The 144,179-nt window shown below is 32.7% G+C and overlaps 7 protein-coding genes, 3 long non-coding RNA genes and 1 other non-coding gene across 15 annotated transcripts; 5 read left to right on the top strand and 6 right to left on the bottom strand.

Moving 5' to 3' along the window:
• Positions 1-6,432: 6,432 nt before the first annotated feature.
• Positions 6,433-10,606, top strand: LOC109789054 (uncharacterized). Its single transcript, XM_020347918.3, has 7 exons — positions 6,433-6,519; positions 6,616-6,723; positions 6,796-7,065; positions 7,169-7,300; positions 7,737-7,834; positions 9,374-9,584; positions 10,226-10,606. The coding sequence occupies exons 2-7, from the start codon at positions 6,624-6,626 to the stop codon at positions 10,309-10,311; spliced, it is 897 nt and encodes a 298-aa protein (XP_020203507.2). The 5' UTR covers positions 6,433-6,519; positions 6,616-6,623; the 3' UTR covers positions 10,312-10,606.
• Positions 10,607-17,524: 6,918 nt separating this feature from the next.
• On the bottom strand, positions 17,525-23,524 carry LOC109789055 (alpha/beta-Hydrolases superfamily protein). 2 transcript variants are annotated; one of them, XM_020347920.3, is made up of 11 exons: positions 22,840-23,524; positions 22,566-22,633; positions 22,024-22,094; positions 21,116-21,358; positions 19,993-20,156; positions 19,837-19,892; positions 19,683-19,735; positions 19,484-19,598; positions 18,153-18,250; positions 17,850-17,975; positions 17,525-17,767 (listed from the first exon to the last, which is right to left on the bottom strand). In XM_020347920.3, exons 1-10 carry the CDS (start codon positions 22,968-22,970, stop codon positions 17,904-17,906), a joined length of 1,071 nt encoding a protein of 356 aa, XP_020203509.1. In that variant the 5' UTR covers positions 22,971-23,524; the 3' UTR covers positions 17,525-17,767; positions 17,850-17,903. The 2 variants fall into 2 exon arrangements, with proteins under 2 accessions (XP_020203509.1, XP_029125212.1); XM_029269379.2 differs by having other exon boundaries at positions 17,525-17,773; positions 22,840-23,523.
• A 15,031-nt stretch (positions 23,525-38,555) lies between these two features.
• LOC145949771 (uncharacterized) lies at positions 38,556-40,578 on the bottom strand. Its single transcript, XM_083060650.1, has 2 exons — positions 40,568-40,578; positions 38,556-39,702 (listed from the first exon to the last, which is right to left on the bottom strand). The coding sequence occupies exons 1-2, from the start codon at positions 40,576-40,578 to the stop codon at positions 38,556-38,558; spliced, it is 1,158 nt and encodes a 385-aa protein (XP_082916776.1).
• Positions 40,579-41,904: 1,326 nt separating this feature from the next.
• LOC109793937 (uncharacterized) lies at positions 41,905-45,951 on the top strand. 2 transcript variants are annotated; one of them, XR_014428108.1, is made up of 6 exons: positions 41,905-42,115; positions 42,685-42,766; positions 42,844-43,057; positions 43,310-43,433; positions 44,837-44,990; positions 45,712-45,951. It is a non-coding gene; the product is annotated as an uncharacterized LOC109793937 (long non-coding RNA). The 2 variants fall into 2 exon arrangements; XR_014428107.1 differs by having other exon boundaries at positions 42,844-43,185.
• Positions 45,952-49,916: 3,965 nt separating this feature from the next.
• Positions 49,917-49,990, top strand: TRNAN-GUU (transfer RNA asparagine (anticodon GUU)). The gene has a single exon. It is a non-coding gene; the product is annotated as a tRNA-Asn (tRNA).
• A 5,130-nt stretch (positions 49,991-55,120) lies between these two features.
• LOC145949770 (uncharacterized) lies at positions 55,121-56,243 on the bottom strand. Its single transcript, XM_083060649.1, has 3 exons — positions 56,235-56,243; positions 55,925-56,149; positions 55,121-55,798 (listed from the first exon to the last, which is right to left on the bottom strand). The coding sequence occupies exons 1-3, from the start codon at positions 56,241-56,243 to the stop codon at positions 55,121-55,123; spliced, it is 912 nt and encodes a 303-aa protein (XP_082916775.1).
• A 26,048-nt stretch (positions 56,244-82,291) lies between these two features.
• On the bottom strand, positions 82,292-95,564 carry LOC109789051 (cucumisin). The gene is made up of 10 exons (XM_029269376.2): positions 95,315-95,564; positions 94,286-94,377; positions 90,814-90,908; positions 85,614-85,848; positions 84,983-85,499; positions 84,338-84,441; positions 83,795-84,016; positions 83,578-83,689; positions 83,284-83,497; positions 82,292-82,946 (listed from the first exon to the last, which is right to left on the bottom strand). The coding sequence occupies exons 1-10, from the start codon at positions 95,426-95,428 to the stop codon at positions 82,423-82,425; spliced, it is 2,229 nt and encodes a 742-aa protein (XP_029125209.1). The 5' UTR covers positions 95,429-95,564; the 3' UTR covers positions 82,292-82,422.
• Positions 95,565-106,850: 11,286 nt separating this feature from the next.
• LOC109789050 (cucumisin) lies at positions 106,851-112,451 on the bottom strand. The gene is made up of 10 exons (XM_020347914.3): positions 112,321-112,451; positions 111,711-111,802; positions 111,506-111,600; positions 110,702-110,936; positions 109,794-110,313; positions 108,933-109,036; positions 108,337-108,558; positions 108,134-108,245; positions 107,837-108,050; positions 106,851-107,502 (listed from the first exon to the last, which is right to left on the bottom strand). The coding sequence occupies exons 1-10, from the start codon at positions 112,411-112,413 to the stop codon at positions 106,979-106,981; spliced, it is 2,211 nt and encodes a 736-aa protein (XP_020203503.3). The 5' UTR covers positions 112,414-112,451; the 3' UTR covers positions 106,851-106,978.
• Positions 112,452-117,007: 4,556 nt separating this feature from the next.
• LOC145949680 (uncharacterized) lies at positions 117,008-121,009 on the top strand. Of its 2 annotated transcripts, none has more exons than XR_014428073.1 (4): positions 117,008-117,366; positions 118,457-118,579; positions 120,401-120,661; positions 120,746-121,009. It is a non-coding gene; the product is annotated as an uncharacterized LOC145949680 (long non-coding RNA). The 2 variants fall into 2 exon arrangements; XR_014428072.1 differs by having other exon boundaries at positions 117,013-117,366; positions 120,377-120,661.
• Positions 121,010-121,319: 310 nt separating this feature from the next.
• On the top strand, positions 121,320-125,702 carry LOC145949769 (uncharacterized). The gene is made up of 10 exons (XM_083060648.1): positions 121,320-121,417; positions 121,715-121,813; positions 122,382-122,397; positions 122,553-122,623; positions 122,708-122,764; positions 123,157-123,223; positions 123,310-123,372; positions 124,209-124,379; positions 124,477-124,570; positions 124,665-125,702. The coding sequence occupies exons 1-10, from the start codon at positions 121,320-121,322 to the stop codon at positions 124,808-124,810; spliced, it is 882 nt and encodes a 293-aa protein (XP_082916774.1). The 3' UTR covers positions 124,811-125,702.
• Positions 125,703-129,348: 3,646 nt separating this feature from the next.
• On the bottom strand, positions 129,349-143,561 carry LOC145949681 (uncharacterized). Of its 2 annotated transcripts, none has more exons than XR_014428075.1 (2): positions 142,677-143,561; positions 129,349-141,597 (listed from the first exon to the last, which is right to left on the bottom strand). It is a non-coding gene; the product is annotated as an uncharacterized LOC145949681 (long non-coding RNA). The 2 variants fall into 2 exon arrangements; XR_014428074.1 differs by having other exon boundaries at positions 142,681-143,561.
• Between the last annotated feature and the right edge of the window lie 618 nt (positions 143,562-144,179).

Raw genomic sequence — 144,179 nt, 5'->3', positions numbered from 1 at the left:
AAACTTCATCCACCGCCTCTGCCTCATGTTCAGCTCCTTCTGATCAAACAAGTACTTCAGACTCTTGTGATCACTGAAGACGCTGAACCGGGCACCATATAAGTAATGCCTCCAGATCTTCAAGGCAAACACCACAGCTGCTAACTCCAATGGGTGGGATAGTTCCTCTCATGAATCTTCAGTTGCCTTGAAGCATATGCCACCACTCTCCTGTTTTGCATCAGCACACACCCCAGACCTTGATGAGAGGCATCACAGTACACATCAAAAGGCTCACCAGAATCCGGCAACACCAGACCAGGAGAAGTTGTTAACCTCCTCTTCAGCTCAACAAAACTCTGCTCACAGTCTTCAGTCCAAATGAATGGCTGCTCCTTCCTAGTCAGCTGGGTCAGAGGCGCTACTATCTTAGAGAATCCTTCAATGAACCTCCGATAGTAACCCGCTAATCCCACAAAGCTCCGAATATCCGTGACAGTCCTCGGGCGCTCCCACTGCAACACCGACTCCACCTTAGCCGGATCAACAGCAATCCCCTCAGCTGAAATTACGTGGCCCAAGAACTTCACCTCATCCAACCAGAACTCACATTTTGAAAGCTTAGTATACAGCTGCTTCGCTTTCAAAATCTCCAACACTGTCCTCAAGTGCTCTTCGTGCTCTTCTCGAGTCCTTGAATAAATCAAAATATCATCAATAAACACTACAGCAAACTTATCCAAGAACGGCCGGAAGATCCTGTTCATGTAGTCCATGAACACTGCGGGGGCGTTGGTCACACCAAACGGCATTACAACATACTCATAGTGACCATACCTAGTCTTGAAAGCAGTCTTCGGTATGTCACTCTCTCTCACCCTAATCTGGTGATATCCTGACCTCAAGTCAATCTTAGAAAACACCGACGCACCCCTCAGTTGATCCATTAAGTCATCTATCCGGGGAAGTGGATATTTGTTCTTAATGGTCAACTTGTTCAGCTGCCGGTAATTAACACACAGTCGACTACCTCCATCCTTCTTTCTTACTAGTAACACCGGAGCACTCCACGGCGAAACACTTGGTCGCACCAACTGCTTTTCCAACAAGTCCTCCAACTGACCCTTCAGCTCAACCAGCTCAGCAAGAGCCATCCTATAGGGAGCCACTAACACTGGTCCCGCACCTGGAACCAAGTCAATGCTGAACTCCATCTCCCTAACAAGAGGCAACCCAGGCACCTCATCAGGGAACACATCGGTATACTCCCTCACCACATCGATATCAGCTAAGACCCTCTCGGTCTCCACACTCATTGCAACAAGCAGAAGACAACATTCTGCTCCATCTCTCAACAATGACTCAGCCTGGCCAGCTGAGATCAACAGCTTATCCTCCTCCTGAGGAAAGATCAACCGCCTATTGGCACAATCAATTAGAATGCAATTGACAGATAACCAATCCATTCCCAAGATTATGTCAATATCCACCAAAGGTAAACAAATCAGGTTCACCTTGTACTTCTTCTCATTCACCATAACCGGGCAACCCACACACAATTCAGAAGCAATCATAGAAGCAGAAGCGAGCGTCGACACAAGCAGTCTCAACCCCAAATCACACACAGGCACACCCAACATAGCAACACATGCATAAGATATAAAGGAATGCGTAGCACCAGAGTCAAAGAGAATCATCACATCCTTACCAGCAGCTTTGCCCTTCCCCTTCACAAGATCAGAAGAAGTCGAAGCCTCAGCACCTGTCAAGGCAAATACCCTACCAGCAGTAGTGGGTCTGTCACCCTTTTGAGTATCAACTCTCTGTGCGCTACTCCTCTGAGTATCAGTCCTCTGCACATCACCCCTCGGAGTACTCCTCTCTGGTCTGCCTCTAGCAGGGCAATTGGCTGACTTGTGGCCCATCTGATGACATCTGAAGCAACGACTCTCTGTGTGCGGACAGTCCCTGACAAAGTGGGGCCCAGCACACTTGAAACATCTCAGAGTGGCACCTCCACTCTGTCTGCCTCCACTAGCAGCACTGGAAGATTGTCGAGCAACATAACCCCCTTGCTATGGCTGGGGCCTGTCATACGGCTTCCTCTGACTCTCACCCTTCTTGGACCTAGATGGCCCCCTAGCAGTCCTCACAACCCGGTTGCCACCCTCTAACCGCTCCACCACTTTTTCCTTCTCCACTAAGGCCGGAAACTCAGTGATGGCCATAGGCACCACCACCCTCTTCAACTCATATCTCAACCCATCAGCAAATTTCCTGCATTTCCAGGTCTCAGCTATACCTTGCGAATAAAAACGAGCCAGGTGCTCGAATTTCATCGCATACTCAGAAACTGTCATCCCTCCCTGATGCAGTCGCATAAACTCTGCCTCCTTGGCATGCCTCACGCTTTCCGGAAAGTACTTCTCTATAAACAACGTCCGGAAGCACTCCCAATCAACTGTAACTCCTCTAGCAGCAAGCATCTGATAGGTGCCTCTCCACCAATGTTCAGCCTCCCCAACAAGCATACACACAGCATATGCTAACCTCCTCTCTAGAGGACATCCCAGGACAGTAAAGATCTTCTCTAGCTCACGGATCCAGCGGTCAGCTACCTCTAAATCCGCATCTCCTGCAAACTGTGGAGGATTACACTTCCGGAACTCAGCAAGATCCCGGCTTTCCTGTGACCCTGTAGGTCTTGCTGCACCAACTGCAGCTCTCTCAGCCTCCATCCTAGCAAAATAGGCATTTTGCTGTTGCATAGCCATAGCCATCATCTCTATGGCACGGGCTATCTGCTCGTTGGTCCTAGTCATCGTCTACAAAAGTAACAACATTTTTAGTAAACAATAACTAAACCACACAACAATCAATAGCACAACAAATCATCACAGCAATTTCAGCACAGCAGACATCACAGCACAAAGTTAACACATCAAAAAGCCTAAAGGGACCACCCCCAAAGAGTGTCCACTAGACTCGACCCGCTCTGATACCACTAAAGTGTAACGACCCGGCTGGTCACTACACTTCCAACTACCGCACACCGGAAACACTAAACAAAATAGAACGAGTATATAATTATAGAATCTAGAATATAAATATATACAATGTTCCAATCCAACTAGAGTTAAAGTGTACAACACAAAGTACAATCAATGCTACTATCCCAAGTAGCTACATAGCAAAATAGTCACAAAAGCGATCAGCTCCACTGGTCCGCTGAAGACTCATCATTAGACACCCACCTATCCCTGTTCTGCACCCATACATAGTATGATCATTGCAGTCCAACATCATGGAAACAACAAAAGGGTAAGCTAGTGTAATTAAAAACTAACATATGAATATATATATATATATAGCAATATAATAAACAATAGCTACAGTTATCAGCACACCCGTACAGCTTATACCCCTCAACAATATCAGCACTGCAATGCAGAAATATCAGCACTGCTTAGCAGCAACAACAGCACCACTCAAGTGGCTATAACGGCACCGCAAAGCGGCAACAACAGCACCGTCTTAACGGTTATATCAGCACCACATATGTGGCTAATAACAGCACCGACTTAGCGGCTATAGCATCACACAACTCAGCACAGCACAACACAGCACAGCACAACATAACACAGCACAACAATTCAACACACTTATTGTTTATCACAATTCAGCCCAACCTACTATGGTTCCGCCATACTATAAAATTTTACATATTAATTCATCGCTTTCAGCTCAACAATACACCTCTAATACAACTAAATATTATTATCTCAGCTTTATCACCTAGTCATCACAACATATTCATCAAATATAACTTAGCTCAGCATATAACAACATTGATTAACAAGTTCAGCACAATTCAACAGCCAACAACATATATTTCAATATCCCCTTTCGCGCCCGGCGTGCTCGAGGTCGCGCCCAGCGCGGCTCAACCCGAGAGCACCAGGGGCCATCGCGCCCAGCGCAAGAGTACTCGTGCCCGACGAGACTCAACCCGAGAGCACCAAGTCTCTCACGTGCCTGGCGCAATTCCAAATTGCGCCCAGCGCCTGCCTGGCAGAGACTCAAGGAGTCTCGTGCGCTCAGCGTGGCCTAACCCGCGTCCAGCGTGGGGAAGGCAAAGACCTACCAAGGTCTCATGCCTGGCGCAATTCGCATTGCGCTCGGCGTGCTCTTGGCAGAGACTCCCAAGGAGCCTCCGCACCCAGCGAGTCCAAACGTGCGCCTAGCGCGGCACCAAAGTATCCCAAAACATGTTACCCTTGATATCGCGCCCGGCGCAGCTCGAGTCACGCCCGGCATGGGCCAACCAGAGACTCCCATTTACAAGCTCGCCCGGCGCACACAGCATTGCGCCCGACGGCTTGCCTAAGTGGAGTCCCCTGGTGGTCACGCGCCCGGCGCGAAGAACAGCGCCCAGCGTGAATTCAACAGCAACTATCCCTAAGTTCGAAATCTGTCCATAATCCTGCAAAACTTAACAGAACACCAGCATGCAATCCAGCTAAAAGTTCCCGTTTTCACCAAAGTTCAATAAAAACACTTCATTTCCCACATGCAACCATGATTCAAGGATTTCCCCAAAATTTCTCAAAACCCCGAAAACCCCAAAAACTTAAATTTTTCATCAATCTCAGCCAAAATCCTCAAACATTTAACAGCTAATGAGTTCCTAAAACTCTTTTACATCCAAAAACGACGAAAAACCTAGCTTCCCTTACCTCGGACAAGGATTCCGAGCTTCCGGGAAGGAGAAATAGAGAAGAGAGTTGATGAAGAGCTTGAACAACCGAGAGAGAAGAAGAGAAGGCTCCAAGTACTCAGCTAGACGTCCACGATTACTCCGCACTACCACCTAAAGTCAGCAACAAGGAGAAGAGTAAGAGAGAGTGAGTGAGAGTCTTAGAGTGGAGAGGAAGAAAAATGAGAAAGAAGGTCACGAGTCTCACAATAGTTACCACGAGAGTAGGAGTCAATCCAATTAAATAAACCTACATGAAGGGTATTTTAGGTTAATTTACCTTAAAGAAAAATAATTAAATTTTTGACTAAAATATTTGAACATATAGGAACTCATTAAGTGAACTCTCAATTCTAAAAGTTTCTCTTATATATGAAATTTATTGTTATTCTTGTTTTACTTACCATTGATCTTAGAATCACTTTTCAACTTAACCTTTAAGTATTTTTAAATTTTGTTTGTTCAATTTAATTAATATTAATAATTACAAAATTAAACATGTAATTCTTATAAATTTGATAATTTATTACTTGACAATAATTATACACTTATAATTTTCTTACATCAAATAAACATAAACAAACAAATAAGGAGTTATTATAATATCATAATGACATTATATTTAATAGAATTAACTAACATAAAAAACTAATACCACGTAATAATGAATAGATAAAGTGTACCAACTCGAAATAAATAACATTTGAATTACAATGACTTAAAAAAATGTTATGATTGAATTACTTAATTATCATATTAACTATACTTGTGATTAAAATATTAAATTTATAATATTAATAAGCAAAATAAGAAATATTTTTATCTTTGAGAAATTTTATGACTTAAATATTAAATGAAATCTTGTTAAGGACTTGATTATAAATAAAAGAAAAATTGAGAGTCAACTAATATAGTTAATTACAAGTATTTATTGTTGTACAATTACTAATTGTATTTTAGTTGGATTGATAAAAAAAATTCTATGAATGACACACTATCTTGAGACAAAAGACAAAATATAAACTTTTGTCCTAAGTTATTCTATTTGAATTCGATCATCTTCTAGTTTAAAATAAATAAAAAATAATTACTTTTAGTTGTTTGAAAAATATATTATCATGTTTAAAATTATTTAGATAAAATAATTTCAATAATTTATTTTTTACTCAAATAAAATGTCTTTTACCAAATTCTCATAAAATATTCTCACATATTCAAAATGAGGTTGTTTCTCTCCATAGCTACCACCATACATGGGTCCTAGGGTGAAAAGTAAAACATTTTAATTGAAAATTTAGATTTTAATTTAATCCTAAAATAATTAATATTTTAAATTTTAAAAAATTCCATATCAATAAAAATATGGATAATTTGAGTATTGAGATGATCAATTTTAACAAAAAAATTTAACACTATTTAAAAAATAATTAAAAATAAATATTATATAAATTTAGATGATTAAAATCAATTTTTTTTAAGGACTAAAATCAAATAGAACGAATTATTAAAGGCCCGAAAACATATATAGCACTATAAAGAATCACATATTGAAATAACACATTTTATGAATATTTTTCTTATAAAAAATATAATTTAATATCTATATTAATTTATAATTTTTTTTTATTAACAATAGAAATTAAATTCTCAATTGTTTATTTATTGTTTTGGGCTTCTAAAAAACCAAGCCCATCAAATCTTAGACCTAACACCATCCCAAGCTACCCCAAAACCACCCCACCCAACCTTCTTCAACCGAAAGAGGTGCACAAATATTGTAAAATGTACTATGCCTCACATATCTATAATCATTCATAATTTTTCAATTCTTTCTCAACAATCTGCATCTCATGCACTTCATTGTTAATTTTTCCGTTCAGTTTTCGCTATGATGAAAGTGAAGAAGAGCAAAAGAGACACTAATACTCATACTGGGGAAAAGAAGAAAAAGAGGAACAGGGTTACTTTGCAGGACGTTCAAGTTGAAGGTATACTATTTTTTTGTTTCCATGTTCTCACCCTTTGTTCAGCTGTTTCTGATGCTAAATTGTTTTTTCCAGTGGATGATGGAATGCAGGTTACAGAGGCAAAGAAGGATGAAGCTTCTATGACCAAGAAGAGGAAGAACAATCACAAAAATCTAGTTAGGAAACGGAAACAAAAGGGCCAAGAAGTTGATTTGGAAGAACAAGGACTATTTTCAACGATTGTTGAGGGCACTTTGTCAATGGCATCTGATGGAGTATTAGACAATTGCCATTCTAAAACTGAGGTGATCCAAGACTTGGATGGACACAGAGATTCTGATGCTGGAGCGGTTATCAAACCCTGTAATGAGATGCATATCCTATTCTATTTTATATTTGCATTTTCAAATGTATTGCCTCAAGTTTTACATTCATTCAGCTCATGAAATTTGTCTTGATCTTGTAGGTAGGTCAAAGAAAGATAAGAAAAAAAGAAAAAAGGAGGCTCAAATTTCACAGGAAACGGGAGAAGGGTATAATCAGGAGGAAGTTTGTATTATATCCTCCGGAGATGATGACTGCTCTAAGGGAATGAAAAGTATGAAGTGTTTGTTTAGCTGTCGAGTGCATTAATTTTTGTTTGCTCTAAAACTCCAAACATTATACATCTAAAACTTTTATTTGCTTTATTCATATGGGATGGTGGGCATGTATTTTGTAATGTCAAATTTTGTAGCATAGTTAATGTATTGTGAGTCTATTTAAATATTTTTTTGGTTCAATTTGCAGTAGTAATTGCCATTTGATATTTGAGGATTTTTGTTAATTTTCATCTGTAGATGTCTCTCCCATTTGCCAACAACTACCCTTAACTTCTAGTTGTAAACATTTACACAGTTTTTTAAAATTTATTCTTTTGATCTGTTGATAGAATGGATTGTGATGCACCATTGTACTTTTGTCCATATTTGTAACCTATTGTCTATTAAAGATCATACTTGGCGTAGTATCTGACAGGTCTTCTCAAATTGCAGAATGGATCACAGAATACCATCAAAGTAGACCAGGATTGGAGGTATTGCAACATCAAATTGATGACTTTATAACTGCTCACGAGGCAAAATTGGAAGAGGTATGTGTTGGCAAACATGCATAAGATCAAAACAGAATAATTGGATGCTCATGTTGTCTCATTAAGCCATTACTTCAAAATTCAGCTACTTTATGCAGAATTCTTGCTAAATGGAAGTGTCAGTGAATCTTTTTCTTGCAGCTTAATTTTCATGGCATCAATTTTTGATGCTCACGTTACATTACTTCGAAATTCGGTACTTTATGCAGTTTTGTTGCTGAATGAAAGTGTGAGTGAACCGTTTTCTTTGGGCATAATTGTCATGGCATTTTCCTATACCAACCAATTTCATGGCTTTGAAAAATAACTAGTAAAAGAAGCAAATAATTTACCTTTCAAGAGTACTATTGAATAGGTTAGTGAAAGAAGCAAATAGATCAACCTGCGGTTTTGATTGATGGAGAGTCTAGCTGAAGGCCCTAGGGGAGAAAAAAGAGGTTGTATTGCTTATTAGCAAGTAATCGAACTGATTTATGATGGAGTTTACAACTAATATTAGAACACGGTGGGCTAATTGAGGATTTCCTTATAATTATAGGTATATACAAAGGGTCTACTCTGAGCCTTTATCCTTTTACCTTGTTTTTGGGTATGCTTACAAACTGAGCAAATTAAGCTAGTGTCACAATGTATGCTTTTTACAAGTGATATAGTTTATGTGCTAGTGGAATTGCTACTGGAGATCATTTAATGGTTACCAGAGTGGTTGAGAAAAGCTTTGTAAACACATTATTTCTGATCAAGTATGAGCAAAATGAAGCATGTAAAATGGAATTTCAGCAAGACAAGCACTAGTAATATCTGTGGAAATTGGGGATCATACCATTCCACTAGTCTCTAGTACTTTGGATCTATTAAACAAGATAATGAAGAAATATAACCTTCAAGTTGAGTGAATGAAATGATAAAGTGTCTTTGTTGTTATTTGTGATTCAAAAGTGCTTCTCAAGCTTAATGAAAATTTTTGTGCACAATCACTTGACCTTTGACTATCATATGGCATTATATGTTGAGTGATAAAGAGCCTAAAAAGAAGCCCAGTTAGTGTTGCAAACATGAGGATTTGTAGCAGTGGTGAATAAGTGGGCATAAAAGACAAGATAGAAACAAAAGTGAATACATTAGAGAGAAAGCAAGGTAGCATCTATTGAGGAAAAAATGGTAGAATATTGCCAAAGGTGGTTTGACTGTGGGATATGACAATAGAAGCCCAATCAGGAGAGTGGATCAGATGCAAGATAGCCCCAAGAAAAACTTTAGGCAAAACCATTACATAGGATGATAGGACTTAAACCTAAATTGAGTTTTTGAGGTTTTGGTTTGTGATAAAACACAATGGTGTCATTTGATCCATCGAGTCAGGGGAGGCTCTGTTGTATTTGTCAATTGCAGTATGTGACTGAATCAAGTTGTCTGTCACTATTGTGCCATTATATCAAATTATGTTTAACCTTTTATTTTCTAACTTATGAATGATCCCACATTTTTCCTGTCTTTATTTTGGTTTTACTTAGAATAATGGTTTTTTGATCAATGCAGGAAAGAAAAGAAAAAGAAGCCCTTGCTGCAGAAGGGGGATGGACGGTTGTTGTACACCATAAGGGGAGAAAGAAAACTACTGACTCTGAAAGTGGGGTTGCTGTGGGCTCGGTTGCTCAAGCTGCTGTGGAGAATAAAATGACCAAAAGGAAACATAAAGAAGTTGGTCTAGATTTCTACCGCTTTCAAAAAAGAGAAGCACAGAGAAATGGTATGATTTCTTTTTTGAAATTCTAAAAGTTGTTTTGTTTGTGTTGAAACAAATATCAATAATTAACTATAGATCCACAATGTTTTTATAAATTGAAAGAAAAGCATAAACATGTCATTTTAGGGAGCTTTCATTTTATACACTCCTCTTTTATATTTGTACGAGGTTATTTTTCTTTTTAAATTTCCCCAACTTCTATTGTGCTTTAGATTCACAACTCATTTTGTCAACAACTAAAAATTTATGCATGAAAATACTAGCAAATCCTGTTTCTGGAGGTTCATGAAGTGAATTGTCATGTTGCTATGTGTTGGAACCACCTGAATTAATGATTTTATGTAGAAGTCTCACGCTTTAAACCCTATATTGTTTCTTAACTTCTGTTGTGTACAAAGTTAAGATTTTATACAAAAATGAATGTCATGAAAGAATGTACCTTAATCCTTGGTGATCATGTTGCTGTTCGCTGGAACTGCATAAGGAACTATATGATTTTATTTAAAAATATCATGCCTTATACCTCATTTAGTTTCTAAACTCATGAGTTAAAACTTGGCAACTTTCTAAATTGATCTTGATTAGGTCTTTTATCTCATTGTTAGCGGTCAAACTGAGATAAAACATTTATGTTGTGGTTGCAGAGCTCATGACATTGCAGAGCAAATTTGAGGAGGATAAAAAACGTCTGCAGCAGATGAGAGCTGCCAGGAAATTTAGACCTTATTAAACAATGTTTTTAGCTTTAAAGGTTCACCGGTTTTTTTTTGGTGGATTTGGGTTGGAGTTGGCGGTGGTTATGTAGTCTTGAAGTTGAATTATCCTATAGCTCTCAATTTTTCTTTTAAAAAAAGAGGTTAATGTATCATTCCAATTTTGTCAAAAATAGTTGTACATTTAGTGTAGCTAGTAGTTATTTTGAATTGAGTTATGACTTTGCAGGGTTGGCAATGCTGATCGACCCCTTATTTCCATCACTGACTGCATTTGATCTTTTTGGCAACGTTGTTTTAAACTTTACAATATCTCTTATGTTTATTTAGTTCTTTACTTGAAAAATGAAAATTCAAGAAGGAAATGTTGAAACGTTGAACAAATAGTTAATTATCTCATGTTTCATTATTTTTTTTTCTCCCGTTGAATTTGCTTCTAATGTCGGCCTAAATTTTGTTTGGTAAATATGATTATGATGGAAAGTAAGAATCCATTGTTATTATGTTAGACTTTGGTAATAGAATTGTGAAGGAATGTTAAAAGAGTGTTTAAGTTTTGATGTCAGTGTAAAAAGGTAGAAGAAAACTCAAAACTAATTCATTTTAGTTTTATTTTTGCGATTAATTAGTGTGTTACATTACATTTTTTTTTTTATAAAAAAATATTTGAATGCCAATCACGTTAAAGATTTACTCCTCTATCCTCTATCTTTCATTCTTCAGGTATCAAATTTTTATTTTTTTTCTCCTCTAAGGATACCAACCAAATTGGTTTGATTGCTTTCTTAATAACAATGGATGATGAATTTCTTTATTTCATATTAAAAATGGATGAAGGACGGCCTTAAAAAAGCGAGTGAAGGATAGGAAAAGGTTTTAAAAAATTGTTACCTGCAAGTTATATGGGCATCTTTAGTTTGGGTAAATTATATTTACTTTCCCTAAAGTTTAACTTGATTACATTCAGACTTTCGGAGTACTCCTTTGTTTTACAGGTTTCATGTCCTTGTATTGAGATTCAATTATCAAAATACTTGCTTTCCTTTTAGTAGGGATGACAAAATATGTTTAGTATATTGGATTGACATGTTTAATTCGCCAATAGAATCGGTTGGATTGAAATTTCTTAATCACTTTTAAAATGAGATTAACAATTAAACTTTTTTTTTGGGCAGGGTTAGATCAACTAATTGAATTTGATTTTTTTTTTTGTATTTATCGTAAATGTCAATACTTAATTGTAGTTGTGAAATTATTGATGGTATTGAACTAAAATATTAATGTTTCTGTTTTCTTCCTTTTAATTTTAAGCCATTGGTAAACAGGGGATATGCATTGTAACAAAAAAAAAAAAAAAACAGAGGATAAGCATGGCTTTGGCCCTCCTCTCTCTTCGCTCTTTGAAAATACTAATATTTAAGCATATGCAATACATAAGCAAAATATTTATTATATATAATAAAATTTTATGATAAATTATATATATAAATAAATATTACATTTGAATATATAAATCATATTTAAAATTTGTATAAATAGATATTTTTAAATATATAAATTATATTTTAAATTTATAATAAATAACTTATATTATAATATAATATTATTTTTATTTATTGATAATTTATTTTAAAAATATTAAAAATTAATTTACAAATAATTATGATAAATAAAATTGAATTAGATAAGAAATAAAAAATTTCTAAAAACTCTCTCATAAAATAAAAAAAAATTCTTAAAAATAATTATCGTACAAGATAAAAATTCATATTTAATATTAAGAAATTGGTATTACGATAAAATATATTTATAAAAATAAATATATAATTACTAGAAAATAATTCACATATTCTTTAGTTGATTCTTTGATTTGTCTGAGATTAACTCACCTTATTTCGATTGTTGTAATTAAGAAATTATTTCTAACTATATTTTTAACTCTAGTTTTTACTACATAAACTTTTCTGATAAGTCACTATTTTAAAACAACATAATTGATTATTTAAGAAAAGTTTAAATATATTTTTAGTTCTTATAAAATGAAAAAATTTTAATTTTAGTCTTTATAAAAAAATTTCTTTGATTTTATCCTTCTAAAACATGAATCATTGATTTTAGTCCTTATAAAATATTTTTGACCTTTATAAAATGATAATTTTTTTTTTAATTTTGATCATTATAAAATATTTTTGTTTTGATTTTCATATCTCTAAAATCTAACATAATTATTTTTGGTTTCTAACGAGTGTGACACCTTTCTACCTCAAATAATTAAACAAAGAATTTAATGATTTTAAAAAATTAACCTTTTATAAAAAGGAATTTTCTAAAGCGTCAATATTAATAAAAGAGTTCACAATTTTCTCTAACAACTTTACTAAAAATAGTAAAAATTTGTGTGAAATTAAAACAAGGCACAAATCGCCTTTTTAAACAAAATCCTAAACGTTAAAAATAAGAAGCTATAATCCAAATAAAACTCATTAAAATACTAAGACTAATCTCTACTCAGATATCACACTAGTTAGAGCAAAATCTCTCTTTATGCCCCTCTCTCATCAAACACATCTTCTTGTACCTAAATTAGTCTTACAAGTGACGTTCAGCCCAAACACAAATATACAAATATAGGGAGACACATCTCATTTGCACACATCATATATAAAGTACAAAGGTAGACATACACACAACTATAACATTAATCATGTCTCACACACATATAAGCACCCTTCCATACACCTACTATAATCATCTCCACGCATTCATTCATCATTTGCACCAAGCAAGTCATACAATATATATCAATCATAAATTAAGACTCATGTAATGCATGCTCCTAACTCCGTATGCATGTGATACCAATCTCCTCCTTATCTTCAAGAATACATAATAGCCTAGAGTAATGGAATGAGTCCACCACATCGAATAGTGTAGGGACCACCCATCAATAGTGATCCCCTAAACCACCTCAACTAGGGGATGTCTATCAAGATGTTGTAGAAGTGTTATAATTGGCCATGATAGTCTCCCATTCCTATTAGAAGTTTCCCCACCATAACACCCACACACAAGTAGATGACCAATGATATCCCACCTGTATAGACTCACTATCCCGTAAAATAAATCATGAATGCATGAACTCAATATACACATCACAATCATACAATATGCATAACTCATCTCCTCAAATGTCAATCCATAGCACTGGACTTATTCATCTCATGTCATCAAAATACTAATCACAACACACATTATCACATCTCAATCATTCAACACATCAATTTAATAATATTCCAAAACAATCATACATTATTATATTAGCCTATCAAACTTCATCACACAATCCATCATAATTATTCAATGGTATTTTAACATAACTCTTCATACATCATCATAGATATTAGTACAATAGATTTCATAATCTTACACATCATTATTCATTACTTTCTTTCTCTCTCTTTCTAGATATTTGAAGAAAAGGTGTGGAGCCTAACGAGGTTTCACTCACGTCTGACATGGTGAGATCTAGGACCTCTTTGTCTCGGTCTCGCTCAGCATGAATTGGGCCATGCCCAACGTCACTTCCTTGAAAAATTGATGTCAAATGGCATCGGGCGCAACACTTCACACCCAACGCTAAGAGGTTTGGGACCTCGCTAGCAGTCCTGCTCTCGACATGATCCTTTTCATGTTCTGCGCGAATGTAGAATCTACTCCAAACTCACGATCCGCATGATTCCTTTCCTCAAACTTTCGTACAAACACATCAATTATTTCAATTTATAACCAAATCGATCAATTAGATTATCCACACTCAAATAATAATAACATATCATCAAATCATACAACTCATTCAATCCATTAAACTTCTCAAGTTCATACACAATATACCCTAATCTACAAATACATCAATTTATACCAACAACTCAATATAATTTCAATCAACACTCAAATTCATATAATATAAGAGAATAAAACATCAATTCATTCATAAGGAGTTACATAGATCAAATTCAACACCCTCGAGACTTAGGAATCGTCCCTCTACCCTTATCTCTCATATATGCCTAACGGATTCGACAATCTCACTCTCCTTACCTAGAGTGAGGATCTTGGGAAACAATGTGTTTCCTGTAGCTATGATTACTAATCCATGCTTTCTTCATTAGTCTCCTCTAGGTTTCCTTCTATAAGTGCTCTAGGTATTAAAAGATGAACAATCTAATCTCTTCCCTTTTTCTTATTTTTAATTAGCCTCCGAGTTGGGCTTAGAGTTTAGCCCAAAATCTTCTAACTTATTTCTCCCATTTTATTGTATTAACAAAATATTTCCCGTGTAATATTCAATTATTCTAATTTATTTTAAAAAAAATGGAATGTTACGCCCTTCATTTAAATCCCTTGACGTGTAATTATAAGTTTGAAGTATTTACATGTATACACATCATGGCAACTTGGCACATAGGCAAATGCACACTCATTAATTGTTTCTAGTCACATTAAAGTCCCTCTGTTCATGCTTCCATTCAAGATTTAGGAGACTTGCGTACTAGCTAACCTATAAGGTCAAATAAATAATTACCCAATCTGCAAGGTTGGATAAAATAACCTCAAACAAATTACTTAAGTTATTTATAGGCATGGTAAAACCAATAGAGAAAGACCAAGATATGTAGACGAACACCTGCATAGTTGCTTAGAGGTCGATTATAATAGACAAGAAGAAAGCAAATAACACAATGTAGTTACCAAAGTATGAGACAAGAATATATACATTAGAATAATATACTCAAAGGACTAACTTGATCTTTAGTGCTCTTACACATATAGGAAGATTTAGGACGAAGTTTCGGATGAAAAGTAGATTAGTAAAGATCTTATTCTTGATAAGATCAGTAAATATTTTTTATTTTCACATTTTGTTAGACCATTGTTCTCTTAGTAATATAAATATAATATTTAATTCTTTTTTGCTTATTTTTTCTTTTAACATTTTTCTTCTATCATGTAAATTATTCCTCATGAAAAATATCTCACCGTCGCTTATGTAAATTACCTTATCTCTCATGTTTATCTACCTCAAATGACTTATTCCCTATTACTTCAATTTTATTTTTTAAATAACCACACATAGGCACAAAATGTTCATTTTCTCTTAATTTATACTTATATACTAATACTAATAATAAAGAGGATATACCATTTTTGTGTACAATTTAGACTATTTTGTTCTTATAACTACCTCTTTCATCTCCTTTTTATTTATTTTCTTTTTTTACTTTTTTCTATCTCACCCTAAGCTTCTCACACTCTTTTAAGTAACCATTGTATTATTTTTATTTTTTATTTTTGAAAAATAAGGAGGCTTAAATTGTCTCGTTTCCTATAATATACTACAAAATTTATACCCATCAATTCGGTAATTTGCATAAAAATACATTTATATATAAAATTTAATTAAAATGTCTCATACTAAAATTTTTGTATACTCAGGTCCATAACAAGATCAGATTACAAATTTTTTACAATAATTATTTTGAAAATAATATGAAATAATTTCTGATTATTGATAATGTAACATTTTTATTAGGGAAAATATGTTTTTAACCCCACTAAGAATTTTTAAATTTGATCTTAATCCCTCTAATTTTTTTACTCTATTTTGACCTCACTAATTTAAAAATGCATCACTTTTGGTTATCAAAATAGTTTAGATAGCATTTAAAAGCAATTATAAAGCATTATCTAAATCATTTTCAAAACTCAAAATGATGCATTTTCAAATTACGTAAATCAAAATAGAACAAATTATTTTGAAAAATCGTGCTTGAAAAATTTTAGAGGTATCAAAAATATATTTTACCCTTTTAATTATGATAATATGAAAATATATCAATATATATAAATCACAAATCCACATTAAATCCTATATATTAAACATGAACTATTATCTTGTTTGAGAATATTTTTAAGAATTTTTCTTCAATGAAAAGGTTTGTAAATATTTTTTTAACTTATTTAATTTACTTTTTGCTTATCCTAATTATTTAGATTATTATAAATTTTAATTATATAATAAATTTAAGTTATATTATTTATTATCTTGTTTATTTAGATTATAATAAATTTTAATTATATAATTCTAATTATAATAATTTTATAATTAGATTATATAATTTTATGTAGTGAAGAGACTAAAATACTAGTTATTACATCGATCAACATATAAATTTACATAAAAGATTATTAATATCTAAATAACATAATGGAAATTTAGTTCAATTGTCATACCGTATAAAGATGTTTTATATTCTCATTTAATTAGAATCCCTTATAAGACTATTATAGAAGTTAAAAAATTTATCATACATATTATTTATAATTAGATGACAGGGCATAAGCACATTTACACTATAAACAGATTTTAATTAAAATCATGAAAAAAATTAATAAAAAATTATTAAAATATAAACACAGATAAATATAGACAAATCTATAATGTAATTGTTAAAATTTGATTAATTATTAAAAAATATTTTACTATAAAATCATTAAACAAAATCTTTCCCCACGGAAGAGCATGAGGCTTCTTTTATGAAATACCTACCCATTTACACTAAACAGATTTTAATTAAATTCATGAAAAATTTACATAAAGAACTATTAAAATATAAACACATAGATAATAAATATATACAACTGTATAATGTAATTGCTCAAATATGATTAATTATTAAAAATTATTTTACTATAAAATCTTTAAACAAAATCTTTCCCCACGGAAGAACATGAGGCTTTTTTATGAAATACCTGCCCAAAATGTATATGAAAAATGAATTAATGTATTTAACAGTAAACATCAAAGTGTTATGTCAATATATTTTTTTATTATGAGGCTTTATATACCGCAGTGTTCATATTTTTTTTCATCCTTTTTAATTACTTAATGAAGGAATTTTATTAGTTAACTCAATCAGTGTAACTGTCTAATATACGATTGCCAAATTTGGAGAATTGTAGCTAAAAAAAAAAAGAATATTAAAAATTATGCTTTCTCCTGCCAAATCAAATTGCTAAAGTCCAGGATGATGTGTATCAAATGAAAATAAATAAAGAGCTTAATTTTAATACATTGTTAATGTAAAAAAATTATATTAATCAATAAAAAATCATTATAGGTATGATTTTTAAAGTAGTTGTTATGCAGTCAACAAACTATACATGATAATCTACTATCGGATGACAGTGTAAAAAGCATTTACACTGTCGATGCATATAGATTAAATTCATAAATAAAAAAACAAAGTTTATACAAGAAAAATGGAATAGATGAAATTATATTGTCCCCATGCATTGTACGGATTTCCCGACTAGTTTATATACACATTGCAAAGGATGATCAATAAGCAAAATTTCAATTTCTTCACCGCAACAAACGAAGAACTGTCACTCGGGGAACCAATTGTTTCCATCCTGCAACTAATTCAATTTCAGATAAATTCGATTAGTATCAATCAAGTTTATTTACAAATACCGTAGGCATTCTGAGATTTACCTATGATAAGCTTATATCGCCAAGAAGGAAGCATAGTTTAGACAGAAAAAGCTTCTAGACAATAAAATGATCAATCATATGCTGTATGACATCTGCGCCTTCTATATGTGTGATTTGGTCTTTGACCTGTAAAAGATGGAGGAAGAACATAAGGAAAAATGATGTAGTCGAACAAATACAGTTTGCATATCACAAGAGTTTAACTTAAATAGTGATTTATAATGATCGAACCATATATCAAAATTTGAAGGATATGCACTCATTAAAAATGTGGTGATAACAAGGATAGTGCAAGACACGGACCTGAATGACACTATGAGCAGCAAATCTATATTTGCTATTGCGAAAGGTAACATCTACTTTTTCCCATGACACACGAGATAAGCCTGTCACAAGCTCCTCTGCAAGTGCTCATTGTAGTTAGAAAAATTGCAACTTGGAAAGAACATAAAATAATAAAAAGCAACAGACCACCGTCCAAATTCAAGCACCGTTAGTTATACAGGGTAATATCTATGACGACAATAACAACCAAATCTTATCAATTAGGTAGAACCAGCTATAAATGGATCAATAAAAACTGTTGTGATCTACCAACTTTAGAAGTGTAAAACCATCTAGAGTAAGAACCTTTCTATGGTCTCCTAATGTAGCCGATCCAAATAAGTATGTAGGGGATTTCATAGCAAGAAAACTTGTCATTGTTTATCAGAGTTGTCGCCAGAAATTGTTCACCATTTCTCATGGTTTGGTGCACTTCGATGAAACATGTTCACCTTTCTACTGGGATTATTCAATGCTTACGAATTCAAACTTCATATTTAAAGAAAATAATAACTTGATGCACTTCATATGCAAGAGTACACTATCGATTTCTTTTAAGCAAACAACTATGGATATTGTTAAAATATTCTAAAGAATGAGATAGAATCAACCAGTAAAAAAGGAGGGGAAATTAAGAATTTAGCACAATACAAAAATGAACATGTATTTTATTAAGGTTAACTCTAGATTGGTAAGAACCTAGAGAAGAAATGTTTACAGCTTTGGGCAATTCGAGAGTGCCCAGAACCTCTTCCAATGAAGACAACAATCCACCCCCCAGCTCTGACTATATTCCCATTTATTCTACTGGTTACCATTGCTGATCACAGTTGAGTTAGTAATAACAGCTTGGCAGCAGTTACAACTGTTCATCTGTACCCATATCCCCCATCTCTATTCTTTTGTCTGTTGCACATATACCCCTTCTTAATGAGGGGTGTCGGATCAGAAAATCTCATAATATCATGCTTGTATATTTGGAGTAATTTAGAGTATCTTAGATTATCCCTTCTAACATCACTACCTAAAACCACTAATTTCAATAGATGTTGTGTCTGTCTGAAAATGAAGGACAAAGTAAACCCCAAAATTTAGTAACACTCAACCACAGTATTATAGCCTAATGGTACCCACAGTACTCTAGACTATATTATAACAGAAGGACAAAGAAAATATCAACATTTTGTGAACAACAGCATTTGGTTTAATACCAGTAGTATTCTAGAAAGAACTGATTGGCCAAAGATTATATGGAAGCAGAAGAGCAAAGGAAGGTGAACCATGTAAGAGCACAGGGTGAAGATGCAAACCTTCTATCTTGTCGGAGCTGTTATCTTCTGTTATGTCACACTGCTCAGCATCACAAGCCTTGCAGTGTTCTTCATATACAATGTGTGGATATTTTTCATTGATGGTATCCTTCCACTAACAACCAAATATTTTACATCATTATATGATAACAATGATTCATTAAAGGCAACATAAAAAAAGTTATGTCAGTAAATATACATTTGCAAGTTCACTCTGACGTCTAATGGATGATGTTCTCCAGCCAACAATATCTAAAAGACATTGTAAAGAAAAACCAAATAAAAGAATATGAAATGAATAAGGCTGAATGCACCGAAAATTAGGAGAAATAAGAAGCAAATAAGAAGGATACGATCATAGTCGACATTTGAATATGCAAACCGACGTTTGAAAGCGCGCAATGCAGACCTGCACAAAGAAATCAGAAGACATGAAGATCCTTTAAAGGAATCAAACTCAACAAATTCCATATATAAAAGCAAACTAACATAAGAAGCAACAAACATACATGAAATACAAATCATTGGAGTCTTCAATCATCCGTTCAAGCAGTGGAGGTTTTCCCTCATCATAATCAGTGAGGAAAAGATGCCGACCTGTTCTTCTAAAAATCAAATGAATAACACAACTAGCCACCTTCTCAAAAGCAGGTACCCCAAAGAGAAATGGAACCTGAAATCCAGAAACCAACATATTTAAATACCCAAGTAGCAGAAGGTGATACAAATGTTTTTCATGTAAAGATCCCAGGTATCCCTGGTTGATGATAAGCACAGACACACAGATAGATATCCCACGTGTTGAATTTAATATCATGTACACTTTTGGTGCATTTGGTGCAAAACAAATACATGTATTGCAGCCTACTCTAAAATATCTTCATACAACTATCAAAATAAATCCATAAATCATTTTCAATAGAAGAAAATGTGATGAAGAAAAAAAAGAGAAGACCCATTGGAAGAAATTATTTATACTGGAAATGTCTAATTACACTCCAACAGCATCTGGTTAATTTTGGACTTCTAAATTATTAATTTGTATTACTTCCATGAGTTACTTGAACCAAAGATCACAAGATGCAAGATATATATGCTTCAGCCATTCATAATTGATTTAGGGTACTGTTCCCTGGCTTTTAAAAGTACAAGTACCCACCAACACTTACTCTTGGTTTGGTAGAATATGGGTACAAGTTGTAGGATGACAATCTAGATTGCATGGAATTGACAGAACAATAAATATAAGTTATCAAGCAGAGTAAACAAATCTACATAGACAATTAATTTGGAATATGAGTAAAAATAGAAGAAAGACTTAACCATAGCACCAAGACTCACCTCTCAAAACTTCTAAGTCAGATAAACATAAGAGTAAGACAAAAGATAAATTACTCAAACATCTACCTTCTTCATTAAGAAATCAACTTCCCTCTTGCATAATAAAGAATTATAGGTGTTGCATATGTAAACAATAAGAATTGTGCTTCCTTGGCAGGTCCCAATTTTCCTACCTAATTTATATACAAAGAATCTGGAAACTATGCTATGCTAGACTAATTACATTGTCAATAGTTTCTTTAATCCTATCATTAAATTTGGGAAACAAAGAAAAATTTAAATAATCAGTACCTGCTTATTGCCCCTTGATCCTAGATGAGGTGTGGCAACAGTTATGAAATTCATCGCCTCCAAGCCACCTATTGTAGGTATTGAGCCCTCCTTACTTTCTTCATTGACTGAGTCCTCCATATTTCCTTTTTCAGGTGGCCTATACAACCTCCCAATTGCATAACGCGCCACTAATCCTCCCACTGAGTGTGCAACAAAGGATATCTTACGCATATTTGGCTTGTTTTGAATCACTTGAAGCACCTAAGAGTTAAAGTTATTGGTAATAACAACAATGATTATGTATCCAATACCATGGTAGTGTACAGGAATATGAAGATAGTAAAGATCTCAAATATTACATTTCTCTGGTTAACACAGACTCGTTTGAACCTAAAATACGACATGAAATTTCTCCATCTCCAACATACATCAGAAACTCAGATTTCCATAGATTTCCCAGATCTCTGGTGAGCAAACTTTAAGTTCCCATATCCAAATACATGGGCTCAGATTTCCCTTCCAAACCTATGGAACATTATATCATCCGGAATTTCTACCGTAGGAAAATCCCTTTCGTTGTCCAATAAATTACTCATGAAAATGTTATGAAAGCTACATGTACTTATGCTTTATCAGTAACAGAGAGGATATGTAAATATATATTTGATACAGTATACTTCATATCATTTGATACACAACTTCAATACGGACTGACACCATGTTTACTTAAATCTTTTTACCTTTTTAGAAACTGAAGATATTATTTATTGTCTATCATAAGCACAATAACATTTATAACATCTAATATAATGACAAAGATTGGGTAATATAATTTACAGATAATGAATGTAGAGAAATTTGAGTAAATTGACTCACATTACATGCAGATTCATAAAAAAGATCACACAATATAGTCAGATACTAACCTCTTGTGCCAATCGCTCTCCCATTACGTCCACACCATCTAATGTAAGCATAGACACATTTCGTTCGCTACCTGGGTGAAAGCAAGCACAAAATACAAAATTTAAAGCCCACTCTAGTTTCCAGAAGAAATAAATATCCTAGAAGAATGAAGTCAACTAAAATACCATAAACATTCAAAATGAAAACTTAAGGACACATTATTTTGAATAATTTCTTAATGTATTTCTCCACAATCATAGAGAAAATGTATAACATTGGGCTAAAATGAGTTCAATTGGCATGCACTATCGGTATAAAAGTTTTACACTATCAACTAATTAGAAATTCATCCTTAATATGACTTCTAAGGCAGTGATTATAAAAGTTCATAACCTTGCCATACAAGGCGGTTTGCCATTCGACAACAATGTAAAAGACATTTACTGTCAGTGCATGTATTACTCATTATTCACTCATAACATAAATCAAACAATCACATACAACAAGGATCTCTCCTTTTGAGCCAACAATACAATCACCAAAGCTTTTCAAAGAGACTTACAGTGAACAAACACTTTATCCGGCAACTCCTTGACAAATTTCTCCGCTGCATATTTCCAATCCGTTTGACTGCACATGAACCAGAAAATCAGTTAATTCCAACAAAAGCACACTCACAAATGAATCCACAAAGCAAAAAGAGTCAATTCAAACAATCAACCAACCAATCAACAAAACCTGAAAAACAACTAAAATCCAAGCCTCAACACCAAATCAAACGCAACCAAGTAAAACCACAGCATCAGCATTTCATCAAAATCCAATTAAAGCAGTACCTTCCGAGGATTCCATTCACCATTACAACGAGGTGATCGGCGGAGGAAGCGAGCGAGGGTTCGGAACTCCAAACATCGCGGCTCCCCGTAACCGCCGACTCCGACGCGCACACGTTCTTCTCCTCCTCCATAGGGCAAACGAAGGAACCCTAGCGAGTCGCGAAATCGGAGTCCGAAACCGATCGCTGCAGAAAATTCGAAAGACTTTCCCGAGAAAATCGGAGAAAAAGCGCGAGAAAAGAAAGAAAGAAAGAAAAAAAACGAAAAGTAAGAGTTCGTTGGAGAGAAACCCGATGACGGTGCTTGAAAACGCAACCGGATGGTGGTTTGATTTTGATTTGGCGCTATTTATACGGTGAAGAGGAAGAGTTAGTTACTTTTTCTGGTGCGGGAGTGTTCCATGACTGTTACCTGAGAACGAAGGAAAGTAATGCAGAAAACCATGGGACACGTGGCGAGAGCTGAGAGTATTCGCAAAAACACAAGGAAAAACATGTGAACGAGTATTGTGATTTGAGGAAGAGTTAAGAAAGACGTGAAGTGAAATGGCTTCTAATTCTATCATGCTATGATCGATGATTGCATTTGGTTTTGGATAACGGTAACGATGCCTTGGGGTTATTGCTTATTTGCGTAGATCCAGCGAAATGATGCTTGCTTTAGAAAAACAACTTGTGCCATGATCAAACTTCAATAAATGGAAGAGATTACAAAGTAAATAGAGCTCTAAAAAAAAAAAAAAAAAAAAAAAAAGAAATAAATAAATAAAAGATATAGAAGATGGTTGTTAGGATATATTTAAGTGCTGAAACAAAAACCAAAAAGCCACCAGCTACCTACCTGACAGCGTATAGCCGCGTAGGCACGGCTTAAATGGTGAAGGATTTTAACTTCTAAGATTTGCATATATCACTGGAGTATTTTAAAATTTAAGATTAAAGGCATCTATTTTTCGTTAAGAAAAATTGTTTATTTTTTCCTGTAATTTTCATTAGGATTTTAACTTGAAAATTATATATCTTAAATATTTATTATATATAATTAAAATTTATAATAGAGTATAGTCCTTTAAATTTAAAACTTATTTTTTAGTAATGTAATTTCAAAAAATATTGTTTTGACTTTTATATTCAATTTTTAGTAAGAAATTTATCATATATTGTCGCATAAAATTTATTTACTAGTGTTCTTATTAGTAAAAATATCATATTAATTTTAACTAATATTATATTGTATAACTGTGTTAGTTTGTCACTTCCAAATATGTTATTAGTAACATGAGAGATTAAAATAAGATTTTTAAAAATTACAACAACTAAAAATAATAATTTTAAATTTGAGGGACTAAAAATATATTTAAACCTAAATTATATTTAATTTTTTTATAAATAGATAATTTTTACACATGTAAGCTATATGTTAGATTGTAACACAATTATTTTTATCTATCGGTAGTTTTTAAAAATATTAAAATTTAATTCATAAATAATTATTATAAATAAAAATTAAATTAGATAAGAAGTTAAAATAATCCTTAAAATCTTTATCATGATATAAAACCTCATAACTAAGGATGAGAATAAGTTTGACTTTAAAAAAGTCTATGATAGATAATAGGTAAGAATTAGGCTTTAATTTTGCAGAATAGGTTCAACTTGTTCGTGTTTAATATATCAACCCCTATATATTAAATAAAAATCTTTATCTTGTACAAGCGCATTTTTACAAACTTTTCTTTGATGAGATATTTCTTAGAAATTTTTTTTAACTTCTTATCTAATTCTATTTTTATTTATTATAATTATTATGAATTAATTTTAATATTTTTAAATTAAATTATTAATAAATAAAAATAACATTAAGTTATATTATAAATTATTTATCATAAATCTAAAATAGAATTTATATACTTATTTATACAAATTTTAAATGTAATTTATATATTTAGGCATAATATTTATTTATATAATTTATTATAAATTTTAATTATATACGATAAATATTTTACATGTGCATTGCACATGATAAAATGCTAGGTAGGGTTAATTTGTATCAACATATTTGTTATCTAAAATTGTATAAAGACTAGTGAAAACAAAATAATAATAATAATAATAATAATAATAATAATAATAAAAGACTTGGTCTTTGTTAAGAAAAATAACAACTCTTTTGATAATGGATGTAGTTATTAGAGATTATGCATTGTTATATAAGGTAAAATAAGAAAGTTAAAAGTGGACATCAAGTAAGATAATTTCTTCTATTATTAATAAATGGGTCGAGTCATTTCATATCTCTATATAACAGTTATAAAAGAAACTATATTTTTATATTTTTTTATTTTATCCTCTATGAATATATTGTTAGAAAAAAAATTATTGTATAATTGAGTGGGTAAAAAAATCAAAGAAAAATGGAGATGAAAACGGTTAATAAAAAGGATATTCCTTTTATTAATAGTTATTTTTAACATTAAGAAACAAAAAAAATTCTTTTGTTATTTTCTTTAATTTCATTTGTTATCTACATATTTGTTATTTACAATTATACAACATATGTTAGAGTTGGCAACCTCCCTAATGTTGGAGAGTTCAAGTGTGATTGAGAGTCACACATAGGTTAAAGGTGGACATGTTGAGTAATATATAAATAAGAAAGATCCATCAACTTAATGTCTTGAAGTTTTGAATTATGATGCAGTGTCAAACTCACTTGTGTGATTTATTACCACCCGCTCTTGTAGTGTTCTCGGTGTTTAACTCCTAATAGTGCTATCACTATAAGTTTTATATAAATAAAAAAGGATGTTTTAGTTAAATGTCCTTTATAAAATAAATAAAATATTCTTTTGAAAAATAAAATAAAATATGAAGACACACACACACACACATATATATATATATATATGTATATATGTATGTATTTTATGAACATTATGAAAGGGTTGTGAAAACATTAATTAAATAATATATGTATTATTTTGGGGTTTTTTTTAATTATTTTAGTTAATAAAAGAATAGAGAGAGATGTTGACCTTGGGTTAGTTTCTTTAACTCAAGGGTGGTAGTTTCGTTAAAGGGAAGGTTGGTTTTTCAAAGGGTTTTTTGAGAAATAAGTTGTTAGTTTGTACATTTTTTTCTTCTTTTTTCTCAAAATGTAGAATTCTAAGATGAGAATGGAGAGGCCATAGGAGATCACCCCGGAGATCCCTGTCCTTCCTCTATCGTCTTTCAAAGTAAGGTGGAGTGAGTTATCTCACTCTATCTAGAGAGAGATGTTGACCTTGGGTTAGTTTCTTTAACTCAAGGGTGGTAGTTTCGTTAAAGGGAAGGTTGGTTTTTCAAAGGGTTTTTTGAGAAATAAGTTGTTAGTTTGTACATTTTTTTCTTCTTTTTTCTCAAAATGTAGAATTCTAAGATGAGAATGGAGAGGCCATAGGAGATCACCCCGGAGATCCCTGTCCTTCCTCTATCGTCTTTCAAAGTAAGGTGGAGTGAGTTATCTCACTCTATTTAGGGTGTGGAGTAATTGTTGGATAACGGGATTGACTCTAATCTTGTTGTTTATATGCTTTGTTGTTCTGGAGGGGACTTTGGGAGCACCTTTTGTTTGATTGAGTAAATGAGATAGTTATTTATGTTATATACTTGATTTCTTGTTGCTTTGTGGGGGACCTTGAGAGCCCCCTTGTTTGATTGTATTTAACACAAGAAATATTTGATGTCTTTATAGGGGAACCTTGGAGCCTCCCTATTTAATTACATTCAATAATATTTTAGATAATATGTCATTTTATTTGTTTGTGTTAGGACTTTCATTAGGTGGCAAAGCCTCAAGGTTTAAGCACTACATTGAGCTTTATATTTTGTTTAATATGGGACTCCTAACATTATTGCCCTTTTAAAGGATCGCCGTCCACAATAACTTTTACTTTATTGACATTAATTAACTTAATGATAGCTTTTTCTCTCTTTGACAGCTTTACTCACTTATTAGTATTCAATTTGAACCTTAGTCTAGCCTATAGATATCCCTTTTAGTAGTCCAAATCTCAACGAAAGTACCAATTGTTACGACTTAATTACATGAGAATCCAACTCAAAAGACTAGTTCATTATGGGAAAGTCTCAAGGCTTAAGTAACATATTAAGTTTCATATTTTACTCAATGTGAGACTCCTAATAGATTGTGCTTGATGTTAATTGTGCGCTACATGTGGCATTTGATGATGAATTGGTATACTTATGAATTTGTGAGAAACCCTTAATTCTTGTAAAACACCTTCGATGAATTTGGATGATGATTACATAATTAATGTATGTTTTGATTAAATGGTGATATAAGTGAGTAATTTCATGCTTTAATTGATGTTTTATCTATTGAATTAAAGGAAACTCAAGATTGAGTAACGTGCGATTTTCGCATATTTTGCAGAAATTCGTGTAATTGGTGTCATGTTGTGCATAATTAATGTATATTTTGATTAAATAGTTGACTTTCTTTAAAAATAATCGATTATTTTTTCATGCTTTCTAAATGTTTGGAAGCATTTTCAGAAATAATTGATTATCTATCAAAATAATTAATTATTTTAGAACTAAGTTTGAAAACAATCAATTATCTACCAAAATAATCAATTAAGTTGTTCTTGTTAATTAGGTTTCTTAAAACAACAATCAATTGTCTCTTAAAACAATATGTTATTTTAGGTAGAAAACTCTATAACAAATTTCATTTTCAAAACTCAGTGCAACTTGTTTTCTACACTTCTAAACACCCGAGTTTGATATTAACTAAGGATTCTTGATAGTAGATCATGAGAAACTGGATTTCATATATTGGGGGGAGTCTTCTATCATGAATCAAGAAATATTGGATCATCATCAATATACACGAAGATTGTAGATTCTTTTGTTTAACTTTTTCACCTATTTTTTTATTCTTTATATCAAGTGATACCATTCTTTTATCTTTGTTAAATTCTTGACTAGGTTTTTCAAGTGGATAAGGTTACTTGTAAAGGGCCTCTACAATGAGACTTGTTGGGTTTCAAGAAGTGGGGTTCTTTAAATTTTCAAAAGTAAATTGCATGTGGTTGTAATTGAAAACTTTGGAGCTTATAGATTTAGTGAAATTTTCAACTGGGTTGATCAGAATATTGGATGAAAGTCATGGTAGTTGTTGTTGAAACAATATAAATTATTCTAAATGTTTAATTGAAAGCAAATCATATAGGGTAATTCAATTGTGTCTTGCATAATCCAATTTCTACATTTTTATCCTAAATTTGGTTAAAATAAATTGGGTCAATTGAAAATATTATAGAAAAATTTTAACCCAAGAATGTTTTAAGATTAACATTTTAAACGATCAAATTCACCCTCCTCTTGGATTTGATCATATTTGCTAACATTAATTTGTGATGAGATGAGTTTATAATTGAGAGTTTGAGGTAATTTGATGATGGTTAGTTTACGAATACAATCATTGTCGTCAATGAAGGTGAAAAGTGATTAAGTTAATTATTTATAATCATAGTAGTAATAGAGGATCTTGTAATGACACTAATTAAGGTGTTTATTGAAGGATGTTGTGTATAGTATTGTGCTTGAACTATGGATATGTGATGGTTACATGATATGTTTGTGTATTGTGGATTTAAGATAGTTTGGTGGTGTTTAACATAGTTATAAAATTGTTGATTTGAATGGTTGATTGAAGTGTACATGAGAAAAAGACGATTAGGGCTATTCAAAAAAACCAAAAGAACCACATTGAATTTAAAACCAAACCAAACTATTTAAAAAAAACGGAACCAATTATAATAAATTGAACCGGTTTTAATTTTTAAAATGAAACTAAAAAACTGAACTTATTTTTTAAAAAAGCTTTGGTTCACTAAAACAGGAAAGCGGAACAACCCTCTCACTCACTCTATCTCGCATACGCACAACAAATAAACCACATTTCATTGCTCATTGATTATGAAGGTTATTCGGTGTTGCCTATGGCTATTCGGCAAGACACAATCGTGGCCATTCGGAGAAACGAGTCTGAAAAGGTTCTTAAGATCGCTAACGTGAATGGTGGAAAATATTCTGTTTGCACTTATCCTGCTGATCCTCTCCAGGTGGATCCTCGAATCCTTTTGGTCAAGCACTGTATAATAATGTGAAGCTTAAAACAACTTTAAGAAGAGGATTATTGTTACTATTATTATTTATTCGTATAACAAATTTTACGATCAAGAGAAAGAGAGAAAAATATAAAATATTGGTGTGTAAATTGATGTATTAATAAAACATATCTTCTAAGAATGTTTGTTTGCTATTCATTTTTTGTCAATAAAATTGTTCTGTTTTGTTGATATTCATTGGCTGTGTTTTTCATGCAGGAAATCGACTTGAAGAATCACAAATGGGGCCATTATTTTATTTGTGGGTGAGTTTATTTCATATTTCTCTTGTCGTTTCCTCGTTTTATTCTGAGGTATAATGGCTAGCTCAGTTAGATGTATGTGCTTTGTGTTTGTTCTCCTTAATGAACCTTGCTTAACGCTGCCAAGATAATGCAGAGTATTGGTCATTCGAACTATTAGTCCTAGTCCTAGACTAGTGCGCATTCTGGTTACTTTTATAAAAAAGAGTGCTTGCAATTTTATTTTAATGATATATTTACAATCTGTACTGTAAAATTTGAAATGATATGCTATGTATGAATGAAGGAGCGTTGAATAATATAATAGATACAGTGGTTTTGTTTTTTGGATGAAAAAGAAAGAGTGTAGAATTGTTGTTTAATTCAGTATTAATTGATAATGCAATCTGTAGTTTACCTCCAAGTGAATGTTGATCATTATCTCTGGTTTTCTATTAGAGATTACAATTTGTCTGTTGATGGCTTTAAATTAAAAGGAAAAAAGGCATCTTTTTTACAGGTTCTGGACTATCAAGCTCTGCAGCGTTTGTCTGTTCATCCACAATTACTATTATGGCTGCTTTTGATGTGAACTTCCCAAAGGTATGCCTTTCGGGCTGGAATTCATGTGTGCGTAATAGTTTGTGGTTTATTTCTTAAAACCGGTTCAAAAACTGGTTTTATTATGAAACTGGTTTTAAACCGATTATAAACTTGTTTATTAAAGTAATTCAGTTTTAAACTGGTTTATTAAAGTGGTTTACATAATTTATAAACCAATTTATTTTATTAAAATGGTGTAATGCAGTTTGGTGCGGTTTTTTTAAAAAACCAAACTATGCACACCCCTAAAGACGATGATGGTGTGATATGTGAATGACATGAGTATGTGATGAGTCTAGGATGTAAAGCACTACATAAAGTCTTGTGTGTGACATGCATTATGTGCATAAAATGTTGATAACCTTTCATGAGGATAATCGTACATGAGATTACTAATGCCATATACATTTAGATCTAGATGAGTTCGTGTTGCATCGGGTGTGTGAACTGTGATTGGTTACATTTTGCCTAATATGCCTTTATGTTACTTATTATATTGATATTTTGATGGATACATGCTTGACATTACTTTTAGATGTTGTATGTTATGTGTGTGGTTGTCTAGCCTTATCTCACATTGGGAGCTAAAGTGAGATATATCTCACTCCCCTTATTTTCTTTGTTGTTAGTTATGTGTGTGGTTGTCTAGCCTTATCTCACATTGGGAGATAAAGTGAGATATATCTCACTCTCCTTATTTTCTTTGTTGTTAGTTTATGTATGTTTTGCATGTGAGAATCATAAGGATGATGAGGTTAGTGATGAAGCTTAAGCCTTACTATGTTTCATGGGTGATACTCTATTAGGATGTGACATTGGAGTCTTTAATTTATGATTTTGCTTTACTTTAGATTTGAATTTACTAGTTAAGAGTCTTGTTAGTCTATTTTAAACTATATAATGGCATTTGGAGTGCCTTATGTTTTTCAATTGTCATTCATCTTAGTTTTATTTATGTTGAGAACTTATTTATATTAAAAACAAATGTGAACCCACTTTTTATAGAGGCATTTATTTAACTCCTTTAGTTTTTAATTGAAGTTATATCCAAAAAAGTTAATTGTTGGTTATCGATTATGAATGTTAGCATGTGGGGTAAAGGCTGTCACATCAAAACCGATGGTTCAGCCAAGTGATTAGTGATTGATTTAAATGAGTATTGGCCAATGGAACTGGGGGTTGATCCAATAATGGGATTCCTTTGCATCAAAAAGTCTTCATAAGGATGTGTCCCATTGGAGTGAGCTAACAATGGTGCAAATAAGTCACTATTGAATACTTGTGGATGAATGAAAAAGAGACTTTCGCTTAAGGAGAAAGCATACTTGTGGAATTGACTCATTAACAAGGAGTGTTGGAGAGTTCAAGTGTGAATAAGAGTCTTACTTTGGTTAGAGTTGGACATGTTTAGTAGTATATAAGTCAAAAAGACTCATCAACCTAATGTCTTAAAGTTTTTAGTTATGATGTGGTGTCAAACTCACTTATGTGAGTTTCTACTATTAGATGTCAAATTTACTTGAATTGATTATTTAAAAGAAAACATCTAATTTGATTTCCAAGTCTTTTTCTTTATTTAAATCTCAAAATTAGTTAACTTTTGTAAGTAATATAGTTACTTTTTATATTTATAACTATTCAGCTAATTAATTTCAATTATATATATTTTTTTGTGCCCTTACTAATTGGAAAAACCAAGACTTGGGAGATGAATACAACAAGAGCATACTTTGAAGGCAAAATAAGATGGAGAAGCAAAATGGTCAAGTTTGGCCTAGACAAATTTTTGTGACCTAGCCAAATTGAGGCAACAAGCACCAAAATCCAATAAAAGCTATTTGGCTAGGAAAAATTAATGTGGTTGGCCGAAATTGCTCCTTTAGGATGAACAAATATCAATTTCTCCTAACAAATTTATTTGGCTAGACGATTTTAAAGTAAAAAAAAAAAAAAAAGCATTTCTTCCCCTACTATAAAAAGGAAAATGATTTAATTTAAAGGGTTCTTAAACTTTCTCTCTCATTCTCAAACTCTCTTCCACACAAAAGATCATCAAGTTGAAGATCTTGAAGGCAATTCCGATGTTTAGGAATGAAATATTTTTGCTAGCTTCTTATTTTTCTTCCTTTTTTGTTTAAGAGTTGGCTCTCATGGAAATGATTGGCTAACCTTTTCTTTTTGAGATTGGATGTAACTATTGCACATTAATGTTACTCTTGATTTTCATATATATGCTATGATCTCTTCCACGTGTCAGTGATTAATCTTTGTTCTTAATGTCTTTATGTGTTGATCGATTGTATTTTAAACTTTGATTTAGAACTTGATTAGAATAGAGCTAAAATCATTAGTCTTTAAATGATTTTCTTAAAGTAAGTTCTCCTTTTTAAATAGGTAAGAAATTGATATTTAAGGAGGAAAACTTAAAATCTCTTCACTAAGGCATTAGTATAGAGTGAGTTTATAATATTGAAGGAGAGGGATTAACATATGTATGTCTATTAAGGTTACAAGAAGGTGTAGCTAATGAAACATAGTCCCAAACATATCGTATATGAAATTCTCTACTACTTATTTGCATGTACATTGTAACGATTCGACATGCCACTACATTTTATAAATCAACAACTAAGAAATAGAAAATATATATATATATGTATATATATATATATATATATATATATATATATATGCAAAAATATATATATGTATATGAATAAACAACTAAAAACAAATAAAACTCCTTAGTGGGATTAATTAAAATCTTGTACATATATACACATACAACTATCCAAATTGTAAAACATAAATTCTAAGTTGTCATCAAGCAACTACTATATAAATTGTTGCCCCAGAATAACACCAACCAAAAACACCACCATCTCTAGCGTGGCACCACAACGTAATCCTCCTGTCTAATCATATCTTACTCCCATAATAATATGATCATTGTTGTCCAACAACAAGGAAAAGCAAGGATAAGTTTGTAATCAAGAAAATAACTTAGTATAGAAGCAATAAACTAGCTATACAAACAACTTTGTCAACATAACACAACAACAATCCATTGCAAGAAAAGTGCAAAATAGCGACCAAAATTAGTGACCAAAGTATATCCATCACTATCTTGCAATCGATTTAGCGATCGATTACCAATATGACCACTAAAATCGCTCAACGACCGATTTAGCAACCAATATAGGTGAGTTGCTAGCAAATTGGTCACTATATTTGTCGCTGTTTGATTGTGTTTCATGAACACATAGTTTGTGACGAAACTAGCAAATTATGTTTAGCAACCAATCTGCTACTAAATTATAAAAGGTTGTGATCAAATCAAATTTGGTCACTAAATAAGAAAATTTAATGTTAATTAGCGATCAATTATATTTCGGTGGTTAATAAATACAAAGCAATCCACACATAGCGAGCTTAGCGACCAAATATAATTCCGTCGTTAAATATAAATTAAAAAATTATTTAATATAAATTGGTTAAAAGTGATGATAATTTTGTTGGTGAATATCAATTCCATTTTTTTTGTAAGAATAAGACACTAAACTATTAATCAATCACTTTATTAATTTATAGTAAGGTTTTTTTTTTAACAATTACATTTTTAGGCATTTTTTTAGTTAGAGTATATGGATTTTTTTTTAACTTTCTTATTTATTTCAATTCATATTTATAATATATATTTGGAGCTAATTTATATATTTGAAACTAATTTTTAATATTTATAATAATAACTGTTTTCTTAATTTTAAATAATAAAACATTTTTTTAGATTAATAATAAATTACGAAAATATTTTTATAATATTTTTATTAAATAAATTATTAAATTTAAAAACCTACAATCCCTCTCCCCTAACAAAATAAACCCTCATCCTCCCCGAAAACACAATCTACAAAAGCCCCTAGCCCACACTTAACTTACAGGAACCCCTACGCACCACATCCACGAAAAGCCCTTCCCCCCACACTCGACTTCTAGAACACCTCCCCCCCGGTAGGGGTGGGCAAAAAAAACTGAACTGAACTGAACTGGTGGTGAACTGAACTGTACTGTACTATAAAAAACTGAACTGTTTGTAAAAAAACTGAACTGAACTGTTTAAAAAAAAAACTGAACTGAACTGAACTGTTGGATAGTTAACTGTATTGAACTATAAAACTGAACTGAATTATAAAAATTGAACTATTTTTATAAAAGGATAAAAATTAAATGTGTCTAACATGTTATGTCTTAATGAATTAACTCGATAGTCTAATAACCAAAACTTAAAAAAAAAAAAAAAGTGATCCAAAAAAAATTGTATCAATTTTGTCGAATCTAACGGATCAATTGAGCTATGTTGGACTACTTATTTTTAGGCTTAAAATTCAATGAGTTTGTTTGACTTAATTATATATATATATTTTTTGAAAAATTTAAATAAAATGGAAAATAAAGTAATATTGGCAAATGTGTCTTATTTTGATAGATCAATGAGTCAAAATTGTTCAATTTAAAATATCATAACAGTTCAGTGCAGTTTAAACTGCAGTTCAGTTCAAGTTTTTATAGTATAGTTCAGTTCAGTTCAATGACACAAAAAAATAGTTCAGTTCAGTTAGTCTGAACTAATATTTAGTTTAGTTCAGTTCATAAGAACTATTTTTAAGTTCAGTATAGTTTTTATAAGTTCAGTTCAGTTCAGTTCATTTTGCCCACCCCTACCCCCCGGCATGCACACCACCTCTAGCAAAGCCTCCCACCCCCCATGCACGACCTCCACAAAGGCCCCCTCTCTTATGCATTGTCACTCTTCCTTCTTGCCCTACCCTTATTGTTCAAATTTCCAATCATCCCTTCCACCTCCAAACTTAGGTAAACATTTTCTTTTAGAATGTAAAATTTTCTTTTGTCTCTTTTAGTTTATTTTTTCAGTATTAATTATTATTATCAAGGTCAAACAACATTGTTTGTATTTTAATGACCTTATTATTTTAAGAATTGTTTGTTGTGTCAACAATCAATAAATACTATACGTTAACAATTGTTCTTGGTAAATTTTTAAGTTTTAAAATTTTCCTAATAGCTGAAGTTAGTATGAAATTAATAATTTGTTCTTATTTCTTGCTATCCATGAATTATTTTTAATGTATGTTATTATACTTGGTATTGTCATAGATAATATTTATTGTTTGTACATGTAATTAGCCATAGAAAATTAGTAATTTCTTAAGCTATGTTTGATTTATTATTTAAAATAAACCCCATATGAATAAGTAATTTTTTCTTAGTTTTAGGAAATTAAAAAAATAGTTAGGAAATGATTAAAAAAATGAGAAAGGGACAAATAAGTTACAAAAATTGATTTATAGACTCATAATTTATGTTGATCTTTCCGGAGTCAAGGGTAAAGTTAACCATTTTTTATTTTAAAGTTGAAAGAATTGGTAATGTTTCATGATATGTTTCCAAATTTTGGCCTTTTATAGTTTATCCTTATTTATAGTTGAATTTATCCTTATAGCACCCAATTCTTTTATTCGGTGACATACTCTACACAATAGATTAATATGAAAAATATATATTTCTAAAATATTTATTAAAGCTTCTAGCATAACTTTTTATTTAAAAATTTAGTTGGTTAAAATATTATTTTTCTTTTTGTTTTCACTAAATTTATGTTTTAATCCTTACAATTTAAAATAATTTTAAAAAATATGAAAATTATTTGTTCCAACAGTAAATAAAATTCTTATCATTAAAAGTTAAAACGTATTTTAGTATTTTTTTTATTTTAAAAATCTGTAATTTCATTATATAACATCCTTTTCATATTTAAAATAAATTATAATTTGTTTTTTTTACTTTTCTTTTAAAATTATATTTAACATATTTAGAATTTTTCTTTTTCTATTTTATTTTATTTAACTGCCCATCCAAATTCTTATGAAGAATTAATATTAAAAAAATCTTGTTTTCAAATAGTGAAAAAATAGTAACATTTTTATAATTATAAAAAGAAGAAATAACAATAGAAATGTTTTCTCAAATTAACCAGGTCTTTTAAATTGTATATATAATGCTATGTTAATTAACATGCAAAGGCATAGTTTCTAGGATATGTACTAATTACCAGCAAGAAAGTATTCTTATTTACTTAAAACAAACATATTTCTGTTTCCATTTCCTATTTACACCACTATAAAAGAAATGCCTTTTCAGTTCTTAGTGAATAACTTAAATACATTATTTTCACTATGTTTGTCAATTGGTTATTTTAATTCATTCTTATTTTATTTATACGATACCCTTTATAAATAATTATATGTTAGTTTTACTAATTTTAGTAGTTAATGGAGATTTTATTTAAAATACATAAGGTAGTTTGCATTATAGAGATTCCTGAGAATCGGAGGTAGATTTAATTATATGCTTTGCATACTTGAATTTCAAATACATAAGGTCTAAACTCATTATTTTTACTTTACTATAAAGCTTCAACCTATGATAAGTTGCAGGTAGTTTGCATTATAGAGATTCCTGAGAATCGGAGGTAGATGTATAATAGATTGGATGCTACAAAATGTCTGAAGGTTGAGTTCGTAAACATAGTAGTTGAGTTCCTAGAGTTTGTTACTAGTTAGGAGAAATTTCATAGCCAAGGTAATGTCATAAGATGCCCTTGTGTCAAATGTAAATGTAAAGCTTTCAGGATTACAAAAAAAGAAGGAGAACAATTCAAGTTCAAGGTAGAAGCTAACAGAGCAACATAAATAATTTTTATTAACAATTATTTGATAACAGAGTGGGATTATATGTTTTTTTTATTATGTATTGAGAGTAAAACTCATGAGAGTAGAATATGTGAGTTGTTCTATGTCTTTGTTTTTATTCTGCAATTTATTGTGAGAAAGTCTATACATTTGTTGCAATTTTACAATTTGTTGTGGAGTGAGACTCTCGCTATTCTTTGACACTATAGTGTCTTTGTTTAACAAAGATTGTTGATTCTATGATATTAGTGTACTTATCCCAATTAAGTTATGCCCAATTAATTTTAACTAATAAAATTGTTGCCTTAAAAAAAATGTTTTACGTGAAAGATACAAATGCACATATTAGCTAGTCAAAAAGGGATCATCACCTAGGTTTTTTTGTTTGGATAGTTGCCCACCTTTGTTATCAAATAAGCTACTAGTTGATGCAATGAAAACCAATTTCATGTAAGGCTTCTGTAATGTTCTTACTTTACCCTTTCTACTGATAAAAAAAAAGTTATATAGTTAATAATAAAATGTTTTTAATGCTCCTAGATATCGAAAGAGAAGAAAAATATATGAATAATAAAGAAGAAGAAAAATATCTTTGGGAGATATATACATTCATAGTTGCACTACTTATAAATTTATTAAAATGAACAAAAATGTTTTACATATTATCTCTCGGATAAAAAAGTGCGAATTTTAAAAAAAGAAAAAAAAATTGTAGTTTATGAAAATAAGAAATATATTTTTCCCTTCATTTTTTTGGTGTATATTCATTTTTTTCCTTTGTTAATATCTTTCTGCAACTTTCATCAAAATTATGATCTTGAGATTCAACGATGATAAACCTTTAATTATATTTATCAATATAAAATAGATATCACAGAAACAATCCAACCCATTTGAATGAAATAAAATAACTAACCCATTTCAATTTGTCATTATCCCATTGAAAAAGAGGTAAATTGACCACTCTACCCTTAAAAGTTGGGTTGGAAGCAGAAACACTCACCCAGCTTCAAGGTGAGTAAGCAACTTAACCCTTCTAAAATGAAAAAAGTTAATAAAATAAATAAATAGAATGGAATAAGTTGGACTATCTTCCTTTTGCAAAAATGAAAGTGTTAAATATGTTTTTAATTATGTAAAATGAACAAATTTTAATTTTAGATCTTGTAAATTCTTTTTTATATTTTATTCTTCTAAAAAAAATTCTTTACTATTATGTAATTATTTTTAACTTTTTTGTTTATTAAAAGGTTAAGTATCTATCCTAAATATTATTTATATCTCTTAATAAAATAGTGATACTATGTCAATTTGACACTTTTAAATTTTTTTATAAATTATTAAAATAAATATGATTTATTTACCTTAAATGATTATTAGAAGAAAAAAAGATAGCGACTTTAAATTTTAAAAGATAAAAATCAAAGAAAAATATTTTACAAAAATTAAAACTAAAATTTACTTATTTTTATAGGACAAAAATAATTTTATAAAATTTAAAAAGATAAAAAAATAAAACCAACCCAAAAATCATTTATTCTAAAAATAAACTTAAATTAGGACAAAGCTATCATTTATTCTGTCACATTTCTATAAGGTTGTGTTCTATTCGTTTTACTTTACTCTTTTCACAACATTTTCTTCCTATTATTTTTAAAAACTGTCATTTGGACAATTATGTCAATTATTTCTGAATATACTCGTGGGAAGCTGGTAAGCAGGGACGGAGCCAGGATTTCAATACTGGGGGGCCGAGAATAAATAATATATAATTTATAATAAATGAAAATTAAAGTATCAAAAGCATATTATCTGACAAAACTAGATAATAATTAACATAATTTAATAAAAATTATTTCTCATATTTACATTTGATAAATATATCGAACATATTGCAAGATCAAGTTATTCAAGTATGTACCTTTATTTCTTAAGTTGTGCCCGTCGTTGTTTCATGAAGTAAAAATCATCAATTATCATATCAGTTGTAAATCTTCGTGCAATCTCCTTCTCAATATAAACAATCATGTAGTCAGTAAGAAAACCATCTTCCATCTTGTTGCGCAAACTTGTTTTTATAATCTTCATAGCTGAAAAAGCACGTTCTGTAGTTGCTGTTGACACGGGCAGAGTAAGAACAAGTCGTATCAATCGATCAATTAAAGGATAAACATTTGATTTGCCAACCTCTACTAGTTTTTGACATAATTCACCAAGAGTTGACAAATTATGAAATTTGGGATCCTTTGGCACATCAAACTCATAATGTTGCAATTCATATTCCATATGAATCATTTCTTGGTCAGAAAAATCTGAAGAGTAAAATTTCTTAGCTAGACTACAAATATCACAAGCATTAAATGATTTGAATGCATATTTAGGATCCAAAGCTACACTCAACATAAGAAGTTCAGTTGATTGCTCGTTGAATCTACTATTCAATTCTTTCAATTGATAATCTATCGCTGCAGTAAATATATCTACACGATAATGATGCTCAACTGTCACAGAATCCTTTTTAAGCCGAGTTCGAATTATGTCAGAGTAAGTAGCACTCATATCAGGAATTGGTACACCTCGGCTATTGCAAAAAGAGTTAACATTTTCTAAAAGAGAATCCCAACCAAAATCCCTTAACTTTTGAATTAGTGACTTTGTGCTAGAAACCAAACACATAGCATTCACAATGTCTTGATTCTTTTGCTGCAAAGCTTGACAAAGCTTGTCTGTGATTCCCATAATTTCTTTCATAACATGTAAAATGAAAACAAATTCAAAAGACATCAATACTCTGAAAGCATAAGTAGCATCACCTCGTTGAGAGCCAGTTCCATTAACCACCAAATCTTCAAGAACTGAAGTAGTTGCATTAAACATGCGTAGAAGGCTACATATTGAATTGAAATGAGAACTCCATCTAGTATCTCCAGGTCTTTGTAGTGTGCCAATTTGATTAGCTCCCCTCCCAGTTTCAATCTCATCATTTGCAACCAAACGTGCAATTTCAGTCTCATAAGCATCATGTAACTCATCATTGCGTTTGCAAGAAGAACACACAACATTAACAATCCTACTCAAGTTTTGAAAAAAAGCATGAACGTGCAAGAATTGGAATGATCAAATGAGGCGCTACATTTTTTTAAAAAAAAAAAATTCCAAAGTGATACCACATAGCAGGCCGTACCAGAAGTCCAAAAGTTGAATAAAAAAATAAATTTGGGTTATTCATTTAATTATACATATGAGTTTATATTAAAAATAGGGGGTGCCATATAGTAATATATATGTATATAAAAAAAAATTAAAATTGTTGGGGGGGCCGTGGCACCCGTAGGTCCCCCCTTGGCTCCGTCCTTGCTGGTAAGTGATAACATGCCGTTGTGATTAAAGAGATTGTGAAAATTTACGTTATCTCAAATAGTTTGATATTGTGTTCTTTAACCAAAAATTGTTTGATATTGTATTCTTTACCCAAAAATTAAGATTTAATTTTCATATTGAATATTAAGTTGTTATTGAAAATATCATTTTATTTTTATAGGAGTTGATTTGGTGAGAAAGAGTTATATATTTTTGTAAAACAAAAAAAAAAAATTATACTTTTTCACATATATATATATATATATATATATATATATATATAATCTATTTTAACTAAATGAGATAAGGTATGGTGTATTTTGGATTGACATTTATATTCTTTAACTAAAAATCAAAAATTCGATCATGAACTTGAAGATCATTTTTGAAAGTATCACTTTATTTTTATTAGTTACTTTAATTTTCAGCTCATTTTAGCTGATGTTATATAATTAATTTAATTAATATAAAATTAAATTTCTCTTTTTGTTCCTAATTAATTTTATTTAATTTATTCAATTTATTCCTTATATTATTAAAAAATTAAATTTGGTCTCTTAATTTTAAAAAAATACAATATAACCATTTTCATCATATTAAAGTTAATAACGTTAATTTTGTGTGATACAATAAAAATAAATAAATAACTTGTATCATTACGTGAATAAAGATTTTAAAACAATCAGAAAGGACCACAGCACATCATTATTAAAAAAAATACTAAGATTAATTTAGATATTTTAAAGTTTAAATATATTTTTAGTCTTTTAAATATAAGATAAATTTATTTTTAGTCTCTTAAATTTAAAATTAATTTTTAGTTCTTATAATTTTTTAGACATCTTGATTTAGTCATTTAGGTCACTAATATCTAAAAATGATAGATTAAAATAATTATGCATCATTAGATAGGTATAAGGTGATGTTTTCACTAAAAAGAATGCTAATAGATAAAATTTATGTGACAATATTTGATAGATTTCCTTACAAAATTTAAGTATAAAAATTAAAATAACAATTTTGAGAATTACAAAAGTTAAAAAGATCGATTTTAAATTTGAGTAACTAAAAATAAATTTACCTTAAAATTGAGAAATTAAAAACATACGTAAGTAATAAGTAATATTTTAATTACATAAATATCAAATTAAAAATTAAATTAAATGATGTACAAAAGAATAAATTAACTTTAATAATGCAGCTTTTATGAACGAAAAATATAAAATGATTATTTGTATTTTAAGAAGAATTTTTTTCTTATGTTATCCCGTGACATTTGTCTATGAACCACTCTAAATATGGAAGATTTAAGTATTATACTTTATACACAATGTTTGAAAGTTTTATCCTTTATACACACTAAAAAGTGTGAAACTTCTTAATTTGAATAGGCTATAAGTCTATAACTATAAACTTAATTATGAGTAAAACGCATTTCATATCTTTGTTTAAATAAACATTATGTTAGTGAAGGTAGGAGACGATTATTAAGAGAATTAAAAAAAAATATACAATATAAAAAAAAATTCTGATCTTTATTAATTATTGTTATGTAGTTTTTTAAAAGTTAAAATTGTCAATAATATTGTGTATAATAAAATAGGAATCTCCTTAATATATAGGTATAAATATATAATAGTATTATAATTAAAACATTCAAAATATTAAAAACATATAAATTATAATTACTTTAATTAAGATAGAAATGCTTTTTATGAATAAAACTCACTACTACAAAAACACTGTTCTACATCGCTATATTTACATCGGTTATAGTAGAACCGATGTAAATTATAAATGCGGTGGCATACTTGTAAATAAATGAAAAATACAACCATATTCTACGTCGGTTTTACTTATGACCGATGTAAAACTAGAATCAGGAATTATTCTACATCGATTTTTCTCATGACCGATGTGGAAATAGACCGGCCCACGAACACCCGTGTTACTAAACCCTTTCACTCAGCAACTTTGGTAGCCGCCGCGAGCAACAAGAGGAAGAACCTCTCTACTCCAAAACCCTAAAACACCCTTCGCATTCGCTCTTCTCTTCGCCGACGCACTCCTTGTCTTCCTCATAATCTGCTTTGCGAAAAACGTAGCGTTTCGTCCATCCACAAGTGAGCATTTATGTATTCCATTTCCGCTTTGTGAAACCCTCTTCTTCTCTTTTAGATCTAAAAACTCCAAATCTGCTTTTTTTTTTTCATTTGTTTTGATTTTCGATTTCTCGCCAATTTGGTTCAAGCTATTCGCGTGTGACTTTTTAAGCCGCGAAAGTGTTTCGTTGTGTATTTTCCCCCTTTTAATCTTCTGGTGTTTATAAGTTTCTAATGATTTGTTTTCTTTTGAGACATGATTTTAAAGCTAGTTACGAATCTATTCGATTATTAGGGTTAATTTAGCCGGTGGAAATCTACCGCATTTAATATTAAGATTTGAGTTAATTCGATGGTTGTGTGATTTTGGTACTATAAGAATGAGTATGGTGTATTTCTTGATTTGTTTTTGTGTTTTGAGCGTTCTCCCTTCGATTTGAGGTTTATTCCTTTTTTGCTAGCTTGGTGGTTCTGATTTGTGCAGATTTATGTTATGTTTTACTTGTGTGTGTGTTCACTGCTATTTTAGTTAATGTTTTGGTGATAGAATTTTCACTTATTATATTGTTTGAACTTTGGAATTGATGTAGGTTCCGCAAGTGTTTTGGATATTTACCGCATAGGAGTATAGGCGAAGACTAAAGTGTTGGATATTTATCGCATTCGTCCCCCGTAAGTTTCAATTCCATATCTTCTCCTTCAATTTCAATTCAATGCAGAAGCTGAAACTGAGCTTTTAACAATTTCAGATACGAAGATAGATTGGGACGCTTACATGTCACAGGTTACCGTGTTTCTCGAAGTAGATTAGAGTTCAATATTATCAGAATCAAGGGTAAAAACAAGTTGTTGGGCGTTTTATAGTGAGAGGGGATTTGCGTGTGACAAGCAGGGGTATTTAAGGTTGTATTGATGGTTGTTTGAGTGTGGTGAACATAGTGTTTGGGAATTCATGGATGTAGGGTAATTTTTTATATACTCTTTTGGTTTTGGGTAATTTTTTTGGCTCCTAACAATTAAGCATCCTGCTGCCCCCATAAGGCTTTCAGTTTTTAACAAATGTTGAAACTGTAGACAGAATTACTGGAAAGGTCATTTATTTTTCCTTCTTGGTCTAGACTTTCAAGCAGAATTTTTATTAAGTCTATTATATGTATGCTTTTATGTAATTTTTTATACCTGCCAGACTCTAATAGGTAATACCCTTTGGTGCAGATTTGAGGAACAAGAAGCTCCAGGGTCCAGATCATTTTTCACAGAGATTATTGCTTCTATCTCAGACATAAAATTTGGGAAGGATGGAAGATACATACTTAGTTGTGATTACATGACTTTAAAGGTTTGAAATTTTTTAATATCAAAATCTATGCTTCTGCTAAAGCTTTCATTTGGACTCTCTGAATTAGATTTTTGGCAATCAATCTCCTTTAACTTTAAAACATCTCAATAATTAATTTCACCCAAAAAGAAAAAAGTATTTTCAAAACTTATTTTCTAATTACTATCTTTTAATAAGTAAGGAATACAACAAGTTTGAAAAGTTTTAGGTAAAACGGGATTACAATTTGAATTGATTAACAAAAAGTACAGAAAAGTATGCCTACTAGTTTGAACTGCTCTACTATTTTATATTTGTTAGACATTAGCACTAACATGCTTGATATGTTGGGATTTACTTTTTTTTGCCTAGTTAGTTTTCCTGCACGGGTTGTTCAATATGAAGGTCAAATTAATATATTCCTAGTGTTTTCATCTGTTAGTGCTTCATTGCAGTTATTTTCTTAAGTTTGGCTTGATATTCACTAAGAATTTGGTATTTAACTGAGCTCAATATGATAAGGATTTTGTTGTTGATGTTGATCGTTGGTTTCTTGTAATAAACTAACTTAGTTTAATGAAATATTTTTTTTTGGTTATGAGATATCATGCCTGTGATGTCAAAAGTTCATTCTCGTGAGTGTGTTTGGGACATCCCGCAAAGATAGAAGTTGCAGACATCATTTATTTAGCTTGGAAACAAAGATAGAAGTTTTTTAAAATAAATTTCTTTAGAAGAAAAACCTGTCTCAAATTAGCATTAAATAGGTGTTTTTTTTTCCTATTTTATGCTTAGGGAATACATAACAGAACTTTGCTTTTGATTTTTAATATACGAGCAAAGAAGGCTTGAGACTTTGAGCTCTCATAATTTCCATTTAACAACTCCAAACTAATCTTATTATTCATTTTATTCCTATAATGAGTTTTCCAATGTTGTTCACTATTTTATTGGATAAGTTTTCAGCCAGTAACAAGGACACAGTGCAAATCAAATGTCAAATGGAATGGGGATTTTATTTTCTGTATTAAACCTGGTATTAGCGTTGCCTGCGATATATTCACAAATATTTTATGCCAACTAGTTTGAACTGCTCTACTGTTTTATATTTTTGAGACATTAGCACTAACATGCTTGATATGTTGGCATTTACTTTTTTGGCCTAGTTAGTTTGAACTGCTCCCTTTTTAGTTACATGTGCCTTCTAATGACATTTTTGGCATATTCCTAATGTAAATCTAGAAAGCCTGGAGGTGTGTTCTACTGAAACATTACTTGAAAAATAATAAAGTTCCTTATGACTTGAGCTTATAATTATACTGATTTCTCTTTTATTAGAACTTTCTAGCCTTTCACTTTCATCCTAGATATCATCATTGGCATATTAATTTGACTCTGCATATTATGCCTTCTACAAAATGCAGGAAATGGCTAAGATCATACAAGGAATCAAGATATTCTTTCTCATCTATTGAGGACCTGGGAAGTGTGGCTAGTCTAATTAATGATAGAAGTTTATCATTCTTATCGGAGGAATCTAAATCCTTTGAATCGTGTCTATCTTATGGCATATATGAGGTCATTTTTACTCTTTTTCTCTTTGTTATTTTTTATATAGCCTATTATATAGTAACATAGGAAATAAATTTTAGGCAACATATGACTTTTTGAAGCTTTCCATGTCACGAATAAAACAAGGTTGTCAAAATAAAAAATAACTACATTTATTGTTCTCTTGACATTATGTAAATAATATTAGAACTTTTTAAAGTAGAAATTCTATGGTTTCAAGTAAATATTCGCTCAATAGGTATATATATATATATATATATATATATATATATATATATATATATATATATATATATATATATATATATATATAAGAAAATATTAAAAGTAAATTTTATTAGGAATAATCATTTTTAAGAACTATTTATACGACATGCTTTTATTACGTCATTAATAACTCTAGCATATTATTAACTTTAATTATAAAATAAGTGAGTGTGTTTTAGAAAAACTCTACAAACAATTATTAATGTACACCTACTTGAATTTTAGTAGAAATATGATAATAAACTATATCATGTATGTATTTTAATTAGGATAATCCTTACTTATAACTTATTAACATGCTCTAATTAACAATAAAAGTATAAGGCAAGGGCTTAACAAGAAGCCACATGTCATCTTTCCTTATCTGTAACCCTTCTACTTCATTAACATGTAAGAAAGTTTTTCATTGTTGCTTAGTAATGAAGACAAATTTGTTTGGTTTTTTTTTTTTTTTTTGCAGATCCCATGTGATTGATATGTCTTTTCACATTGTATCCATGGCATAAAGGTTGAGTTGGGCTTGGATATCATCGATACACTTTTTGCAAGTTTTAATTGAGTTTAGTTTTACTTGGTATGAATTTGAAATAAACATTTGTGTGTCACTGTGAATGATATCACACTTGTGGTATGAATTTGGAATAAACACTTGTATGAATTCATCTTTTTATATTTATCTATTTAGTTGATGCTTTTTCTACTTTTAATTATTAAAAAAGATTTCTTTTGAACTCTTGGATTGAAGTCAGGATCGTGGCTTACAATATTATTTAAAATTGATACGTAATAGTCAATCTTAATATTTATTAGTTTTTTCTTTTAAATTATATAAAGGTGTGACCGGGACTATTATTAACAAGTATCCTTGTAATTTTAGTGATAAAATTTGTGTGGTGGAGAAACTAATCACCAAAGCTCAGTTGTGGCATACTACATCGGTTCTTTGATAAAATGATGTAGAAAGTGTTCAATATATTACATCGGTTTGTACAAGAACCGATGTAGTTTTGTGGACTTTTTACATCGGTTTCTGAACCGATGTAGAATGCCTCACACATTCTACATCGCCTGAATCTACATCGGTTGTAAAACTGATGTAAAATATCTAAACGAATCGATGTAAAATGTTCCTCTTGTAGTAGTGAATATGAAGAAGAAAAAATCATTTGCATTTCAACAAGAAAAGAAGTGAATATCATATATGACATGGTCGATTCTACTTAAATGACAATTATATAATATATGTATGAATGCATTTATAAAGAGGGTTTATAAATTACTCTAAGATTAAGTTTACTTAGATTTACTTTACTTAATAATTTATATTTTGTATTAAATTTTAATAATTCAACTGTTAAATTAAAAGTTCTTAATGTATAAACCAAGTCTGCAATTAAAGATTAAAATTATTTGATATTTTTTTCTCATTAATTTAAATTAACAGATAATCATAAAAATATTTTATAGATTGATTTGAATTAAAGAAAAAGCCATCAAGTAGTTTTCAAAATTTTTAAAAATTTGTAAACACAATCTATACTTTAAGAACATTCAATTCAACGGTAGAATCGTTAAAATTTAATGTAAAATATGAATTATTAAGTAGAATATGTATAGGTAGACATACTTTTGGAATAAGTTATATAGAGAGAGAGAAAGAGAGAAGGGATCCTTACTCCAAAAGTAAGTTTACTTAGACTTACTTTACTCATCAATAACTTATATTCTACATTAAATTTCAACAATTTAATCGTTAAATTAAAAGTTCTTAATGTATACATAAAGTTTTGCAAAGTTTTTAAAAATTTTGAGAACTATTAAATACTTAATTTCATTAACTCAAATCAACGTATAAAATATTTTATAATTATTCATCAATTTGAATTAATGAAATGAAGTATTACATAATTTTCATTTTTTTTTTAAATCTACAAAGTTAATTTATGCATTAAGAACTTTTAATTTAACGGTTAAATCATTAAAATTTGATGTAAAACATGAGTTATTGAGTGAAACAACTATAGGTAAACTTACTCTTAAAGTAAGTGAATTCCTCCTCAAAGCCTACATATTTTAAAATAAATTAAAAATTGTGTAATATTTTGTTATATAGATTCAAAGCAACGTAAAAAATACTTGTATGATTATCAATGAAGTATCATATGTTTTCAATTTTTTAAAAAGTTGCATACTTAATTTATACATTGAGAACTTTTAAATTTAACGATTGAATTGTAAAAATTTGATATGGAACATGAGTTATTGGATAAAGTTAATATGCCAAGTCTTGAAGTAAGTAGATTTTTTTCTCTCTCTATATATATATAATTTACTGCAATGAAATCTTTATTTAATTACAAAGGATGATAATGAGGTGGAGCTGAGGTGAATTTTGCTCTCCTATTCACTCCTTGAAAGGCAGGAAAATTTGAGTTTAAAAGATGTGGATTTATATTTTTAAAACCCACCATTATCGCCATTGAATTTTATAGAGTTCAAGTAAATTCATGGGAAACACATCATTTATTTATTTATAATTTGATTACTATTCATTTTAAATAAATTAAATTTCAAGCTAATAATTATATTATAATGTAAATAATATATAAACATAATAAATAAGAAAGAACTTAAAATTAAAAAATAAGAATTGAATTATATTTTTAGTTAAATGTATAATTTTAAAATTTTTAATTAATTATTTTTATTAAATTATTTAACTATTCAAATAATTATATTGTATTTTTAATATTTATAAGAAAAAAAAATTCTTAACTTTAATTATATATATATATATATATATATATATATATATATATATATATATATATATATATATATATGTGTGTGTGTGTGTGTGTGTGTGTAACTAGTCAAAGTGTTTTTTCTTGTCAAAAATCGAGTCGAATCAGACGGGTACTCACAAACGAGAGTTTAGTTACCATGCTTATTTAGAAGTAATCAAAGTCTTTCGTAGCTTTAATGAGAATCTATGTTGGTTTGTTGCATGGACGATTGAATTATCCTTTCATAGTTTGAAAATTAAGTCAAATTAATTTTGCTGAGAATGATTTAAAACCATTAAAATTGAGATTCATTTTTTGAATAAAAAATTGATAAAATAGAGTGAGAATCTCAATACTATCAAGTAAGATGTCAATAACATGCTGAGGTTACTAATAAAAACCTATCAAGAGGATTGCTATATGGATTAAACCACAAACAGTTCTATCCAATTATAACTACTTAACTAGACCTTAAATTCTAGATTGGAGAGCATTGTGCAACAAACAAGTAAAGTAATGATAGGAAGATTCAAATTCAAATTCATAAAAAAAGGTGAAAGTTTGGTTTAAATTCTTAACCACTTTAGTGAATCCATGTTGAGAAATTGAGATATTTGTTAAAATTAATCTCGAGAATAATTTTGAGTTAGAACATGATATAGTAGAAAAAAGTTAATTTATGTATTCATCAAAATATAATAGGATTACAAAATATTGTAAGTGAGGTGCGATGACATTAAATAATATTTTTTTTTAATGTGATGGAATCATACTTGGGAATGCAAGAGGTGACACACTCAAAGATCCAAGAGGAGTGGGCTAGACATGGAAGATTGAGTCAGTCAAGGCCCAATGGGCCCAATGGGCTTGGAAGGCCCAAACCAATTTTCAATATGGGCCTATCTTGATTTGAACACTCTTATTATATTTGTTAGTATAGCTTGAATATATTTTGGTCTTGTATTTTTGGACCACATAGAGTAGCATTTTAAGTTTTAGGCTTGTTGGGCCTAGTTTTGGGCTTCATGGGCCTTTGGGCTTTTGGTACCCAATATTGGGCTCATTTTCATTCTTGTAAATTTTCCTTTCCATTGTATTTGTTGGACCAATGTATTTAGGTCATTAGATTAGGAAAATACAAGAAATACTAAAGTAGGCTAACTAGGTTAAATTAGGTTTAATTTGGAAGACATTTAAGTTACATTTGAGTCACATGTTTTGCACCAATTGGTGGCTGAACATGTGACCCTCAAATTAACCCTAAATGACTCTCAAATCAAACTTAGATACACATTAGGTACCTAAAGTTTCGGCCAAACACATGGGAGCCAAAATTTGAATTCAAATTTTGGGCGCCACATGTAAGCTTTGACTTAGGCGCCCAAATGTGTGCAAAACCGGATGCTACTTAAGTGTTTCTTCTACTCTTTGAATTCACTTTTGAGAATAATGAAATTTGAGAGCTTATTCAGCCAAATTTCGTTCAAAAGTCACCATGAGAGAAAGCTTTACCTTAGGAACCCTACTAGGTTTTCCTCCTCTTTGAAGTGAGCTTTCCCTTGCACCTTAAGCTTGGATGCTTCCATCCAAGGCTTAAGCCTCTTCCATCCGTGATACTTCCTCCTTATTTGGTTCATCATTTCATGTTCAATCTCCTTTGAAGAAGATCCGAGTTTAAAGAGTAGTTAAGGAGAAGTCAACTATCACTCCTCCTAACTTTCTCCATCATAATGTCTAAAAGAGATTATTATGGAAGAATCACTGTATTATGTCAGATATAAAATTAATATTTTAATCAAAGAGAAAAGAAAAAAAAAACAAAGTAAAAAATAATACAACTATCTTAAAATAGTTATAAAATAAAACATTAGCACCGCAGGCTGGAATAGCTCAGTTGGTTAGAGCGTGTGGCTGTTAACCACAAGGTCGGAGGTTCAAGCCCTCCTTCTAGCGTTTTATTTTATTTTAATTTTTTTTAATTACTCAGGAAATAAATCTTACTCTAGTTCTAGTTTTCACATGTACACAGTTTAATTTCAAATTTTCAAACTCTGTTTTTCTTCTTAAAAAATTTTATTTTCGGTATCCATTTACTCTCTTTTCTATTTTGTTTAGGTAGTGCAAATTTAAGAATAAGAAATTAAAAGCCATGAAAAAAGATAATTGGTCTTTTAATTCCCCAGATCACCCATCAGGGAAATAAATCACACTCTAGTTTTAATATGTTTGCACATTTTTATTTCAAATTCTTTACTTTTTTTCTTAAAAAAATTATTTTCGGTACCCATTTATTCTCTTTTCTATTTTTTTTTTTGTAGTGCAAATTTAAGAATAAGAAATTAAAAGCCATGTAAAAATCTTTTTTTTTTTATTATAATTTTTTTAACATACATTAACACTTAGTCTGTAATATATAATTTTTTTAAATTTGGTGTATATAATTTTTTGATATTATCATTATAACAATTTTTAAATTATTCTCTCTCACTATCTCTCTTTATTTAACTTATATTTTTTTCTCTAATTTATGTAAATATCTAACTAATTAATAATCACATTTTTTTTTAAAATAATAGAGACGTAATACCTCTCTTCCATCAATTTAATATAAAATTTATTATGATTTTAGTGTTATAATTTTAGGATATAAATGTATTTTATTTCTTAACTCATGAATAGGTCGAATCTTATGTGTAAATTCCATGATTATAACTAATTATCATAAAATAATGTAATCGATATTTATATTATATGACTAAAGTAAATAAATATCCAAAAACCTAGATAAAATAACTTTGTAAAAAAACTTCATGTATATCCTAATATAATAATTGCCAACATAACAAAAAAATTTGTACAATTCTCTATCTTAACATATTTCAAGGTATTAATAAATGAAAATTATAGTACAGTTGTAACACCTTAATTCATATATATATATATATATATATATATATATATATATTATAAGTATGTGAATTTTTTTATTTTTATTTATAAATTTAGTGTATAAATATTTTTCTTGGGAGTATGGGCATGAGTACTAAATGAGGTTTTTATAATCAAAATGGATCAAAATGAGTGCGTTCTATATACTTTTTTATTTTTATTTTTATTTCTTATATATTTTATTTTATTATTTTTTCTAAATAATCAAGAGACTCACAAACTTGTATTTATTATTTCTTAAACTTTATTTTGTTTTTACTCTTAACTTCAAAAATTTTTAAATTAGAATTTTGTATTCTACTTTAATATTGTATAATTGGATACAAGATGAATTATTGATTTTTGATGTATTATATTAGAAATAATAAATTTATTATTATTATTGTTATTCTAAAATTATGCTTTATGTGACACCCTTACTACCCCAACACATATATAAAAAATTTATAATACATTTAAGAAGGTTAAATTTTCTAAGTTGGTAAAAGGGTTCACATAAAAATTCGACAATCACATTAATAGAGATATAAAACATAAAACACAAGAGTTTTACAAATTGCTTTCAAAATAATATTACAGTACCAAATACACAAATATTTCATCCTAGAAATCATCTGCCCCGATGTCACACTATCAGAGCGTTCCCAGAATTTTAACTGTTGGCATCCTAGATGCCAATCGTAGCTGGATCTTCTTCACCTAAAATATCCACAGTTTATACGGTGAGAAAAGAAAATATCTATATGCAAAGTACATACAAACACATCATAATATAATCTCATCCTAACTCATTATTTAATAAAATATTCATAAGCATTTATATATATATATGTATCATAATTTATCAACCATTCATCATCTTCACATCTCAATTCACAATTACATCAATCCATCATAATCCACTTGAACATTACAATTCATTCATAATCCACACAAATTTCACTATGTCAAGGTCACGCTACCCCTTTTTCCAGCCTAGGGCCGTGCTCACCCCTGACATAACACTGTGCCAAGGTCACGCTACCCTTTTTAGTAGCCTAGGGCCGTGCTCACCCCTGACATAACACTGTGCCAAGGTCACGCTACCCATCAGCTTAGGGCCGTGCTCACCCCTGGTCATCAGTACCACAATCATATCTCATTCACATCTCATTCACATTCCACACTTCTCATAACTTAAATTCACATCACGTACACAATTCCACATCACATACACAACAGATAAGCCCAACAAAATGAGGATTTACACACCCCTCAAGCAATTCACATCAAGATCATCCATTCTTAACGAGTAATATAGCAATAATATTCATAAATTATAATAATCAATAAAATAATCAATTTAATATAACAATGAAACTCATAATTATTCCAAAATCTAGTTCACAACATTTATAATTTCTTCTTTCTTCCCAGATCATAATTCCTACAATTTGGCATATCTATAAACCTCAAATATAATTTCAATAGAACTAATATAATTATAAAATTAATCATAATCCTAAGAAATTCTTTCTCTACCCAATTCCCTCATGTACTCTACATATAAATAATCCCCTTTTCCCCCGTACCTGGATGAATAGTAACTTGAGCAGAACCTCCTCTTCTTTTTTCCTTAAACAATAGTCAAAATTCGGGCAGAACCTTCTCTTCTCTCTCCTTTAAACAATAGTCAAAATTCGGGCAGAACCTTCTCTTCTCTCTCCTTAAATCGGGACCGGAACTAGGGTAGAACCTCCACCCCCTAAGCTCCTTCCATCAACAGCAGGAAGTAGAGAGAGAAAGAAAAGAGAGAAGGGAGAGAAGATGAGAGGTGTGAGGATTTGAGAGGGAGGAGGGGCCTTTTTATAGGCATTTTCGCGGACCTATCCGGAACGGCCGTTCCGAAAAGTGGAACGCCCGTTCTGGACCCTTCAAATCTACGCAAAATTTTCAACTGGAACGGCCCGTTCTGAAATCAGAACGGCCCGTTCCAAAACCCAGCAGAACGCCCCGTTCTCCTTCTGGAACGGCCCGTTCTGCAAGGAGAACGCCCCGTTCTCCTTCTGGAACGGCCCGTTCTGCAAGGAGAACGCCCCGTTCTCCTTTGGAGAACGGCCCGTTCTGGGCCCGTTCTGGACGTCCCAAAAATACACAATTTTATCATTTGGAACGGCCCGTTCCACATTTGGAACGGCCCGTTCCAGAAACCAAAAATACCCCAAAAATTTTAACAAAATTACGAGAATGCCATTAAAAATTACGAAAATGTCATTAATAATAAGTTTACAAAAATACCCTCATTCCTGTATCAAAATTACGAAAATACCATTACTAATTACGAAAATGTCATTAATACAAAAACACTCTTTATAAAAATTGGGGTGTTACAATTCTCCCCTCCTTTTAGAAATTTCGTCCTCGAAATTTTGCAATGGTAAATTCTTCGCTTGCAACCTCACTACCTACAACTCTATTCATTTTACCAAGGAAATCTAAGGGTAAGACAAGTAAATTTTAAGGAATCTAAATCAATCTCTTAAATGTCTCAAACAAACCTATAATTAAGGTCTATCCATTCACCATCTTACTTCCAAAATGAGACGTCTAATTGCTACAAAATTTGTAAAGATTTCTTGTATACTAAACACGAGTATATGATTTCTTTTCTCTTCACCTTAGGTCACTACACTTCCGCTGCGCAACTCTGATACATCTTAGTAGTTCGTAAATATATTTCAAGAACACTCGTATGTCTTTACTCTAAAATCATCTTTCTTAATTCAAGGTTACTAAACACCCAAATTGGTTCTTGCTCCTCAAAACAACATTGATTTCTACTCAGAATTGGTTATCTATACTTCTACCAATCTTCTCCACTTGGTTCTAAGAAAGGATCTGACTCCTAAGCTTCTCTAATCTCATCCATTAATTAACTAGTTACTTTCAGCATAATCCATTCAATGCTTCTAAGGGTAATCTCACTCATCTAGCATAAGTCTCTAAATTCTTCAATCAAATCCAACCCTTAAATCATCAAAATGATATATCAGAGGTTATCATAATCGAGGTATCTGCTACAATATTGGTTTTACTTCTATGATTGTCTCTAAAGATCAAGTACCTAAGTGTAAGTTCACTAGGTATACGTATCAGATCACTAATTTCACCACTCTATCTACACCCAAGTCAAATTCTTATCCATCACCTTATCCTATAATCTCATATCTTGTTATCAAATGAATCAACTAATTATGCTTCTCCAATTTCTTTCAACGATCCACTTAGTATTCGAGTCATACCTAGTTTTACACTATTAAGAGTAATCTCATAAGTCAAACTTAAATCCCTAATTTGAATCTCTAATCATAAAGGAAAAGATTTCCTACTCAAAATATCGGTTGCCACAATGACTTTTCTCAAATAACAACTAAGTTTGAAATATTAGTCCTCTTAGAAGTTTAAACTTAACTTAACTCTTTCAGTCAACAAATAATTAAGGCTCTAACGATCAATAAATACCTCAAGCTTATAATTATATAGGCAATGTCTCTAAATATTACAACCGTTAACTTAAAATCATAAGTAAGGTAATTCCTATGATGAGTTTTCAGTTGCCTAGAATCACAAGCCACTATCTTTCCTTCTTGCATCAACACTCCACTCAAACTTATTTTAGAAGCATCACAATAAACCACAAAAGTCAAGCAATACTAAAACAGGTGTACTAGTTAACTTTTCCTCAAGGGCCCGGTAAACTATCCTTGCATTTACTATCCTATACAAACACAACTCCTTTCGTAGTCAAACTTGTCAAGGTAATGCTAACTTGGAGAATCCCTCTATGAATTTTCTATAGTATTCAGCCAATCCAAGGAAGCTACTAATCTCACTAGCTGACTTAGAGGCAAACAAATTTAGTCAACTATGAATTCTCTATCATCAATAGTCAAGGGACACTTTGGATAGATATTAGAAGTGATCACTGAACCACTAGTGGGTGTCTCTACTAGTAGTTCAAAAGACAAGGGAAAAAAAAAAAAAAATAGGTAATTTAGACATACACGTGATATAAAAGAGTGAGTCGCACCAGTCATATAAAACAATTAGAGGGGTTCCATTGATGAAACACATACCCTGGATGAAATCTTTGGATTAAGTAGCTTCAACACCACTCAAGGCAAATACTCTTCCTGTGGCTCTAGGCTTGCTAGCGCTCCCTTCAACCTCTGTTGTTTCTTTCTTATTCTTGGGGCACTCCCGAGCTTTGTGTCCCTTCTCGTAACAGTTGTAACATGTTATCACTCTTGGTACCCAACACTCATATGCCTTATGACCTGGCTTTCCACAGTTGAAGCAATTATCGCGTGGAACAGAACCCTCACTCCCCCCTTTTGATGTTTGTCCAACCATTGGAGATTGACTCTTTCGTTGCATCGAATCTTGATTATTCACCTTAGAACTTGAATTCCCAGTAGACTTGGTGTAAGGTTTACTTTTACCTAAAGCACTAGAATTTGTGGTACGCATAGGACCTCCAGCTCCCTTGTAATAGTCAGCACGTGCACGATTGTCACGGTCATAAATTCTACTCTTGTTGACAAGAGTCGGGTAGTGATAAATTTCTTGATAATTGATTGCTGTTTTTATCTCAGGGCGAAGGCCATTCACGAACTTAATACACTTAGCCCTTTCGCCATCCTCACCATGGTAATGAGTACAGTAGCGAACCAAGGCATCAAATTTTGCAGCATACTCTGCCACTGTGTCATTCCCTTGCTTTAGTTCAAGAAATTCAACTTCCTTCTGGCTTCTTACATCATCCGGGAAATACTTCTCAAGAAAAACCCTCTTGAAGTTGTCCCAATTCAATTGCATTTCTGCATCAATCATCCTTTGAAGTGCTCCTTCCCACCAAAAATGGGCATCAGCAGTCAACATGAAGGTAGCCAACCTCACTTTCTGAGTGAAAGGACACTCCATGGCATTGAAAATCTTTTCGATTTCCATTAGCCAATTCATCGCAACATCTGGGTCATATCCTCCTTGGAAAGTAGGTGGATTATTTCGTTGAAATCGCTCTAACCAATTAGGAGCGATTTCAGTCCTATAGTTGTTACTTACAGCTTGTGCTAATGCTTGAAGAGCATCAGCAATTGCACGATCATTCCTACCAGCCATAATCTAAGAAAATAGTACACAATCAAATAAACAACAGACATAAGGAATTATCATACTAGCATTAGTGTACTAACATTTCACAAAATACCTTAACCATTCCAAACTCACTTTTTTCCACTTTAAACTCATATTCAAGCTTTTCAAAACAGCTCACAAAGGACTTAGAGAATAAAATTTACATACTACCTAAACCATAAAGTTAACATGCAAACACCAATACTCAAGGAACATTCCAATCTCTCATCAAAATATCAAAACTCCAATTCTCAAATACAACCACCTTTGATTCAATTGCTTACTACTATAGATTCCTAAATTCCATTAACCGTAAACTCTTAAATCATCCAAATTTAAGGTCTTTTTACGTAAAAAAGTATCAAACAAATAAGAAATTATGAAAAGATCAATCAAAAATAGCATCATCAAGTTATATCATGTCTATCAGACAAATCTTGAGAATACAATGCACACAAATAAATAAATAAGAACATAATTAATCATCTCATTAGCACATCAATCAACTCATCACATTATTAATCTACCAAACAAGCATAGTAGACTCATTACTCACGGCCGATTGGATCGACCTGCTCTGATACCACTAAATGTGACACCCTTACTACCCCAACACATATATAAAAAATTTATAATACATTTAAGAAGGTTAAATTTTCTAAGTTGGTAAAAGGGTTCACATAAAAATTCGACAATCACATTATAGAGATATAAAACATAAAACACAAGAGTTTTACAAATTGCTTTCAAAATAATATTACAGTACCAAATACACAAATATTTCATCCTAGAAATCATCTGCCCCGATGTCACACTATCAGAGCGTTCCCAGAATTTTAACTGTTGGCATCCTAGATGCCAATCGTAGCTGGATCTTCTTCACCTAAAATATCCACAGTTTATACGGTGAGAAAAGAAAATATCTATATGCAAAGTACATACAAACACATCATAATATAATCTCATCCTAACTCATTATTTAATAAAATATTCATAAGCATTTATATATATATATGTATCATAATTTATCAACCATTCATCATCTTCACATCTCAATTCACAATTACATCAATCCATCATAATCCACTTGAACATTACAATTCATTCATAATCCACACAAATTTCACTATGTCAAGGTCACGCTACCCCTTTTTCCAGCCTAGGGCCGTGCTCACCCCTGACATAACACTGTGCCAAGGTCACGCTACCCTTTTTAGTAGCCTAGGGCCGTGCTCACCCCTGACATAACACTGTGCCAAGGTCACGCTACCCATCAGCTTAGGGCCGTGCTCACCCCTGGTCATCAGTACCACAATCATATCTCATTCACATCTCATTCACATTCCACACTTCTCATAACTTAAATTCACATCACATACACAATTCCACATCACATACACAACAGATAAGCCCAACAAAATGAGGATTTACACACCCCTCAAGCAATTCACATCAAGATCATCCATTCTTAACGAGTAATATAGCAATAATATTCATAAATTATAATAATCAATAAAATAATCAATTTAATATAACAATGAAACTCATAATTATTCCAAAATCTAGTTCACAACATTTATAATTTCTTCTTTCTTCCCAGATCATAATTCCTACAATTTGGCATATCTATAAACCTCAAATATAATTTCAATAGAACTAATATAATTATAAAATTAATCATAATCCTAAGAAATTCTTTCTCTACCCAATTCCCTCATGTACTCTACATATAAATAATCCCCTTTTCCCCCGTACCTGGATGAATAGTAACTTGAGCAGAACCTCCTCTTCTTTTTTCCTTAAACAATAGTCAAAATTCGGGCAGAACCTTCTCTTCTCTCTCCTTTAAACAATAGTCAAAATTCGGGCAGAACCTTCTCTTCTCTCTCCTTAAATCGGGACCGGAACTAGGGTAGAACCTCCACCCCCTAAGCTCCTTCCATCAACAGCAGGAAGTAGAGAGAGAAAGAAAAGAGAGAAGGGAGAGAAGATGAGAGGTGTGAGGATTTGAGAGGGAGGAGGGGCCTTTTTATAGGCATTTTCGCGGACCTATCCGGAACGGCCGTTCCGAAAAGTGGAACGCCCGTTCTGGACCCTTCAAATCTACGCAAAATTTTCAACTGGAACGGCCCGTTCTGAAATCAGAACGGCCCGTTCCAAAACCCAGCAGAACGCCCCGTTCTCCTTCTGGAACGGCCCGTTCTGCAAGGAGAACGCCCCGTTCTCCTTCTGGAACGGCCCGTTCTGCAAGGAGAACGCCCCGTTCTCCTTTGGAGAACGGCCCGTTCTGGGCCCGTTCTGGACGTCCCAAAAATACACAATTTTATCATTTGGAACGGCCCGTTCCACATTTGGAACGGCCCGTTCCAGAAACCAAAAATACCCCAAAAATTTTAACAAAATTACGAGAATGCCATTAAAAATTACGAAAATGCCATTAATAATAAGTTTACAAAAATACCCTCATTCCTGTATCAAAATTACGAAAATACCATTACTAATTACGAAAATGTCATTAATACAAAAATACTCTTTATAAAAATTGGGGTGTTACACTTTATGATTGTTAAAATATATTTTTAGAGCAATAAAAATATATTTTTGAAAAATACTTTTAGAAAGTATATTTTTCTTTTTTCCAAAAATACTTTTGAGAAATATGTTTTTACTCATAAAATTTGGAAGTGAAAAACATATTTATGAAAAATACTTTTCAAAAATGTACTTTTTGTCTTTTAGAAAATATTTTTCGAAAATATATTTTTATTCTTAGAGTTGGGTGTAAAATATATTTTCAAAAAGTAACTTCTAAAAGTTTTTTTTTTTGAAAAATATACTTTTCAAAAATTTATTTATCTTTCAGAAAATGTTTTTCAAAAGTTTACTTTTAGTGTTTGGGATGTAAAACATTCTTTTGGAGAAACTCTCGATCTTTGCTTGGTTATATTTGATTGAACATCGTAAATTGCTGGTCAAATTAGCCAAAGAAACTCTGGATCTTTGCTTGAGCATTGGACATTGCTCACAAGTGGTTATCGGCTGAATTAGGATATATCTTGGTCCATTCTTCTTTAATCATTTCCTTTATGCAATTTATATTAGTTTGATTGTGTAATTGATATACCTTGCAATATTTTCTAAAATTGTACACTTGAATATTAGTTGTCGTTATAAATCAAATCTCTTCATTAAAGAAATGGCATAGATTGATTTAATAATTATATCTTCAACATAGAACATTTCAAATTCAATTCACTTCCCTATTGAGTTTATAAACCATTTAAGTTACAATGTATACTTCAAAGTTTTATTTTCTTTAAGTTATCTTATTTAATATATAATAACTAGGATGTCAACAAAATTCATACTCATGAGTATCTTTAGGTAAAATTCACAACGAGTAAAAAATGGATATTGTAAATAATATTCATGAATAATGGATACAAATATTTTTATATCCGTATGTTAATAGGGGGTATGAGTATCATAGTATCCATACCCACGAATACCGGCCCGTACCCACTAATATTTAATTTATTTAGACTTGTATGAATTTGATTTTATTTAAACTTTTTTTGGACTTATAATAATTAAGTATTGTACTCTATTATCTTTTATTTTAATTTATCTGTAATCAAAATATTTTATTTTAATAATTATTGTTTGAAATTTAAACTTATATGATTGAAGTTGAACATTTAAGATTCAATTTTTAAATTAACTTATTGTTATTAGTATAATTGTGAAAAATATTTGAATTTGAATTTTATAATCTTCAAACTTTTTTTATGTAGATTTTGTTTAAATTTTAGTTGTAATCTTCAAATTTTTTTTAGATAATTTTTTGTTTATAACTTTTAAAAGAAAAAAAATTGTTACAAATAAACTAAAATGTATAATTAAAATATTTTATTGAATATTTTTAAGATATTTTTTTTAGTAAATACCCATGAGTATCTATAAATATCCTTAAATATTAAAAAATATGCTGATATTCACTCAACAAGTACCTACATATGAATATGGAGACCGATCTATGATAGATATTTATCTAACAGGGAGGGTAACAAAGGAGTTACTATCCGTACCTACTCCCCCATTGACATCCCTTAGCAATATGATTCCTTAGTTATAAATTATTTCAATTTAGCATACACAACAACAAGGCTCCTTGGAAGGTGCCATCATCCCAAACCAAAGAAGAAGAAAATACATTCACATTAATTATCCCTTCAACATGAGAGTGAAATACTTTTTTGACCCACTATTTTTAGTGGATTTCGTTAAGTGAATTCTTTATATTCAAACAACCAACTTCAACTTAAAAATGTGTACCAGAGTGATGTATAAAGATTTGTGTAAAGTGTTTCTACCTCAATTTAATTATGTTCTAATTCGAGTATTTAAAGAGAAAAATCTATAATAATCATTCAACATTGACTTGACTTGTATACATCTAGGGTAACCACCAATATGTTGACTTGACTTGTATACATCTAGGGTAACCACCAATAACTAATAGTAACTTATCTAACTTTCTCTTTTTTGATGCTCAAAATTTTATTTGTTGATCACTCGGTCATCACTTTTTAGCTCCACTCAAATAACCCTTTTTAGATTCTTGTTTTTGAGTATGTAAAAAATTTACAAATAACACCCACAAAAGAGATAGATAAAACATCTGGCTCTACGTACTTTGATGTTTAACAAAGATGGAGGTGTAGTTACTCTGGCTTTATATTTTGATGTAGCGGATCCAACATTGGCAACAGTTCTACGAAAAACATGAGTAAACCATGTTGAGAAAGACGAGAGATTTAGATCCCGAACCATTCCATTATTTTCCTGTCTACAACTATTATTATCATTTGTAAGAGTTTGTAGCTTTTTGGTATCATAACCTTGCCCACATAAAAACTTAACATAATCAATCTCACTAGCATCATATTCTAAGCCAAGATTCACTGCCTCGCTATACAAATTGCCCAAATAGAAACTTAACATAATTGATTTCTCTCCATCATTAATAATATCTCTCAATAATAAATAAAATAGTTTTATATACAAAAGTGATGTTGTAACATTACTTGGAGAAAATATCTTGTGGCATAGTTAATTTTCTTATTATTATTATTATTTTCTTTTTTATATAAAATTAAATAAATTAAAACTACTATCCTTAATATAGGTATAAGCTATGGTGACACAAAATATATGTTGGCATATGTTAATAAATGTATTCCTAAAAAATGTAGGTATAAGATATAGAGACACACAATATATGTTGGCATATGTTAATAAATTTATTCCTAAAAATATGTGTATAAGTTGTAGTGACACACAATACATGTTGGTATATGTTTATAAATTTATCCCTACAATTGCTATAAAGTGTAGCTATAGGTTATAGTGACACAGAATATATGTTGTTAAATCTCATTTAAAATCAACACAAAAATTGTGTGTGGGTATATGTCAAATATGTTTATACCTACATAATTTTTATCTATAGTGACACTTTTTATATGTCACTAAAAGTAACATTTCTTGTAGTGTGACTTAAAAAGTGTATAAACTTCTACATCGATTCCTATGAAAATCGATGTAGATTTTATTTTAAAAATAAAAAATAAAAATTTTTATTCAAAGGCGGTGGAGCACATCACATGAATCGTGTGCACGGCCACGCCTGTTTCTCTACCATCCACGATGATGCTAACGAACACATTCACCAGATGTCCAAACGCAAGGTGCTTAATCACCAAGTGGCTCCACTTTGGGAGCACAACCACGGACACCGAGGCTGCCATGGCCAGTGTCGCCACCGCGTTGGTGAAGTTGCGCGGCCCTATAAGGTGCAAGCTGAGTAGGGGACCAGACCCAACTTGCCTGCCACGCGCCGTCGCACCAAAGCGTTGGGCTTTGGAGACGAAGAGGTAGGCGGCGATGACGAAGGGAACGAAAAGGAGGAGGATGAGGCTACAGAGGAGGCTACCGGCCTCGACGGCGACAAGCATGAAGTCGCCTACCTCTTCGTCTCCGAAGCCCAGCATCCCCTTAGGGTTTGGGCGAGTGTTGCATTGGACACTATGAGGAGCGCCCACTCCCTTATGGTGGTGCCGCCCATGGCGCAGGGGACCAGACCCAACTCGCCCACCACGTGCCGCCACACTAGAGTGTTGGGCTTCGAAGATGAAGAGGTAGGCGACGATGACGAAGGGAACAAAGAGGAGGATGAGGCCGCGGAGGAGGCTGCTGGCCTCGACGACAACGAGCATGAAGTAGGGGAAGGGGATGGCGTTGATTTCTAGAAGAGATGAAGCAGGGGAAGAGATGGCGTTGAAGCACAAAATTAGGGTTTTCGTGAGTGTCGCACAAATTTTCCTTCACTTCCACATTAGTTCTCCACAAAACCGATGTAAATATGCTTACATCTTCTATTTATTTACAAAATTGCCTACGCGTTTCTTATTTACATCGTTTCTATTGGAACCGATGTAAATATAGCGATGTTAGATAATGTTTTTCTAGTAGTGTAAATACACTTTAAGGATTTGTGAGTGATATAGAAATAAATAGATAAATAAATAGGTAGAGAGATAGGAACAGAAATGCATATCATACTATACCTGCCATTCTCATTGCTTTCTCTTTTGTTACCTTTGCAACAATCCATTAAAACTCTTCTTGTAATTATGTAGTAACTTGAGTGTCAAAGTGCCTTTTGTTAGAGTGCGTAACTCGAGTGTCAGAGTGCCTTTTACAAGTACACCCCCTCGACATGGATAAGAAACTGAATCAGAGAGAAAACAAGAGTGAAGACATCAATAAGAGAAAGAGATCAATATCTTCCTGTAGGTACATATAGGTGTCCGCCATGGAGCCAAATAACCAAAAGGCCTTAGAAATTACAACTCTATGCAACTAGTTGACGAACAAATCATGGTATTAACAAGGAAGAATGTTAGTTCGACTCGACCTAGCATGGACAAGAACCATGTTGAAATAGAAGATTAAGATGATTTATTGGATGTCGTCCAACTATTGAGGGAAGAGATGACTGCAATCCGCCGAATGCGTGAAAATGATGCTAAGGAACTTTCAACCCTTCGGCGAGAAAACACAAAATTACGAAACCAAAACAAAACATGGTTCCCTGTAACGACCCGCCATAGTCTCTACACTTAGTGAAATCACACTACTGCTAGTGAAACTAAGAAAAATATTAAGCTGGATAACTCATACATACATGTACAAATAAAATGAAAATAACTAAGTTTCTGTTTATAAAATAAAACTCCATATATGTACAGTCATCCCAAAAATAATATTCCCTAGTGCCGGTCAAGCACAAACAAAATCGTTACCCAAAATGGTAACTCTAACACGAGGATCAAAACTTTTCGTCTCGCAGCGGATACCTCAACTCCAAGCTAGCCTTGACCTGCTCCCATACCAAGTATATGATCGTCGCAGTTCCACCACATGGAAACAGAATGGTAAGCTAGAGTTCAAAAAAATCAATCATACAAGTACATACAATAGTCTATACCACACAATAATCATATTAACAATCATGCAATAAATGCATCTCCTGACAGATATTAATGCATATCAGACATTAGCACAAACGACCATACAGTTCAACATAAGAACCCAACTCATTAATACAACTTAGAAGTAACTTTAATACAACAACAACAACAATGATATACAACTTAATATTTAATGCATCGTCACGCATGTACAACTGGGAGATCTCCAACAACTGAGGTTGAGCAGTCTAGGTGGCATAAACCTACCGAATCTAGCGTTTGACCTATCTCAACTAGGTCAGGTATAGAACAACATTAGGAACTCCGAAGAGAACCAGGTATAGACAACAATAGTTGATTGCTCAGGTGTGCCACTTAGACTCGGAGGTCCAATACTACTGTCAGGACAGAAGGGTTTGGGTATGAGCCTTCCACGACCTTGGCTAGCCTCACCAATCCACATGTAGAGTTAGCCCACCCACTGTCCTCCAAGTACCACGCACCCTCCAGTACCTAGTCCAAGACTACATCTCTAACTAGATACCTTACTCAAATTGGTCATTCAACCATGACATGGATCGACTATTTCCATGTCGCCCACACAGTACTAAGGGATTCAACTTTAAAACAACTTTCAACTTATCACCTTAGTACTATGTATCTCAACATAGGACATATATCTTTACCATATGTCCCCAAATTTTTAACTTTACAACAACATACACCATAACAACTTTACAACAATAAACATCTGGCTGCTTGTAATCGGTATAGCTTGACCTGGCCCCTATACTGTGGTCGCTTTGTACACGTGTGCCTCGACCTTGCCCACACATGAGATTAACTAAGTCCTAGAGGAGAACAACACAACGTCCACTCCAAGGGACAACTTCCCAAGGAGGGTTTTTCAACAAATTGGGCTTTCAGAGCACCACAACTATCTCAATCTACACAATGGAATGAGCAACTTCGAAAACATCTCCCCTAGTCCTAGTGATCAACAACTCATCATCACAGCTTAATCAACTTAACAACTTAAACAACATACAACTTTTCAGCAATAGACATCTTAACAACTTTATAGCAATAGACATCTTAACAACAATAGACAACTTACAACAATACAACAATAGGCATTATATACTAGCTTGACAACTTCTTATTCAATCATACAACTATGCAACTTTAATAATTTTAACATGCAAACAACTTAATTAAACAACTATAGTCATTACAATATCAACTTAATGCAACTTAACAACTTTATAAACAACTTCAGCAATATACAACATATTTAAAATTCATCTATCATGTCAACTTACACATAAACAACATAAATCAACTTAGGCACCCAACAACTCAACTATTTCAACAAAAGAACACCATGCATAAAGCTTCCCTAACTCTCCTGAAATTAAACAACCTACATTCTAGCTTCCCTCACCTGAAGATTGGCTCAAAATAGTCAATAACTGAGAAGAAGTAGAATTCCCTTCCGAAGCTCAACCCGGAACTTCAATCCTCCCAAAGTAAGCTTCCTAATCTGAATTTCAAGAAAAGACAAAAGACATTAGTGATCTAGAGGAGAAAATGAATCATACAGAGAAATTTGGAAGAGAAAAGAGCTCACAGACCTAGAGTCCTTCTCTCTAAAACTTCTCTCTAAAAACTTCACTTTCTCCTCAACCACTAACCCTTATTTATAGAAGTTCCAGAGTGGTCAGAATGGCCTGTTCTGAATCTGGAACGGCCCGTTCTGCACCCCTTCATCACATACAAACTTTACATGCAGAACGACCCGTTCTGAAACCAGAATGGCCTGTTCTGAGATTCATCTAAAACAGCTCGTTCTCCATCCAAAACGGCCCGTACTCCCTCCAGAACGGCCCGTTCTCAACTACATTCTATATGTCAATTCAGTAATTTGAAACGGCCCGTTCTAGTTTGGGAACGGGTCGTTCTGGGCTACTGAATCACCCATACTGGGCTTTTTGGGCTGTCGCCACCGGCCCAAACGGGCCTCGGCGGTCGCGAAGACGGTCGAGCTCGCTTTTATCTTAGTTTTGAAAATGTATTGGATTATTAGAACGACTTGTTCTCAAACTGAGACCTTGTCGATCTTATCCAATTTATTTATTAAATGTCTCACTAATCCATGTTAATCCCAAGCGGGACCCTCCATGGATTAGCGGTTTTCATAAAAAGGAAGGGTTCATGGAGTCGCCACCAATGTTTTACTCAAAACATTGGAAAAAGAAGTTTAAGGCAATCGATTTAAAAATCGACTTCAGCCATTACAACCAGAGTCGGGTAAGGGAGTCGGTTACGCGTGGGGAAGGTGTTAGCACCCCACAGCGCCCCTTTCGGGTTCCCTATGACAGATTATTTTATAAATAACAATGTAAAATTACTAAATTACCCCTATTTATTATAAACGATTATGAACAAGATATCTACATGGCGAATAAATTAGATATGCGATGCAACAATCAGAAAGCAGTAAAAGGAAGGATTTTGAAGAAGAAACCTTTGAAGCGTGCTTTTATATATTTTGTAAAACTGGGAAGCTTTTTGGCGTTCCCTCGCTCTACAAGCCCGCTCGCTCCCTCCTATAAAATTTGGACTACGGAAATCCGGAGGATTTCCCTTCGACTAGGTTCGATCCTCAAGCAAAATGGCTCGGGGCTCAAGAACTTCGTCGGATCAACTCTCCGAGTGATTTCTAGGCAGAGCACTGCTCAAAAAAACCCAGAATACTCAAGAAGAGGGTTAAAACTGTGTGTAAAAGTGTGATATGACGTCCAATTGACGTCATATTTATAGGGAATAGGCGCAATACGGGCTATGGAATCAATACGGCCGTATTGAAATTTTTGAACTTCAATACGGTCGTATTGAGTTCAATACGGCCGTATTGAAATTCAGAAATTTCAATACGCCCGTATTGAGTTCACTGCGACTGTATTGAAGCTTCAATACGGCCGTATTGATTTCAGTACGGCCGTATTGAAGTTTCAGAAACTTCAATACGCCGTATTGAGTTCACTGCGGCCATATTGAAGCTTCAATACGGCCATATTACGTTTAGTACGGCCGTATTGGGCTTCATTCCCTCCACTTCCTTATTTTAAGCTACTCTAAGACCTCTAAACCTACAGATAGCCATCCTATGGTCTTCTAGGAGTCCTTCTGGCTGACTTTCCTTCGATCTTTGAGGGTCTTCGAGTTTTATTTCCGACCCGGACAATTTTAGGGGTCTACAGCTGCCCCCCCTTTACTTAGTCGGACGGCTTTTTGGTGTACCGGCTGACAAGTAAAGGAGTTGACCCAATTGTCCGGGTGATGTGCCGACCTTCTGACTTGTAATGTCTTCCGGTGGAAAATTGTTGAGTAGCCTCTCCAGGTGAGTGCATACCTCGGCGCTTCTGACATCCTCGGTAGCTGAGTTTACCCTCTCCAGGGTCAACTTCACTCGACGCCCGAGCCGGAAGTTGAACATCGTGTCTCTGACGACGCTGATGGTTGAGTACCGCCTCTCCAGGCCTAGCCTAACTCGACGCCCGAGCCGGAAGCTAGACACCAATGTGTTAACATCACACTGATGATTAAGTATTGCCTCTCCAGGCCCAACCTCACTCGCCGCCCGAGCCGGAAGTTGGACACCAACGCACCTCTGATGACGCTGATGGTTGAGTACCGTCTCTCCAGACCTAGCCTTACTCGACGCCCGAGCCGGAAGCTAGACACCAGTGTGTTAACATCACCCTGATGATTGAGTACCGCCTCTCCAGGCTCTGCCGCTTAACATTTGGCAGTTGAGTTTGCCCTCTCCAGGGTCTGCGTCTTAACATCGGCAGGTGAGTTTACCCTCTCCAGGGACTGCGTCTTAACATCGGCAGCTGAGTTTGCCCTCTCCAGGGTCTGCGTCTTAACATCGGCAGGTGAGTTTACCCTCTCCAGGGACTGCGTCTTAACATCGGCAGCTGAGTTTGCCCTCTCCAGGGACTGCGTCCGTGTCTTCTGATCACTTCGGCAATGCGAGTTTACCCTCTCCAGGGTCTGCGTCTTAACATTCGGCAGTTGAGTTTACCCTCTCCAGGGTCTGCGTCTTAACATTCGGCAGTTGAGTTTACCCTCTCCAGGGTCTGCGTCTTAACATCGGCAGGTGAGTTTACCCTCTCCAGGGACTGCGTCCGTGTCTTCTGATCACTTCGGCAATGCGAGTTTACCCTCTCCAGGGATCTGAGATGGTTTTGTCTCCACAGTCCACGATGCTGCTTTGACGATTTGTTTTTGATTTTGGTGCCGCTGAGGGCTGGATAACGCAGGGATCCGTCTAGGGGATGTGCAGTCATTCATAGGTTCCTGTGCCCCAACTTGCATTGCATTGTTGGTACCCATGGGGAATTTCTGACTCCTTGGGGTGTAGACACAGATGTTCTCTCTCTGAGTTGAGCGATGCCTTATGTTTGGCTGACGTCCTTTTGACGTAAGTGGAGTATCCCGGTTGTCTTTATTCGGGTGTCTCTTTTGATTTTCTGATTTTTGTAGCCTCTGTGTAGGCTATTATCCGCTAGGGGATTTTGTTGTGATGATTTTGTCTCCACAGTCCACGATGCTGCTTCGACAGTTGTTTTTGATTTTGATGCCACTGAGGGCTGGATAACGCAGGGATCCGTCTAGGGGATGTGTAGTCATTCATAGGTTTTTTGTGCCCCAACTTGCATTGCTTAGTTGGTACCCATGGAGAATTTCTGACTCCTTGAGGTGTAGACACAGATGCTCTCTCTCTGAGTTGAGCGATGCCTTATGTTTGGCTGACGTCCTTTGACGTTGGTGGAGTATCCCGGTTATCCTTATTCGGGTATCTCTTTTGGGTTTTCTAGTTTTGTCGCCTCTGTGTAGGCTGTTATCCGCTGGGGGATTTTGTCATTGATTGTGATTAGCCTCTTCTGTTAGGCATATCATCTTGATGTTCAATGATTGGCTGAAAAGCCAAATTCCGCTTGGGGAATTGTTATTGATCTTTTGGATTTTTTTCTTTTTTGAAAGAGTGCCTCTTGAGTAGGCGACTGGGGATTTGGGGATCTTATGTACCCCAGAGTATTATTTAGGAAGCCTCTACAGGCTTAGACTCACTCAACGCCTGAGTTGGAGAGCTATCTTCCACTGAGGAAGTTTTAAGTCCTTTGACTAGATATACTGCTTGGGTGATCGTGCTTCCATTGGAAATTTTGTCGATCTTGCTTTGATAGCTCTCGCTGGGGATTTGTTCCGTGAGCTTGAGTTGGGGTTTATCTGGGGAGTATTATTTCTGCGAGCCTCTCCAGGCTCAATTATTTTGTACGAGTATTATTTCGGCAAGCCTCTCCAGGCTCAATTATTCTGTGGGAGTATTGTTTCGGCAAGCCTCTCCAGGCTCAGTTATTCTGAGAGTATTATTTCGGCAAGCCTCTCCAGGCTCAATTATTTTGTATGAGTATTGTTTCGGCAAGCCTCTCCAGGCTCAGTTATTCTGAGAGTATTATTTCGGCAAGCCTCTCCAGGCTCAGTTATTCTGAGAGTATTATTTCGGCGAGCCTCTCCAGGCTCAGTTATTCTGAGAGTATTATTTCGGCGAGCCTCTCCAGGCTCAATTATTTTGTACGTGGCGATTGATTTTCTAAATCTTTTGCCTTTTTCTGTATTTTTTGCCTTTTTTGTCATTTTTTTGGCTTTTTCTGTATTTTTGCCTTTTCTGTTGTTTTTCGGCTTTTTCTGTACAGAAATGTCTCAGTTATTCTGAGAGAGTATTATTTCGGCGAGCCTCTCCAGGCTCAATTATTCTGAGAGAGTATTATTTCGGCGAGCCTCTCCAGGCTCAGTTATTTTGAGAGAGTATTATTTCGGCAAGCCTCACCAGGCTCAATTATTCTGAGGGAGTATTATTTCGGCGAGCCTCTCCAGGCTCAGTTATTCTGTATGGTGAGAGAGTATTGTTTCTGCAAGCCTCTCCAGGCTTAATTATTCTGAGGAAGTATTTTTTCAGCAAGCCTCTCCAGGCTCAATTATTCTGTACAAACTGAGGAGTATTGTTTGTATCCTTGCCTTTTTTCGTTTTCGGCTTTTGTTGACTGCTGTCATACACAAGCAATTTTCCTATTTTTCTATTTTATGCAATTGCCTCATGAAGAGGTCTTTGAAAATTTCTTTATGGCCAATACGGCCATATCCATTTCAGTATGCCCGTATTGAATTGAAAATTTGTTCATAACCCTAATTTTGGTACGGGCGTACTGAACATGATACGGGCGTATTGTTTTTCTGAAGTTTATATATTTTTTTTGTTTTTTTCAATAAACAGAGAATAAGTGATCTTCCATTACACCTATCATCTGTATGCATGTATGCAGTATGATGCACCTAATTCTATTTGATTCACTTTTCAAAAGAATTAACCGATGCGTTTCTCTGTTTGGATTTTTGCCATTCCTCTAGACGGGCTGTGTGCTGCCGATTTAATGTAACCGAGGAATGATGCGTGTTATATCGAGATTGGTGTCATCAACCAAGTGATCCTTCCTTCCTTTAGAAGACATGTCAACCCTCCTATTGACCACTATATCTCCATGTTTCCACTAGATTATTCAAAAATCGTTTGGGACAAGAGAGAAAAGAAGGAAAGGATATTTTTTTCGAAAGTTTGTGTTTTAGAGGGGATTATTTATTTTTGAAAAATGGATTTTGTAAGAATGGCTTGGCCAATGGTAGGCTTAAGTGTTTAGGCTTGTTTGATTAAACACTTATGAAGTTAAGCACGTCTTGGTTATTAACATTTGTGATTTGACAACTTGGATAGCTTTTCTTGAGCCCCTTTGTTGAATTCAGTTGGTGGTACCATCATGGATTTATTCTGTTTTTTGATTGCCCTAACTTTTGCCTAAAACACCCATTTGTGGAGTTTTAGCGGGCTTTTGTTTTTGTTCATTATTTTGTAACCCTAATTTTTGCCTAGGTCACCCTTTTGTGGGATTCCTAGCGGGTCTTTTGCTCTTATTTTTGCGCAGTCCCCTTTTTGGGTTTCCTGCCGAGCTTATTATCTTTAGGATTTCTTTATCCATGATGGCACTTATTGAGGCCAAGAAAAGGTGCTCCAAGTTGTCACACACTTCCACATAAAAATGATGCGGGTTTATTGATTATTAAGACGATCTTAACCTCATTTATGTTTATTCAAACAGGGTTAAATAACGTGGTTTAGAATTTTATTGCGAGCAAGAAAAGAAGCAATAAGAAATAATGAAGAATGATTTTATTATAATCATAGTGGAAACATGTGCCCTATCGAGGCTCGGGGGTCGGGCTGTCCCCGAGGAGTGATCTCTAATAGTCACTGAATTTATACATCCCTATCGGAAGAAGAAAAACACTTGATGACGACAGCCGGTCTTGATATTTGTGAACCAGCCTTCCTAAAGATCTGGCTTAAAGAACGTCGAGAAGGATCTTGATTCCTCTTCGTTCTTTGATCTTTAACGGGGTTGTATCCTAACCCTTGTTTCCCCGGATTATCCTTGATAATGGGTAGCTCCGGGATTCCTTGGGAGTCCTTGCCTAATCCTTGTCCTGGCAAGTATCCGTTCTTAGTGAGCATGGAGGCTACCTTCTTCATTTCTCGGGGAAACGTTTCGACATTGGCGATTTCCAATGCTTGGAAGGCGGTTTCTAAAGCTTCCTCCGCTGCATCCACGTAAGGTATGGTGGATGGTTTGCTGATGAGTATGTCATCTTCAGCTTGAACAGTCACCAGTTTGTCACCCACTATGAACTTGACTTTCTGGTGGAGCGTGGAGGGTACAGCTTTTGCATCATGAATCCAAGGTCGGCCGAGGAGACAGCTGTATGCAGGAGTAATGTCCATTATTTGAAATTCGACGTTAAAGATAGTGGGTCCGATTTGGATTGGAAGACTGACTTCTCCCACCACTTCTCTTTTAGAGCCGTCGAAAGCTCGAACGATCATGTTGCTTGGGCGCATTTGGACTCCCTTGATTGCCATCTGATCGAACGTTCTTTTTGGCATCACGTTCAAGGAAGATCCATTATCCACCAAGACCTTCGCGATGTGATACTCCTTGCACTTTACAGAGATGTGCAAGGGCTTGTTATGGTGTGGTCCCTCGGTGGGGATCTCTTCATCTGTGAAGGTGAGGTGATCATTAGCCGTGATGTGACTAACAATCCCCTCAAATTTGTCTTGGGAGATGGTATGCGACACATATGCCTCGTTCAAGACTTTCAACAGAGCTTGCCGATGCGGTTCGGAGCATAGGATCAACGACAACAGAGTAATCTTTGATGGCGTCTTATGAAGTTGATCCACGATGGAGTACTCGCTCTGTCGGATATACTTTAACAGCTCGTCAGTCTCCTCCTCGGATTCTTTATTTTCCTCGGTTTTTTCTTTTTCTTTTCCTTTATTCTTGGGAGCTTTATCCTGAAGATCTTCGGGAGTGTAGATCCTGCCACTCCTAGTCATGCCCCCAAGTCCAGCGATGTTGGAGATATCGCTGTCGGCAGAAGAGTGGATGTCGTATATCCACGGCACAGCCTTATTTGATTCGTAGGGAAAAGGCCTTGGAGTAGTGATCCTTAACGGTGTTGGACCTTCCCCTTTGTTCGTCTTGATTACCAACAACGAAGTTGACGTGTGTTCGCTTGGCGCGGTTGTTGGCTTACACTTAATAACAAATGGCGTGCGATCCATCTTGAACATACGCATCGATTATTTCTTTCTTTTTATTAATGTTTATTAATGATTTATTGGGAGGGATGTATGAAATGCAAATCTAGATCCCTCCATGATCTTTGATGAGAATGCATGATATGAGATGATGAGGTTGAATATGCATGCATTGTGTTTATTGAACTAAGCATTATCATGTTTTCGGGATGTCCCTAAGATGATGCATGATATTGCTTGGTTTGGATAAATAACCCTTTTCCCCCCCCCCTTTTTTTTTTTTGGGTATTTTGTTTTTTGTATTTTTTGGGTGAAAAGGGAAACTACCTACATGAATGTGATGAAGGTAGATGTTAACACCATGCAATGGAAGATTCTTATTCCTATTTATTCTTATTTTTAAAAAGGAATGTTGTATGTTTAAAGAAATGCAATGTATGCTCATACAATTTTACATAAACAATGCACAAACAATTCACTCATCCACGAACAGTCACGAGCGAATCACGAGGTAGGGGTATCCTGCAGAAATGGTGCATATTCAAGGTGGTTCTAACTGTTCTCACCAGTCCAAGGCCCCCAAGGTGCCCCCATTATAGGGACCCAATTCCTCTCATCGTAGGTCGATGGAAAGCTCCAACGCACCGTCGGACTCAAGTTCATGGTTATCACCTTGAGTGATGTTTTCCGACAACGGTCTACGGGCACCTATAGACCCATTCGACAACCGGCCGTACTAACATCCACTCCCTATGGTTAATCACTCATGCCCCCGGGTATAGAGGGAACTGTTGTGTGCAAAGGTTTGTGTGCAGTTTTTCAAACAATTGCGTAAATTTAAAAATACAACAGTTATTAAAGCCAAATAGATAAACATGTTATCATACAAGTGAGGGGTAATAAAGTAATTTTAACTATTATTTGTTAAAAATAATCTGTCACTAAATGAGACTGACTCTCGAGGCTTCCCCAGTGGAGTCGCCATCTGTCGCCGGCGGTCGCGAAGACGGTCGAGCTCGCTTTTATCTTAGTTTTGAAAATGTATTGGATTATTAGAACGACTTGTTCTCAAACTGAGACCTTGTCGATCTTATCCAATTTATTTATTAAATGTCTCACTAATCCATGTTAATCCCAAGCGGGACCCTCCATGGATTAGCGGTTTTCATAAAAAGGAAGGGTTCATGGAGTCGCCACCAATGTTTTACTCAAAACATTGGAAAAAGAAGTTTAAGGCAATCGATTTAAAAATCGACTTCGGCCATTACAACCAGAGTCGGGTAAGGGAGTCGGTTACGCGTGGGGAAGGTGTTAGCACCCCACAGCGCCCCTTTCGGGTTCCCTATGACAGATTATTTTATAAATAACAATGTAAAATTACTAAATTACCCCTATTTATTATAAACGATTATGAACAAGATATCTACATGGCGAATAAATTAGATATGCGATGCAACAATCAGAAAGCAGTAAAAGGAAGGATTTTGAAGAAGAAACCTTTGAAGCGTGCTTTTATATATTTTGTAAAACTGGGAAGCTTTTTGGCGTTCCCTCGCTCTACAAGCCCGCTCGCTCCCTCCTATAAAATTTGGACTACGGAAATCCGGAGGATTTCCCTTCGACTAGGTTCGATCCTCAAGCAAAATGGCTCGGGGCTCAAGAACTTCGTCGGATCAACTCTCCGAGTGATTTCTAGGCAGAGCACTGCTAAAAAAAACCCAGAATACTCAAGAAGAGGGTTAAAACTGTGTGTAAAAGTGTGATATGACGTCCAATTGACGTCATATTTATAGGGAATAGGCGCAATACGGGCTATGGAATCAATACGGCCTTATTGAAATTTTTGAACTTCAATACGGTCGTATTGAGTTCAATACGGCCGTATTGAAATTCAGAAATTTCAATACGCCCGTATTGAGTTCACTGCGACTGTATTGAAGCTTCAATACGGCCGTATTGATTTCAGTACGGCCGTATTGAAGTTTCAGAAACTTCAATACGCCGTATTGAGTTCACTGCGGCCATATTGAAGCTTCAATACGGCCGTATTACGTTTAGTACGGCCGTATTGGGCTTCATTCCCTCCACTTCCTTATTTTAAGCTACTCTAAGACCTCTAAACCTACAGATAGCCATCCTATGGTCTTCTAGGAGTCCTTCTGGCTGACTTTCCTTCGATCTTTGAGGGTCTTCGAGTTTTATTTCCGACCCGGACAATTTTAGGGGTCTACATGGGCCTTCTGAAATAACCTACTATGTTACACCCCCTTCCTTGAGCCAACTAATTAGGAGACATCTTCATACCATGCTCCCTTTCACAGATCGACACACATCAATCAGGTCCTCCACCCTTCGACTACTAATACTCTAGTGGGACCCAATCGACACTCTTTCACTCTATGAATCATGGAAGCCCTTTTGTTGGATAATTGGAAGACTCTCCCCCTGGAGAAGGACAATGGGTCATCTAACCCCGATGAACATCTGGATGTATACCTCACCCATGTCACCTTATCAACCCAAGATGATACCGCCTTGTGTTGTATTTTCCCAACATTCTTCAAAGGTCGAGCCTTAAGTTGGTTTACCAAGCTCCCCGTTGAGTCAGTAAACTCATTTGATGATCTATCCTCTATGTTTACCATTTAGTTTGTGACTAGTAAACCCTACCAAATAACTTCACTCTCTCTCGCTAACTTATGACAGGAAAAACAGGAATCCCTTTGGTAATTCATAGATCAGTTCAAAAAGATTACCATGGAGATCAAAAATTTGAATCATGTTGTAGCCATGGATCATATGAACATATCACTAAATAAGGGTCCATTTGTTTACCATCTATGTAAAAAGCCTCCGCAAGACATGAACAAGTTGAGAAATACATGCAAATGAAAGAGCTCGTAGAAAGTCACAATCAAGTTAGGACAAATGGCAATCAATAGACCTTGCCTAAGAAAGAGAAAAAAATCTTTGGCAAAAGTAAGAACATCGAGTCCTCGATAATTCAACTCCCACACAACCCTAGGTATTTGAGCTTTACCCCTCTAAACATTAGCTGGTCCAGAGTGTTAGAGCAGGGTCTCGTCTTTGAGGTTTTGATTATGCCAAAAATAGCAAACACACCACCTTAGGCCTACACCTCCAAGACATGCCAATATCATAGGAACAAGGGACATACAAATGAAGAATGCATAACCTTGAGATACACGATTAAAGATCTCATCAAGCAGGGTCATTTAAAAGACTAATTAAATTAGTCAGCAGACATTGAAAAAAATAGTCTCATGTTTAGAGAAAGATGTTTTTGATTCCTTTTTGTCAAATCCAAGACCACTTTTATCATATGGTAATATTCTATGCTTCAACATCATATTCATCTTAGAAGATCCATCTACAAACTTAACAGGACACTTCTTGAGTTGTAGGTTTTCATCTTGAAATGTTGTGACCTTAGGAGGTTCATTGCTTGTGTTTGTGTTTGATAGTTTGGATTTCTCTGACAACGTCTGATAAATTATACTTGAGTTTTTCATTTTTTAACAATAAAGATTTGTATTTTTATTTAAAATTTTTATACTTAAGAATAGTCATGTGAGAGTTCGTCAAAAGAGTCTTATAAGACAATTTCTCTTTATTAGAACTTTTAGAAAAAGTAGAATAAGAGTTGGGATTGGATTCTACCTCTATCTTTGTTTTGTTTGTGTCTCCCATGAGATAGATGTTAACTTTTTTATCATCTAAACTACTACTGCTTTCCAAATCTTTCCATGTGACCATCAAACTCTTCTTGACCTCTTTTTATTAGTCCATCGTTGTCGTACTGAGATCACGATGAGAGTGATACAAAAATATTTTTAATGAAGTCACCACTAATATTTTATTTTGAGGGAAAAACATTGAAAAATCCTTTACATAAAAATGGTCTTTAAAACCAGAGTTGGACTCAAAAGTCAATTACATATAGAAAAGATATTAACACTCTACAAATTCTGTTAAAAATAATACTTTTAATTAATTTTGAAAAATTATATAACTTTACAAATATTTATTTTACTCATAAAAAATATTTTTTGATCCTTTAATTTTTTTATATATGAAAAAATATTTTTTTTATATATTTTTATTAAAAGGAAAAAAGATTGCATACGAATTTAAGTTAACAAATGACTAATCATTAAACTCTTCTAATAATGTTAAAGATAAAATTGTTATTCAGTTAACGCTATTATTTTCTATATATATATATTTATTTTTTTGAAAATATTTATCAAAAGAAAAAAAATTTCAATTTTTATTTAAAAAAATTGTACACAAAAATTTAAGTTAATTAATGACTAGTTATTAAAGCCTTACAACTTAACTAACATTAAGATAATATGTATTATTCAATTAACGTAACTAGTTGTTATACACTTAGATAACAAATGTATTTCAATATTTTTGTTATAAGAAAATAACTTATTTTTCTCTACGCATAAACATTTAGCTAATGGTTATTTTTATAAATTTAAATTTTGATTTAAATAACATTACAGATAATATTCACTATTCAATTAACATCATATTTTTTTATATATAAAAATTATTATTTTTATGATATATGTATTTTTTTTAAAAATCATCTTATGCATTAATTACAACACATAAAGTTACATATTTTATTATTATGTTATTCTGATTTTATACTAAAGGAAAACAATAAATTAACAAATAAGAAATTGATATTAGTTAATGCACTCTCAAATACATTAATACTACCCTTAAAAAAAACTCTACAACACACGTATATGCAAAACTGCGAGACGAAAAATTAATGAAAATATTAAAAAAATGAAAAAAATAGAAAAAAAAAGGAGATAAATATAGAGAATTGTAATCCTTCCTTTAAAAAAAACTCAAAAGCATCATCATACATTGAAAATGGAATCTTGAAGTGTAAAAAACAAAAAAATATTATTACATAGACAACTAGCAAAACAAAGAGAAATAAATATTAAAGTTTCTTAGAGAGACTATGTTGGTATAGAGAAAAATGCAATCTGGGGTTTGTATATTTTTTTTTTATATCTCTAAAGCTTCCTTTCTATTATTTTCAACTTTTTCTTTCTATGAGTTTTCTTTTAATCTCAATAGACATTCCTCTTCTAGCTCTCTAAATGTTCTTTTTAAAGTTAAAAATGTGTCTCAATTGCTTATTTCATGATCCCTTATTTTTTGATTTTGCAATTGTAATTGATTACTCACTTCATCCATTTTGTAACTACTCTTATCAAATATTTCATACACTTCAATTTTTTTTTCTTTTCCATTTTTAATAAAATAGGATAAAATTTGTTATTCACAATTGCTTTAGGACTATGGGAGATTCCACCTTCATATATTTAGACTTTTTACACTCATTAACAAATGACTTCTTTGTTTTCCTCTTTGACATGTTTCTTAAACATAACTTTCTTTTTGTGAAAGCTTCTCGGTCCTCCCTTCTTCGTCAACATGTTCTTGAACGTTTTGGACACTACAAGAAAACGATAAATAAGTGGCGAAAAATAAGCGTCGGCTAATAGCTGAAGCAAATAGTCTCGAAAAAGTCGACGCTATTTTAAAATATAGCGTCAGCTTTTCCGACGCTAAACTTAAATAAATTTAAATTAAATATTTTAAGTTTAGCGTCGAAAAAGCCGACGCTATTATTTAAATATAGCGTCGACTTTTCCGACACTAAACTTAAAATATTTTAAATTTATTTTAAGTTTAGCATCGGAAAAGCCGACGCTATTCTTTAAATATAGCGTCAGCTTTTCCGACACTAATTTAATTTAAATTTAAATTAAGTTAGTGTCGGAAAAGCCGACACTATATTTAAAGAATAGCGTCGACTTTTTTGACACTAAACTTAAAATAAATTTAAATTAAATTTATTTTAAGTTTAGCGTCGGAAAAGCTGACGCTATATTTAAATAATATACGTGCTTCGAAAGAGATAAAGATAATTTTTTGAATGTTATATACGCATAATGTGTTCTAGTACACTTGGTTATCAAGTTCACTTAAGACCTCAAGATTCACGGATCGAGTCCCAGGAATGTTAAAAATACGAACGAATAAATGATAAGTGAGAAAAAGAAGATAAAGAAAAAAATAAAATAAATTTTGTGTCAACATAGTGTCGGCTTAACCGACAATAAAAAATTAAAATAAATAAATTTGTTAGTGCCGGCTTAGCCGACACAAAAAAAATTGTGTCAACTTATTTAGCGTCAGCCAAAAATCGACGAATAACCGACAATATTATGTCGATTTTTATGATTTGGAGTCAACTTTTGGCCGACTCTAAATTAAAACATTATTGTAGTGGGATATGAGAGATATGTCATCATCCATCGAGTTCTCAAAACTTTTCTTTGAGCTGGTACTATCATACTCCACCTTTATAGTTTTACCTTTGTCTCTCTATTTTTCCTGGTTTCATCAATCCTTAGAGCAATAGAGTCATTAAATTTTAGGTGATCCCGACTGTTTAGATGGACTTCATGAGCTCTTAAGGTTCCCAGAAGTTCATTGAGTGTAAGGGTTTTAAGGTCTCGTGTCTCTGATATTGCGATGGCCTTTGACTCCCAAATCTTCGAATAGTTATCTAAGATCTTCAAGTTGTTCTAAGATTTAGAGAACTCGGTTACTAAGGATTTTAGCCCATTGAGAATGGTTTGAAATCTTTCAAGCATCACATCAATAATGATTTTGTTCTCATTCATAAAGAACAACTCATAATGCCTCTGAAGAATAACAATTCGTCTGAGCTACATCGTCAATTCCCTCATAAGTTACCCTGATGGCTTCCCACATTTTTTAGAAGTCTTACAAATACAAAACTTGTTGTACTTCATTCGAGACAAAGAGTAAGCTAGGATGTATCTTGCCTTTTGTGTTGAGTTGTAGGATGTTGCAGTCTTCACACATGTACTTGTTCTCTAGCTTGGTCACAAGTACATCACCAGATGTCATGATCTTCTAGAGATGATATTGGGTGGATTTGATGAACATCTCCATTGTATCCTTCCAATATGAGTAGTCTTCTCCATTATAGGTTTATGGCCTTATAAGAGAAGCTCATTCAAGTAGGTACTAACTTTCACAACTTCTCACCTTAGGATATTTTCCTTTAGCATGGTTAGATGTTCAACCCTGTGAAAAGGCTAAGCTTTAATACCAAACTATGGAGAAAATAAAGACACTAGAAGGGAGTTGAATAATATAAATAAAAAAACTCAATACATTTTCAAAATAGTGAAGTAGTATCAAGATCTTAAAAGTGCATATGAAGAGATAAGATCAAAGAACACATAATATTTTTATACTGGTCATCTCAACCACCGAGTTTATGTCCAGTTCTTGATCAACCTGATCAAGTTTCAATATCTTTCACAAAGATACAAATATTCTTTCACAAGTCACTTTTGACTCAACCTAAGTATTCTTTAACTTACCTCTTCAAGCATCTACCAAAGTATTATTTGAACAATGAAGCCTCTACAATCTTCAACAACCAAATATTATTTACATAAAAGCCTATTAAGACTTCAAGTAATAACACAAAGTAAAGTTGGGAGTCACTTATTATTTCATCTTACTCACAAGACATGATACAAGTAATTTACATACAAAGATATATAGAAGGAATGAAATAAATTTTTGCAATTGTTGTTTTCTTTATGAGTCTTCAAGCTTCTTTATGTAGACGCCTCATGAAGACAATCGTTACAAATTCTTGAGCTTCTCTCACAAGCTTGTTTTGTCTTTTTTTTTTTTTGCCTTCTTTGTTTGTATAGAGTGAAATGTTTGTTGGTACATTAAATGCATTTCACCAAATTGTCACTTTTTATTTTATTAAAAAGTCTACTTATCACCTTTAAGGTATAAAGCAGGAGGAACTATTACATGTGTCAGTTGAAAATGACTTTATCCAAAACTTTGCACACTTTAAGATATTTGCATGTCCTTTTTCTGACAAAAAACACATTAATTTGTTTTTTTTGTGAGGTTCAAGTGTCAAATCTGTTATTCCTTTGATTTGTTAATTATATATATATATATATATATATATATATATATATATATATATATAATGCATTTGTTTAAAGTGATTGGATTTGGTAAACTACACATCATTGTAACCAATCGTCAATTTAAGTTTGTCTTTCTATGTGTCAGAAAAATATTTCTTTAAAAAAGGTTCAAGTTTATTAACATTAAAATTTATATTATGAGGGATTTAAGATTACCTTTTGATGTAATACACTTGGTCATATGCTTTAGGGCTTTATTAATGCTTTGGCATTATAAGGAAATGAAGTAGAGAAGGCTCAATATAAACACACTCCTTTAGTCGTTCACAATCATTTTTGCAATTAACTTTCCTTTTCTAGACACTTGGTTAGTTTTAGTTTACTATACCATTTTGGGCGTATACTAAAAGAGTAAATAAAGTATTAAAGCATTTGTAGCAAACACAAATTATCAGGGCACCTATAAACCCTTGAATTTGAATGTTTATAAGTCTATTTTTTGGTGCGTAAACTTTCAACAAGCATTGGAGTCATGGATACTTAAGGACGCAACATTGGTCATAACACATTGGATGTTGGACGCAACTGCTGATGACTAGCCTATATTACTAAGTGTTTCACTAGTTAAGTTTTACGTGTTTGTAGAAAATGATTATTTATAAAATCATTTTTATTCTTCATTCTTTCTATGTGTTTAGAAACACGATTCTTAAAATGATTTGGACAAATATTAATCTACCAATGACATCACTTTATTATCATCAAAACTAAAATATTATACACATTTTTTCTCTGGTTCAACACATAGTTGGGTACCTTATTTGAAAAAACATAAATAAGACATTTCAATCAAAATACTTGATTTTATCATTTATAATAGATAAAGATCAATATTACTATAAACTTTTTTAAAGTCACTTATCATAAAATTCGTTGGAGATAGACTTATCAAGTCTTTTGTTCAACAAACTTTATAACCCATAATATAATGTTACTCAGTTTCAGTAGCCACTAGTAAATGATACCTGCAACCTCAACAGAAGGAAGAAAAAAGAAAACTATAAAACAACCATCTTCATGGATGCATTACGAGTGTCTAGGATTAAGTTTTTCTCTTTTTCAATGCATAATTGAGTTCCAAACCTAACTTAATTTTCATAGAGCATTTTCTTTCCATTAAAAGTGTTTTCCAAGTATTTTTCAATTAAATAAATTTTAGTCACGACTCCAAAAGTTAAATTATGAAAATAATTTCTAATTTCTTTTCACCATTAATCTACGACAATTTTATTTGCGTTACCTATGAATATCTTCAATTGCTTTTGGCCGTTGAAATTTGTTTTCTTAGTTTTAATTTTCATAATTTTTTTAAAAATAATATCTATTATTGTTAACGGGTGACTTAACACACAAATAATTGTCATCATCATTATGAGGTGTCATAATTATCCTCTTGCTATACTATCAATAATGTGAATTTTTCTAAGAAAATTGCTTCATCGACCGAAGAAAAAGTTTCGAATCAGCGTCCAAATGTATAAAATATTTATATTTTAAATAATTTTATTATAAAATAATTATTTAATTTAATATTTTATAATTTAAATTATTTTCTTAAAGTTTTGGAACATGTTTCGGAACATATTTCAGAACGTGTAGAATTTTTCTTTTTCTAATGCTTTTAAAATTTACAAGAATTAATAAACAAGAAAACTTTTTGGGCCGAAGTAAAAAAAAAAAACTTACATTTATAAAAATTAAAAACATATTTAACTCTAATTTTAAATAATTAACACAAATCATACTTAGATTTCATGAGTACTTCAAAGTTTTATTAAGTTCAAAATATTTTATTCAACATAAATAACAATAGGGTCCTTACATGGAAAATATTGTCATGCATACTACATGATAACATGGTTCCTTACATGGAAATTGTTTTTATTCAAAGTACACAACAATAGGGCTCCTTACTTGGAAAGTGCCATCATCCCAAATCAAAGAAGAAGAAACTATACCCACATTAATTATCCCTTCAATCGTAAGAGTGAATGACTTCTTTTGACCCACAGATGAAAAGGACAAAACATCTGGCTCCACTTTAAAGTTCAACAAGGAAGGAGGTATAGTTACTCTAGCTCTATATTTTGATGTAGCGGATCCAACATTGGTAACAGTTCTATGAAAAACGTGAGTAAAAGGTGTTGAGGTGTTCATGTAGAGCGCAAAAGATGGGAGATTTAGATCCCAAACGGTTCCAATGTTGTCTTGTGTACAACTGCTATTATCAGCTGTAATAGTTCTTATCTTCTTAGCATCATAACCTTGGCCACACAAAAACTTGACATAATCAATTTCATTGGCATCATATACTAAGCCAGGACTCACTGCCTTAATAGGGTCAATTTGTCCCGCACCATAAGCAAATTCAGCTTCAGGATTAAGTGCGGAACTCATTGGGGTAGCTGCATCACGAGACAAAAATATTGGTCATCATAACGCATAAATATATTTATATGACTGAAAGTTTAGCATTTAAATGGATGGAATTAATTATTGGCAAAAACATAGTTATATTTACTCAAAGGGTTTTATTGTATTATAATATTTCTAGATTTTCTTTTAATATCATTCTTAAATATAGGATAACTTTTTATCACTACATCTTCGCAAACTGATTTTACTAAAATGTAAAACAAACATGCCCTAGATGGTTATATATTTCCTTAATTGAAAACTAAGCTTCACAAAAGAAAAAAAAAATTATAATTATGTGATTTAGAAATTGAGATTACTCATTACCAGTAGTCATTAATGCTGATTTGATTGTTGCCGGAGACCAATCAGGATGAAATGATTTGATATAGGCAGCTGCTGCAGTAACATGAGGGCATGCCATTGATGTACCATACAGTATATTATAATTTACTTTTCTCTTATCATCTTTAGACATAGAAACAGAAGCAATTGGAGACCATGCAGCCAAAATGCCAACTCCTGGAGCAGCTAGATCAGGCTACAAAAATAGGAAAAATGGAATAAAGTAATATGGAAATGGAAAATTTCCATGTTATGTATATTATTATATGAAGTTACCTTAAGAATGTCTGAAGTAATTGCATTTGGACCTCTAGATGAGAATGAAGCCACGTAAGGGGATAATGAATCTTTGCCTTCATTACTCTTAAATATAATGGCTGTTGGATTACTATAGTAACCAAAAATGATATCATATAAATTAATCACGTGTATTGAAGAATAAAGAAATTGGCATGAACTATATATGATCCTAACTGCAGAAAAATAAACGTACCTTGTTGAATTTATGTAAGACTGTATGAGTATCCCATCTTTTTGGGTAAGGCTAACCATTGGCAATGCAAATATGTCTGAGACATCTTTCGGCGATATACTTCTTACAAGAATACCAGCTACCTTAGAAATCAATCCCTCAAATGAAGTACCTTCAGAAATATCGCATAAAACAATCTTCCCCTTCACCAAATCTTCATCTAATGAACTTTCGACACAAAACCTAAGTAAATATAATGTTAGAATTGAATCCATAACGAGAGAGAAATAATAGGTTATGCATTACATTGTAAAACAATTTTATATCACCATTCAATTGTAAATCGTTATGTATGATAAGTATATTGACTTTAATTATAATTAATATAAAAATCTTATTAATATTAATTTCTAATTGATTCACAATGTAAAAGTCGCGCTTTTATATTAGTAGTGCATTCTCATTAATTAAACTCTAAAAAATTATAACTTTCTACCAAAAAAATATGAAAAACAAGAAAAAAAAAAAAGAAGAAGATAATAATGATATATAGTTGCATTATACCTGGATACAGAACTATTGTGTCCACCAGTTAAGTTGGGTGCATCTCCGGCATAAATTAACGGATAACTTTCATTGTTCAGATCAAATGAATTTATTGAAACTCCCTGTATATTAGCCAAGCTTCTATGTTAAATAAATTATACCTACATATATTGTAAGCAAATTATCTCTAAAATGAATAAAAATATATTTATTTATAATTTAACTTAAAAAAATCGTCCTGAAAACTCTTCAAATTTAAGGATAAATAATACATTAATTTTTACATACTTACTGGTGATTTAAAAATATATGTCCCCTTAAGTAATTTTGTCATTTTTCTAATTGGAATATGAATAAAAGTTACACTCAACAACTTATATTTAAAACAATGATTTTATTTTAAAACTCACACTATGTATGTATATATAAATGAATTTCATTTTTTATATTAAAATAATTAACTTAATTATTATTTTTTATTCCAAAACATTCTTACAAACAAGTCTCAAGAGAGAAATATATAACAAGGCAACATAGAAAAATGAAGCTAGAAAAAGTTAGAAGATGTGATACATAATTAGGAAAAACATAGATGAACTATTACTAGAAATTAAATGTTATGTATGTATATTGCAAGAATAAAATAATATTGCACTCAATTACCTCGTAGACGGTGCCATCACCCAACTGAACACGAGTAAAAAACTTTCTGTCTATAGTGCTGGCAGCTACAGAAAGTAACCATGGTGCATTACTAGATATTGTATAAAGATCTGGACCAAAGTTACCAGCAGCATGTGATGTTAATATCCCTTTCTTCATTGCATGGAAAGCCCCTATGGCGAATACATCTTCGAAATAGTCGCTGAATACTACCGTTCTAGGTGCTAGGGAAATGGAGAAGATGTCAACACCATCTTCAATGGCTTCATCAAAGGCTTGAAGGATGTCAGCATCATAACAACCTGAGGACCAACAAGGTTTGTACACAGCAATGCGTGCTGATGGAACTCCACCTCTCACTGTTCCTGAGGCAAGTCCAAAAAAACTTGTGGACTCAACTAAGTTCCCAGCAGCAATGGATGCACAGTGAGTACCATGGCCACTTGAATCCCTTGCAGATATGATGTCATTTCCAAATGTACCATGTATGCGAAAATATTTTGCTCCAATAATTTTGCTGCAAACAAGATATAAACCATGATTAAATAAACGATTAGGTACTCTTTGACGAAAAAAATATACCATATATGAATGGTTATTTCGATGAAGTGTGTGTATAAATATTATGTACTTGTTGCATGTAAAGTTATGGCAAGTGCCCTTCCATTCCCTTGGCGGTGGACCGAATCCTTTGTCATTAAAACTATCGGACTCAGGCCAGATTCCAAAATCTATTACTCCAACAATTATGTCACTTTCTTTATTTGCTCTTTTGACATTCTGAGAGAAGCCTAAGAAATCCCAAGACTTTGTTGTCTGCATCACATTATTTTTGTTTTGGAAAACCGAAACCACTCCATCCAATCCTGAACAAATCATACGTCAAAATAAATAAATAAATAAATATATATATATATATATATATATATATATATATATATATATATATATATATAAAAGATGAAAGATCCATTTGTTCTCGAAGTAAGTCTATATAGACTTACTTCGTTCAATAACTTATATTTTATATTAAATTTTAACGATTTAATTATTAAATTTAAAATTTTTAATACATAAGCCAAGTTTATAAATTTTTTAAGAAGTTGAAAATTATTTGATATTTTGTTTCATTAACTCAAATCAACATATAAAATGATTTTATTATTATTCATTAATTTGAATTAATAAAATAAAATATCAAATATTTTACAAAATTTTTAAAAATTTGCAAACTTGATTTATGCACTACAAAAAATATGCAATTTAGCGACCACCAAAATCGGTCACTAAATTGCTAAAATCAGTCGCTATTTACCTTAGTGACCGAATTTTATCAGTCTCTAATTAAAACCCTGGTTGCTAAGCTATTTAGCGACGAAAAAATTTTCGATCGCTAAATATTTATTTTTTATTTTATTAAATTTTATAGACATCGCAAATTTGGTCGCTACAAACCATTCAAATTTTATTTCACAATACTTAACTTTTTAGCATGTTTTGTCCTTAATTACACAATTTTTGGAAACTTTCGAGAAGGTCACCCATCCCTATATTACTTCAAGTCAAGCACGCTTAACTGTGAAGTTCTTATGAGATAAGCTACCGAAAAGCAAATGGATGTTATTAGTATAAGTAATACAAATTAATTCATTTAAGTCATCCTCAACTATCCAATCTCATACTTATATTATCTTTAGATCCTTATCATTTTGGTGTATTTGGACCGTTATAAATATATAATAATTATATTACTAATAATAATAATTATATTATATTTTAATTAATCTTTATTTATATATATACTTACTTTTATAATTAACAATCTACTTATTTTTATTTAAAATTAATTTTATGATACAATTTAAATTATTTATTATAAATTTAAAAGTTTAAGTAATAATTTATATATTTTAAAATGAGAAGGGTTATAATAATACTGGTATAACTTTTACTAAGTATTACATCGCTCAATAACTTTATATTAAATGTGAATTTTGTAAATCCAACCATTAGATTGAAAGTTCATATCACTTTATATGTTTATATTAATTTTTGTTAAAATTGAACAACAAATTAAAAGTAATCAAAGTGCTCATTTTTTATTTGAAATATATATATTACGTCAATTTTGTTTTACAAGAATGAAGTATCAAATCATCTTGAAATCATATAAGATTTTGTATATATGATCTAAGAGTAAAAAACTTTCAATCTAACGATTGAATTTATAAATTTCACATTTAATATAAAGTTATTGAGCGATGTAATACTTAGTAAAAGTTACACTGATGTTATTATAACCCTTTTCTTTTAAAATATTATTTTTATAAATTAAATTTAACATTTTAAATAAATTATTAATTAACTTAATATATTTATTCATCTTAAATCTAAGATATAAAATTCAAAAAATGTATTTATCCTTGTTTTATTTTCTAATTATCAACCATTAATAAAATACTAATTTAAAATCTTATCTAGTTATATCATAATATTTTCATATCAAGTTTAAAATCAGATATTAGTTATACAAAAATATTAAAATCATATAGTAAATTATTAATAAGATTCTAGTTAAATAATTTAAAATAATTAATTTTATCACACAACAATAAAGAAATACTAATAGTTAAGAAAATACATAGAGAGGATGTTATAATTCTTTTTTTCCTTAAGATATCACATCTCTTCTATCAATAAAATTTAAATATAAAAATTTATTTAAAAATAAAGTTATCATAACTTAGAAATATATATTATAAATATATATATATGGATCAAAATAAATAAGAAATTTTAAAAAATTCATATACTCTAATTAAAAAGCTGCCTAAAAAACCAATCGTAAAAATACCTCTAAATATTTTTTCACATAAATAACTATTGGTATTAATTATGTAGGAGTGCATATTATTTTTTTTATTTATTATAAATTAATGTCTTCCTCTTACAAAAAAAAAAAAAAGAAAATGTGATTGATACTGAACAACAATATTATCATCACTTTTAAGCAATTTATAAATTTTTTTAAGTTTTATTTAATGACTGAATAGAATTTCGTCGTTAATTTTAACTAATATTTAGCAACTGAATAGAATTTTGTTGCTAATTTTAACTAAAATTTAGCAACCGAATAGAATTACATCACTAATTGTAACTACTATTTAGTGACTAAATTTAATTTCATCGCTAAAAAAATAAAAATTTATGATTTAGCGACGAAATTAAATTTCGTCGCTAATTTTAACTAATATTTACCGATTTTGTCACTAATTTTAACTAATATTTACTAACCAAATTTAATTCTGTCGCTAAAAAAATCAAAATTTATGATTTAACGACCGAATTGAATTTGGTCGCTAATTTTAACTTATATTTAGCGACCTAATTAAATTCCGTCGCTAAAAAATCAAAATTTCTAATTTAGCGACCGAAATAGCGACCGAATTTAATTTTGTCGCTAAAAAAATCAAAATTTCTTATTTAGCGACCGAAATAGTGACGACTTATTTTGGTTGTTAAATCGGTGGATATTTTGATTATTCATAATCGGCCGCTAAATAGCGACTGATAAATTTCGGTCACTAATTTTGGTCGCTATTTTGCAATTTTCTAGTAGTGATGTATTAAAAATTTTATATTCAACAGTTAAATCGTTGAAATTTGTATAAAATATGAATTATTGAACATAATAAATATATATAAACTTACTTCTAACGTAAACAGATCCCTTCTCTTTCTCTCTATATATATAAAAAGAGAGAGAGAAAGAACAAGAGAAAAGGAAAGGGGGAGGGAACGTTTGAAATGAAAAAAAAAATTAATAATAACCTTTTGATTAATAATGAAAACAATTAAACATTGAAATTAAAACTCAATGATAAACACCTTTTATAAGATCATTATTATCATTACCTCCATGACTACAACTATCACCACAACCTACAATCGCCATCAGTCAATCACTACTATCATCACTAGTGTTGTATTGTCGTCACCATCCACATCATTATTACTATCATCATTATTATTGCAAACTTCTTTCGCTTCTACTACAACCATCACTATTAGCACCACCAACATTGACACCACTTGTGGCGGCATTATGGTAACATTAGTAACACTGATGATGATGACAATAGTAATGATAATAGTGATGAAAGTTGTGGTCATGGTAAAAGTCAAGACAAAAATGGTGGGTGATGCTAATGGTGATGGTTATAGTTATGAAGACGATGATAGTGTTAATCTCATAGGAGTTAGGTTTCTATAATTGAATTTTAATCTCAATCATTGACTATTTTTATATATAACATAAAAGCTATTATTAATACTTGTTGCATCTCATTTTAAGAAGTTTCTTAAAATGCATTCTTTGTAATGAGATCTTTTAATGATAATCATTAGATTATAATTTAAAAAAATTATATTCAAGATTAAAACATGATTATTATTACTGCCCTCGCTACAATTTCCGCCTACCACCATTGTTATTGACTCCACTACTACCATTGTTATCTTGTGACGATAGTGTTTGAGAAGATCGTGATAATTATCACTATGGTAACAATGATGACAATGATGAGTGGTGGTGACAATAGTGTCTTTTATTACTATGATTGTCATTATCATCATTGATGTTATCGTCATTGTTGTTGTTATATGGCGTCATCAATGGTGATACAGTGGTAAGGCGACACCAATATATTATAAGAGATTTTTATAATGGAGTTTTAATTTCATATAATTTTTTAAAATTTTAATCAAATGTCTAATTAAAAGTCCTCATTTCTCATTTAAAATGTCCCATTTAAAATTACAATGACAACCCATTTACAAATTTCAATATTGTTGAAAATTCAACCTAATTCACTAAGAACCTATAGCTTATCCAGGTTAAACCCGTGGTGAGTTGGACTTGCTCACGAACCCACTCACATAAAAAAAAAAAAAAAAAAAAACCTACAATCCACTTATATAAAAAAATTTAAAATCCACAACCCGCTCAAAAAAAAAATTCATAGCCACTTATTCATTTAGTTAAATGTCACATTAGGAGGGTTATTTATTAGGTCAGATAATTATTTTTGTGGAAGAAAAAGAAAAGAAATTAGAAGAAAAAAAAATATTGTGTGGTTAGACATTTGAAAAAAAAGATATTTTATTTTAAAAATAGATTTGACTGAACAGATATTTAAAAAAAAAATATGGCTTGACATTTGAAAAAGAAATCATTTTTTTTCAATTTTTTTAAAATTAAGTGAACCAACACGTTTAACCTACCAATTTGTAGTGAGTCGAGTTGAGATCATTTTTTGTTAGTTCATTAGAGGGTGAGCCGGATTGGATTGAATCATTTAGTAGTCAACCTATGGTGCGTCAAGTCAGGTTAGGTGACCTGTTTTGATAGCTCTAGGTTTAAATTTAAAAACCTACACAAAATCATACATTTAATAATATTTTTGTATAATGTAAATATAATTGATTCAACCATTAAATTATGTGATATTATGTATAAAATCATGTATATCAAATTTCATATAATTTGAATTTTTGTAAATATATTATCCAAAAAAAAATATTTACACGTATTTTAAATATCATATATTATATATTTAAATAACGTAATATGATGAACTACTAAATAATTGTATCATTATGTAAAATTTGATATACACAATTGTGATTATAATATCATATAATTTAAAAATTGAATTAATTAAATTTGTATTATATAAAAAATTATTAAAAGTATAAAATTTATTATAAATTTTTAGAGTTAATGTTAACATATCTTAACACACACGCACACGCGATTCTAATTACAATACCTCTCATTCTCATTGCTTCCTTTTTTGTTAGCTTTGCCACAAATCCATTAAAACTCTTCTTGTAGCTATGTAGCAAAGCATCTGATGCAAATTTGCTGGATGAATATATCACTGAAATTGTAAATATTATAGTAAAAGTAGGTCTTCCTTACCTCCCAGAAAGTAAACAAATTAACTTGGCAAATACTTTTTAATTGATCAAAATCATGCATGTTCATAAATATAAAATATGAAAATGCTATAATAGAAACCAATCTAGAAATTTTAAGCCGCTGTGAGAACACTTTTTTTTTTATCATAAATTTAAAATATTTAAAATATAATACAACATTTTATAAATATAAAATATACATTTTAGTTTTTCTATATAAGTTTTCATATTTTGAAAACAGATAATATTTTCAAGTCTATTTGAGAAAGTATTTTAGGAGTTTATAAGCTCCTTTGATTAGTTTATAAGTTAGTTTGACTAAAATAAACTTATTTGTTACAAAATTTTGTACAAAACTTATTTTAAAAATTTATAATTTATTTTTTTAAGTTAATTGAACTAGTTTATAATTTATAAACTTTTAACTTATTTTTTTTCTCATTTTTTATCCTCGTTAATTTAATTTAATTTTCTTTTTATCTTTTTTAATTTAAAAATTATTTTACCTTTCTTGTCATTCTCTCACTCTTATTATAAAAACTATTTTATGTCATATTAAATTTATTTGTTATTTAATTTTATCAAAATAATTTAATTCAATCAATTAACTTGTGAATTTTTAATTTTTTAACTTTCAATTTATAATTTATAAGCTTTCAGCTAATTTATTATTAACTAACTCTTCATTTTCAACATTATTAAAATTCTTTCTCTATATATATGTTATTAAACAAACATGTAATCAATATAATCATAACTAATATAATGTTCATAAAATATAATATTTTAAACCATAAAAATAAAATGAGTAAATAAAAATATTTAATTTCCTATTAAAATAAAAATAAAATAAATAATATAAAAATTATAATTTTAAATATTCTATCTAATAATGAACTTTTGAAGAAAAAAGAAATGAAAATTAGAGTTATGTTTTTTTTATATGAATAATAATTTTTTTATTTTGATCTACATAACAATTTTCAATATGAAAATTGATAAGGGATTATGTGTTAATAGGAGTTATAAGACAATTTTTTATAATATTAAAATGGTGTTATTTTAAATATAAAAAAGAGAGAGAAGGCAATATTTTATTTAAGTACAAGAGCATTACAAATGATATATGTATACTAAAATATAAAATAAAAAAAAAGTTGAAAAGTTTAACTGCCCCCATAATTCGTTGTACATTTATTGTATTTAATTATACTAATGTAACCATTAATAGTACTATTAATAACATATGATTCCATTATAGTTTAGAAAATCATCAATTATATTTTTGAAAAACCGTACGATTATTATAATACATTATATTATTAATATAGATTTATAATGTTTATATATTAACTACTTTAGTTTTATCAGATAAAAATTATATTAATAAGCCATCAATATATTTTTGGTCTTGTAATAGACCCTTTTTTTTTTAATTTAGGTATTTATAAGATTATATTTTAAAATAAGTTTTGTAAAATTTCTTTTTATAGTTTAATCCCTGTATTATACTGATTTTTTATTTTATTTTTATTCTTGTAAATAATTTTCATTTAAAGTTCATGTTATTTTTTTTAAATGAAATAATTCAAAAATAACAAAACATTATAAGGACTGCAAAAATAGGTAAAATTACAAAGACTCTAAAGCAAAATATATAACAAAGACTAGATAAAAAAAAAAGAGTTAAAAATAGTTTTTAAAAATAAAACATAATTTTATAAGAACAAAGAAAAGGTCATGCAATATAAGTATATATATATATATATATATATATATATATATATATAATAATAAACCTTAGAATTTGGATGATTGTTACTTTTTCTTGTTCATATAAAGCTATTTATTATGTAGTTTTTACCAAATGTTATTTTCACAATAAATTTATATTAAATATAAGTTTGATGGAATCAACAGTTGAACCGTAGATTATATTATCATAGATGTTTATGTTAAATTTTATTAAAAATTAAACAATAACAACAACAACAACAAAATAATTAGATTATTCATATTTTAAATATATATATATATATATATATATATATATATATATTATCTTAATTTTGATTTAAATGAATGAGATCTTAAATAATTTTATTAATGTAAATTTTGTATTTAATTTTAACAAACTTTCAATTCAACAATGAATTTTAGAAAATTATCATTCAATTGAAGGTTATCAATTAACGTAATAATTGATAAAAAAAAGTTTTAGCAATTTGATACCAAGTACCAACCTATTTTTTTAAAATAAAATAGAAGATTTAATAAACTGATTAACGTAACTAATTAACAGTTGTACTAAATATTAGTAGAAATTAGCATAATTACCTTTTTATTATGTTTTTAAAAGCAAAATAGGCAGATTTTAAAGCTAATTATGATGGACATCATATGGTTCTACTAACTTTGCTGTACGTAATTGACTCTGAAATTCAAAATTTTGTTTCAATACACCGTTTATTTTTAAAAACATATTCTGAAGTTGTTTCTAAAATAAATATTTGTGGTGATTTTTCTGTTTTTAATTAGGTTAAATTGATTTTTTAAGTTCTATAGTACCAAAATCCATACCTTTATTTTTAATTTTATAAAATCTATAATTTTGATCCTTTTTTCAAATCCTTCTATTAATTGATAAAATTGCAACGTTAATTATTGAAAAAATGAAATGATGATCAAAATTTAATAATATTTAGAAAAAACTTTACTTTTACTTTTAATTTTAATCTTGTAAAAATAATAAAATAAAATGAAAATAAAAATAAAAATTAAAACTGTAATTTAGTCAAAATATTATAAAATATTTATAATTATTTCATCAACTTAAAATCAAATTATGATTAATATTACAATTTTAATAATTAATGAATAAACATTCAATATAAAAAGACTAAAATGATAAATTTTATAAAATTGAGAAACTAAAAATAAAAATCTAATATCGTGAATGTTATAAGAGATGAACAGTGTAGAATTTATCCTTTTAATTATTTTTGTTGTCATGTATACTAACCACGGTTGCGACACCCTCAATATGTTAAATATCATATCGTTATTATTTCAAAAGATCAAGCAAAAGTGTTTGAACAGTTACATCGAAATAATCTTAATTTTGAAATATTAGTAGTGGGAAAAAAGTTGCTAGTCATTTTAGATACCCAAACAAATTTTTTTTTATAAAAAAGTTTCAATTAGTTTAGCAAAATACATGCATGAGTAACGTTGACCTCTTTATGATCATGTTTATTAATAATAAAAATAAAATACACAAACAAAAATATAATATGCGTAGCAATTAGGCAATTGCATAACCTGTCAAGGATACTTCCAAGCATACTAATGTGAAGTAATTCTATGGATTGGACGGTGTCCTTGGAATGATCACCCATGTAAACAATATATGTCTGCATATACCACATATAGCATATGTTCAGAGTGCAATATCAATTAAAAATATAATATTATAAAAAAATTAAATTTACTTTTAGTTTCTATAATTATTTTTTATGTAATATTTGTCTCTGAAATCTTTTATTTTAAAATTAAATAATGTTAATTCATCATTAACATATTAATCAAAATTAAACATAAAATTATAACAACTGTACATGTCTGTAACCGATGTTAGTTAACCACGTAGTACTATAATTAAAAATAAAATTGCTTGAATAAATTATAAATTTTAATTAAAATAAAAAATATAACATATTTGTTGGAAAAACTTTTTTTTTTTTTTTTTAATGTATGGAGGCCAATATAACTGGGTAACTATTAAGAAGTTTTATTCACATACATGTTAATATTTTATATTTAATTTTAGATGATATATTAATGATAAAATAATATTACTTAATTTTAAAAAATAAAAGAACCAAATTTACAATAAAATTTTAAAAAAAATGAAGATTACACATTTGTAATATGACGTGCAAAAATTAGATCACTAATGCAGAATGTAAATAAATATTTTAGCCTCTTAAAATTTTTAATATTTTTTATTCATTATGAAAGCTTCCCAAACTTTTCTTAAACATTAATCACATTTATGGGCATATATATATATATATATATATATAATTAATGGGGTAATAACTTTTTTTTACGGAAATTAATGGAACTTTAATAAAAAAATTTAAAAATAGATAATGTATTATATATTAGAATCTAGCAAAGGAGAAAACTTTAATTTTTAACATAAGAGAAAAACGAAAGGTAATATTCATCTAGAAGGAGGAGAGTGTAATTTATTTTTTTAAAAATATATTAAAAACGACAAATAAAAATTTAAGAATTAATCGACCGAGTAGTAATTACTAATCCGCAAGTAAAGTAATTGAATACCTTTGGCTCATCCTTTGAATATGTTTGGGTCAGAATAAGAATGCACGTAAGCATGTAGAGAACATGGCAGGAGTTTAGAGAGAACATTTTTTCAGTGGAGTTTAGGTGAATCATACCCTAGCTCTCTTACAAGTTTCCCCACAAGTTCTTCGCAATAAGAAGAATTTATAAGGGAAAAAGAATGTGATCTGGCTCTACACTGGGAATACGTATAAAACATACAATTGGGTGGTTTCAATTCGCAACTCGTATATTTCCCTTTCTCAATAATTCTAATTATATTCCACATTTTAAAAGTATAAAATTAAAGTCACAAGAAAGATCAATTAATCAGTTTCGTGTATATATGGCTAGCTGAAATTAATTAGTTGAAGAAGACCTCCAAATATGGTCAAGACCCAATTACACACGTCCAATTGGTACTGTTGACTGACTCTTGGCAAGTAAACATCGACTAAGAGTAAGATGTGTTATTATTCCTTGAATATTTCACCATGAACCTTTACTTCTATTAAAGAAAAAAAATAGCTCACCGAACATTTTTTTTTTAATTAAGTATCCCTAGGCATAGCTCACGGAACATTTTTTTTTTTAATTAAGTACCCCTAGACATAAGTCAAGGACTAACCCATCATGATGTTGAGATTGACCTTTACGTATAGCATTTTGATTTTCAGAATTAAAAATGAAATAAGTTGTTATAAAAAATATATATTATAGACATAATTAATTTGAATTTATATTAAAAATAAAATGTTTTAATAAATAAATTAAAATAAAATGGGCAGTGAGTTAAGAGAAGAGTCTTGAATTAGACTCTTGAGGTCAATGTAGAGACTTAGTAAAAATAAAAAAGAAACAAAAAGATTAAATCTTTTTGCAAGTCTATATTGAACCCTAAGAGTGTCTTTAAAAAAAATCCTCGAAGGATATATCAAAGAACATGTGGAGTAGAGACAAAAATGGTGGAAAAGTGTGTTAGTGCCTTAGGTGGTCACCTGAGGTAAAGAAAAAGTGAAAATGTCTCTTTCATGGACACATATGAGGGGTATGTGTAGTGAAACAATTTCTAAGCCTCTTAGGTTATTGATTGAAATTTGTGGATGCTTGTGGTAATTGTTTGATTTAGATGTTATTGTATGATGAATGTAATCCCAAATTCGTGATCCATGGTATTGATTTAGATTGTTTGGTGTATTTAGGGTTAGGGGTTATATGTATGAGTTTGGGGGTTCTTGTGTAACTAGATGAATATGAGTGTTTTGGTAATTCTGTGTTGTTCTAGGAATGTAATGTAACACTTTGTTTTGTGTTGATTATATGTTGCATGTTGTGTGATACTATATGTTGTTTAGTGTTGTTAAGTTGGTATTTTGTTTTATGCGTTGTTTTTAAAGATCTAATTAATGATTAAGGAATTTTTATGACTTTAGTTGTTTAGAGTTTTGTGTTAAGGTCAAAGTAGTTAACCAAAAATTGTGGAACATATACAAGGTTTTTAGAGAACTTGAACTTCAAAAGTTCATTTATGTGAATTCTAAAAAGAAGTTTTGGAGAAATAGACTCTAGAGCAAAAAAATTTTGATCTTCGATCTAATTCCACTATAACTCTTTTTTCTTTCCCTTGAAGGCTAGATTAAGTAGGACTAAAGATTCAAGTTAAGGAGATTAAAATCTTAAGAAGAAGTTGTACGAAAAGTTTCTTAATTAGTTGTTCTTTGTTGTTTCTCCCCTTTTCCCATGATTTTGGAAGCAACTGAGATAGAGGAAGTTTGTAATTGTGATTATTCTATTGTTGCTTAAGTTGATTTCAGTGTTGTCTTACCCATTGGTGGTAATTTGGGTTGAATTGATAATGTTGAAATTTTGATGTATGAAGATTGTATGTGGTAATTATTTGCAGTGTTGTATGAAGTCAAGAAAGGAGGATTTTTGAGTTCCATGTATGGATCATGTGTTATGTTAATTGAGTTTGAATTGAGAAGACAAGTTTTTATGGATAAACTTTGTCTTTTTCCCAAGAAGATAAACATGGTGCCCAGTGTGTAAGCATGGAACAATTGTCCATAATCATAATCTTGCTCAACGATAAAAGTGTTGCCCAACAAGAAAATGGTTTTGTGGTTAGTTTTGCATGAGGACACATAATGTGCCCAATGAGAAAACCCACATGGGGTTCTGCTCGTTTAGCAAGCTATGATTGCTTGATAAAAGAACCCAATAGATCAAGTTCACCCAGTGAGGTAAGGCCATCAAGTAATGAACTTTAATGGATTTTATTCGCTCGATGAGCCAAAACCCGCCAGTGAGGAAAGCACAAAATGTTTCTCGTTGAGTGAGAATAACCCACTTAGCTCACCCAATGAGACTACTCATGTCCAATGAGAATCTTGTTTTATAACAATTTATATTTTAGGGCCAAAGAAGGATGAGTTGTTTTATAAGTTGAAATATCTCATTATGTAGATATAAGTTGTGATGTGCTACGAGTTCAAAGTTAAAAATCCTTTAGTAAGTAAGTTGTTTCCGAAAACGGAAAGTTGTTTTTGAAAGTTGTCTCCTCTTAGTTTTTAGTTGATACAGTCGTTAGAAAAGATGGCTTAACCAAGAAGGGGGTGAATTGGTTGGTTAAAAATTTCTTACACAACTATTTTGGTTTTGAAAAACTTTTCTAAATCTTTCCAAAGAAATGCATTGATGTGTATGTGTATGTGTGTATATGTATGTATGTATAGATATTGTTGTAATCCCATGAAGGGCTTTAATGTGTAGGGATTTTTGTTTAATGGATTCTAGAATTATGTTGGACTATTCACCTATCATGTATGGGCTAATCTAGTTGTTCCAAGGTTGTGATTTTAATTGTTTTTTGTGAACCTCTAATGATTAATTGAATGAATTGTCTTTCTTAATTATCTTATTATTTTAGTACTTTACATTCTTATTTTTGTTAATTAATTATAAGTGTATGATCAAATTCTTTTGATTAACACAACCTTAAAATAATTAAATCCTAGAAATTTGCATGATCAAGTTTTTTTTTATTGTTGATCAATCAAGATGAAAGACATCATCCTAGTTGATTTTGATGATTACTGACACACACTGTTGAATGCGGTCAAATAATACTAGTTTTCCCTAAATTATGCAATACAGAGAAACCCTAGTTTGAATTCTCGGAAGACACAATTCATAAGAAATCAAATTTTATCAAGAGTTAACAAGGAGGTTTTTTACAAACAGTTTATGTGTAGAGATTATAACATATTGTAAAACTATAATTTAATTCTATAGAATTACGAATTTGATAATATAATCGGATAAAACATCAATTCAAGTTTCTAATTAGCACAATATTAAGAAATAATCTGAGTTTCACCATTTAATATTCAATTCGAATTAAGGAACGAAGAATGCAATTGCACTCTAAAAATCCTACGAAGACAAATCGGCTTTGCATTGTTTCAATCCGAATTGAATCTAATTCATTGTTCTAAAATTAATTTGAATTGATTATGTTCTTCAATTAATAAAAAATGTAGTCCATAATCATGAATTGAATTCAAAATTAATTGAAGAACAAAAGAAAGAAAAGAGGGAAATTTGAATTTGAGAGGAATTTACCGCATAATTAGAAACTTGAATCAATTAATTGAACTTAGCCACACATCTCCATTGTTATCAACTCAAAAATCTGTGCAGATAGAAGATGAAGAGTTTTGGCCAGAGAAGAAAGAAAAGAGAGAACTTGTGAGAAAGAAGAGAGTTGAGAGAAAATGGAAAAAACTTGTAACGCAAGAAATCTGAAGAAAAAAAAATTGAGGTCTAAAAACTTCTTGACTCCAATGTAATTATACTTATGTATAAACAACTAAATGGGGCTAATTATGACTAAACATAGCCTGACCCATTAATTAAGTCACTAATACACTAATTACAAGTTGTTAAAGTTTTAACTAGAAACAACAAAACAAAACTACATTGAACCACAACTTTCACTGCATTTTTTAACCTTTTTTATTTGAATTGGCTATAGACTTCAAAAAAGAAGTTGTAGCACTCTCTCTATGGTTTCCAAAGGTACCAAGAACATCCCGATCAAAGTTTAGGTGCTCAAGATACAGCCTGCACAAGACAAAGTGTTCAAGCGGGTAAAAATCCAAAAATTAAGTAAAAATTACGACAATTATCAAATAATACCATTAAGAATTGAATTGATCATCATATTCATGGAGTGAAAGGTTAAACTTCATGATTGATTCACCTACTCTAATATGTTCTGTACATCAGATAAATTCGTTCCTTAAACTTTTGTACTGATTATTTGCTTAAGTAGATTTCTTAAAAAAGGAAGAATCTTGTAGTGGGGTGCTACAGGAGAGTGCTTATTGGGGTGCAAAAAGTGATTTATTTAATATTGTAGAAATGTATTGCATGTGGTATTGTGATTGTAAAACTTTTGATATTAAAGATTAGTGAAAAATCTTAATTGGGTTGATTGGGAACTAGATGTAGGTCAAGTGGATGTGATTGAACTAGTATAAATTGGTTGTGTATTTTTCTCTCTCCCTATACTTGACCTTACATTCTTGCATTTTTATTTCTATGCTTGTTGATATGTGTTGTGAGGTATTAACATTTCATAAAAGTTAAGTGAATTTAAAATTGCATTGAATCTGAACTAAGTACCCCATATATACATATATAGATAAAACACCTCCCCATCTTCTTGGTTAGGCCATCTTTTCTAACATTTATTACTTCTCAATTGAATTAATTTATTAATTCGATTCTACGTTTCTATGCTTAGTTTTATGAATAAATCTCTTATAATCAATTTAAGATTTTTCTAAGACAATAACTATTGACTTCTTGGATCAAAGGTTGTTAACAATTTCATAAGTGAATTGGCAACAATGGTTTTATAATTTGTGAAAATCATCTTGGGGGGAATCAGGGACAATTAATCATAGCGCTAGGATTTTTAATCTTTAAATATCAACCAATCTCTTATCTGCTTTATTTTCCAAATTGTTAATTTCTATCATATTTTATTAAATAAAATTTCTATCCCTTCAAACTGTTGAAAACCACAATTAAGTTGATAATTTCTTAAACGATGGCCTTTCTTCTTTTGACTTCGCAAGATCATCTAGATCCTCCCTTGAAACTTTGATCGAGTTGTAGGGGTTGAGATTTTAGGTTGAGGAGATTGGATCACCAAAGAGAAGTTAACCTTTAAGGGTTTGGTCTTCCCTTTTTATTCATTTCCTTACTTCATGGAAGCAAATTAAGGTAAGAAAGCTTGTTGTTAAATTACTTGAAGTTGAATTGAGTTGATTTGTTGTTGATAAGTCCAGTGGTAGCAATTAAGTTGAATTTTTGTTGATTAAAGTTTGTTTGTAAATGTTAGGGCTTGGGCTCATTGAACCAAGTTTTTTGTTGCATGTGGTTTTTGTGGTAAAATTTGTGTTGTTAAAGATGTTTAATTAGAAGATCTTGGATGGTTCGCATTTTGGTTATAGTGGTTGGAAGATTTGAGAGAATGTATACACCAAGGGGTACATCACATTCTTGCTTGATGAGGACATTTTCTCAACAAGTGAACCTTCAAATTTAAAGGCCAAAAGCTCAAAAAAAAATTCTTCTTAGTGACGTGTTGGTCTCTCAATGAGAATGCATAATCAGGATAAACTACTTAAGTTACATTGGGTGACACTATTATTATTAGGCGAGCTAGAGTTTTTGGTGATTCGATGACGCAAACTCACTAAGTAATGGGTGCATGGTTGAGTGGTTCATGGTCTGTAACCTAAACCCATTTTTCCTTGGGCGCCTGGCGAGAAAAGTTGTACTAGGTGAGGGTTATGTTAGAAATTTCCACAAACCAAGCAAGTTGGTGCTCGCTCAATGAGATAAGGAATAGAAAATTTCTCTCGCTCAATGAGAGGAAGAATAAAGAGTTCCTCTCACCCAAGAAGACTTGCTCACCTAGCAAAGGTTGGTTTCAACGGTTTTGCTTGCCTAGTGAGAACACTTGTGTTGGTTTGGGTGCTCGATGAGAATCTTGTTTTCTAAAACCTTAACTTATAAGATTTTATGTTGATTCTTCCATGAAGCCTTTATGAGTTAAGTTGCTTTTACATGAATAAATGAAATGAATGGTGTTGATTTATGATATGTTGTGTATATTGCTATTGTGTTGAAAAGTTGTCAAGTTGATACAAGAACATGTGACAACATTAACCCAAGTTAATGAGATGTGGTGAGTTGAATATGAATATTGTAAATTCTTTGAGTTGCTTCATTGTAATAAGTTGATGAGATGAGATGTTTATGTTATATGCATTACTTGTCTTAAGTTGAAAGTGAACTTAGAAACTAGAGAATAGTGATTTGTTTTGAGTTGAAAGATATTATTATGAGTATATCTAAGTTGTGTTTGTTGTGTGTAAAATGTGCTTAAAATGCAAGCATACCTTGGTAGTAACAATTAAACAGAGTCTAGATATCAAACCCAAAGATCTAGGCTTAAACAATTACCAACTTGGTCGTGATCTTTAGTAGTTTGAATAAATAGAATTTGATTTGAAAGAATATCAATTCAAGAATTTAAAGTAGAATACATGAAAATGTTATTAAGATTTAGAGATAAAATTCCTAGAGTTGTGACTTATTGTTCCCAATCTCTCCTAATATGAAATTCATAAATTATAAAATATTATTGTTAATTTACTTATAAAAATGTTGATAATTTGATGAAACTAGTTGGAGATTGGTTGATATTCTTCATTCCAAAGAGCTTCTAGTTTGCTCCCAATCTTCTTCTATGGATTCTTGAAGTTCCAAAACTTAAAATGATGGAGAAGGAAAAAGATGTTGGCATGCCATTTCCAATGGAGGAAGATAAGCAAGAAGTGATGTTCTAATTACCACGAGGAGGATTCCTTGATAAAAAAATAAAAAAACTTAAGGAAAGGTTTATCCTTTAGAGAGAACTAAGACTTTGAAGAAGTGAGAAATCTAAACTCAATCTCATAAATGCTTAAAGTGATCGAATATTACAAGGGAGGATGTATTTATAAGGGTTGGTAGCTTGTGGTGCAAGCTAAGCTAACCTAGGTAGAAATAGCCTAGGTTAGGTTAACTTGAACTCAAGTTACTAACCCTAACCCTAACTAGAGTGGTTTAGCCAACCTAAGCCATAGTGTCACTTTCTTAGATCTAAAATAGTCAATGAGAGCTTTCCATGTGGACAAGCAAGGAAAATATGACTCATGTAACTATCCTAGATCTAGAAGAGTCATTATGAACTTGCCATGTGGCACATGTGTTTGATGTGACTAGGCAAGGCCATGTGAATTGTTGGCTTACTTGGATGGACAAGGGGACATGTGGTACCCACATGTCTTGGACATCGTAAACACTTGCACAAGGCAAGGGGATGTCCAAGCCATGGTAGAAAGGCCAAAGTTGGCCCATTAAGCCCAACAACATCCATTTGACCTTTTCTAACTACACCCTTCCTAAAATACTATTTATACCCACAAATTTAAAAACAATACCAGTACAAAGATACATATACTACATGACCCCAATACATGGTCTACACATAGGAAAAATATATACAAAGTAAAAAAATAACAAGATGAGAAAAAGGCTAAGAAACAAGTATATAGCTCAATAAGAGCTTAAACCTTTTAACTTCATCATGAGCTCATTCTTCTTGTATCTTCCTTGACATTACCCTTGTGATAAGTCCAGTGGTAAACACTATATCATCATAAGCCTTGATCCAAGAGGTCAATAGTCTTTTATTTTAAGAAAATCCCAAATTGATCATAAAGAATTTATTTGAAAAACAAAGCATAAACATGCTAAAATGAATTCATAAATTAATTCAATTGGAAATTAAAAAAATAGATTGGTCATGCAAATTTTCAAAATTCAATTATTTTAGATTTATATTAATACCCTTTAGTATTTTAAGAGTCTAAGGATGAAAACCCTTTAATGAGATAGTTGCTTATGAAAAATTTATCTCTTTTAGGTTCTTAAGTTAATACAATACAAGGGTAAAGTCAAGTCATACTTGTTAGAAGAGGCCAACAAGTAAGGCACAAAGTCAAGGGCCAAAATATAGGAAGATAAACTTAATTCTGCTAAAGCTGAAATGGGTAAGATATGAAAAAAAAGAATGAGAGATTGAAGATAATGCTAGAAAAATTTGAAAAGGAATACCGCTCTCTTCAACTTTGTTTCTTTGGCATCCTTCAGAGAGAAGCTTCCAAGAAAGGTGTGGAAGATTCGGTTGCTCCCCCTAATAAAGTGGAGGAACCTAAACTTGTGTCACTTTGTCTTGGAAGAAGTCCAAGAGAGCCTAAAAAAGATGGAATAATTGATAAGTATAGCAAACAAAAAGAAAATTAATATTTGCAAGCCAACCTTAACCTTAGTTTAGACTTCAAAAGTGTGTCTTCAAAGGAGCAATTATCTAATATGATCCCTATGAACACTTCAGAAGAACTAAAGGAAAAAGATTCAACAAATAAATTAATAAGGACCAAAGATTGAAGTGATGAAATTTTAGAACTAACACCCCTTACCAAGAGGGCTAGAGTTTGTGTGAAAGCTAGATGTGATACTCCCATGGTTAGTGTTTATGAAAAATTCTATTACAACTACTATCTACTAATGTATCATATCACCATCATTCTAGTGTTTTCTTGGTTTATGTAAAAATTATAGTCTCAAAGCTTAGTTGCTTTTGTAGTTTTTTTTGCTTGTGAAATAACAAGTTATTCCTTTCAAACAGATGCATGATGGATGCCAATGGAGGAAATATGGATAAAAAGTAGCAAAAGGAAATCCATGTCTAAGAGCATACTATTGTCGCACACTTGCTCCAGCATGCATCAATATGTTTGAGATAAAAAATGTTTGAGATTAACTTTTTCGCCAGTGCTTATCAGACAATAAAATAAAAAGGCAAAACAATATGAGCTTCTTATTTAAACTAAAATTAGCATAAGTACTTAATTTTTCATAGGAATCTTCTCATTTAACTTTTCCAAACACTAACATGCATAAGGGAACTTCCTAAAATTGGTACCATTGTTCCTATTGACAAAACTCACATCAATCCATTCAGTATGGGAAACCAATTTCAAGAACATTTTTACCAACAATGCTTCAAGAACCAAGAGGCTTTGGCAGAAATACTAACCAATGCAATAATCACAGACATGTCTTTGTTCTACTATAGCTACTGTAGTTTCATGTATAAGGGGACAAGGATCAAGTAGTGAGAACAAGGGTAATGGAAATTTTTTGGTTTAGGGTTGAGCCTGAAACTGGGAAAGCACTACAGATGAGGAAGCAGGGCAGCAACTACGACTCAGAAGAGCATGACGACGAGGAAGCTCGACAGCAACGACAATGGGAAATGAGAGAACTACAAATAAGGAAGCACAGTAGCAATGGCGATGGGAAATGAGAGCAATACAGACAAGGAAGCATGGCAACAACGACAACTCGAAAGAGCATGACGATGACAATGATAAATGAATGGTTTTGAGATTTCTGTAGGGAGAGACAACTCAGACAATTAGGTTTAAGAATTTCTTTTTGGAAATGTACGAGAGAAAGGGAAGTGAATGATTTTGATATTTTTTTTGGGTAGAAATTTGAGAGGGAAAAAATTAATTTACTATCATTTTGTCTATTTTAGAGAGAAAAAAAGGATTTAAGTGGGAAAATAAAATTTTTAATTAGAAGAGGTTATAAACCTCCATAGATTAAGTAAAAAAACTGCATTTTTCAACTCATTTTACAACGTTGAAACAAATTGTTAAATTTTTAATAATTTAAGGAGGTTTTTAAAAACTTCTACAAAATAACCTCCCTTATTTAGCATTTTTTTGTAGTGTTAACTGAGGGTGATAAGTGGTGGTTTAATTCTATTTAGGACATAATTGATGCATATCAATTTTATGGTAGACTTACATCCAAGTTGTACTATGCTTGACAGTTGTACCAGACTTTTCAAGTTGAAGTGGCAACATCCAAGAAACTATTATGAGTTGTTTATGATTATTATGCCCATCTAAGTTGTTGTGACTAAGAGATAACAAGTTATTGTGTTATAAGTTCATTAGGGTCAAATTACTTAGTGTATGTTTGTTTTGTTGTTGAAAACCTGCAAATGCATGATCAACGAAAAAGATAGAAAAAACTTGCTTTGTATTTTGATGCTTTGGAAAGAGTGATTTACGTTTCTAGTTAAAGGAACAAATGGCCAAACATTTTGTTTAATTACTCATTGTATTGTAGATCTCCAAAGTTGTAAATGTGCGACAATGTGTAGTGTTGTTGAATTGTATACTTGTGTTGCTAAGTTGTAATCCTATGCCATTGAGTTGTATATCTGTGTTGTTAAGTTGTATGCTTGAAATGCAAAGTTGATTGTGTTAAACTTGAGTTGTGATATAATATTGTGGATATCATGTTGTATGTTTTAGAATTATTTATAAGTCATAATTGTTAAGTTTTTGTACTTATATGTGTTTATTACTATTTTTTATTGAATTCTATGCGTTCTTTTTGGCTTACCTTTAATATATTTACCTAAGTATAAAATCTCTTAGCACAAAAAACTTTTCTAAGTTGAAAATCTTGTTGTTAGTTCGTCTAAAAAGAACACAATAAAAAATTGAGATTATTGGTCACACGAATAAAAATCTTGGATCTCTGGGAGAATATCTTCATGGATGCATTAAGAGTGTCTAGGATTAAGTAGTTTTCTTTCTCTATCCATAATTGACTCTTAAACCTAAATTATTTTTCATAAAGCATTTCCTTTTGATAAAAAAAGTGTTTTGGTTGCAATGCCAAAAGTTAAATTATTAAGAAAATGGGAAAAGGCTACATCTATTACCAAACTAATTATTTGGACGATACGCCCAATTTTTTTTTTTTCAAGCTCAGAAAATTCAAGGCCAGAAGTAGTAGGATTTACTCACACATGAAATATCTATTTTTTTCAAAAAGAAAATTGAAATAAAAAATGTTTGATAACAAAGCAAGTTTATCGATTAATTAAATAATAAATAAGAAATGAGAGTTAGTACTCTAATTTTTTTTATACCATCCAACCAATCCGATTAAATTGAATTTTTTTCACTATTAACCTACCACATTTTGTTTGGGACACCTCCTATAAATATCTTCATTTGCTTTTGGTTGTTAATTTTTTTATTTTTATAAATGCTACATTTATTAAAAATAATCTCTATTATTGTTAATGAGAGACTTAACATACAAATAATTATGTCAGATCATCATTATGAGGTAGCATAGTCATCTTCTTATCATTTTATCACTTAACAATTATGTGAATTCTTCTAATGCTTTTACATGTAAATTACAATGATTAATCCACAACACATTTTGGGCCAAACTCAAAAGAATTTATATTTTTAAACTAAAAATATATTTAAGTTTAATTTAAAGTAATTAACACTAATCACACAAAAGATTCCATTAGTACTTCAAAGTTTATTATGATCAAAATATTTTTATTCAGCGTATATAACAATAGGACTCCTTACATTGAAAATATTGTTATTCATAGTACATGTATGGTTCCTTACATGGAAATTGTTTTTATTCGAAGTACACAACAATAGGGCTCCTTACTTGGAAAGTGCCATCATCCCAAATCAAAGAAGAAGAAACTATACCCACATTAATTCTCCCTTCAATGGTAAGAGTGAATGACTTCTTTTGACCCACAGATGAAAAAGACAAAACATCTGGCTCTACTTTAAAGTTCAACAAGGAAGGAGGTATAGTTACTCTAGCTCTATATTTTGATGTAGCGGATCCAACATTGGTAACAGTTCTATGAAAAACGCGAGTAAAAGATGTTGAGGTGTTCATGTAGAGCGCAAAAGATGGGAGATTTAGATCCCAAACGGTTCCAATGTTGTCTTGTGTACAACTGCTATTATCAGCTGTAATAGTTCTTATCTTCTTAGTATCATAACCTTGGCCACACAAAAACTTGACATAATCAATTTCATTGGCATCATATACTAAGCCAGGACTCACTGCCTTAATAGGGTCAATTTGTCCCGCACCATAAGCAAATTCAGCTTCAGGATTAAGTGCGGAACTCATTGGGGTAGCTGCATTAAGAGACAACAATGTTGGTCATCATAACAAGCATAGATATATTTATAAGACAAAAAAATTAGCATTTAAATGGATCGAATTAATTATTGGAAGAAAAAAAATTTATATTTACACAAAGGGTTTTGTATTATAATATTTCTAAAATTTCTTTTAATATCATTCTTAAATATAGGATAACTTTTTATTATACATCTTCCCAAACTGATTTTACTAAAATGTAAAACAAGCATGCCCTAGACGGTTATATATTTCCTTAATTGAAAACTAAGTTTCACAAAAGAAAATAAATTATAATTATGTTATTTAGAAATTGAGATTACTCATTACCAGTAGTCATTAATGCTGATTTGATTGTTGCGGGAGACCAATCAGGATGAAATGATTTGATATAGGCAGCTGCGGCAGTAACATGAGGGCATGCCATTGATGTACCAGACTGTATATTATAATTTACTTTTCTTTTATCACCTTTAAACTCAGAAACAGAACCAATTGGAGACCATGCAGCCAAAATGTCAACTCCAGGAGCAGCTAGATCAGGCTACAAAAATAGGGGGAAAAATGGAATAAAGTAATATGGAAAAGGAAAATTTTCATGTTATGTATATTATTATGTGAAGTTACCTTAAGAATGTCTGAAGTAATTGCATTTGGACCTCTAGATGAGAATGAAGCTACGTAAGGGGATAATGAATCTTTGCCTTCATTACTCTTAAATATAATGGCTGTTGGATTACTATAGTAACCAAAAATGATATCATATAAATTAGTCACATGCATTGAATAAAGAAAATGGCACGTATATGATCCTAACAAAAAACATGTACCTAGTTAAATTTATGTAAGATTGGATGAGTGTCCCATCTTTTTGGCTAAGGCTAACCGTTGGCAAAGCAAATGTAAATGCGACATCCTTCGACGATACACTTCTTACAAGAATACCAGCTACCTTAGAAATCAATCCCTCAGATGTTGTACCTCCAAAGCCGTCACACAAAACAATTTTCCCCTTCACCAAATCTTCATCTAATGAACTTTCGAGACACAACCTAAGTAGATACAATGTTAGAATGGAATGCATAAACCCTAAGTAGAATATATGTTAGAATGGAATGCATAAAAGAGAGAGAGGGAGAGGGAGGGGGGGGGGGGGGGGGAAATAGGTTAAGCACTACATTATAAAAAGAAAAAATTCACACATTCAATCACAAATCACTGCATATAATAAATTTGTTAATTTTTATAATAATTTACTTAAAAATTATATAATGATGGTTTTTAAATATTGATTGACGATATGAAATATTCACTTTTATACTGATCATAGATAGGCATTAAACTCTTAAAAAAATGATAATTTGAACCAAAATATGGAAAATAAGAAAGAACAAGTACTTAGTAATGATATATAGTTGCATGGTACCTGGATATGGAACTATTATATCCACCAGTGACGTTGGGTGCATCTCCAGCATAAATTAATGGATAACTTTTATTGTTTTGATCAAATGAATTTACTGAAACTCCCTGTATATTTAGCAAAGCTTCTTGGTTAGATACTTTGTTTTCATTCATCACAAAAAGAATAAAACAAAGAGACAAATTATGAGCATTATTCCAACTAACGAACTATATTTAGTAAACCATTTTTTTATATATTTAAAATTCATAAACCTAATGTTTAAAAACAAAATAATTGTACACATAAAAAATAATTGGCTTAGAAAAAGATACTTGATTTTTTTTTGGGTGAAAACAAAAAGATACTTGGTTGATTGACATGAAACGCTTTTTAAAGCCAGTTGTTCTAAAATAAATAAAAAATATATTTGTCGTTAATTTAAATTAAAACACATAATAGATGTTAATTCTTAAAAAATAAGGATAACTGATAGATTTTTACATACTTATTAGTAATTTTAAAATATAAGTCCCCTTAAAAGTACTGTCTGTCTTTTCTAATAAGAATGGGAGTAAAAAATTACACTTAATTAAAAAATTGTATTAAAAAACAATGAAAAACTTTCAACCACATATATTGTATTATATAAATGAATTTCATTTTAATATATTTAAAAATCAACTTATTATTTTTTTTTCTACCAAAACGTTATTGCAAAATACAATTCTCAATGGAGAAATATACAAGAAGAGAACAAATAAAGACCAAGTTATAAGAAATTGGGAGATGTGCTAAATAATTAGGAAAAAAAATAAAATGATTTTATAAGAAAATGTTATGTAAGTATATTTTAAGAATAAATAGTTTTACTCTTAATATTACCTCATAGACAGTGCCATCACCCAACTGAACACGAGTAAAAAACTTTCTGTCTATAGTGCTGGCAGCTACAGAAAGTAACCATGGTGCATTATTACATATTGTATAAAGATTTGGACCGAGGTTACCAGCAGAATGAGATGTTAATATGCCTTTCTTCATTGCATGGAAAGCCCCTATGGCGAATACATCTTCGAAATAGTCGCTGAATACTACCGTTCTAGGTGCTAGGGAAATGGAGATAACGTCAACACCATCTTCAATGGCTTCATCAAAAGCTTGAAGGATGTCAGCATCATCACAACCTGAGGACCAACAAGGTTTGTACACAGCAATGCGTGCTGATGGAACTCCACCTCTCACTGTTCCTGAGGCAAGTCCAAAAAAACTTGTGGACTCAACTAAGTTCCCAGCAGCAACAGATGCACAGTGTGTACCATGGCCATCTGAATCCCTCGGTGATTTGATGTCATCTTCTCCAAATGAACCATCTATACGAAAATATTTTGCTCCAATAATTTTGCTACAAAACAAGATGTAAAAATGTATTCTTAAACTGCTAGAAATAATCTTTGGAAAAAAATAATATATATATATATATATATATATATATATATGTAAAATCCTTACATGTAGAAATATATTGAAAACACATAAACAATCATATATATAAGTTTTTTATGTGAACTTTCTATTACGTGTTTAAGGGATTAAAGCTTTGACCAAGTAAAAGTAAAAAATTAAAAATTGTTTTATTAGGTATTGAAAACATATTATATATATATATATATTTTCAATATAATAGATATTTTTAATTTCAATGAAAATTTTCTACTTTTTTAAATTTCTCAAAACCAATGTTTGTCGGTAACAAAAATACCTATAGAAGTATATGTAAAAATATTACATACTTGTTGCAGGTGATGTTATGGCAAGTGCCCTTCCATTTCTTTGGCGGTGGACCGAATCCTTTGTCACTAAAACTATCAGACTCAGGCCAAATTCCGAAATCTATTACTCCAACAATTATGTCGCTCTCTATACTTGCTCTGTTGACATTCTCAGAGAAGCCTATGAAGTCCCAAGACTTTGTTGTCTGCAGCTTATTTTTTTTGTTTTGGAAAACCGAAACCACACCATCCAATCCTAAGAAAATAACAAAATCATACCTCAAAATAAATACATATAAAGAGAGATAGAGAGAAAAAGAGAGATTCAAATATAAAGCTCAATATATGTAGTCAAGAGTAAAACGCAATTATAAAAACCTCTAATTAGACCTTTATTTTTTTCATTTCTATCATAGTTCATTAGTCCACACTATCATATTATTATTATTATCATTATCTTCACCTTCATTCTTATCACGTGATAGTAAGAGTAATAGAAATAATAGTGACGATATTGCTGACATATATGATAATGGTGGTGATTATATTATCATCATTATAATTATCACTATTATCATTATTATCTTTATCATAATCATGATTAATATCAAGCAATAATAATAATAGTGGTGGTAGTGTAAGTAACAATTATAATAATCTTTTAAGATATGTATAAAATTGAGTTTTAATCCAACAATTTTTTTTAATTGTAATGTAAGATGTATAAATCATTATAAAATTTCTTATTTTCTTATTTTGAGTTTCTTAAAGATTCTCTCCCTACATGTGTTATGGAGTGTAAGAGAGATGCATATATTACAATACCTGACATTCTCACTGCTTCCTCTTCTGTTAGCTTTGCAACAAATCCATTAAAACTCTTCTTGTAGCTATGTAGCAAAACATCTGGTGCAAATTGGCTAGATGGATGCCATTGAAATGGTAATTAAATATATTATAGTAAAAATAAACAATTATTCCTTACCAACAAAAACTTTGCAATTACTAGGCAATTGAGTAACTAGCTAACCTGGCGAGGATATTTTGAAGCATACTCATGTGAAGTAATTCTGAAGATTGAACGTTGCCTTTGGGATGATCACCCATGTACACAATATAGGTCTGCATATACCATATTCAAGGTGCAATAAGAGGGGCATAAATAAAACCAGCAGGGTTAAGATGAAGTTATAGATTGAATGAAAAATATATACAATTTCTGATTCTTTAAAAATTTTAAGATTATTTTTTTTATTCATTTTGAAAATCACCCAAACTTTTCTTAAATGTTAATAACTTTTGTGGGCATAAGAGGGGGTGTTCAAGATAAGATTAAAATAATAATTTGAATTTGGTTTTCTGGGAAATGTTTATGCAACAGATGAAAAAATTAGGATTGAAAAAGATAGAGAAAAACATCAAAAGACAAAGTAAATCGTTTACTTTCAAAACTATACTTGAAGTATATATCTGACACAAATACATATTTCTGCATACTCTTGTAGTGTTTATCCAAAATATTATTTTTCCAAAAAAAAACTTTTTTTTATTAAAAAGAGCTCGTTAAAAAACTAAATAATTATTTTTTAGTAAACTGTATAAAATAATAAATAATAGATACAAATTACTGTATTATTCACCTTTCGCTCATCCTCAGAATATGTCTGAGTCAGAAGAAGAACACATGTAAGTAAATGGAGGAGATGCCACGAGTTTAGATTTAGAGAAATCATTGTTTTCGTCACTGGAATTTTTCGATGAATTGAATGAAATGATGATCACGTAGCTCTGATATATATATATATATATATATATGCTAATTCCCACAAGTTGTTTTGGTATATTTATTATAACGATAAAGGGAAGAATGTCAAAGGTGGAGACTTGGCCACCATGGAAACACGTATAGAAATATATACAATTGGATGATTAATTTCTTCCTAACGCGCTTTTTTCTCTCATTATTTCAAAGTACGAAAGCCAAAAGAAAAGATCAATTCTGTATCGCGTGATGATGGCTCAAGTTAACTCTAAAATGCGGTTTAAGTATAAAAATCAAATTGATGTTTACTGAATTTTACGTATGGAATTTAAACTTATTTTTGTCACTATAATTTACCTTTTTTTTTAAGTTTCTCTAATTTATTTTAGTAAAAACAGTACTGATATATATATATATATATATATATATAATAAAGGTATAAATATGTTTTTACTCTTTTAAATTTAGGATAAATTTATTTTTATCCTTCAAATTTAAAATTGTTATTTTATTCTTGTAACTTTTAAAAATTTTATTTTAATCCTTTAAATTATCAATAACATATCTAAAAATGATAAATAGAAATAATTATAAAATATTAATTAATTTTAATGTAATGTTTTTATTAATATGGACACTAATAATAAAATATATTAGCTATTTACCCCAGGTTAGACAGATAAAATTAAAGAAGAACGATTGCTCATTCTTATATTCTTAAATCCAAAGAGTTAGAAAGAAAAAGAAAGGAGAGAAAACTTTTCCTTCCCAAATCTTCTACACAATCTCTAATAAAATTTGAATATAATTAATATCTAAAACAAGGTTTTTTAAAATTACAGAGAATAAAGAATTAGTTTTAAATTTAAGAAAAGACAGATTTTGAGAATTAAATTAAAATTAAATTGAAGCCAAACAAAATAAATAAAAGAACCAAATGGATAATTTAGCCAAATATATAATCATCTACTTAATTATTAAGCATCAATCACGTGATTGTAAGTTATTTAAAAAATAGTTAGATTTAAATATGTTTTTAATTTTTCAAATTTAAAATTATTATTTTGAATTTCTATAATTTAAAAAATCATATTTTAATTCTTAAATTAAAATTATGTCAAAAAAACTTATCAAATATTAGCGTATAAAATGTAACTACTATATATATATTGTCCCTGACAGCAAAAACATAACAATAAATTTAGTTAGTATTATATAATTATAATAATGTGTTATTTATGATTTAAATATCTAAAATAAGATTTTTTTTAAAATTATATTACTAAAAATAATAATTTTAAATTTAAAAAATTAAAAATAAATTTATCTTAAATTTAAAAGAATAAAACATATTTAAACTAAATAAATAAATATATTTTTAACTAGGCGATAATTATTTTAACAAATATAATTTTGTACATATTTAATTTAATGTATAATTAAAAGAAATTGTGCCATTTGCCGCTAGAGGATGTATATCTTGACTCTAAACTAGGCCTGAGCATCGGTCGGCCACGGTCGGTTTCGGACCAAAATTCTTAAAATCGTTCGAAACCGATTAAGAAAAATCAGGGGCCATTTTCGACCGACGAAGAACTCGGGTTTTGGCGGGTTCAATCCGTGCGGGTTACGGGTTCATCGGATGGATTTATCGGTTTGAGAAGCTTCCTCGCCGCCATCCGTCGCCACTCTTTGCCGGTCTCTGTCGCTGCTTCATTTGGGGGAAATCACGAAGTTTCAGATCTCCGCATCACCACCTTCATCAACCAGAACACGGAGTTTCTCAGCCGCGGTAGCCATGGAAGAAGCAGAAGAAAGAAGACGAAGTGAAGAAGAAGAAGAAAGAAGACAGTGTGAAGAAAAAGAAGAAAGAAGCAGAAGAAAGAAGACGGAGTGAAGAAGAAGAAGAAAGAAGACGGAGCGAAGAAGAATAAGAAAGAAGACGAAGTAAAAACGGAGAAAATAAACGGTGAAGACGAAGGTGAAGAAGAAGAAGATAAAAGGTCGGATTCGGGTACATCGGATGAGAAAATTCCAACACCGAATCCGACCGGTCAAAACCGTTTGAACCCGAAATTTACTTCAGAAAAAATCCGATATACCTGAGAATCAATCCGCCTCACCCAATCTGATCGTCGGTTTGGCCGGTTTCGGATCGGCCGGAAATTTTTGCACAGGCCTACTCTAAACCCAGTCAGTTTCGAAGATTTTAATAAAGTGCGTCACATTAATTCACTGTACCTGACAATTCTGACTGCGTCTCAGCAGCAACCAATTGATTCTTTTTTATTCGACCACTTCTTACCCACTATATATATATATATATATATATATATATATATATATATTACTATTTGTTCATAAGGATATATGTATTATACTTGCAAGTTGCAACTTGCATATACGACCTCTCATCTTAATTTTCTTAATAATAGACAAGGATATTTAAACTTAATAAAAAAAAAACATTTCCTTTTCGCGTTAATATACGCATTTGTGTTTTGTTGAAAACGTTATAAAAATAATAAAAAAAAGTTGGGAAAGTAGTTGATGAAAAAAAAAAGAAGCACAAATTAATAAACTCAAATAGATACAAAATTATTACATGTTTTATATTCTTTTGTTCACATTCATTATCTTTTGAAAATAATCTTACTACAGACATAGTCACAAGATGATATTATGCAATCAATGTATTTAAATCACAAACATATTGTTTGCGGTAAAATTTGTTTTAGTCCTCTTTATTTAAACTATCAAAGTTTTCAATTTAGGTATGTGCCAACTAAAATTTTATATGAGCCATAAATGTATAAAAGATGGGTAATCACAAAGAAACAAATCTATAAAATTAGTCAAGATCTCATTCCATATAATTAACATGCACAGTATTCGTTGACAGTTATTACAAAGTGGTTTCATGAATGCAAACATTTAGATAAATTTAATGGACAACATACCACTACTACAAAAATACTATTTAACATCGTCGTATTTACATCGATTCTAGTAAAACTGATGTAAAATATAAATGCGGTGGCAAACTTATAAATAAATAGAAAATACAAACATATTTACGTAAGTTAAGAAGAAAAACAATGTAAATATGAGAAATTCTACGTGGGATGTATGATTGACCGATGTAAAAATGAAATATGAGAGTTGTTTTACATCGATTTTGTCTCGGAACGATGTAGAAATAAGACCCTAATATCACCATGGGAAGGCACACTACCCTTTCAGCGCCATCAGCCTCCAACCACACCCAAAACCGTTCTCCTAGCGGAAGGCGGCCTCCTCCTCCGCGTCCTCGACTCCGGAAGCACCTTCGCCATTGAAAAGGCATGCATAGCGCTTCAGGCGCTCAGCTTAACCAAGGACAACGCCAGAGCCATCGGTTCCCGTGGCAGAATCTCCTCGCTCCTTGTGATTTGCCAGGCTGGCACCCCCGGCACGCAGGCCTCTGCCGCCGCCGTGCTAAAGAACCTCGCTGCCTTTTCCGAAATCAGAGACAATTTCGCCGAGGAGAACGCGATGGTGGTTTTGCTCGCTTTAGCCTCCTCCGAAATCGCTTCTGCGCGTGAGAGCGCCGTGTTCGATTGGAATCTTAATCGAGAGGGCGCAAATGACGCATATTTTCTCGCCCAAGACGCCTTACATGGTTTGTTTGCTTTCCGTTGAAGGGAAAGATGATAGAGAAGCGCTTTACTTTGTAAAGAGAATGATGAAAAACCCGCACGTGAGGCTCACCGTGGTGAGGTTTTTGGCCTCCACGAAGGAGGAAAACCCTAAGGTGAAGGATTGGCAGGAAATGCTTGACACGAAGATTTTGAATGATATGAAGAGTAAGAAGGTGGGGGAGGCTTGTGTGGAGCATTGAGAAGAGGGTGAAGGATGGGCCTGAAACTGCTTTGGTGATTCGTTCTTTGGCATCTGAGTTTGATTTGATAATTGTTAGGAGACAAGCTGGGATTGAGACTCCTCAAACGAGTGGGTTGTTGCAGTGGAGTGATTATCCGGAACTTGGGGTGCTAGGGGACTTGCTGGCTTCAACTGATGCTGCGGGAAAAGCTTCTGTGTTTGTGATGCAACAACAAAGAACAGCTAGGGATGCTTGAGGGGTGAAATTTGATGATTTCGGTTTGGTTTTGGTGTAGATTGAAAAGTTGTGCTCTTGAATTGAATTTTTGTATTTTTATCCTAGGCATGATTGTAATTAATTTGTGTACCAAACTTTCGAATTTTTGAGGAATTTTGTCTCTGATTAATTTTTCTTGCAAATTATATTCCTTAGCTTAGTGATTGGTTTTGGTTGTTTTTTATTTTCCTGTTGAAAGGATTTGCTCCATTGATTTTGGTTATGGAAAGATCTACTCACTTCTGATTATCTATTTAGGCTTTGGAACAGTTCAGGAAGCAGTAAGTGGATTTTTTGGTTGCAACAGGTGTGGCTACCCGTGTAAGTCAATCCTTGATGTTTATTTAATTATTTATTCTCACTACACCAAAAAAAAGAAATAACGTCACAAATTTTGCGGCGGTTTTAAAGAACCGTCGCCGCTTTTTTACTTAGTTATAACTTACGGCGGTTTTATAGAACGGACGCAATTTTTTATTATTTTCCGGCGGTTAATATAGAACCGCTGCAGCTAAATTAAAACTTTTAGGCTCAAATGTTCCCTCCCCTCTCATCAAAAACAGAACTTCAGAAAACCTAACCCCCTTCTCTCCCCGCTCTATTCTTCTTCTCCTCCTCCGCTCACGGTCACGCGGCTACCTTGCTTAGGAGTCACACCTCTGCTCTACCACTGTTAACATTGCTCACGGGCACGAGTTCACCGGCTCACAATGAAGAGTTGAAGGGATCACAGCGACGCAGGAGTTCAAGGGCTCACGACCTTTGCTTTGATTTGCCTCTCTTTTGGTGAGTTTTCTTACATTGGCTTGGTCCTACGCTAACCTTTTATTTTGCACAGAATTTATACCAATGAGTCTTAAAATTCATTTTCTGCATTATATTGAAGAAATGCCCAAACGTGGAGTTAGTCTCACTTTATTAAAAAAATGAATTTGTGTAAGAATATCACTTTCTATACTTTATTATTTCCTGTTGGATGACTCTCCAATTTCAAGCTTATTGAGCTTCAATTGAACACGAAAATCGAGGCTCTCCAAGTTGATTGCGAAGGCAAATTCGGGCCTTTTAGTAATTATCTTAATGAACTAGGTGTTATTTGTAGGGAGTCATCTTGTTATGTAGGCCTTGTGATTTAAAATTTTGTTTTGTAATTTTGTAGTTGAAAACTTTCGAAAAAGCTCAAAATTTTTAAACTTTTTTCTTGTCCTATTATACCTTATGTACCGTCCTTGGATTCTACTTAGGTGAAATCTTTAACTTATAAAAAGAAAAGGTGACTAGCTAATTGGTACTTGCTTTTTACTACTTAAATATTATGATAGGCTTATGGAGGGCACTGATATTCTTAGATAAACAAAATTGATTGATATATGTATATGTTGTGTGGATATTAAAAGCTTAATATAGAATATGGTCCCCAGTTTTGCTAGTTTAATCTAAAGCTTTTTTCTTAGAAATTGTGGTAAACTCTTCAATTCCCTTTCTTATGCTCTATGATTAATTTTATAATTAGTGTCTTCACTAGAACAAGGTTCTGTTAATTTCCTTCCTTGTATGGGAATCAAGAATATAGGGTAATAGTGACAGAATCTGTGTTTTCTTTCTACCACAACCGAAATAAATATTTTATGATTTCTTATGATTAGAAAATTGGCTCTTTTCTTTCTTTCTCTTTTTACTTTTTTTCTTCTTTTATTCATATTATTTTAAATTAGGTTATCTTTCGGAGCAGTAGAATATAATCTTCTTGTTAGTCCTTGACTGCTTGGCTTTGAGTATTTGTATAGAATGAGTCCATTATTGCACTTGTTTTCGTTATGTACAGTTAATTTTAGTTACTTGCTAACTTGTTATTGTTATGTTTTCAAATTTTCAGATCCGTGCAGAATATTGTTTAATCAGACTAGTCTCTTTGGTTGATAGTAATTGTCAAAGTACCTGTGATTGCTGCACAAAAAATTTGCCCATGAATTTATACCCCAGTTCACCATGAAATTAGGTAACAAATTGTTTATCTATAGTGCCTGCAATTGATTCTTTTACTATATCCAGCTAACTTTTTTTTTTGCTTTATGCTTGAATATGGGTTGGACTAGTATAACTTTGGTTGACCATTTGGGCTGTAACAAGATTGATACCCCTGAAATGGGTTCATGCACATTTACTTTTTAATTTGTTAGATACTCTGGCCTCATATACACCATCAAAATAGTGCAGAGGAATGAAAAAATAACCATATAGTTTATCTCAAACTTACACAACTCAATCAAAGGCACTCATCTCAGGCACTTCTAATCATCCCCTTTAACTTTAAGCCTTTTTATAAAGCTAATTGGGCCTTTGATCTAGATGATAGGAGGTCACATCAAGTGTTGCGATGTCTTTAGGTATTTATCTTGTCTCTTTGTCTAGGAAGCAAACAACAATCAACAGTGGCTCCCTCTGAGACTTGGTTGTGAAAGTATGATAGATGGATTTTGTGCAATAAATTCAGTAATAAGTGAGCCTTTTTTTTTTGGTTTTTTGTAACGATATTTGAACATAGGAACCCAAATAAGTATGTTTTCTAAAAATATATTTAAGTTTTAAAAAAAAGTATACTGATAAGTGATATACACTCTTTCGGGATTGTTTTAACTTGGCCACATTTGGTCAGAGCTTGAACCTTGGTGTGGAAAATTTGAAACTTGATTTTTGGGAGTGGTGTTGCTAGTAGCACACATGCTTGATTTCTTGATGTTTCAATTATTTGATCCATTTTGAAGTTGTTACTGTGATGGGGTTTTAGATTTTAGCACGAGGTTGCCAAGTTTAAGAAATGGGTTTGTAGGGAATTTGAATTTTGCACGCATGCTTGATTTCTTGACGTTTCATTACTTTGATCCATTTTGAAGTTGTTAGGTGATGGGGTTTTAGATTCCAGCACTACATTGCCAAGTTTGAAAAATGGGTTTGTAGGGAATTTGAATTGTGTGGCTTGTGGTTGAAGGATGTAGCAAATCATATCAAATGGGTTTGTGGAGGATTTCAATTTTACTGTTTCTGGCTGAAAGAATTGTCATGAAATGGAAAAATTACAAGATTTGTCAACTGGGTTTGGCATATATCTAATAATTGGAGATGGAGTTCTTGGGTTTTAGAGATCTAAATGACAGAATTATATGGTTGCTTCAAGTATATGTTCAGGATTGAATCCTTCTCTTTTAATTTTTTATTTTTATAAAAAATATTTTTGGTGGCTGCATATGAAATTAATTGTGAACTATATGTAAAAGTTGTTTTGAATTGTGGTTCTAAAAGTACAATGGTCAATGATAATTGATGCGTGCTTCTTTAGTTTCCTTATATGTTTATCATTTATTTGCCTTAAATTAGTGTGTTTTTGTTCTCTTTGTTAGAATCTCCATTTTGTACCCATTATCTTAGTTGCTTCAATTATAAGTATATATGATAGACTTTTGGGCACCCTGATTTACGACATTTCCTATACTATTATTAAGAATATCATGAATGTGATTGTTTTCTTTTTAGGAATTCTCTACAAAAAAAATTAAATTACGCATTTGCTATTATATTTTTAGCTTTACTTGTATCGCATATACCAAATTCCCAAGTATGAAATGAGAAAGAATTTCACTTTTTTTTATTATGGATTTCTTAATTAAAATCCTTTCAACTAATTGGACTACCATAGCAGTTTTTTTTCCTCCGTTAATTTCATTTTAATTTTAATTTATAAGACAGGTCTTTCTACTAATCTTTTACTATTTATCTATGTATTCAACATTATATGTAGGAACAATTGCATAATGAAATTCAGGAGACTTCTTCTGAGAATGAGGCATTCTTGAAAGTGTTTGGAAAGGAGCATCCAGGATATGTTCGAGGCATGGGACTTGGGGTTACTCCAACTCAAATCATTGGATCATATTCTTCCTCTACGAGATCTGGATCTTCATCAGATGCGGCCATGATAGCACAATTGTGATCTGAAGTTGAAGCACTTAAGGCACGAGTTGGTGAAGTTGATGTTTTGAAGGAACAATTAGCTTTCCTTATGCAAATTGTTAAAGGAAATCAGGTATAAAATAAAGTATTTAAAAAATTGTAAATTTTATTGTCCAAGTAAAAGTTCAAATCTAATTTGTGATTATTTTAATTTCAGGCAGCTGAATTGGAATCTCCAGCAGATTTGAGACGTTCTTCTCAGTCTAGCCATATTCCTGAAGATAATGGAGGATCATCATGAAGGACTATTTAGATATTTGCTTCAATTTTAGTTTGTTAGGAGCTTTTAGGACCATCTTTATATTTTCGTTGTTTTTATGTACCTAAGTTTCTTAAACTTAAGGACCATGAAGATGCAAATCTATTATGCACTAAATTTGGATTTAATATCTTTATTTAATGAATGACATTTTTATTTGTATCATTTGTATTAGTTTATCTTGATCACATGTTTAAGATAAGAATTTAAACAAACAGGTTGAAAATGTAATTATAAAAAATATTTGATTACAAATTGGACGCGAACTACGGCGGTTACAAACTGCTGCAAATGGTTAATTAAAATGCATGTTTAAATTTGCGGCGGTTTTGAAAACCGCCACAAATTTTGTGAAAACTGTCGCAAATTTTTAACTAGTTTCAGTTTCTAAAATAGCGACAATTTTATAACCGCCGCAATTTTATCAAATATGTTGCGACAGTTTAGGAAACCGCCGCAAAATTTAGTCGCGATGCACAAGATTGCAACGGTTTACAAACCGTCGCAATATAAGTTTGCGGCGGTCAAAACCGCCGCCGCTGTCACTAAAAAACCGCCGCAAACAAACAAGTTTTTTGTAGTGTCTTTACTTTGAATCATGGTTTTAAATTGCGGTTGCGGTCGCGGTTGCAGTTACTGCGATTGCGGGTATTGCGATGCGGATTGCGGCTGTTGCGATGTGAAATTATTAATTATTTTCACTAAATACAAAAAATTTATAATTATCAATATATATTTTATTTTAAAGGATTTATAGATTTTAATTCCTTTTTTTAAAATATTCTATTATTTTAATGAATAATTTAATTTATTTTAAAACTATAGTATCAATTTGTTGTATTGCGGATGTATTGCGGTGTATTTCAGATGTGTTGCGGACGCAACACCGTTACGTTGCGAAAAAATGTGTGATTTTCAGTCTCACCGCAATTGCAGTCCGATACCGTTGCGGACAAGGCCGCAATAGTAATATTGCGGCCACAATACGTGTTGCAGACCGCAATTTAAAACCATGCTTTAAATATTGTATTATTTTGGCAAACACCCCCCCTTTTTTTCCCTTGTCCTGAAACACAGGATAAGGATTGTAAAACTGTTATATAATATTCAAGTTATTCAAGTTTCAATAAAAAAATGTTAAAATATTTTTCCCAATTAGTTATTCAAGTTTGACATTTCGTGAAAAAGTTTCTACTTTCAAAATAAACATTCATAAAGCATTCTCTACCGAGAGCAATCCCATTCATTATTAATCACTTCACAAAAGTATGCCCGAAGGAAACCCAAATATCTTTTTGTTTACATAGTTGAAAAGTTTATTAATTCTATGTTAAGGTGGAGATGTAAACTGAAAAAGGAAAAAGAAAGTTGATGTTTTAAATGAGCCATTCATTACTTAATCTTTCCTGTACATGCTTTTTAATTAATTAGGCAAAGAGGGCTGGTTCAAAGCTGAAAAGCTGCATTGTTGCTGAGCAATCATTACTCAAGTGGTCTAATATAATTGAGCAAATGGAGGATCAAATTGCTGAAGTACTTCAAGAAGAGAGGTTTTGATTATTTTTAATTGTTAAGGCTTCATTCTTTTTATTTTCTCTTTCTTTTTATTAATATTGTACTTTATTTTATTTTCAATTTATACAATATTTTATTGAATAGCATTAATTGTACAATATGATAAAATATGTTCACCTTGCTCTACTAGGCAATTGAAAAAAGAATTTCGGTGTATTCTCAAATACCAATTGAAAATGGAGAGCTTATGCAAGTCCTGAGGTGAGAATATGACATATTCTTTTACACTATATCTGAATAATACATGATGGATTTTGCTAGTATCAAGGCTAACATCTGCAGCAGCACAGGTATAAAAAGAATCAATATTACAAACCTCATCATGACTATTTTTCTGATACTGTAAGTTGTATTTTTCTCTTTGTTAATTTTCAAATTATAGCCAACATAAGAATTGCCTTGGGGGAGCTACATGGTAAGTTTTTGATACCAGTTTTCCGAATACAATATCTTCTTCAGTTTATTTATGCTTTATCAACCCTGTCAAGTGTTATGGAATGGATCTCAATAAATTGAAATTGATACTAGTATCTTGTTCCCATCTGGGATGGATGCAGTATGTAAAACTACGTTTCATGTACTGGAGTTAAAATGTAGTGGGTGGTTCTGTGGGGTAGACTTAAGCACAAACCTGATGGGTGATGAATTTTGCTTTTAGTTTGGCTCAAAGACTATTTATAAGTTTTGCTTCAAGTCTGTTTATAAACATCCCCATTCCCTGTCTCTGGTTGCAGGGCCCCGCCTATGGCATCCATCACCATACAAAATCTTTTGTTGTATACCACAAATGAAAACTGGCAGGTAATTACTTCAACACTAAGGTTTACAATAATTTCTGACTCTACTTGCATATAGCACGTCATTAAAGATTTTTTTTATACTATCAGGTTGTAAATCTTAAGGAAGCACGGGAATTCTCCAATAACACGAAGTACATATATGTCTTCAAAGTAATATATCCATCCCCCTTCACTAGTTTCAATGTATCAGTGTGTAATCTGTATCAATGTGATTTTATATCCTTCATATTGCTCTTCTATATTATTGGTTTAATTTCAATATAAGATTAGCATTCTTTCATAAAAATTATTTTTTCAGATTATCACCTCTCTCCATCCGTGACCAATATATATTGTCCTTAAAAAAAAGGAAAACCAATATCTTATGAACATTCTGATTAAAAAATAATATAAACTATGCCATGTATATTAGAAATTATGGTGAAATTTTCCAATAATATTTTCTAAAAGAAAACTTTTATATTTTTAACATGCATTGTCAAAATTTTCTATGTAAATAATAATAAAATACAAAAAAAAAAACTTCCATTCTTTCATCATAAATGTTTTCATCAAAAACAATGACAAATGTTACCTTAGTGATTAAAATTAAAATAATATATATGATGTTAAATTCAAATTATATTATTATCATTATAATTTTTATAGATAAAAAATATATTCGATATAAATTTAATTCTTAAAATTGTTCTTCTAATAGTTAATTTAGTTCCTAATATTATTAAAGAAAATAAATTTTATCTCTACATTTAATAACGTCAATCAATTTGATCAATGAAATTAATATAATGAAATCATTTATTTAATCCATCTATTTAATTTATTTCTCTTTTTTTAATCAAACTATTCCTTATTCAAAAGCCATTTTACAATGCGTTTGATAATGTGTTAAACGAATTTAATAAGCAATTGATAGTTGCTTTTGTGTTGTTTTTGACTTAATTGCTTTTGTGTTGTTTAATTTCACATTTTGTTGTCCTGCCCAGAAGCTGGAATGCCAATCTTTGTCTATTGATCTTTTGCCTCACCCTGACATGTTCACAGAGGCAACATTAGGCCACACTCAAGAGGGATCAAATTTTAGGAATGATGATGGTGCAAAGCGAGTATTCTTTGCAGGAGAGCGTTTTATTGAAGGAATATCAGGAGAAGCATATGTAATTAGTGCAATTCCCCTGACATATTTTATAATTATTCTCTTTCATTACAGTATTTTGCGGGTCATGAAATATAGCTTGATTTTATTATTTCCAGATCACAATTCAGAGAACTGAGTTGAATAGTTCACTTGGGCTTGAGATTCAATTGCATATCAATGAAGCTGTTTGCCCTGCATTGAGTGAACCAGGTAAGTAAAATGGCACATTTTGGGTTTATTGTGTATGTATTGAATTGATATAAATGGCATGGATGTGATTTAGGGTTGATTCAAATATGAGCAGGATTACGTGTTCTTCTCCGCTTTATGACGGGAGTATTTGTTTGTCTAAACAGGGGGGACGTTGATTCCAAGGTTCAGCAGGTTTCAAATATCTTAACTTTTTCCTCCTTTGAGAGCACCTCAGTAGTTTTATTATGCACAAAATAATCATGTTCTATTTTGGTCCTTTTGGATTTCTCTGAATTTGTATGTAATTGTATTTTGACAGCGATTTATGAGCTTGCTTAACCCTCCTAATTTTTCTTATCTTGTCCATGCCTGCAACTCGAAGGGTGGGTCATGTTTGTGTTGTTGGTTTTCAGTGTATTTGTTGCTGGTTAGTGGGTTTTGAGCTGCTGGGTTGTGTTGGTCCCCTTCTACAAATAAGCATGATTTTTTTTTTAAAATGCAATCTACATCGGTTCTCTGGAGAACCGATGTAGATTTATGCTAAAATCTACATCGGTTTTTCAGAACCGATGTAAAAATGTATACATTTTTTACGTCGCTCTATTCTACATCGGTTTTAGAACCGATGTAGATGACTTTAGAAGAACCGATGTAGAATATACATCTTGTAGTAGTGTACATGTTGATGATAGAAATCATTACTGGTTTACTTCAAATAATTGTTGCATTATACAAACATAACGACTCTGAGAAGCAAATGAAAATGAACTACGAAACTACACTATATTTAAACTATAATGAAACTATTCTAAGAAACTAAGAAAAAGAAAGAAAAGAGTGACCAAGAAATCATACTCAGCAGTCTCGTACACTAGAATCATGTGCCCAGGCAGTGAATGTTTGTGAGAGTTCTCAAGCATGATTTTTCAATCTCCTAGAATGAGATTGCCTCACCTAGTTATAGAGTTTAAGTGGGGGTGGTTGTTCTTGTAAGGGTTCGACGTGGTATGTATAACCGCTCCCCACTACGTGACGTGAGTAACCCCTCTTAACCTCTTTTAACTTCCGACAACTATACCTACTATGCTTCTCGATCCTCGAATAATTCTTCGAGAAATAATTAATACGTATCAACTTTCTCAACACATAACTACCCCAATGTTCACATATTTGTAACTTCCTTGAATCGACCATAACCACTGGTAACCACTTGCCGTTTTCTTCGACCTTCGAATATATTCTTTAAAGTTCTCTCGAAGTTCTCATTTTATTTTCGAGAAACGCACTATACATCAACTCTATATAATGTGTAACTATATCAGTCTTTGTGCGATTCGAGTATACCTTTCTTATGTTGTTTGTAACGATCCGCCTCTAACATTCAAGGATTTTCCTCGATTACCCCAACACATGTACAATCATTGTACTAATTAATATTGATAATTAGTTATGATATATGAGTTGACTAGTGCTATGATTGCGAGCTATGTATGAATTGTAGTGACATGATCTTTTATGTCATTGATTTCTAATATTTAATTGATATATATAGATGAATTGTTAATTGCTATATTGAGCTAAGTTGATAGTAATATGATGTGATAATATGATATGATAAAAACATGTGATATGTGAATTAGTAAGATCATATAAGTTGTTATGCATAGAGTCTATTTCACATATGCATCATAATCATTAAAGTATTTTTAGGGATACGATATGAAATATATTGCTAGGGAAGGTCCCTTGTGTAAAAACTTGGGAACCAATCTTGGGGATAGCTCGATTTGAAAGTCTCAGTCCTGTTTTGGTGAGCATAAGATATATCTTACACGACTTAGCTATCCCGAATAGAACCTAGTAGTATATCCTCCTAGTGAGAATGCGTTAAGGGTGTGACCCAACATGTACTGTTAGGCTACTCTACATGTATTATTCATGATAATGCACAAGTGTGATATGTGATGCTTTTATTGGTGTCAGATGCATGATAACATGTAGTCTGTATCCATTGCATAATGCATCTTAATGTCATGTGGTATTTAATTATTATGTCATGAAAGGGTGAAATGAGTTATTGTTACCAATCTGTCTATGTTGTGTATATATGTATATGTCTTGTTTGTGTTTGACTACTCGACTACATCTAACGCCATGAACTAGAGTGAGATGTTTCTCACTCTCCTTGTGTTGTGATTGTCTCTATTGTATGTTGTCGCAAGTAATTTACATCATGAGGTTGAGGATATTTCTGGTGAGGCCTGGTCCTTACAGTTGGGTTTATGCCCTAATAGGATGTGACATTGAGACTTAATTAGGGATTAATTTCTTTTGTTATGTTTTGAGATAATTATTAGTTTTCTTGTAATAGATTTCATTGGGATTTTATGTTGAACACATTGGATTTTATTTACAAGACTTTTCTATTTAGTTTTAATGATTTATGTGTTATGGTATGTGGGATAAAGGATGTCACAACTATCTCTTAACCAATAATAGTAAAACAATGCATATCAATATTATCGAGCAACTCTTTTTAAATATTCATCAACGTTCTTGGTCTTCACTTTTCCTACTATACAAGTTGTCTCATACTTTTATTTTTCAATAGAGAATGCAATAGTACACAACAAACAATAGTCAAGTTCATATCCCAAGTTTGATAGGAAAGAATTGTTTTGATACCATTATTGTAACACCACTATGATACAATTTATTAATTTTATTTATTTTGATTAAAAAGAATATTTAAAAATATTTTTCAAATTTATTTTTTGAATTAACTTTTATAATACTTAAGTTGTAAAAAAATGTACAAAACACCTTGATCGTAAAATGAACAACGATATGCTAATATGTGTGTGTGTATGCCACAACATAGTGATTGTTAAGTATATAAGAAATAACAAGCTAACTTAACTGCCCTCACAATACATACAACAAAAAGTTTCCCAAGTTAGAACAACACTACCCCAAACCTATAGGCCTACAAATATTAGCAGATGCAGCTATTCACTAAAAGTCCTCTAAATCCACTATCTCCTCACCCTTGTCCTTAAGTTCATGTTCATTAGGCAATTACCTAACATCATCAAAGCCACCAAAGCTTCTAGAACTAAATGGAGATAAGGTCACCCTTTAACCATACCAAGCTTCTAGTAAGGCTCAAGCTTGTTTTTTTTTTTCCTTTAAAAAATTCTTGAACTTCAAAGTTGCAAGTTTAAATAGAAATTACTACATCAACAAGTGCCTTAATCATTCACCAAATTTAAATTCAAATTAATCCATAAAAAGTAAGAAGAAACAAGAATTGTTGAAAACTACTATACAAACATTAGTGGAAAAAACACTTTTTAAAATCAGTCATTTTTTACTTTTAAAATCGGTTCTCTGACTAATTTAAAAAAGTTGCATTTTTAACATCGGTCATTGACCGATGTTAAAAGTATAACTTTTAACATCAGTTATCAGAACAGGTCGTTCTGGTTGCGGAACGACCCTTTTTGGTTGAAGAACGACCCGTTTTAGTTGCAGCAAGGCCCGTTCCAGATTCAAAATTTACTAGAATATAGCAACAGCGAAACTAGAGACATGGGAAGAGAATGAGAATGTTAACTTGATATAGTAGTCTTGCAAAGAAAATGAGAAGCTGAAGACTTTAGATGAGAGTGCGAAAGAGTAAAGAAAGGAATGGAAGGAAAGATCAAAGAGAATGAAGGGAAAGAGAGAAAGTATAGGCGTTGACATTTTTAAAATCGATTATTTAAGAACCAATTTTGTATGTAATATACATAATCGGTTCTTAAGTAGTCGATTTTAAAAGTAACACTTTTAAAATCGGCTACTTAAGAACCAATTTTGTATACTACATACAAAATCAGTTCTTAATTTGTCAATTTTAAAAGTAGCACTTTTAAAATCGACTACTTAAGAACCAATTTTGTATACTACATACAAAATCAGTTCTTAAATAATCGATTTTAAAAGTAGCATTAGATACCTTTTAAAATCGATTAAAAGATAGCTAATTTAAAAAGTAATGTCATTATTTACAAAATTGTCACCGCGTCACTTTTAAAATCGACTACTTTTTAACCGATTTTTTAAAACCCCGATTTTAAAAGTGATTTTTGTACTAGTGAGGAGGAATTCTAATTAACTTTGCTATAACATGTTAATGATCTAATAACATCTAAAAACTCAAAGATTATAAACATATAATCTCCAATATAGTTCGACCAAACAAACATACACATAGGCACACACACACATATATACATGTAAGTATTTGTTTTTCAAGGTTTAAAAACAAAAGGAATTAACTAGAAGTGATGACAAGAAAGAACTACACATGACTCTAAGACAACTTGCTTTTGCATAAATTTCCAAAATAAAGTCATATAGTACACAAATTTCTTTTATATTTTCATACTCAACTCAATGTACATCAAAATATAGAAGAAAGCATAAGGAATATGAATCTTAAAGACATACAATAAGATTTGGTTCATAGAAAACTAGATCTAAAAATTTTGAACCAAAATTTTCAAGACAAAACACAAATCCAAAGAATTATCATACAAAAAATAGATCTATATAACATATACTTAACACATGTAAGAATGATGAACATGAAAAAAATGGTCTATAGTTGTATATAGGATTCTTAGTACATATTTAATGCAAGTCTAAATTCACTTAATTCTTTATGCAACGTTAATGCCTCTCAACACATAACGACGGGCATAGAAATAGAAATGCAAAAATGTAAAGTCAAGTGTAGGTAGAGATAAAAATGCACAACCAATTTATATTGGTTCAACCATATATCCACTTGTGACCTACATCGAATCCCCAATCAACCCGATTGAGATTTTCTACTAATCTTTAATATCAAAAGTTTTACAATTACAATACTACATGCAATACATTTCTACATTATTAAAGAAACCACTTCTTGCACCTCAATAAATATTTGCTTGTAGCACCCCACTACAAGATTTTCCCTTCTTTAAGAAACCTACTTAACAAAAACAACCAATATAGAACTTAAGGAATAAATTCACTTGATGTACATAACATAACAGAGTAGGTGAATCAACCAAGTAGCTTATCCTCTCACACTATGAATATAATGATCAATTCAATTTTTGAACATCTTCTTGCAAAGAAAAATGTTTCTCAAAGAGTGTTTTCAAAAAAGATATCACAAAGATTCAAGTTAATTTCTTTGTTTTGAATATGAAAATTGATATCTATATATATATATATATATATATATATATATATATATATATATATATATATATATATATATATATATATATATATTGTATTATCCGTACGGTGAAGCCGAACTCTAAACTCGGCATCACCACACAAAAGGACCTCGGGCACGCGCTACCCAATGTCAGCTCGGCATTTAAGTAGATCATAACTGATCTCGGAGAATCTCGCCCTAGACAAGATATGTTATCTAATCATATCTCATCTAATCTCAGGCCTAGGGCCTAGAACAACCCTAATTCACACTAAGGTATGTGCTTTACTTATACGAGACTAATACTCATACAAACCTTAACTTTAGCATCGGAGTCTCTTTTGCAGGTACCACCCCCAACTTGAAGCACCAGCGTACCAGGAAAGGAGGCTCACCGATCTTACTGGACAGATCATCCCTACGACCGATTTCCGGTAAGAACATTTGGCGCCCACCGTGGGGCCGATCGAGACAGCTCTCATCGGCCACCCTTATGGTTAACACTAGAAGCCATAGCAGACGAGCAACAGACGACATAAACCATCCATCTACCGTGGATAACGAAGCAGCGCTGGGGAGACTGATCGACCAAGTCGAACACATGCATGCCCCGCACGAAACCGACCTAGCGGCGACGCAAACCGTCAATGAAGCAGATCTAGCGGTGTCACGCACCGAGAACGAATGCATCCGCGCTCAACCCCAGCAAAGACACTCTAGTCATCCCTCCGGCTCTCAACTCAACCCCGGCGAGGCAAGGCGAGCCAATGTAAACCAGGGAACAGGACCAACTCCCCTACAGGGAGTAGTCGGTACAATCGCAGGAGGTTACGCAGGAGGGGGCGCCAGCAGCTCGGCCCGAAAAAAACACCTGCCCAACGTCAACCACGCACACTTCACCACCTCTGCTACACACCAGAGCTCGTTAACAATCACTTTCACCGACGACGACTATGCCGGGATCAATCCCAACCAGGATGATCCCATGGTTATAGCTGTGGCATTGACCAATTGGGAGGTTCACAAAACTTTAGTCAACCAAGGGAGCTCGGCCAATATCTTATATTGGCCAACATTCCTCAGGTTAGACGTTCCCCACTCCCTCATACAACCTCACATAGAACCCCTAGTCGGTTTTGCAGGAAGGAGCGTTCACACTTGGGGGTACGTGGACTTACTGAAGACTTTCGGAGCACCTCCGGATTCACGATGGGTCATGGTTCGATACCTCTTTGTGGAAGCCAACACGTCCTATAACATCATCATTGGCAGACCAACCTTGAATCAGCTCGGAGTGGTGGTGTCCACTCCACACCTCACCATGAAATTCCCAGGGCACGATGGGAAGATTATCTCTGTCAAAGCAAACCAGAAGACAGCACAACAGTGCTACACTGAAAGCCTGAAAATTGCCTCGCTTGGTGAATAGTGCAAGAGCAACCTTACCACCGTGGCTCACACCAACCATGAAGAAATCACCGACCTCGATCCAAGATCCGACGCTCATGACGAGCGACCTAGCCTCGTCGACGAGCTCGATGACCTCCAGATTGGGGAACTCCCCGAGCAAACCACGAAAATCAACAGATAGTTGAACCTAGAGTTGCGACAGCAACTTGAAGCGGAAATCCTCAAGAATGCCGACCTCTTAGCCTGGTCTAGCACTGACATGCCAGGCATCAACGCCGATTTCATCTGCCACAGACTAGCAATACACAAGGAAGTGAAACCAGTCGCCCAAAGGAAGAGGAAGGTTGGCGGCGAAAGACGGGAGGCCATCGTCATTGAAACACAGAAATTGCTCAACGCTGGCTTCATCCGTGAAGTCAGATACACCACGTGGCTGGCGAACGTGGTCTTGGTAAAGAAGAACTCGGGGAAGTGGCGTATGTGTGTCAACTATACCGACCTGAACAAAGCGTGCCCCAAGGACTCATACCCCCTACCAAGCATTGATAGGTTAGTTGACGGAGCCTCCAGACACGCCCTCCTCAGTTTCCTCGACGCCTACTCTAGGTACAACCAGATAATGATGTACCCACTTGATGAAACACACACGTCTTTCATCACCGACCACGCCAACTACTGCTACCGGGTGATGCCCTTTGGCCTCAAAAATGCGGGAGCAACCTACCAGCGGCTGATGGACAAGGTTTTCCATCAACAGATCGGGAGAAACATGGAAGTTTACGTCGACGATATGGTAGTCAAATCTACCTCGGCAAAAGGTCACGCTGCCGACCTCGCCGAAGTATTTGCCCAGGTCAGGAAGCATAACATGCTCCTCAACCCGGAAAAATATGTCTTCGGGGTCTAGGGAGGTAAGTTCCTCGGTTTCATGATTACCAGTAGATGAATCAAGGCCAACCCCGAGAAGTGCAAAGCCATCATCCAGATACAAAGCCCACAAATGGTGACAGAGGTCCAATGCTTGGCCGGGCGGTTAGTCTCACTGTCCCGCTTCATTCCCAAACTTGCGAAAAAAGCAGGACCAATCTTCACTCTTCTGAAAAAACCAAAGGATTTCCTGTGGACAAACCAGTGCAAAGAAGCTTTCCAAAGCTTCAAAACCTTCCTCACAACTCCACCAATCCTACAAAGGCCGTATCATAACACCGACCTCCTCCTCTACTTGGCCGTGACAGAGAACGCCATCAGCGCAGTTATTGTACAAGAGCACCAAAAGGCACAAACACCTATCTACGTCATCAGTCGAGTCCTACAAGACGCGGAGAGGAGATATCAAATGATCGTGAAGCTAGCATTAGCACTCGTCACCGCAGCTCGGCGGCTCCGACCCTATTTTTAGGGCCACCAGGTGGTAGTCAAAACTGATTATCCCATCAAGCAAATTCTACGAAAACCCGAGCTCGCCGAACGCATGATCGCTTGGTCAGTAGAACTATCGGAGTTTAGCATCCAATACGAGAGTCGTGGACCCTTGAAGGCCCAATGCTTAGCCGACTTCGTAGCCGAGCTCATGCCTACTACTGCCGAGGAACCCCAAGTATGGATTTTGCATGTTGACGGGTCCTCCAACTCTAAAGGTGGCAGTGCAGGCATCGTTCTAGAAGGGCCAAACCAAGTCACCTTGGAGCAATCCCTAAAATTTGGTTTCAAGGTGACCAATAACCAAGCGGAGTACGAGGCACTCCTCGCAGGACTGAGGCTAGCTCGCGACCTCGGAGCTCGAAGAGTGAGTTGCAATAGTGACTCGAAACTCATGGTGGAGCAACTCAGCGGGACGTACCAGGCAAAGGATACCCTGATGCAGCGGTACTTTCACACTGCATCCCACCAAATCTCGTCCTTCGACGAATTCACCATAAGACATGTGCCACGAGAGCAAAATGCCCGAGTTGACCTCCTATCAAAGCTTGCTAGCACCAAAAGGCCCGGGCAGCATCGAACCATCATCCAGGAAACCTTGCACTCACCCAGCTTAGACGACAAGGTCGTCAACGTCAGTGACAATGAAGACCTGGGTTGGATGGCGAACATCTGGGGCTATTTGAAAGGAGGAACCCTGCTCGAAGATAAAAACGAAGCTCGGAGGATAAGGATGAGATCGGCCAAGTTCGTCATCATCGGAGATGAACTATTCAAGCGTGGCGTTTCATCTCCACTACTCAAATGCTTGACTACATCTCAGGCGGCCTATGTAATCAGGGAAATCCACCAGGGGATATGCGGCATTGATGGAAACACTTGGAGAAGATTGATGTTCTTCCAAGCTTCCATGCAAGGACCGAATATGCTCCATGAGGTTGTCACGTTTTTGACCTTAGAATTCGCCTTTGAAGAACCTTCAATGGAGGAGAAACACCTACGGAAGTTCGGTCACCTCTTGAGAAGTGAAGAAGCTTGAGGAACCAAGCTTCTAGGAGAAGGAACCTTGAGGGAGAAGCTAGGAACTAGGTTCTCACGAATTTGACTCTTGAAAATGAGAGAGAATTCTGAATTCTTTTTCTCATAAATGTCCAAAAGTGATTACAAGAGAGGGTTTTACAAATATATAGGGGAGGTAGCTTCTAGGAGAAGCTAACCTTAACCATGGTTCACTAGGAACCATGGTAAGGTGTAGCTAACCATCCATGGTTTCTAAAACTTGTAGGAGAAGCTATCCTTGACCATGGTTCACTTAAGAACCATGGTAAGGTCAGCCTAACTTACAATGGTTTAGAAACTTGGAAGGCAAGCTTCAAAACTTGTAGGAGAAGCTAGCAATTTTCGGCAAAGAACAAAGGTGAAAGGCTAGGCGGCCAAGGCTAAAAAATGCTCCTTGATTTATTTCAAAAATATTTGATTTGGTTTAGTTAGGTTCATCATATGATGATGAGACCTAGCTAAATCAAATCTATGAAAAATTAAGAGCAAAATGAGTCTAATATGCAAAATTTTGCCTAGGCCCAGTTCTGGCCCAATTACTAGTCACACCCACAAACATTGCTAAATGCCACCCCTTTTTCCCTACTGAAAAAATACAAAATGAATGTATCAACTAGGGAGGTTAAATGGAGTTAAACTCTCCAAGTAACCTACCTTAAAATCAATATACAAACACTAGAAAAAGCAAGTAAAGTGCCTCACAAATACAAAGGCAAAAATAACATATACAAAAGAACTACTATATGTACAAACATAAGAAAAAGGTTTTTAAGATCATCCCATTCCTCTTGGTTCTTTTAGTATATCACCTCTTGGATTCCTTGGCCTTGGCCATAGTCTATCAGGCATGCACTCCGGGGCACGTTCAATGGCAACCAGAGTACTCCGAGTTGGGTACTACTGGCCCACTGTGAAGTCGGAATGCCAAAGCCACATCCAAAAATGCAAAGAATGCCAGCAATTCGACAACGCACACCGACAACCGCCTGAAACCCTCCACCACATGATGTCAGCATGGCCTTTCTCCCAGTGGGGAATGGACATCCTCGGGCCATTCCCCCCTGCGAAAGGCCAACTAAAGTTCCTCCTGGTAGCAATCGACTACTTCACCAAATGGATTGAAGCATGCCCACTCGCCAAAATCACCACTGAGAACGTGCGGAAGTTCACCTGGAAGAGCATCATCTGCAGGTTCAGAATCCCTCAAGCCCTCGTTACCGACAATGGTCGACAATTCATCGCACAGGAATTCGAGGACTTCCTCCACGAACTCGGAATCAAGCATCTTGCGACCTCGGTGGAACACCCCAGACCAACGGCCAAGCCGAAGCTGCCAACAAGGTCATCCTCCGGGAACTCAAAAAACGACTAGGAAACACCAAAGGGCAGTGGCCCGATGAACTCCCCAGCATCCTCTGGGCATATCATTGCACCCCTCAGTCAACCACACAAGAAACGCCTTACAGGCTAACCTACGGAACCGTCGCAATGATCCCAGTAGAAGTCGGCGAAACATCCCACAGACGCCAAGTCTTCAACAGCGAACAGAACGCCCAAGAACTGGCAGCGGACCTCGACTTAGTGGGCGAGCTTAGAGATGAAGCTAAAATCCACGAAGAAGCCTGCAAGCTCCGCGCTTCCCGAAGATATAACACCCGCGTAAAACCTTGCTCGTTCCGAGTAGGTGATTTGGTATGGCGACTACTAGGCGAAGCAAGAAAGGACACATCAGATGGGAAACTCGCACCCACTTGGGGTGGCCCCTTCCGAGTTACAGAAGACTTGGAAAATGGAGCATATAGACTGGAAGAACTCAGCGGGAGGCCTATACCGCGGACTTGGAATGCTACGCATCTCAAGTTTTACTTCAGCTAAGTTTTGTATGAATGAGTTGTGCACTCTTTTCCCACCTCAGTCTTTTGTCCCAAAAAATAGAAAAATGGGTTTTGACTGAAAGGGTTTTTAACGAGGCACAAATATAGGATCAATAAAATGACTCATTCTATTCAACTCACATCCCCTTTACATTACCCCATAACTTACACTGCATAAAGGTCGAATACGAACCTTAACACGTCTATTTGAGGTCGAAAACGAACCTCGACGCATTTATTTGAGGTCGAATCCGAACCTTAACACGTTTATTTAAGGTCGAGTACGAACCTCAACTCATTCATTTGAGGTCGAATCCGAACCTCAACACTATTACCCGAGGTCGAGTTCGAACCTCGATATGATCAAGGTCGAGTACAAACCTCAACACGTTTATTCGAGGTCAAAAACAAACCTCGATGCATTTATTTGAGGTCGAACCCGAACCTCAACACGCTTATTTAAGGTCGAGTACGAACCTCAACTCATTCATTCGAGGTCGAATCCGAACCTCGGGTAATATTACCCGAGGTCGAGTTTGAACCTCGGTATGATCAAGGTCGAGTACAAACCTCAACACGTCTATTCGAGGTCGAAAACGAACCTCGACGCATTTATTTGAGGTCAAACCCGAACCTCAACACGCTTATTTAAGGTCGAGTACGAACCTCAACTCATTCATTCGAGGTCGAATCCGAACCTGGGCACAATTACCCGAGGTCGAGTTCGAACCTCGGTATGATCTAGGCCGAGTTCGAACCCTCGCAACGCGCCACTTCATAAAAAGATGAGGTCGATTTCGAACCTCAGCACGCAAAATTCAAAATAAAGTACCACCACATGAAAACTTATAACAAGAAGCACCAAACGTGTGCCCTAAAACGCGAAAGCAACTCAAACCGAGTACGGGGGCAGAAAAAAGCACATGTATACAAAAACCATGTTCAATACATGAATACAAGTACGAAAAAATAAAACAAACAAACACAACAAAACTGGCCTACGTAGAGGCGTTCTCGCTAGAACTATCCTCGACGTCGTCCTCCCTGACTAGTTTCCCAAACCGAACAACCTTTTCCACATGCATGCTGGAAAAGTCGAATCTCGGCACAAGGAATCTAGCCTGGCGAGCAGCCTTGAGGAAACCTCTTTTATGCTCCACCAAGAGGGAACGCTCAACTTCCTCAAGTCTCTACTTCAATGCTGCCTTCTCGGCCTCCAACGCCAAGAGATCTTTCCTCTAAGCAACTATCTCATCTTCCTTGCTGACACGAATGACCTCGTCGCGGAGACGCTCCTCAGTCATCGACACCAGCTCGCTCCTCAAAAACGATACCTCACCCTCCAAAGAGCGAACCTAGCCTGCGTAACCCTCATTGGAGCGCAGGGCGGCCTCCAATGACTCCTGAGCCTTGACAAGGTCCCCCCTCGTTGCTCGGAGCTCGGCCCCCTACAGCTTCGCTTCACCAAGAGCGGCAGTCAAAATCCTATTCTCCTCCTATAGGGGTTGAACTCGACTCTTCAGTTTCGCCAGATCCTCCTGCTGTTTGGACCACTTGTATTTCCAATAATCCACAATGGTCGTTCCCCTCTGCAGGAAGATCTGAGCAGCATCAAAGCTCCCCATCGGCTCGGCTGACTCAATCATTACCTGGTCAGCCGTGCTCAATGACCCCTTGGGGAAAAGCTTCTCCGGAGTCGCCGCAGCACTCCACAAAGAGTCTACTTCCTCTGATGCACTCAGGTGCTCCAACCGCACCGGGGCACCCTCCCACGCATAGCGATATGCAAGATACGAGCGCTTCGGGGGTCCCCTCGCCATCGGAGCAGAAGTTGGAACCTCGGAGCCAGGCCCTTTACCGCGAGTGTTGGTCGATGTAGAGACAGAGGCACCCGGCCCTGCACCAGAAACATCAACCCTAGTCGCCCCCGACCTCGGAGTCTCTGAAACTCCGGCGACCTTGCTCGCTTGACAAAAAAAAAAATATAAACCTCTACATCAGAAAACAACCAGAGAAACAAAACAAAGAGTCACAAACATACACTACTCACCTCAGTAGCCTGGACGACCTGCCTAACAACCTGGGAAGCCGTCTCGGTGGCAGCCCCCACCTGTAACCAACAACCCCAGGTCAGAAAAACCGAGAAGCAACATACAGAACAAAAGAAGGGACACTCAGGCAGGACGCTCACCACAGCAGGTTGGGCAAGAGTTTCAGTGGTCGCCAGTATCTCCTCAGTAGCCACCCGAGCACCTTCCTCAGGCGGAGGACTCCCGGTCAAGTCCACCGCCTCGACATCGGCAGAGTCGGAGGTAACCTCCTCCGTTCCGCGAAAGGCAGAGGTAGCCCCGACCTCGGGCACATCCCTCTTCCTTTTTCGGTTAAGCTTCAAGGGGGGAACTTCCTCCTCTTGGGGCTTAGAAACCCTGAGCTCGGTAACATTATAGCGGTGCTTCAACTCACGCCACAAGTTCTTCCCTAGAATACTTGCAAACAAAAAACAGAGAACATCAACGAAGGCAAGTTATACGAACCCTAACAAGTCACTGAAACACAAGACACTCACTCTCCAAACCCCTCTCCTTGTGCACCAAGCACTGCAACGACAAGATGAGTTTACAATCCAGAGGTCGGGGAAGTGCCTTAAGATTCTCAATGGCGGCTACCTCCGGAGCTGTCAATCGCGAGGGGTCCACACCGTTAAACCCAGACGGGTCAGGACACCAATAGAAGGGGAACCTCGGCAGCCCGCCAAAATAGAAACCCCCATCCTCTAAAGGGTCGACGCCAACCATGGCGACCCGAAAGAACTCTTGCCTGTAATTCTTGTAAGACTGGGAGTAAAGGGTAAATAAACCCCCATCCTTACCCTCGTTCAAAGAAAGAACGCCATAAGGCGGAGCACCTAACTTCAACTGATAGAAGTGGAGGAATACCCGAAGGGATACCTCTATCCCCAAAACTGTACAAAGGACTTGAAAAGCCCGCAAAAAGCCCCAACTATTAGGATGTATTTGGCTAGGAGCCGCATTGACATAATTTAAAAAATCACACTCAAACGGGGTGAAAGGAAGACGAACACCCAGGTCCCTAAAAAAACACTGGTAAACATAAAAATAAGGAGGGTCAGTAGACTTCCCCATGAACACACCCTCGCCAGTCGGACAGGGTTCCAGCCGGATCATTCGGGAAAAAGAGGGGTCACAAACCCTGTGCGTTCTCCAAACCGCGTTAACCTCTAGAAAAGACTGGAACACACTCTCGACCTTGGCCATTTCGCGCTTGACCCAGTCGTAACCAAGAACGCCCAGCTCCAGATCCTTGGGCGAGGGCGGGTCCATACTCTCGGCAGCGGCTCTCCCAGTAACCACAACCTTGTCGTGCGCCCTACCCCTAGCAAGCGCAAAAGAACTAGCACCGCGACCACCGGCCATTAAAGAAAGAGAAAGGCTTGGAAGAAAGCCGGGGAACGAAGAAGGAGACGGAGAAGATGGAGACGGAGGACAAACGAAAGCGAGGGAAAAGAAGCGCGCAAGAAGTTGAAACAACGAAAAACAAGCAAAGTGAAAAAGGAAGAAGCACGAGGAAGAGAAAAGGGGTTTCCCCCAAATTCAAAACAGACGCGCCACGTGTCAGCCCAGGGACACGTCTGATGGCGCAATAAATTAAAAATCATCATGACGAACACGATTCATCATTACGTAACCGTCACTGGCACGTTTCCGAAAATGACAACAAGCATGCGTGCGCGAGGGGTCACAGCCACCCGTTGAGCTCGGTATTAACTCCTCGACTTACGGTCTTCGGAGCTCGGGGGGCTAGTGTACTATCCGTACGGTGAAGCCGAGCTCTAAACTCGACATCACCACACAAAAAGACCTCGGGCACGCGCTACCCAATGTCAGCTCGACATCTAAGTAGATCATAACTGATCTCGGAGAATCTCGCCCTAGACAAGATATGTTATTTAATCATATCTCATCTAATCTCAGGCCCAGGGCCCAGAACAACCCTAATTCACACTAAGGTACGTGCTTTACTTATACGAGACTAATACTCATACAAACCCTAACTTTAGCATCGAAGTCTCTTTTGCAGGTACCACCCCCATCTTGAAGCATCAACGTACCAGCAAAGGAGGCTCACCGATCTTATTGGACGGATCATCCCTACCACCGATTTCTGGTAAGAACACACACACACACACACATATATATATATATATATACATATATAATCTTTTTGACTGAAATAATAGATTAATTACATGGATAATCAATTATTTTGTTTTTAATAGATACGGAAACCAATCAAGAACAGTTTAATATATTATTTTGAGCAATAATCGATTTTCCATAAACTAGCTTTTGAAATAATTGGTTATTTTGCTAAATAATTGATTATAATAGTAATTGCTCCTTAGGTTACTGATAAACAGAGGAAATAATTGATTATTACTTAAGATAATCGATTATTTTAAGTGAAAACTTAATATCTTGATTTTTTTTATACTATTTCTATTTATAAATCAAATTTAACACTTATTTTAATCATCAATCATCATTTAGATAAAGATAAAATGCTAAGTTACTTATCAAGCACAAAACACACAAGCAACAAAATTTTAAACACACAAAACAAGATACAACTTGCACTCTTTTCTTTCGAGACGCTCAAAACATAAAACAAAATACAAGTTGCACTCACATCTTTCAAGAGGCTTAAGTTCAAAAGGTACCCCAAGTTGCATATGAGGGGGAGCCTTAATCTAAAGGTCTTTCTCTAGCTGGTGAGGATGACATTGAAGCCAAGAGCATCAACTTTCTTGATTCATCTCGTAACAACTTTGTACCACAGTTTCCAATCCTAGTGGAACATGTGCGTGCAAAATTTGATGTCACCTTGTCAATGGAGGTGATCTTAAATGTTAAACCTCTCAATGTTGACAATTCCATGGTGGAATTGGATTAGAGGGATTTAGAGTCATTTACCTTTATTGTGTCTCCCTCTAATCTAGTAGAGTTTGATGATTGTAGCATAGACTCTAAAGAAGCGCAAGAATGGAGTGCTTACAGGAGGAAATGTTAACATATGATGACTATACACCTCTTATCTATGACACCAATAAAAAGTTTGCCTCTTCATCTTTCAAGTGTACAAAGGCATGCATTTCCATAGTGAACCTAACATTGTTTTCACCCCACTACTGAGATATAGCCTTTTAGAAGGGAGATAAATTTGAACGGCCTTCCCTAGCTGGATGGTTAGACCATGCAAATTGTCAAGCAGTAGTAGAACAAAATGCAGAATCTTTTGACTTCAAGAGTTGCCATTGAAATGAGTACATAAGACACTTCTCACACTACAAGAAAAATTAGTATTATCTACGGAAAAAATCCGTAGATAATGATGAAAATCCGTAGATAACTGATAATTATCTACGGATTTTATCTACGGAAATAGAATATATCTACAGATGCGTTTATCTACGGAAATTTTTGTAGATAACTTACCTACAGAAATTTCCGTAGGTAACTTATCTATAGAAATTTCCGTAGATAACTTACCTACGAAAATTTCCTTAGATAACTCTTCATCAGGTTGTTCACAAGCTCAAATCAGGCTGGCCACAATTTGCGATGAACAATGTACCTACAGACAAATCAACTCAACTCAATTCTTTGTTATAAATCAAAATAATATACACAAATTCACAACAAAGTTTCTACTAACATTTGGGTTTACCAAATTATAACGTAAGTTGAAAATTAGAGAGACTGAGTCATCTATAGGCTATAACTATTAGTGTTATTAGGTCGTTGTTTTCTTAAGTTCCAATAATATAATTATCATCGCTTCTGAACCCAACCCAACCCATGCCCATGGTGGTCAACGGGAGGAGGTGAGGGTGGTCAATCCAAGTCAAAATGGGAAGCCGAAGCTACTCGGCCAACCCGAGCAACTACAAGCTTCTAGAAGAAGTAGGGTACAGAGCGAGCGCCACCGTGTACCGTGCAATCTACCTGCCATACAACTAGGGGTGTTCAAAGAACTATATTAAACTAAACTATTGCAAAAACTAAACTAAACTATAAAAAACTAAACTAATTTTTATAAAAACTAAACAAAACTATATTTTAAGTTTTAGTTTTAAAAGCTAAACTATTATAAAAAGTAGTTTAGTGCACTATAAATCTAAATAAATAATTAATTTATAGGATTAAAAAAATTAATTTTTATTTATTAATTGAATAAAAATTTATATACCTTTCATAATTATTACTCTTTCAATATTTTTAATATAAATATTATAAAAATTAAAAAAATGTATTATATATATATATATGTATAAACTTATCTCTTTATTATCCAAATAATTTTATTCTTGATGCTAAAAAATATTATTATTTTAATAAAAATAATTTACAAATATTTCCTATAAATCTTTTTATGAAAAATAATCTACAAGAAATTTGTGCAAATTTTGCTACAATTTTAATAATCATAGAAAAATTTTCCATGGTCAAAATTTACAGAAAATATTATAAAAATCTTATTTTGTTTCTTGCAAATTTTCTTGCAAAAATGAATTTGCAAGTAATATTTACTAAATGGTAGAAAAATTTTGCAAGAAACCTTCTTGCGATTTTTTTTGCAAGAAATTTCGCTGAAAATTTTCTTGCAAATTTTAAAATTCGTAAAAACATATTATTCACGAAATTATTACCTGTAAATAAAATTTCGCAAAAAAATTTGTAGGAACAACGATTCTTGCAAATTTTTATAAAAAATCGCATATAATAAAAAATTATAGTAGTATTAATTCATAATTAATATTAATGATTTGGTTGCTCAATTTAAAAATGTTAATTTTAATTTTTTTTAATATAGTTCAATTTAGTTTATAGTTAATAATAGTTTTATTTAGTTGATATTATAGTTTAATTCAAACTCCTAGAACTATAGTACACTAAAGTAGATAATAGTTTAATGTAGTTTAGTCAATATTTATTTTAATTCAATTTAGTTTGATGAACTATTTATTATAGTTTAGTTTAGCTTTTCTTAGTTTAGTTCAATTTAACAATTTGAACACTCTTACATACAACGGAGGAGGTGGCAGTCAAGTGTCTGGATCTGGATCGATGCAACAGCAATCTGGAGGACATAAGGAGGGAGGCGCAGACCATGAGCCTCATCGACCACCCCAACGTCGTCAAGGCCTTCTGCTCCTTCGTCGTCGACAAGAGCCTCTGGGTCGTCATGGGCTTCATGGCGCAGGGCTCCTGCCTCCACCTCATGAAGGCCGCCTATCCCGAGGGATTCGAGGAGGACGCCATCGGATCTATCCTCAAGGACACTCTCAAGGCTCTTGACTATCTCCACCGACACTGCCACGTTCACCGCGATGTTAAGGCCGGCAATATTCTTCTCGATTCCAACGGCCAGGTCAAGCTTGCCGACTTCGGCGTCTCCGCTTGCATGTTCGACACCGGCGACCGCCAGCGCTCTAGGAACACCTTCGTCGGCACCCCCTGCTAGATGGCCGGAGCGGACTTTCTAGCGGCCTTCATCGCCAGCTGCTTACTCGGCGCCTTGCCGCCGGTGGACTTGCAAGAAGTTTGCTTTGTGCGAGCCATCGAGAAAAGATGTTTTGTGACGAACAACAAAGTTTAGTGCTTTTGCTTCTTTGATGGTGGTGGAAACGTTGGAGGGAGCGGTGTGGGATTTTGAAATTGCAGTGTGTTCGAGAACGGTGAGAGAGATGAATGGGGGAATATTGAGAGTTGATTTGTTGGGAAAATGAATGGGTGGTATTCGTTTGAGGGTGTGATAGTGCGCGGATTGGTGACGTGGCAGGGAGGAGTATGGAAGGCCGTTGATCTTGCGATAATGAAGGGCGGAGATTGAATTGCGTTACACGATGCGGATTGGTGTATTCTTGAAGAGGAAACAAAAAGAAATTTTGATATTTGGGCGGGTTCTGAAAATGGGGCTGCCAAATCAAAAACTTTGAAGTTTGAAACCCATGTCCTTAAACAATTATCCTACTCGATTAATATTAAATGAGATTAAACAATTATCCTACTCGATTAATATTAAATTTTGATATTTGAAGTTTGAAGTTTGAATTACCTACTCGATTTTGAATCCATTATTATAGTAGGTTCGATAATGATTTCCCACCCAATTATCCTGATGATTATTAAATGAGATTATTAATTTTTTTTAATTTAGTTATATATGTATTTTATTGATATAAATTGTCATTCAATCATAAATGATTTTATATAATGAGTTGATTAATACCTAAAATATTTTTTATTACGACAATGTAATAAGTTTTGTAATGATCGTACATTAAATTAAATTAAATTTTATTATATTAAATATTTTTAGTTTCTTTGTTAATTATAAAATTTTAATAATGTTATAAAACATTAAAAAAAAAAAATTAATAAATAATAGAAATAAAAAATTATTAAAATTACAATATAGAAATTCAAAAATTTAAGACAAAAAAACAAAAATATTCTTAAAAAATAATTCAAATTAAAATATAGAAATTCAAATATTTTAAGTGAAAAGACAAAATATACTTAAA

This window comes from Cajanus cajan, chromosome 7 (assembly GCF_000230855.2).
Source record: "Cajanus cajan strain Asha chromosome 7, NIPB_CcT2T_4, whole genome shotgun sequence".
In the NCBI taxonomy this organism is placed as follows: Eukaryota; Viridiplantae; Streptophyta; class Magnoliopsida; order Fabales; family Fabaceae; genus Cajanus; species Cajanus cajan.
This window is presented reverse-complemented; position numbering and strand designations above follow the sequence as displayed.

Coding starts and splice junctions, on each gene's coding strand:
- LOC109789054 (XM_020347918.3), top strand. CDS start 6,624: ATGATGAAAGTGAAGAAGAGCAAAAGAGACACTAATACTCATACTGGG. Junction 6,724..6,795: donor GCAGGACGTTCAAGTTGAAG/GTATACTATTTT, acceptor TGTTTTTTCCAG/TGGATGATGGAATGCAGGTT. Junction 7,301..7,736: donor CTGCTCTAAGGGAATGAAAA/GTATGAAGTGTT, acceptor CTCAAATTGCAG/AATGGATCACAGAATACCAT.
- LOC109789055 (XM_020347920.3), bottom strand. CDS start 22,970: ATGGAGGAGGAGAAGAACGTGTGCGCGTCGGAGTCGGCGGTTACGGGG. Junction 21,359..22,023: donor GAGAGCGATTGGCACAAGAG/GTTAGTATCTGA, acceptor TTTAACTCTTAG/GTGCTTCAAGTGATTCAAAA. Junction 18,251..19,483: donor CAGCTCCGACAAGATAGAAG/GTTTGCATCTTC, acceptor GAGCACTTGCAG/AGGAGCTTGTGACAGGCTTA.
- LOC145949770 (XM_083060649.1), bottom strand. Junction 55,799..55,924: donor AGTGTCCTTTCACTCAGAAA/GTGAGGTTGGCT, acceptor TTTCTTGAGAAG/TATTTCCCGGATGATGTAAG.
- LOC109789051 (XM_029269376.2), bottom strand. CDS start 95,428: ATGATTCACCTAAACTCCACTGAAAAAATGTTCTCTCTAAACTCCTGC. Junction 84,442..84,982: donor GTGATGGCACCGTCTACGAG/GTAATTGAGTGC, acceptor GCTAATATACAG/GGAGTTTCAATAAATTCATT. Junction 84,017..84,337: donor CACAATAGTTCTGTATCCAG/GTATAATGCAAC, acceptor ATATTTACTTAG/GTTTTGTGTCGAAAGTTCAT.
- LOC109789050 (XM_020347914.3), bottom strand. CDS start 112,413: ATGATTTCTCTAAATCTAAACTCGTGGCATCTCCTCCATTTACTTACA. Junction 111,803..112,320: donor ATTCTGAGGATGAGCGAAAG/GTGAATAATACA, acceptor TGGTATATGCAG/ACCTATATTGTGTACATGGG. Junction 110,937..111,505: donor GGAAGCAGTGAGAATGTCAG/GTATTGTAATAT, acceptor TTATTTTCTTAG/GATTGGATGGTGTGGTTTCG.
- LOC145949769 (XM_083060648.1), top strand. CDS start 121,320: ATGCACAAGATTGCAACGGTTTACAAACCGTCGCAATATAAGTTTGCG. Junction 122,765..123,156: donor ATGACTATTTTTCTGATACT/GTAAGTTGTATT, acceptor CTCTGGTTGCAG/GGCCCCGCCTATGGCATCCA. Junction 123,373..124,208: donor AGTACATATATGTCTTCAAA/GTAATATATCCA, acceptor TGTCCTGCCCAG/AAGCTGGAATGCCAATCTTT.